This window comes from Toxotes jaculatrix, chromosome 15, assembly GCF_017976425.1.
Source record: "Toxotes jaculatrix isolate fToxJac2 chromosome 15, fToxJac2.pri, whole genome shotgun sequence".
Classification (NCBI taxonomy): Eukaryota; Metazoa; Chordata; class Actinopteri; family Toxotidae; genus Toxotes; species Toxotes jaculatrix.
In genome coordinates this window covers 17,671,242-17,815,420 of record NC_054408.1, presented here as the reverse complement: position 1 = coordinate 17,815,420, position 144,179 = coordinate 17,671,242, and the positions used below count along the sequence as shown (strand labels likewise).

Genomic DNA, 144,179 nt, shown 5'->3' with positions numbered 1-144,179 from the left:
TCCAGTTGACAGAGATATTTGAATAGTAAGTATTCAACCCTTTAATTTAATTCCATTAATAACGTGATGCTTCTATGGAAATGTATTTGTATTTTGTTAGTCTTATTTATATCAGACTAAATATTGGAAATACCTCTCAGTGTAACACAATACAATGCAATAACACCACAAACAGCAGCCTCCAAAGTGACCACTATGTGCATCAGCACATCTCTAAATTTAGGTAGGATTAATTGCACAGCTGTATTATTACTGCATTAGTTACAGTTTTTTTTTTTTTGCACCTAATCAACTGGCAACAGTGTCCATAAACAAGCCAAATAATGTTAACAGCCATTCAAATCATGCACTAACTGGCCAGATGCTCCTCAAATATCAGGCTCAGTCCTGTTTCACAATGGATAATCTGGCACTATGGCATCATGAAAAACTGCTTAGAAGCTTTGAACACATACTGTGTAAGGGTCAATTTTGACCCTAACACAATATAAGGGTTAGAAATGAAAGAAGCACCTGTGATAAATGTCACCAAGAGCAGAGGAACTAAATTAGCTGTGGTAGTGGGTCATTATATTTAAAAGTAAGGTTCACACCAACAAATAACACACTCAGTACATTACATGTATAACATCAGGGTAAGACTATGTGTACATGTGATTTGGGTAAGCTCTGCAATGCACAAACCCTTAGGCTACTTTTTAAACTTTTGAAAAATAACATGGCCTGGAAGCCCTAAGAAGGAAAGTCATTAACTGCACAACTGGTTGATTTTATGATGGCACCATGTCCTGCATTTTATTTTTCCTCTCAGTAAGTAATTCTCCTACATGTACTAAGCAACACATTCTAACTGTATACCCTCGCTGACAGAATTTACTGAATGTATACAGGAACAGTCCTGTGATCAGCAAATAAATGTACATGCAGTTTGTTCAGGGAAAAAGCATGGCTACCAGAGGAAACAAAATCCCCAAGCACATCCCTCAAAGCAGGTGGAAATCAGCAGGAGGGGGAAATGACACGACATGAAAACAGAGCCAGTTGGATCTGGTATAGGAGCAGTTATTTTAATCACTACAGGTTGTTGAGAATTCACTATGTTGCCAACATTGCTTGAGGTTTAGCACAGAACCACATATAAGAAGTCCTGCAATGAACAACATGATTAAGTCTTGCAATTAGTTAGCTTTTGTTTATTAGCGTTTCATCTTTCAGTGGTAAAACCTAACCGCCACTTTTAGACTTTTCATTTCATGGTGCTGTGGAAGCATGAACCAGGTACGTGGATGTCAAATATGCATTTAAATATTATTATCTGTAATTATTTGCATGTGAGTATGAAATGTATTAAAGCTCCTATACAAAAGTCATGATGTGGCTAGTTTCCCCTCGCCCCTTGCCTCTCCAGATATTTCTGTCCACCTCACATGGCATCAGTGGCTACCCACAACACCTTGCAAACAGCTCAGGGTAAGGTGTAACATGTACGAGCCACAGTGAAATATTTGTTCTGATGTCTGACGCTGAAAAAATAGAAAAATTTGTCAGTGAGAACAAAATGTGTTTTTCAGCTGTGATGAAACATAATGTGAGTAATAATGGGGAGTAGGAGGTTTCAGAATGAAGGTTTATCCTGCTGCAGAGTGGAGAGTTGTTTCAGGGTGGACACAGATCTATGAGAACGAAATGTGTTAATGTGGACAGGATCTCAAAAGTTGCAAAATGGCAGTGATGTTTTTTTTAAATCTGTAAAAATCATGTTGTAGGTAAAATTTATGCACTAGTCATTAATAAGAAAAACATTATTGTATGTTGTTGTAATATGTTATTATCATTATCATTATCATTACAGCAGATATGTTAGAAATTATCTTATTTCAATTTCAAAATATACACTGAAACTAATGGGGCAGAAACGTCCAGACTGTCTTGCGAGACTGATTTATCACATCTACAGCAGCAGCAGCAGCCGTGGACTCAGAAACGGTGAATTGTTGAACCAGGCTGCAGATCTCAGGTGCACTGGGGAGAAAAGACTGACAGTTAATGGTTCAAAATGCTGCTCATGACTATAAGTCTCATTTCAAAATCATTAACTTCTGTAAGAATTTATCCAAATAAGGTAAAAAGTGTGATATGTGTATTTCTCATGGCTACACTTTTTGTATGTGTATAATACAAATACTAATTGTTAATCATAGTAAACATCCTATTTCAATAAATTTAAAATGCACAAAATCGGGGATATGCAATATAACATGTATTTACATGCACTGACAAAGCATATGTGGAGGATGTTTATGTTTATACAGTAGTATTGATTTTTGATAATATGAGACTAGATTTTTATTCTTTCAAGTAGGAAACTCAAGGCTTTTTTTAAGAATTTACAAAACAGTACAATGGCTGTTTTTTTGGTCAAAGTTACAGTATTTGATAAATCCCTCTATGGTTGTGTTAAATGCATTAAGGGCATACATTTTCATAATTGGTCATCTGCTATATTTAAATTAAATACGCTGTCTTTCGTACGTACTGAAAGCAGTGAGATTTATAAAATGCTAATTTGTAAGTTTAATTTTTGCTTTTAATCTATCAAATTAATGGTCTGATGAGACATTGTGACAGACACCAGGCACCTTGACGCAAAGGACATTGTCTACAGATTCTATAGACTGTGACCCAGCCAAAGTAAGACAGTTGTCTAGTGTGTGTGTGTCTGTTATAGAATGAGAATGCTGCACAGCTGCGGCTCAGGCAAAGATGCCCAAAATAACATTCAATGGAGAAAGAGGAACCAGGACCCACACACACACACACACACACGAACACACACACACACACGCACAGTAGTGCATGAATGCTCAAAAGGAAAAAAAAGAAAAAAAAACATTACAATTAATCATCTACATGCATTAGTTGCTATACTGACACAGTGACACTGACTATTGTTTACATTTCAGCCTCTGGAGGTTCTAATTAATTTTAAGATTAAATTAATGTGCTTACTTCAAGTTTATGGGAAAACCACAATTTTCTGTGAATGAAATTCCAAGAGTCGATGACAATGAGAAGCTTTTAAAGAGAGCACAGAGCATCAGTTCGCTCAAATAAAGGCTTTCACATAGGAATTCTCCAGCTGATTTCTGCTCCGTCTCTCCATCTGTCATCTCGTTTTTATTCCGTCATCCAAATCGTCTGAACTACATCAGTGAGAAATATAAAAGTTTTTTTTTTAAAAAGAGACCTTTTGCACTTATGCGCCTACACTGAGCCGCCAAACTGAAAGAAATCAGTTCTGTCCATTTAGTCATGCAGTATATGTATTTTTCCTCTGCATACCCACACAGCTGGTGACTCCCAGCACAAAAGGCTTGAATAAAAACAAGTCAGAGGTGGCTGCTTGCGAGTGTGTTGTAATGTGTCAGTCTTGACAGTATGACTGAAGCTTGCTGCGGTGGGGGCAGTCGCAGGTGCTTTATGCTACACAAGCCTACACTGGTGTAACTTTCTGCGTACACTCCAATAGTTTTCACTTTCACAATTACAATAAGCACATGAACAGTCTAAACAAAGGAGACTGAATATAATCCGGTTTCTGAAATAGTAGATGTTGTATCGGACAAAGAAGGGGAGGAGAAGTTTTAAGAAATTACGATGCAATGACCATTGCTTAGTTCAGTCACTCAACAAAGTGGAACTGGTGTGTGTGTGTGTGTGCGCGCGTGCGTGCGTGCGTGCGTGAGATTCAAGGGCTGACTTGAAAAGGAATGATTCGTGACAGACTTAAATCATCTCTCTGTCAGTCAGCATCATTCTCTCCCTGTCAGGCAAGTCTTTGTACACATCCCATTCAAATTCACATCACACTCGAGACTGCATCAAAATACATAAGACGCTGTCAAAACACAAAGCTGATGTGAAGGTGAAGTCGCCTACATCCATACAGGAGACAAACACTGTATTGCTGCCAGCTGACAGGAGAGAATGCCAATGAGAAATTGTCAGACCTGAATGCTGTATTTGGTGGTTTCTGCTTGGAAAACCAATAAGTGACGGCAAATAAATGCCATGAATTTAAATGAAAACATATGTTGTTTGGCACGCACAGTTGCCTCTGGTGTGAACAGCTGATGCAGTCACACCAGGCCGTTATTCCCGCACATCTTAAAAGCAATAAGGTTATACAGTAAAATCTACAACGCCTTTTTATTTTAGTTTCCGAGGCGTTTCTGCAAAGTATCTCAGATCACAGATAACAACTGTGTCCGACACACAACTGCATATGCATATCCCAAGAAGATAAATCAAAGGTGTCTGCTGATGCAACTAGAGTGGTGAGTCTTTAAAGGAAAAGCAGGGAGGGAATAGATTTCTTATCAACAGAAATGTTCAGTAACGTAGTGATGTGAAATGAAGCCGAGAACAGCACTGCGAATCAAATGGATCAGCTTTCCTCATCTTTCTCCTCTTTTTATCCTCCTTTTATGCACCTCCTAGTGGAGGACACGCAGTATTAAACAACACTTCTACATCTGTGGTTATTTTCTGCTTCATAGCTTAAGCAACAGGAAAATCAGTTACAGTATACATTAACATTTAAACAACAAACAGCTCCTGCTATTTGACACAGTTGGCTGCAAACTCGGGTCTATGCACTGTAGCGTGTAATCGCATATAATTGTATTTTGGCGCGTGTGTGTCGTTTTTGTTTGGTATTGCACTTACCATGATCAGCTAGAATGAATCTAAAAAGCAGCGCGAAAGTAGGTTCAAGATGCACTTAACAAAAATGTTAGTCACATGAAGTGCTGCTTTGAGAAATGTTCAAACAAAGATCGCTCTCACAGGTACACACTTAACAACCTTCATACCCATAAGAAGAACCAGGGAAATAAGGCATATGTCTGCTGTATTAAGTGTGTGATAAGGACATGGAGGTATTGTTTGAATCTGAATAGTCACGTTGCTGAAAGGGCTGAAACAAGTATAATTTTCGATTGATTATTGCAGCCCGTGGATAAACAATCAAATTAGTTTCAAACATGAATCTAGAGCAGCACACAATAGGCTCCAATCACAAGGGTGTATTTATCTCAGCAGGGAAAGCAACACATACAGTAAGTCCACTGCGAGAATCAATGGCAAATGTTTTTGTTTGTTGTGCACTGACAACAAGCAAAGACAACAGAGGTAGGGATGGGGAGGAGAAAATTTTAACTGCATCATGGCATGGTTGGCTGAAACTGCCCTCACCTCAATTACTCATGTCAACATTCAAGCCGGCACGGATACGATAGGAAAAGGTCGATCAGCTACTGCCAGTGGTAAATCAACATTAGAAGGTTCTAACCTGCGTGATGTTTAATGAACAAACACCATAACTAATCATGAGGACCATGTACAGTCCTCTACTTCCAGTCACAACGGGCCACACATAAAGACAAAGCTTCTTCCTTTGTTGTCTGGAGCATCTGAACTTATTCTCAACATAAAAAAAGACAAGCTGTATCTTGTGGTCCTTTTCTTACAGTTGGCTAGTTGGGCTGACACACACCTAATAAATACCCATCTTTTTCAACCACTCTTTTATGCAATATTTAATTACTGTGGTGACACAAGCTGAATCAGATTAAAGGAGTGAGTGACATGCCTGTTCTACTGAAGGAGTTGGAAAGAAACAGTAACTGAAACAAGTAGAGACAGTCAGCAACAGTTCAGGATAAAGTTGATTCAGTACTAATATTGTGTCTATAACTGTAGATCAGACCAACAAACTAACAGAGGCACATTTTGTTAAAAAACTAACAATGCTCTGTCTTTGTGGCTGAACCATGTAGCCAGTCAGGTGTAATCTGCCACGTCTGGTTTCCTCTCAATTCCTGACAGCCGAATCACAGGCTGTGACAGATCCCTCTGCAGTCACCTGGTATTTTCATCCTGTTCTGTCAACACCACACCATGTGTATCTTATTTTAAAAACAAAGGGGATGGAAGATTTGATGGAGGAAGGACACTAGAATGCCTATTATTTACAGTATCCCTATCAGAGTGGATAGCTCAGGGTAAAAACCTAGAATATCAAAATCACAAAAAAAAGACCACAATCACAAAATTTAATGAGCTATGTCCATATGTTCCTACCAAATGATTATGATGTAAGTGAGAAGTAAGAGCAGGCAAAATAAGTAAATCTAATTTTTTTATGTCAAAACACCTTATGGATATGAGGTGTGATATGACGGCCTGCAAAAGCCTCATTTAACACCTTGATTAGTGTAATAACACATAGAGCATGTGATGAACACTCTGAACATCCACCATGTGCACAGTGTTCAAGAGTGTAGATTAGTGTCTGTGTGTCTTTATAGTATATCTATTTAATAGAAAAAAAGTGTGTGTGTGTGTAATTTTACATATAAACTTGGCACAAAAGTCCATGTTCCACCACACAGACATACATATACAAGGTGTGCCAGTCACTGGCATGTAACAGAGTGTTTTCAGTGAAGGCTATACGATGACTTTCCTCCAGTAATGCTGTCTCCCTTTGGACCCATAATACAGTATATCAATACAATTTTCCAAAGTTTCAATAAAATTTTGTTGTGTGTTATCTGATTGACAAAATCGCATGCTGCATTACATTTAGTTTTCTCTAAAACAATAATAATAATTTATCCAGCTCACTGTTATTTTGCCATTTTAAAAGTCATATTGAGATCAGTGGAAAGAACAAATGTTAGCTGGAAAAAAATGAAAATAAAACATGGCCATGACCTATACAAATATAAAAGAGACAGAGGTGTGTTTTTGCAGTGGTAAAGTACAGCTGCTACAATGAATTATTCAGTCACTGTGATTGTAGGACGCAACTCCATTATTTTGTAGGGTGTGCTGCTGATTACTGCTTTTTCTCCCTAACAATTTTATTTTCAAAGAAAGGTTGATGTGTCTGATAAAAATCCAATTGCTATATTGTATTTGATGTGTGTGAGTGTGTATGTTTGTTTGAGGTTGAGGTTGTTTACACATATGTAATCAAAAGATAACCTTGAGGATTACAAGGCGTGATGATCACCACAGCCCAGTACACTATGTTCTCCGAGTTTGGGGATTAACTCCCAACATGTGAAAATCGCACTGTTCAGCTTAATTGTTGCGCTTTATCAATCCCTCAAGGGTCTGTCTGTCAACAACGTGAGCATGGATTCAGTGTTAACACTGGATTAACAGCGGATTAACCTTTCCTGAACTCTGATATCTGCCTCTGTTTATTTCTGTCACAGAAATAAACCAATAAACCATGGTTTAATCTTTGTATTTCTGTCTGCTACATAGACTGTCACCAACATGCCACAACTAAATGTTATACAACGGAGGTTTCACAAGATTGGAGTTTTTGTTTTTTCCAGCATTCACTCATCATTAACAATGACAAAACAGGCAATATTTCTATGCTTTGTATCACTGACTTGAGCAGAGCTGTGAGCTGTGAGCTGTGAGATTGGAATTTCTTTTTAGTTGTGGACAGTCACATAAAGTTTATGATGCGATGAGTTTATGAATTTTGAAATGTGAAAACTGAGAATTGATGCTGCTTTAGGCCGAAGTTTCAACTCGTGTGGCATGCACAGTCAGCATGGATATACAGCATATTAGTGTGTGAGTGTTCAGGATGCAAATGTGGAGAGAAAATACTCCATGTTTCTTTTGGTTTTACAGAATCAGGATTGGGTTAGATGACACTAAAATTCAAGTACTGCAATAAGTCCACTCTTAACCCTCTTAAACTTATAATCAAATATAATTCACATCCATTTGGCCATTACCAGCTACCACCTTAACTGAGATAAAAGTGGTGGCCCTTAAAGCGGCAGTTCTTCTAATGGATGTGAGAGACCTAATTTCTTTTTCAGATGTGTCTTTGTGGCAATTTTAAGAATAAATGTTCCGTTAAAGGAGCAATATGTATTTTAGTATAAACATTATAAAACTATCAACAAAATGTGAAGACATAACAGTTTTGATGTCAAATAAGTTTTTGTATTGTGTTGCAGTGATAGCATGCTAACCAGCTAGCCCCATCTCATCTTGTAATACCACTTTGTACCTTAAGAGACAATAGTGAGTCACTGTAGAATCCAGTCTGCCACCAATCCAACATGACAGGATGAAGACGTAGATATATTCATTAACTAAATATGAGGGTGAGGGTTGAAACCCAGTATGCCCAAAGCTCAGTGCAACTATGGCACAGGAGAAGGGGAGGGAGGAGGGACCAAAGAGTGATTTTCTTTGTTTCTTCAACAAGGGTGGACACCCAAACATTCAGGTAACCTGCTGCCCCCTATTTGTTTGGAGTATGAATTTGGCCAATTCTTACATATTGCCCCTTTAAGGGTATACATTATAGATCCTTAAAGAGAAATATATTTTGGCTCATGTTTGCATGTCTGACAGCTGCTGTGGTGGTCACACCTCAGCTCTACCTAGTCGCCTTCACTTTGGCCCAAATTTAGATTTTATACCCCAGACACTAGCGGAAACTAGCAGTAAACCCAAATTTAGGTTTCAAAACACTACAGTAATCTCTCTGGCACTACAGATCTAACAGCCATGTTATTTTTTACAAGCACTGGTTGTAATATCCGGGCTGGGTTGTCATTCAAAGTGCTGACATTTAAGTTCAGGGTTGATTACCACCATGCAATTCCTAAAAATTACACCACTGTGGTTTTCTCTTGAATTAATCCCAATATGACACTTGGTTTCTCAGTCCAATTGACCTGCTATCTACTCATCCTCTCTTCATTCCCCCCTCCTCCACACTCAGAAATCTCTCCTTCATCCTGTATGAATCAGGGTTCATCTTGTGCTGCCTCCATCAATGTTTCTCTTTTCTCCCTCTCTTTGTGTGTGTGTGTGCGTGTGAAGGGGGAGTGTATAATAACTGTTTTGTGTGTGTTTAATAATGCTGGTGGAGCACTGGGGGCACAGCTGGGCAATTTGGATTTGAGCATAAACATCTCCACACAGCGTGGATACAGAAAAAGGTGTGTGTGCAGTGTCTGTGTGAGGGTTTGCGTCTATGTGTGTATTTGTGTGAGTGGTACATACTGTATACACTTTGTACAGTGCTATGTTTTGTTACCAACAGTTGGCTGACAGATCCAACACAGTCGCACAAAACTTTGCGAAATGGACTTAATCTCTGACATGCAGATGGTGCTGCAGATACAACTCAAGAACCTGTACAGATAAAATAACATGCACAGATAATTCAGTGTTTACTGTGGTTTTCTGCTCATACTGTATGTTGACAAAGGTGCATGTCATGCCTACGTTAGAATAACATTGTATGTTTATTCTTATGTCGGTGTAATGGGGTTGTTTTCTTTTGACTGTGCAAGATGTCTAAGTCTAGTAACAGCATGGTACCTTCCAGTTTGCATGAAATCAACCAAACCATCCTAAAAGTAGCCAAGTGCAGGCCTCTTACATTTAGTCATATCTGTCAAGTTACCTGGCAAAAACAACAACGCTTGCAATAAGAATCCTGCAAAATGGTCTTCAGTATGAATTTTATGGCTTAAGCTTACAGGTCCAAGGCAATAAAGTCAGCAACCTTACCAACAGACACAGCATTGTTTTTGTAATGCAGGGCAAATTAGCTAGCTTGAGTAAATTCCCCCAAAATTCAACACAAAGCAAGACAAAGGTACTAACATTACCAAAAATTCCTGTACGTGCCAGTTCTCAACAGGACTAAAGGTACCATTACCCACAATGGCACAAAATAATGCATGTAACTGATCTTATGCTGCCCCATGGATTCAATTCAGTTCACTTTAATGACCACACAGCATGTAACAGCACAGTTCCATCAACAACACTGTACAGACAAGAATCACAAGGTCACAATCAAAAATCACAAATATACACAAAGTGCAACAGTTACCTTGTATGTAGTTTACCTCTGTTCTACAGGACGTTTTGTTTTTTTTTGTTTGTTTGTTTTTTTGATCCATTTTGCTCATGTTTTCAGTTTTGTAGGGCAAAAGAAGATGCCTTCCTCAAACGTCTTTCAGTACAGGTATCCCATGCACACTGCTGTGACATGTTGACAAAACTCCAGAGCTCACATTATACAGTATGTGTGGACAATATCTGTTCAGTGTCACCCGAGAAAGAGGCTGTGCAAGGCTATTTTTGCTGGTACCAAACCGCAGCTTGGCCAACAATAATACAAGGTGTCAGGTAAATGTAAGCCACTGTCAGTCAGCTAACTTTGGACAAATGCTTTACCTGTTATCTGAGCCTCTCTGTCACCGACACCCTGTATTCCCCCAACATTTATTTTTTTGATGCATGGGAAAGCGCGTTTACTGTAGCATTTTAATTTTATTTTTTTTTATTGCCATGGTACCAAGCAACATGCCTGGTACAGAGAAAAGTTTTTCCCCTGAATTACATGAAGCGCTACTGCTCAGTCGAACAAAGAGAGGACAGCTGACTGCTGAAACCTCTGTTTGTTGTTGTTGCTGGTGGGTCATTTTAATTGTTAAAAAAAAGTATTTTCTTAAACAGTGTGTGAACATCTACATAATTAACAATCCAGAATGCTCATTTAATCACCTCACATGTGATTTGTTGGGAAAGACAAATCTATCACACTAAAAAGACCTTGATTAGTGTAAACATCATCCAGTGAATACATCTTATAATGCTCACTGAAGCCTCATCTCACTGCTCTCTGCTGATGTGGACAGTGAGAAAAGGCATTTGCCTTGCTCAGGCTCTCATAATTTAAAGATGTGCGCATGTAATTGGCTGTTTGACTGTTTCACATCATTGTGATTAAAATGCTGAAGCACATCTGCTCTCTGCATACCTCCTCTTTCATTTCAAGGACACATGGGCCACAGTCTGTGTTGAATACAATTGCAGCTGATTTTCAATGGCTAAGACGGTTGTTCGGTGATTATATAGAATAAATATAAAAATAATGTAGAATTAAATCTTATTATTAAAAACTCTTTTGCTCTCCTGTGCCTTTGGTAGATTAAGCTCCCATACCGCACGTTTATTTCCTTTATTAAACTTGGGGCTATTCATTATAGCACTCTAACTGTATCATAACTTTAATGCCTTGCCTAGTCTAATATTTTGAGCATTTTTTTTGCATTTCATTTTTTTTCCACATCTAATTTAGCATTATTTTTTCATTATCTTTGAACTGCTGTTTTTAAGGTACTTTGTGCACTATGTAAATCACTTTGATTTGCTTCTGTAAAAGTTCCTGTATAAACAAACTTGCCATGTCCTTGGCTTTATATTGTCATGCAAAAAGCAAAAATCATTAATATTCAGTATTTTCAACAATTTGCACTCATGCAAAGGACACAAGGCAGCTGCTAAACAGCATTACAAATGTACAAAATACAAAAAACCCTTTCATTCCCACAAATTCTCTTTGTCTCATCTTAAAACGTATTCCTAAAGTATTCCTTTTATAACCTCCTTTTGAACCTGTCTGACAAATGCGGTGTTATACTTTTAATTCTTAAACTACTTAAACTATTTTTTAAATTGTGAGTATCTTAAACTATTACTGCCTCTGTTTATTTTTTTGTAATGTAGATCTGAAGTGTGGTAACATTGTGCTCCAAATACATAACATGACAGAACATCCAAATACAACTTCTGCCTGTGGCTGCAGGTTTGCAGTGCTGTGTTTTAACATCTTGCTGCTGTGCACAATATAAACACATGTAGTCCATGCATACAAGGCCTAGTTTGGTTTCATTTATGGCCCTAAACATCAAAGAAATTATTGTCACTTGTAAAGTAAGTTTGTGACAGTGAGAGGATGCTGTCTAGAAAACTAAAAGATTTAAAGATAACACAATTCTTATCACTGAGGAGGAGCAGGGCTCAAGTATCCGGTGCTGGCAATGCCTACGCTGCTTAGGTGCCCTTGAGACCCCTTCTGCTGCTATAGATCTGTAGTTGACCATGACCTGAATCAGTGTAAAAGAGAACATATTCATCTGAGGAGGTTGGTGGGGCAGCCACAGCTCCACCTTTACCAAACCAAGGTTTGTGCAGGGAGGTTGTCGTATGGACTATAATTTTCTGTTTTTGGCTATTTACTTTAAGATTAGATTATTACCTCCAGTATGTGTACTTATTACCACAAACATGATCAAATCTACACATGGTCTCAGACTAATGCCAATGGCATTGACTATTGTGTAGAAGCAATTACACACACACACACACACACAGGGTTGCACACCATTTGTACACTCTTGGCTACATCTCAGTGAGCAGCTTAGCGAGTAATTAACCTGCAGATAACCTGCTTTGAGGCAATAAAATTGGTCCTCCATATGCTGGAAACATGTCTGCAGTACAGAGATTTTTACAGGTCACAGAAAAGGACTGCAAATGCACCAGACTGAGGTTTCTCTCAACCCAATGAGAAGGAGAGTCAGGATAAGCCTGGAGCAATTCTGTCCTCAAAATAACAATGTGAAAAGAGGCACTTCTTGAGCTAACAATGATCAACGGTGCTATTTGTAAGTTTTCTCTGCCGTAAATGTGATTTTGTGTCGGTGACGGGTGGTGGTGACGGTCGCCTGCCAAGAGCTTCAGACGTCGCTGCATTTACAATACAAGAGGTTAAAATACACCCTCTGAGCTACTTGTTCAGGGCACATCGTACACTACAATGACTCGCTCAGAAAGGGATGAGACAAGCAGTCAGGGCTGGGGCTAGCTGGTTAGCATGCTAACTTCAATAGAAGCAAAGAAGTAACAGAAATAGACGCAAAACAACAAGTTAATGTTTCTATCCACCGATTTTGTTTTAATTGTTAGTACATTAAAGCTCTTGTTTGTACAATTATTTCAGGAGGCCAACACCTGGTGGAATGTATAAATAACTGGAATGTACATAAGAAAGTCCAGATATAGGTCTGTACAGGAACCGCATGGAATCGAGAAAATAAAATAATTGCACTTAGGCCAGTGCTGATAACACAAGCAAGCAAAGTTTTATTTTTCAGAAACCCTTTGGTCATGCATCCATGAATCCAGTGTTGTCAAAAACAGGGATGACAGCAGTTAGAGCAAGTGGTCACGGTTCCTATGCCTGAATATGATAATAAATATTCCTATTGTATTGTGTGTTGGATTTCTGTTCATCTGTTCACAAAATACATAAGATTTTTTTTATTCTTTCAAAGAGTATTAGTTATGGCTTTTTACAAATCAATACCCTGAATTAAAAAATGAACTGAGAGACAAATAACACTTTTGTGTTTCTTAACAAGCAGTGAATCAACTCACTGGTGAAAATATAATTAGAGTGTGTGGACTTGTAATTAGCTGAATATTTGCCCAACTGCTAAGATGTCCAATAAAGGAATGAACAGCCAATGATGATTCAGTGTACTAACATAAAATAAATGGTCAGATACAGGATGCAGATGTCCACACCTGCTGAGCAACTCAAACACAGCAGGTGATAAAATGGAAAGTCAGTCCAGATCAATTACAGTTAAACAGTAAATTAGTATATTTGGTCTAATGTTCCATAATGACTCTTAAAATAATTTAGGGATAAATAAAGGTAAGATGTTTCTCAACTCAGCAGGTTTGATTAATAAATTCTGATAAAGGAGGTAGCCTTTCACATCACTATTCACAAATAGTGCTGATTAAAAAGACAAAACGTGCTTGACAGTATGTGGTGATATAAGAGGCCTCTTTTGACCCAAAAGACAATCAAAAAGTTTCAGATGAGTTATAATTTAAGGGAGGGTTCATTTTAATGGCTGCTGATAAAGTAAGTCATGATCTCAGAATTTGCTGTTACATATAAAAACACCACAGACGTCCTCAACAAATCATCTCCTCTATCACACACTGATGATCACACATGGCTTGCTGCCCTCGATGTGAACTCTCAAAATACCAAGATAACCCGACAAAACTAACCCAAGGGAAAAAAAAGTCTTTTGCTTTTTGTACCAGGGAAAGTACCATTAGCACTGCAAAACAATCACAGTACAAGAACCTAAACAAGCTTAGTGAAGAATGTACATATAAATATCACATATTTTAATAAAATATATGATCAGTGCAAAGACAGAGTAAAATTCATATAACAGGGCTTTCTGAAAATGAAATGCCACACTTGTGTGTGTTTCAGACCTGTGAAAAGCAGGGCTGAGCTGTTTGTCAAGTACCACAATGACAAGCCCAGAAAGATTTTCTGCTCCAAAGAATAAAGTGCGGCTAATACAAGGTCCTGCTGTGGCCAGGCCTGCCACGGTACATGCAGTCCCACTCAAGAATCACACTCACAATCACACAGATTCAAGAAGCACACATACGCATGCAGAGCACAGACGCAGTTCAGCAGCCAGTAGAAACTCAAGATCCTCTGTCGCTCTCTCTGGGTAACATGCAATTTGACAACAGGAGATATCGATTCAGCTGCCTGCAGGCTTTTTATAGAAGCCAGCACCATCATTACGCCCAGCCCAGCCCAGCCTGCTTCTTTGCCTGCCTCAGCGCCTCCCCATCTTGGCAGAGACATTGTGTGGAGAAAGAGGAATGGGGGAGACAGTCAGAGTAGGAGAGTGAGAGTAATGATGGCCATCGTAAACATAGTTAAATGAAGGGAAATGGGAAGAAGGCTGAAAGAGATGGAGGAGATCGGGAAGGAGACAGAAATGGCAGAGGTTGTGGCAAACAATAAAGTGGAGGGTGAAAGAAGGCTGATAGGAAAAAAAATAAACAAAAGTGACATAGAAGGAAGGAGGGTGTAGAGAAAAAGAAAGCTAAAATGTGAAAACAAGGACTATTACTGTCTGCCCTCACAAAAAATAGAAAAGATGAAGAGAGAAGAGGGGGATGTTAAGTGGAGCAAAAATAATAAACTAAACAAAGTGTGTTGTGTATTACTGCTTATATACAGAAGCTTGCATAAATTTTAGGTAGGCACTCTGGTGATGTGCTGAGGTATTACAAACAGCTCAAACAAGGTTTTAAAACCTATTGTTAGGTAACACATCCATAATCACTTTTCTGCCTCAAAGCTGAAAATTATTATGTCTTTAATACCTTTAAAAACACAGCTTAGGGGGTTCTTGCAACTACTTTCATTTTTAAAATATACAAATATAATCCTTGGTGCATGGGGGACTAAGATTAGCTGCATGCAAATGTGCGTGGGAGTGATACACGTGTGCATAAGATTTCCGAATCCACGCTGCCATGCTGTGTATTTCATATGTGGTTTGTGTATGACGTGTTTATTTGTTTGAATGTAAATGAGCCACAAGTTGTGCATAGCTTTTTAATCAGAATGTTTAAGGTCGGAGCTACATATACGTATATACGTCATTTTATACGTCATTTTATCAAGCTGTTTGAGTCAGACAAATCAACCTTTTAATCACGGTTATAAATCACTGCTCATGATATATTTGCTGAACAAAAATATAACTTTAACATTCTCCTGATTTCATTCTTTTCTAAGAAGAGTTAATCATGCAGAAGCTATTACTAGACCCAGCTTAATGAAGCAGCCAGGCTTTGTTCACTAATTTGTTAGCTACCTGTTACTAGCTCTACATTAACTAACTTGTTAGATGCCAGTACAATCCTGTTCTGTCCTCTTTGTTTATTTTGACTGATGGATGGATGGATGGATGGATGGATGGATGGATTGATGGATTGATTGATTGACTGACTGTCCTCAAACTATGGTAACCAATATTTTGGTCCCATTAAGAAAATATAAATACAACATAGAGAAATAACTCACACATGATGGGAACATCACTGACTAGCTACAATAACAAATTAGTTAACTTAGTTAGCTTGCAGACAATACCACATACACTGTCTTTATGTATACACTGCCTCTGCACTGTCAGTCTGGATAATTTATGATAACCAAAAGGCAAGTCAGTCTAATTAGCACGCTACCAATATATGACTGTGTGTGTGTGTTCATTTCAACAGTTCTTCTCAAGGCTGAGGTTTAATCTGTAAAATGTGTGTGATCCATCCTCAGTTGTGTATCCTGTTTTTATCACTCAATAAGAGCTCGAGGTGTTCAAAAGTTGCTAACAGGGTGAGGAGTAAATAGCTCTCAGAAAAAGGCAGGACAAAAACAAGAAAATAAAAATAAAAAAACAGTGCAGCTTTGTTCTGCACTTGGAGCTACCAAGGACCATTGACTGTGCTACGTATTGTATTAATACTGTGTAATACACTTTATGATTACACTGTAGATAGTTGACAAACTAAAGGAAAAACCAACATAAAGAGAACAACATTAAGACATAAAGACTCATGAAGAAGTTCAGTGCTCCATTTTCGTAGTATCTATAATTCTGTTGGAGGGATGAAACACCACTCTTCTAAAATGTATCCCCTCATTGTGTCCACCACGTTGTACAAGTCATTTTCATACACATTAAACTGTTCAGTGACCTAGAGCTGCAACAATTAGTCAGTTAATTGATTAGCCACCTGACAGGAAATTAACCAAGTGGTGGCTTCAGTGAGTATTTTGACCTCTTCGTGTTTTGCACGTTTTACTGTGTTGCAGATCTAATTTTAAATGGATATAACTGCTATTCTTGACCATCACTTTGCACTCAATCATTCATAATGATAAAGTGAAAACAGATTTTTAGAAATTTTTGATAACTTTTAAAAAAAAAAAATCAAACTTTCTGGAGCCACAGTATTTTGATAAAATGTTAAATTGTTTAAATTATTTTCCAAGCAAAAATCCCCAAAATCTTCTGAATAAATCTTATTCAGGATTTTTTACTTTTCTTTGTCATAAATATAATAGTAAACAGTAAACTAAATATCTTTGGGTTTTGAGACATTAGTTGGACAAAACCACATTTGAAGATGACAACCTTTTGAACCTGGAAAGTAAAAATGGGGATTTCTCCAATTTTTTTGACATTTCATAGATAAACAGATAAATCAAATGATCGAGAAAAAAATCAGCAAATAAATCAATAATAAAAATAATCAGTTATTGCAGTCCTACAGTGACCCTTCTTGTGCCCCATAAGGATGCATATGCATTTGTTTGTACTTTGTATTTCATCAAGAAGATTCTGAAAATGTTTCATGAAGTTTATTGATGCCCTTTCCACCCACAGAGAGCTGCTTTCCTTAGTTGTTGAAATACGAGAATCACAAAAATTGGAGTGGCAAAATGAAAATTTTAATAACCATCATTGCTTCTGAAAACCCAACCCACTCTTTCTTAGTAGTCTGTTATTTCAGAGATCCAATTTTCCTGTGATTGCTTCGTTGATGAGCCAGGCCTACGCTAGTGCATATTGATAATCACTGTTGGTGTTAAAACTCCTGTCTTGCTCCAGTGCTGAGAATCGGCCAGAATCTGCAGTGTCTTTGCACTTGTCAGGACTGCCAACAGTGGTGCTGCTCCAGGGTCAAACAGCAGAGAGAAAGCTGTCTGTGGCACTCACTGCAGCTCATGCTGTTTGTAATGCTTGTCGCCAGGTGAAAGAGCTCGGCCAGAGACTGAGCTTTTCCAATCAGATACCATTTTCATCTGTGCAATTATGCGAAGAAACTGTATTTGTCTCGCATCTATTGCTGAATCTTGGATGTTGCTTTCCTGTAGATGTATTTGCTTCCCTGAAATGTCTGCACGCCAAACACCAGAGTTGTTTGTGTAGGGTTTAGTCATGCTACAAGCAATGTCTATAAGTATAGAGGCAGTTTTTATTTAGTTTCTTGATTGGTGTGTTTCCTGTGTTGGATATTCAGTGACTGTGTATTTGGTTTGGCTTAGTTGATCAGCCACTGTGAGCTGTGTCGTTGTCTTGTGCGGAGAGGTTTAATAATAAACCACTGAGTCATCATCAACTCTGTACCATATCAGCACACCTGCTCTCACCTCTTAATTTAGTGGCCTAACTGCTCCCTTTGCGCAGTCCTCAGTTTTATCATGCCAAAAGAAAGAATCACATGTTGCACACCTAAATAAGCTCAACAGCCCCATCAGTGGCAGAGGCAAATGGAACAGCTGTCAGCGGCAATTGTGGCAGAGGGGCGAAGTGGGGGGGTGTAGAGTTTGAACACCCCGAGAGCCGCAATCAAAAATGCCCCATAACACTTCTCTGTTTGGTGACGTTAATTGTTCTGTCGAGCTCATCAAGTGCTTTTAAGACTAAGATGTGAGACACTGAGTGGGGGGAAATCATCGCGTACATGTGAAGACAAAGTGCACAATTATGTCAGTGTGCATGTGTGACTGACACAATACACAATACATGGCAGCTAATCATAGAAAAACATGGTTTTACCACTCAAAACTATGACCACCCAGACAGAGAAGTGAGCCCCTACATGACCGCTCAAATACAAACAGTGATACACAATCATCTACACCCATGCATGTTTTCAGTATACATTAAAACAAATACCACACCATAACCCTCTGAAAGCTTTGTCAGTCTTACATGCACAAAAGTTTACAAACTATACCACAAAACAAGCGCAATCTTTGCCAGGTATTTACTGCACACATTTCAAATAGTGGCACATTATTGCTTGGCTCACACGATGGTGATCGCTTAAGGCAGTCGCCCAAACACTGCAGTCCTCCCACACACACGCTGTCAACCAATCATGTGTAACAAGGTTATAATATGCTATCAGTGCTGTCCTTACACTCTGCTCTTGGATCCACAGTCTGATCTAGAAGATGCGTGAACATGTTCTTCATCAAATTACATCAAAAGGAGCATCATGTGACACAGGCAGCCTATCGGGAATTTGCACAGCCTGATTAAGCTTTATTTGGAAAGACTTCACATTAATGGATTCAGTTCATCTTCTCACAATGGATTCAGACACAGTGAGTTTGGGATGTCCTCAACCACAAGGCAATGTACAAGGCAGTGTACACTCGAGTACACTCAAACTAATGGATTCCAACGACTGAACACAGACGCAAACTACCATATACTCTGCAAAATAAGAACCTTGAGTTGTCATTTTTAGTTTTCATATATAGATTTTAGAAGTCTACAATAAGACAAAAGTTGAAATTTTTCTTTTTCTCAGCTTTTCTCTCACTGCCTCTTCTCCTTCCCAATTCTTTTTTACCCTGTTCTCTCCATCTCTTTCTATCTTTCTCTGTATCTTTTAGTAGCTGCTTTGAAATGTAAACTGTATGGTTGACAAATGGTGAGTCATAATGTGGGAAGATAAATCAGCCCAACTCTGCGATGCTGCCAAGAACCTCTCTCTCGTTCCAACCTCTTTCTCTCCTCCTTTCCTTGCAGGTGTCTCTGTGTTCGCCCTTGTATTCACACATATACACCTACACCAATCGCCTGCTTACACTTGGAGGCGTTGCATCTTTTTCTAAAGAGCCTACAACACCTCTTCCAACCTCTCTTGCTTTTTCTCTCACTCGTAGGCACACTAAAGCGTACACACACACTATTCATGTTTGAAATGGGCGCACGGCTACGCATAAACGCACAGACGCAGCACTGAGAGATTAGAGGGCTGCTGTGCTGAGACATGACTCATTCACCCCAGAAACTACAAATGTTTAGAGCAAGCAGAGACCAAATATCCTGTTTAAAATGGAAGGAAATTGGAGGGAATAAAGAAAGAAGTGGAAATGAAACAAAAGCAATTTACATGGAGAAACAGCTAGAAATAACATTACACTGATTCAAGATGACAATGACAGCTAGCCTAGTAGCACTAATAGCTCATTATGATCCTACCGTTAAAACCCATGGTACCCGAAGTCAATCAAAACTGACCTTTAAAGCTTTTAAATGACATGCAGAAGACAGTTTTTATTAAAAAGAAAGCCCTTAAATCACTTCACATTGGTTAAGTCACAAAGGAAAAGAGCTAAAGAGAGGCACAGACACAGGGATAGTCCGTTTTTTCCCCTCAGGTGGATCAGTATTTTGTACTGTGTTTATGTGTGTGCTCGTTGTGCTCCTGTGTTATGGGGCACACTGAATTATCACCTCCAATCTAATCAGTCAACAACACAGTGGCTTACAAAAATTTCCATTTAGAGGGAATTCACTCTAACACAGTTCCTCTGCTCTTCAGCCCACTCTGTCTGTATCAACCACACCTCTGTTTCGCTCTCCTGCTCTCTGTTATGTCCTCCTCTGTTGGGTTTCTTTTTCACATCTAACTCTCTCACAACCTGACCCTGCAGTATCCTCTTATCTGTCTCTGGAAATTTGTTTCTCCCTGATCTGCCCTTTTTATCATTCCTCCGTATCTTTTAGGGGCCAGAAAAGCAGATAAAAGAGCCAAGTATCGGCCCAAGCATGAGACAAGGAAACCAGAGGAAATAGCAGCAATTGGCATTTGTTCTCACCTATCTACACTCTGGTCTGAGGCATGATTGTCAAGAAAGCGGGTCTGATATACACTCAGAAAAATCTCTTCTTCAAAAGGCAGCACGTACATGCTTATTCCAGACAACACTGATGGTACAGAAGACCAGCACAAGTTAAATTTGTAGCTAATTGTCTCTAATAAAGAGGAAAAATTATCTATCAGTGACTCTTGTGTTTTTAAGATCACTTGTGTTTTCAGAGCACAACCCCATATCTCTGTAAAAGTGGATGTGCAGGCCAGAAGAAGCTTGTAATTCCAGGCCCACTCTTATGGTGGTTGGCAGACAGAAGGCAGGGAGCGATAAAGGAACCAATCAGTGTCAATAGTAGTAATCTGCCAGCTTTGCTGTCACTCAAGTGTTGCAGGGAGTTCTCTTCATTCCGCCACACATATAAAAAGGTGTCAACAATGGCATTTACAACCCAAGACACAAAAAACTTAACCTTCTTCGCTCATTTGTAAGTTTAAGTACACTTGGCCACACTTGGTCTTCTTCAGAAATCAGTGTTTCCTCACATTCACTCACCAATGCAGAAGCATTTACATATATTTATCCAAACAAATGTTATCTGTGATGACCAGCTCACTGTCCATTATATATAACCACACTTGGCTTTGTTTTCTTGCGTGTTGTGCAGTAATAACTAGCAGAGCGGTATCATGGGTTGGACGTGTGTGTTTGGATTTCAGCAGGCAAAAACTTTGTTTACTTTTTCCAAAACAGCATGGTCTAATTTATTCATTTCTCCCACATCCTCCACCTACTGATCTAACAACGCAGGTGAGGAGGTGTGGGTGAAGGCCAACAGCCCGGTGTAACTGTATTGTGGGTGGTATCCTGCTCGATATCACTGTGGTTTTCCAGAGGCCCCATGTTCACGAAGACACGGCGACATTTGAGCGATAAAATCCCCGAGGAATTTCATTAAAATCCCTCAAAATGATGCTGCGCCTGTACAATCCGTTTCACTTGGAAACAGTCACATTGCAGAAGCTAAAGATTCTCCAACGGCCATTTCAATGGATATTTAGAATAATTAAAAATGAAATACTTATGGTACACTGGCACACTTCATATGATTGTTAATGTCTGGGTAGTTTCAGAGCAACACAATATCCTGTGGAACCTACAGAAAATGTTCTATTCAACAAGAAGTTCTGACTTGAAACTAGAAATTACATCCCTGAAGGGCTCCATTCGTTTTTCAATTGAATTAGTGTTTTTTTTTCCTAAGATGACATGTTTTTAAGCTTTAGCCTCCACTACGTCAGCCAGCACTGCCATTCACTCCCCTCACTTCTGCATAATTTCTCATCTCTGTTTCCTCACATCAGTCCTACAAAGGTGATCTGGAGAAAAACTGTACCCTTCTCTAGCACCTGCAGTCAGTTTGGCCAGATCCCACAAACAAACAGACCTGCGATGGACAAGGAAAACCAGAAAAACAACAACAAAAGTCCCTTTGTCTTGTCAAGCTGACATCTAGACAAAACGCCTGGACAGCTCAATGGCTGACTGCTCCAGTCCCGGGCGATGAGGTGAGGAATCAAATTAACAAGGGAGGCAGCTGGCATCGGTAAAGCCCTTTGGCTAGGGTCTGTTGTTTTGGTGATAGACAGGATGAATTAATGAGATATGATGTGCTATGCTGCACCGTTTCACCCTGTGACACTGCAATGACGATCACAACACCTCTTCTGTGCTCACCTAGGACACATGTTTTGTATTATCTTCATTAGAGTATTGACAGGCAACAGTACACTATGTTTTGAAAAACAAACCAAAAGACCCTGGATGTACACAACAGCTGGGTCCACAGACCATACTGCACTAAAGCCATTCAATTTGGGAGGATTATAGTTTATCAGTAGGAGTTGCTCATGTTTTCTGTTATTGAATTTAGTTGTGACATTAAACAAGTGATTTATGCATGTGATTTCCAGTGTCCTCTTTTATCTGATAAATGAAGCAGATGGTCAAGTACATCTGGGCTGTCCATGAGACAGCCTTTATGTATCCATGGCAACATCACAAAGCCAGACTCATTTCTCCTTTTGTATATTACTTCAAGCCCTACAACCCTCTCACACAACACTGAACATGCTTTCTGCATGACCGCAACAAGTTGTGCACCTTCACAGAGTCTCAAGTTCTCTTTTGGTGGATATTGTTTTCTTAAGTGGAAGAAGAACATAAGATGGGTATGCACTGACCAAATGCCATGGCGAAATTAAGTGCCTGAAAACATTAGGTACTACATCTTTAAATACACAGATGCAGAAATCCTGCAAGTCCTGCTCATTGATTGCCCAAAAGTAATACTAAACATTCAAAGATCATACTGGTACAAATCAACTTCATGACAAAACCTCTGGTAGGCAATTCTCTATCAATCTCCACATCTGCTACAGGATTCACACTGCACAGGGACATCACTGCCCCTCCATTTGCCTTAATTACCTTCCAGACTCCTCTGGAAAGAGCCATGGGTGAGAGTATGTTTCTGTATGTGCCTGTATATTATCGTCACTGATAGAGGTGGTCATCACATACAACAGTATGCCTAATAGTATTATTAGGCAGTGTACAGTATCATGGCATGATTTATGGCTCCAGTGCCTGCACATAAGGAAACACAAATAGAGAGAGATACTGTTACATACACCGATTACGCCCATAAGTACCAGCTGTATTGATATATTGAATATTATTCAGACAACAAAACTGATTATGATTACACTTGCCCTCAAAATGACTTTATATTATAAATCATTCCATAGCATAATTATTTTATTTATTGTTTATTCGGGCTGCCATCTTCTCTGATGGATATATTCAAACCTTTTTTAAAACTGTTCTACTAGTCAGAGAACAAAAACGATCCATGTCAGCTTGATGGTTCCACTAAAAAGGCAGTTTCAAATTTTGTCCATTAACTCTTCAACCTCAAGAAGTCAAATCCATTCCCTGTAAACACTGTATGAAAATGTCATATAACATTTTATTATGGTTATGCAAGACCATGCAATAATTATTAATTACCCAGAACTTCTGAAACTATAAGACTGTGCATTCAGTGACTGAAAGCCAAACATCAGATAGTGTATGCATATGGATGCAGTTGTAAGTGTGACAGATAACATCTGTGTCCCAATTCAGTGGCTGGATTCTCCAAAGTCTACGATTCTAGCCTGAATAGGTAATGACAGGCCAACAAGGCCTAACGCATTTAATGGCTCCTCCAAACGTGGCTGAGGATGCAGCTTGCTTATACCTACGACAGAAGGCCCTCAGTGTGGTTTAATGGTGCATTCAGGACATTCTCGACTCATAAAGTCATGTGAATGAATTGCATTTACCAGGTATTTATGTTTAGATGAGCAAACAGAAATGTATCACTGCATGATGTACAGTGAGTAATAGTTCTTGTTTGCAGCTTGAGTGCATACATACGGATGTTGTTAATCACATACTGTTGAAGAACGAGTGTAAAACCCATTCAGATGTATGCTGCATGTGTGCATGGGGAGAATTTTCAGACATATTTTTTAAAGCTGAAAGGTAGTATCTCTATATATACTATATTTACATCATTCATTTTGTTGGTAAAAAGAATCACAATTTACTTCTCATCGCACTAGAAAATATATTACGCCTGATGAAATAAAATGACAGGAGCTGTACTTGTCAGCGAGTATGTAACTCCTGTGTAACAGCACTGTAGGACATGGGTCTATTGTGATGCTGCAGCAGAAGATGGCATTTGTGTAAGAGAGAAATACAGTACTGTATGTGCGCTATGTTGGAGGCACATGGATGATTTGACATTTGCATCACTTAAGGGAACTAGCACGACAATCTCCTAAAATTTGTTCAAAGGGAATCTCTACTTAAAAGGGAAAGGAATTGTTGAAAAGCTATTTGAAAAGCTATTGTTCTTATTACTTCTTTGACTTTTCAATTCCACTGTAATGCAGCACAGACATTAGATCTAAGAGTCCAATTTTGCATTATGTTACAATGCACAGTTTTCCATGTGACATAACTGAGTGCTGTGATGAACGCAGAGCAGTGCTTTGTCTCCCGTCTGTCACAGCAACATCCTTTCTTTTCTCCCCCCTCATTCCCTCCTTATGCTTTCTCAGCCTCTCATGAAGTGAGCTTTGCATACATACACACACGTCCTCACCATCACGTGGAATAAACATAAGTCCCAACAAGCCAAATCATATAATTCAAAGGGACATGTAATCTGATCTAATTAAAGACTTAAAGATTACATGCACCATTGCATTGGCAGCAGAGCTAATTGCATCCACAGAATTTCTTTGCGGTTTGTGATGATAACAGCATGACCACCATCCAGTCAGATCCTGGCTTCATTTGCATACTTCCCACTAAAATACAAATGTGGTAAACTGTAATAGTGTAAGAGAGAGGAAAGAGAGACTGCACGCACAAACATGAACTTATACTAATGAAGATGATTTGAAGGCATAGTGGCTAAATACCAGGACATGAATACAGTGCACACTGAAGATGGTCTACACTGTGTAACTGAAACTAAGGCATCTTAAAAAATGTGGGTCCTTAGGGTTTATAGGGTGGGAGTCAAATCTAAATGGTTTACAGACAGCAGAGAAATCTGAAATACCTTCTGTTGCCAACATCCATTTTTTTTTTAATAAATTAAGACATGAAAAGCAGTCAAGTGTGCTGTATATATTATGCCAAGGCCATGCAGATGCACCTTTGGCATTTTTGCTGCCATTTTTGAGGCATGCTGCACACTTAAGGGGCCAGAATGCTCAGAGAAGTGTTTGTCAGATAGTTGAACAGCTTTGAAAATTGTGTACAAATGAGTGCAACACTATGAATACCGTCCAAGAGACGGCCCAAAAACATGAGGTGTTATCCCCATATTTAAAGATTACCATTTGTCACTCTGCCTTTGAGTGTTGCCTTCTGAAGTAGCCAGATAACATGCAAAACAAAGTCGTTCTTTTTGAGTATAACCCAGCCCTTAGAAACAGGGTGGGAAAAGAATGCATTATCATACATTATAAGTGGGGGTGATAGCAGCAGTGAAAACCGTGGGCATTCACATTTGCTACTTTAATCCTCTTTAAGTGTTGTTGTCTGCAGTAATTCATTGCTTTTGGATAATAACGCCAAGAGAGGATCGGTGGGAATGGACGGTGTTAAATGAGTTAGTGAAAAGAGAATTTTACACTGTCCTTCATGGAAATGTAGAGCTGTTTACAATGTGTCAGGTGGAAAAGAGAACCGATGCATGTGTGGTTATTTTCCAACATGTCTAATGCCGGTCGCACAAACTTAGCCGGTGGATCTGGCGTGCATGATTGTGGCTGACAATACGCCTCACTCCAATCAGAGAATGGAGATGGATCACAGAGCTGCCATTGCAGCTGAAAGGGGAATACCTTCACACAGCAGCAGAGGAACTGTGAAATTGCTGCTTTGTCTCCACAGAGATGTGCTTTTTGTTACACCTTGCACTGCACTTTGCACTGCATGTCTTTTACAAAAATAGAGCCCTACACCTTTGACTTTCAGCTTCTATGATACCTTCATTTCTCTCTCTCTCTCTCTCTCTCTCTCTCTCTCTCTCTCTCTCTCCACCTTGTGCTTTCTATCCACCCAAGGCACCCACCTGTTATTGTAGGATACTGAAGGATCAGATATATGCATGGACACGTGCACACATCGACGTATGCAGGCACACTGACAAATAATGGCCTCTTTTTTTATTTCCTTTCGCTCTCAGCCCCTGATGTGATGTTTCTCCAGAAAACAGTAGTCTTTGTTTGTTTGTTTGTGTGCTGGTACATGTGAGCGTGTACAGCCTCATGAGCCAGAGGGCCAATGAGTAATGCATCTCAGCAACACTGTTATTTTACTCAGAAACAGAATACTGTTTTATTTACACGACAAGCTCTTATACTACTCTTATACTAGCAAGCAGTTTTAACATATCAGATAAAATCAAAGGTCAGTCTGACAGCCCTGCCTAGGTATTTTGAAAAAATACTAAAATAATTTTTGGAGAAAAATACTTTTTTTCTGTTTTATTCAGCCTGCTTAAATATACATGTACATGCTATATATTTCAGTTCTAAATTGCTAATCAAGACAGAGCAAACAAGGACTAGTGAGAATGGTTGTACAAGTCTGTCTGTTACGAGCACAGCAAGATAACAAATAAACGGCTTTGTGTAGAGAATGGGACGTTATGTGGTTAAGTCTGCTGCAGAATTCTGTAAAAGCACAACAAACCTCTCTCTGTAACTGTTTTCTATGATGCTTTACTCCATTTATGATTGGTAAGAGTGAGTGCACGTTGTCCACAAACAATCAAAAAAAGCCCATGATGTTTGATTTTCAGAGAAAAATAGAAAAACACAGGTTCAATGCTTCACAGCTGACTGACGTTCTGGTATGAATCTCTAGCTCAACTGAAAACTCCTGTCCACATTTTGCACATCACTTCGTAGTAGGTGGAATATGAACATATACCAGTGGCATTTCCTAGACTATTCGCAGTGCTGCTATTAATAGTCAGCTGACCTTTCATTACTCGTCTACCTCGCCATCCCCACCAGAGTGGACTAAGGACCAAAGAGGAAAGACAACAAGGAGGATAAGGATGAAGATGGGGAAGATGTGGAATAATCATGAAAAACATTTCAGAATGAGAACATAGACAACTGTTTTAAAGATGAGAGCAGCAAATTCAAACTCTAGACTACATTTTATATACATATACTTGATATGTATTCTGCATAATGCAGAACAATGTACAATAATAATACACAGAGCATCCTAATTTACATCAGGACAGAAGAGACGACAACAGGGCTTCTCCTCCTCCAGCTGCTATTTAACACTTCAGTGGCTAAAGATGAAATGAATGCAATGAAGCTCTACTGAAACTATTTTCACACATTTATCTGCACACGGAGAAGGAATAAGAATCAATTCTCCTCCTTCCTTCTGCATCTGACAAAATTACTATGTCTTTGACATCAATACTTTTTTTTTTAAATCACATAATTGTGAAATTTTGGTAAACTGAAAACAAATGGCCATCTTGGATAAAATCTACCAGTTTCTGCACATTTACTGTGTGCCATTAGGTTGAATTTGATCATAAGGGATTGCATTACAGCAAAGAAAACAGAAGCAGAGGTTTCCTGTTCCAGCTTCATTTTTTGTAGCAATTACTTTCAGCAAAATCACAAATTATAGCAAACAATACTAATTATTTTGACAGTAATATACAGCATAATACAGTATATTACTTGATGCTACATGAAGCCATATCATATGACCCAGGGCTGTGGAAGAAGTAAGTGTATTTTTATGTCAGTAAAGTGGATAGAATGCAAAACAGAAAGAGCATGGAGATAAAGGTCACACAGAAAGAGAGAAAGGGGAGACCTTAAGAGAAATGGGTGAAGGGGAGGAGAACAGCAGAGGGAGAACATGGAGAGGATGAACAGAATGTAGTAGACCACAGGAGGAAAAAGCAACAAAGAGAGGAAAAACTACAAGTTAAGAGAAAATAGAAATGAGACAGGCCGGAGAGGAACAAAGACCCCTTTGTTCCTCTTATCTCACAGCCAGGAATTTATAGGCAATGGAATACAAAGTGTTAAAAGACAGTCATAAAGGCCGAGGCCAACAAACTGCAGTGCATTGTGGGGCATTGGGTGCTATTCTCTCCCACTCCGAATGGTACAGCACTGTAAATGAGAGCATTATATAGCCGGAAGGAAATGAGTGGCCAAAAATACCAGTGTTAATGGAACCCCCGAGGCAGGATGGCAACTAATTAAAAGAAGGAGGGACAAAAAGAAAAAATCAGACCACTAAATCAGAAGGGTTGCCACCCTGTGGATTCAGCCCATCAGCAACTACAAGTTAAGACAACATGAAACTAAAACAACAGCAATGAAACTCCAGCTACTATCTGCATAGTACCTGCTACTATTGTCATTTTAAGAAGGGCATATGATGCATTTAAAAAAAAAAAAAAAAAAAAATCAACTAATCAAATAAACCAATCAGTAATAACCTAATAATTAACTCATGACAATATCATTCCTTCCGGTCCCAATTCCCTTCATAAAACAGTTATTAAAAGGAAAAGTCACTTTTCTGTACTTCACTCTGATCCAAAATAAACCCCTACACACATATTACTTCCTTTAATCCAGGGGTAATCTGCAGGGTAGAGCCATTAATTCAATAATCGAGCACCCTACAAAGGTAGAGAAAGAATATCGAGCGGTGTGTGGTTCTGAATAACTTAATATTGCTGCTTCATCCCTTTTCTGTCCCCAACATTAGAGCAGCACTTTTGCTTGCTCACCTTTGGTGCCAGTAAAAACTGCCATTATTCTAGGTTACAAATAGAGGGCTGTAAATCCTATTAGGTGTAATTCAATCAAGACTGAGTCACGAGGCAGGACTGCACTTGTCTCACTGTGATTATGTGTGCATGTGCTCATATCCATGGCAACGGAGGTGTTGATAATGAGCGTGAGTTTGGAGATTTTCTGGTAACAGTGGGGACAGAGATGGTGTACACAGAACATGGTGTGGTCAAATGCACCCAACACTCTGAATCTGGGCAGCATCTGATTATGGCACCAGCAGTCTTCTGCAGTGGCTGAGACACTGAGCTGCTCATACCTCAGCTACTGATAGCAAAATAGTCATTATGTTTACAGGCCTGCTCACACAGTCAGAGAAGCCAATGACACAGTGTGACAACAGCGAATGCTTAATTGATGACTATCTGGTGTTATTGTTTGTCTAACTGGCACTGCAAAACTGTCCTGTCACACACAAACACATACATATACCCACACATTAAGACTGTGTGATTGATAATGCACTGTAACAGTTGCTGTATGTTTACACACTCCCATTGCCTGCTCATGGTCCATTGGCCAAATTAGGTCTACTAATTGCTTGCTGCTGGTCACTGAACAACATGTGGCAACTGATGAGAGAATTCGTCCCCAAAAGTAAAGCTGCAGTCGCCTTTCTACATAGCAGCAAGCCGAGGAGTGTCGTCAACACCGGCTAACTTATCGCGATTATTCAGCAGTGTCAGCAAATGTCTCCCAGGCAAAAGTGCTGGCAAGAGCCTTGACTTGATAGAAGGTGACATGCAATATCAGCTATTCATATTCTCATAGCTGATTTCACATCTGGGTACATTATGAATCAGGATCAAAATAATTAACAGCTTACAGTTTCAGAACAATATGATTCCAATGAAAGTTGATAAACAGTAACACTGAACTGTCATTCAGGCCTAGTAACAGCTAAAAAAGAAATAAGTGTTACACAGATCAATGTTAACTGTCCTATGCGTTACAAACACCCTTCTGATATCAATAGGAACCCTGTGTCTGTCCTCTTCCTCCCTCCCACCCTTGTTTTCCATTTCTCTCTCCATCTCTCACCTCATTTTTGTCCTCCTGTTCTCCGATCTCATTGACTGTTATGAGAAGTGACTGTCTATCAGACTCTGGACAATTCTATTACCTGAACCCTTTATTGAAACTACACTCACTGCACCAACACACAAACCAGTCAAACACATGTGTACACACACACGTATACATTTGTGCCCAGAGTCACAGACGATACCAGCACAGGTAGAAGGCACACATGGATGCATGCTCAGCAATCAGACACACACAGAAATAGAAAAAAGAAACACATGAATATGCACACACGCACACACATGCACATGAACACGCACACACACGCACATGAACACGCACACACACACTTGTCACACTCTCCCTCTGTTCTATTTGCTCTCAATAAACCAAATCTCAGCATATCTTGGTAATCTCGTCCCAGGCAGAGGGAGGAGTGTCTTCGGAGCCCACTGCAGAGATCCTCATTGCCAACCCACTGCGCCAGCCCTGATGACATCGTCACTATGCACCATTCACCAGAGCAGGGCCAGTCCCTCTGTGACTGGCTCAGTCATTCATGGTAAATATTTGACATTCAGATGCACTACACACATTAACAATACTATCCAAAACAAATCACTGTACAACAGATCGTGGCAACAGTCTGTATGTTCAGATTGTGAGCATAACAGTGAATATAGCAAATATACCCTGCCAAGGCTTTTGCCCATAATATCCAAGTGTTGTACCTGTCCATGGAGTACCCCGCCTTTAAGAAACTCTACAAGATATTACATTAACAATAAAGCTTAAATTGTGTTTTACTGATGAGTTACTTGCCATTTGTGCACCAGGTCTCAAGTAAGCTCACAATTATTTTTAGATAAACTTGGTAAAGCTTAGATAAGGTCAAAGGTTCAATGTTATCAGGGATGCTAGCTTACAGACACGCTTACCCGTTTATTTTTCGATTTTACATGGTAAATCTAAGATTATATTATCAGGAGTGAGAGCTTTTCTTTAACTTACAATGCCCTCAGTGTGACTGTAGTAAGCCTATGCTTTGTAATGTCCTTTGAGAACTTAAGTCTTACTTCAGACAATCCACTAAGCCATGTAAACCCCACACTCTCTCACTTTTGAAGCCTTGAAGTACAGATGAAATTGACAGGTTAATTCTATCATGAAAGAAAGGTGAAAGGTAATATTCCTGATGTCTGCCCTTAAAGCAGACAGCCTAAAAGATGTAGGGTTTAGATAGGCCATACTGTATCTCACAGTAGTCGACTACTTCACTTCATTAGATAAGTCACTGCAGTACAAACTGTTATATTCACTGATCATCAACCAAAATGAGACCTAAAGTGGAGCTAGTATCCAGGTTATTATGTACGTATCCACTGAGGAAAATGTAACTCAAACTTTTCAGTTACATGTGCTGAAGCGAACACAGCAACAAGACTCCATGGAAACCCAGATATATGTATCACTCTTCTGCCTATACCGACACACACATACACTCATACGCATGCCTACACACCACACACTGAAACCCACATAACCGCAGTCCCACACGGCCGATCATTAGTGTCATCTGAATGTTTAACTTTAAGCCCCAGGAGACAAAATCAGATTTCTCTACAGGAACATTTTTGTTGATTTTGCTACATTGCTACAGCAAAAAGCAACGGCTTAAATATTGGGTCAGTGTTAACAGACAAACAGAAGAGAAAGAGACAACATGCCAGCTTTGCTTGTTTTGACATGCTGCTCCACCCTGAAGAGGCTAGGTGAAAAAAAATTAAATCTAACCCTGTGGTAGGTTGTATGTGCAGCACTAACATTGTGTCAAGAATAAAAGCAAAACCCTAAACTTGCTGTTGTACCACATATGAAGTAGAAATGGAGCATGAGAAATTCCTGCAATGGTCAACACTATGTGCAGTACAACTACAGCTGCAGAGGAAGGAACATAGAGAAGAGAGACACATCAGAAAAGCAACAAAGGAAAAAACTAAGAGAGACCATGACAGAAGATGACAGGCGGACGTTCAAAGCCCTGGGAAGAAAAGGAAGGCAGGCTGTGAAGGACACAGGGAAGGTGAATTGAATAAATAAAAGCAGAAATAAGGGGGGAAAAAGGTCCTCTAGAAGGCGATGGAGGACGAGGCTGAATAAGAAACAGCAAAATAGATTTCAGTTTGTGTCTGTGAGAGTATGCAATTGAAAGAGAAAGCAAGAGAAAGAGAAAGTCATTGACAGGCCACATGGGAGCAGAGGAAGGTGTGTGCAGCATGTCAATACAAATGCTAAGTCACTCAAGGGCTTCAATCCAGCTGAAATCTCAGTCTTGCTTTACAGTCAGGCATTCATTAGAGAGATGAGGAGAAAAGGGATGGATTAAGAGGGGGGAGGAATAAAGGATATCAAATATCTCCATTCAGCTGAGCTTATCATGTAATCAAGCCACATTTTGTCTCTTTTCATTATCAGCTCTTCAATGTCATGAAAGCACCTTCTCCTCAACTTCCAGCCACCTATTCGCCATTTCTTTCCTTTTTTTTTTTCCACACATTCAAACAATGTTTCATCTCCGTCTGTCACTATCTCTCAGTCTCAATCACTTTGTCCATCTATTACCCCAGCAGGACCAGCAGGGCAGCTGCTACAGCATCAATAATTGTTTGCTGCCTCGGCCCTAGGTTCCCTAAAGGGATACTGGGAAGGCTGGGTATTTATGAGAGTCAAATCTCCTACCTGGGTTGCACTCACACATACCCTCCCGTCCCCGTGACCGGGTGACCCAGGGGAAGGGCTGTCAGATGGACAGTTCTGAGCCTGCGACATGACAGGCGAGCAACATGAAATGACAGAGCGGAAACCAGAAACAGGGATGAGAATTAGGGGAGGAGGGGTGGAGGAGGGGAGGCCGCTGCCTGTAAATGGTATACCAGTGGCCACACTATTTCTGTGAGCAATGTTATAATTTGTCCTGATACTGTTTTCAGTTCATTTGTGTACTGTGAATTGTAAGTGTATTTTTGTTTTGAGATAATTGTTATTAAAATGTATTCTTACTTATAGCAGTGTCAAACAACTTGACATTAACTGCTTTCCTGCCTAAGAAAGACCACCATAATATCATTTTATGAGGTAAAATATTTTTACATCTCATTTTACTTTTACATAATCACAAAAGCAAAGTGAAAGATAATGCAAGCACTCATTTACTAAATTCTGTTTCATTGCTCTTGTTTTGTTTAATGTACAATAACAGTGGCAAAGGCCAGGGAATGATTTTTACTGTAAATACATAAATATGTGTTCATGTACAGTATGTGTCTTTTTCTTTTTTCTACAGACTAGATGAAGACAGGAAGTGAGCACACGAACAGTAAAGGATACATCCGTACGCCGCCTGATCTTGAGCCGACGGCCAGGATCTTCTGCACGGGGTCAAAGGCCAAAGCGGTGGGCTGGTAAGGGAAACCATGGCGCACCGTCTGTGGGGAAAAATCACAGAACAATATTTTAATTGAACAAGAAAAATATTTTCAAAATACTGTTAGGGTAATTAAATGATCTTATCATTTAATGACTTTGCCTGCCCCTACAATATTCTACTGTGTGGTGAATCCAGATGAAACTTGTCATTTTGCAAAACTAAGACCTTTAATTCTGTAATAAATAAATAAATAAAAGCAAAAATAAAAATAAATTGTAAAAAAACTAAATCCCCCTGAAATGTTGCTGTTCTCATGAAGGACATTGCATAGTGTGATTGATAGCAAATATTTCTATGACTGCCACATTCCTCTTTATTAATTTAGGCTGCCAATAACATAAAAGCTTTATAAGAAAAAAAACAATTTCTCTCGTTTCATAAAGTGTCTGATTGCTGTGGTGTCTACTCTTAATACATCTATACATATCATTTTAAACTCATATTCCTACTATCAGTTGTACTTGCATAACAGTAATAGTTATGAATATAATAACTTCTATTGATCAAACATGAAGACTTCCTGCTGTATATATAGCAAAGAAACTGCTGTTTCTGTTAATGTTTCATCTGCACTAAACTGAAAGTGAACTAGCCTTAATATTCATATGCCAAGGCCTGGCTAGACGAAACAGCACTGTCTGTCACAGTCACACTCAGAGAGGCGCTGCAGCTGTCTGCCATTATTCATGTTAAATTTCCCAGCAGTGCCTCACTTACAGTAATCTGCTCTGTGGGGGATGCAGAGACATGGACATCAACAATGTTGAATGGAAACATTACTGCGTGATATTACTGTTTTACCAGCAAACTGCTCTATGAGGAAATACTTATTTAAGTACTGTAACAATACTACAGCTAAGAGTCAAAATATTAAAATATCAGACAAATAATATAAATTCAAAACTTAAACATTTTATAATAAAGCAAGAGAACAGGCGATTTTAATTATTTTGGGGATTTAGACCTCTTTACAGCACTTTGAAAGCCATGTGTGTTCCTCAGTCCTTTCAGCCACAACTGAAAACACCAGACAGCACCAATAAAGCACTTTTATTCGTGCTGTCTGAATTGTTGTAACAGGGGTTCTGTGTTCTCATACAGGAGAGGCATGAATTTAGAAAGATAATATGAGAGTGTGTGGATGAATGAAATGGTTATAAAACACAGGGAGAATGAAATCACTCAGCAGTGATGAGACTCGACAGAGGAAAATGAGAAACAGCACGGATACACACTGACTCACAGTACAACCAGGGGGACAGAGTGCGAGGCGGTCTTTGTGTGTCTGTGTGTGTGTGCTCTGTGTGTGCATGCTTTGCACATATTTCCCATTCATACACAGCAAACAAGAGCTTCTGTGTTTAAGTCAACATGGGCTAAATGTTTATTAACACTTATTATATATTTATGAGTGCACATGACATGTTTTATTTATATTTTGGGTAAAAAGGAGAGTATGTGTGTGAGTGTGTGTGTGTGTATGTGTGTGTGTGTGTGTGTGTACACTGCTGTAGCATACCAATTAAGACTACCTGACCTTCAGATGCACATATATCTGTCACATCGCAGTGGGGTTCCACTGCTTACATACAAATTAAGTAATAAACAATAACATAAATATCCTTTACGTAGGAGATAAACAGGAACAGTAAACGTGACATCACAGAGTCCATGGAATCTGACTTTTTGACTGGGCACATCTATAACGAATCAACGTTCAGTATCAGCCTCATCTCATTATGATTAATATATTTAATTCCCAGTAAATTCTGTTTTGACAGTGCATAAGCTACACACACACCCACAGACACACACACAATTCTACTGTCAGTTTTTATTTACAAAAATGTTCTAAGTGTTTTACTCCAAATTAGATACGGTAGTGAACACTAATTAGAAATCTTGGATTTAACAGCTATTTTTTTTTTTTTTTTTTTTTTTTTTTTGCCATTGGAAATGTTGTAATGCTGCTTGATCTGTTTCTCTTTCACCACCATTCTTCACATTGCAGTCGTAGAAGTAGAACTGAACTGAAGTTGAACCCAATGAAACAGCCCAAAAAACAGGCTGCACCCAAGAGCTCCAGCAGGTAATATTTAAAATGTTCCATCTTTTTTCCACAATAATGCTTGAATGTTAAAAACTATCCAAATAATTTACTTTCCCTAATGTAGCCAATTAATGACATCTTTTTGCTGAGCATGTATGTAATTATGTCACAATAACACAGATAATGCATCTGGAGGGCACTGGCTCATAGGATTAAGATATGCACCATGAACTCCAACACCAATATACCTCATCACACACATACATGCATATTATAGAGTTAAGCTATTTTAAAATGAATGAGCTTTGAGAATGTAATTGCCTTGTGAGATCTGAAGTATTCTCCCATGTAACGGGGTGCTGTGGTGGGACTTGGTGCCAGAAGTGACTGCAGTTTATGAGGTTCAGAAGTAGGTGGCACAAAGTTTGCAGAATGGGAACTGACACACGCCTTCACCCTATCGTTAAGAATCACTTGCCTTCCCCATCACCGGAGAAAGAGGAAGGTCAAGTCTTTATCCGAGCTGTCAGGCAATAAATGTTTGAGATTTTGCCAGTGGAGAGAGCTTCATATAATGCTGGCAATGCTGCTTCAGACTGACACTTAAAAACACCACTCTGACTATAACTCTGATCAAAAGGGGATGTTTATAAACCAGCCCAAATGCATCAGCAAATCAGTCTGACACTACAGACAGTGAAAAGTGAAAAGAGTGAGTCGCACATACACATTGGTGCAGAAAATACGTATCAAAGAGCCATGCACAGATGCAGTGGAGAAACACAAACATATCGAAAGAAGAACATGGTCAGATACACACAGCCACACATTCATCCTGCAGGTCTTGCCACCAGGGTCCTTTAGGTTCTCTACCCTGACTCTAGTGCACAGTTGCTGGGATACAGGAGAGCCACTCCCCACATACATACGAGACAGCCAAGAAGTGGATGAGAAATACATTTACTCTGATGGATCTCAGAGCTGCTCATACATATTTTAGAGCCAAAGCCATAAAGCCATTTTTCTCCCTCTTTTAGAGTGTGTATTTGTGAATACGTGTTTATGTGCATATAACCATGTTCACCCATACTTTCATAAATATATCGATCTATCGATATATTTATCTATCTATTCTATTTATCTACTTATTTATTTATTTATTTATCTATCTATCTATCTATCTATCTATCTATCTATCGTGACACAAGTTCATGTCATAGCTGTTTTACACTGCCTAAAATAGAGGTAAAGATTGATTAGGTAGCTGTTTACAAATGTAGCTTACCAACTTATGTGATCAATCTCCAGTCAAAGACAGCCCAAAAAATGAACAAATGAAAAATAAAAAGGAATTACTACATGTATATTCATGCTGATGAAGCAGCCAACATGTACATTTAGAAATGCAGTCAGCTGTGCACCAAATGTTGACCTGCTGCAAAGGACCTGCGCTATGGCTGCCAGAGGCTGCATTACATCAACACCGCTCTCAATCCACCTCCTCCCCTTTTCTGTTTCTCTGTTGTCTTCTCCCCTCCACACATACACCATCTTTATGCTCACGAGCCTGATGTTTAATCAGATAATCCCACACAGACATCCCCACCCCCCAAAAGGCTGATACCACCTCATGTCACCTGCCATACTGTCTCTCCACACAGCATTCAGCTGCAGAGCTGGTCTAGACCCCTGGTTCTATAAATAGCAAGCAGCACCCCTGTCTACCACAGCTAGAAAATTGTGCATTGAGCAACTATATCTGAAGCAGTGAAATATAACATTAAATTCTCCCTGTCTATACGTGATTACAGTTACATTTACACTGATATAAAGGTGCATACACATTGATAATTTAACACTGATGTGGTGCAGCTTATTCAGGATCATGGTATTTTTCACATTTGCTAATGCCATTTTGTGCTGAGATTCACCACTATACACTGTGTGCATTTTTATCCCAAAGTGTGTGTGAGAGTGTCTGAAGGTGAAAAAGTACTTAGGCAAACCAGGGCGTGTGCATGTTCTCCCAAATTACTCAGATTTGCTAAGCTCTGAGGTTAACCAATCTCTAAGTGAGTCTTTTATCTCTTCCTCACACTTTCTCATTAGCAAACACCAGTGTACAAAATGCTCTGGAAGCAGGTTTTGCTTTTTTTTTTTATCACTATGGTATGTTTCTAGTGGCAGCAACAATTTATTGGAAAGCAACTTTCTATACAAACAAAAAACAATCACACGCTAACAGCCACCACAGAAAATATGCTACTTTTGGGTTATTGTACACAAAATAATTCATACCATCACTGTAAAATGCATTTGGTTGCTTTTGTTACTTGAACCATGTTAAGGTCAAATAAACGGTGCACAATGCTGTGTTTGTGGTTGTGTTAGGGACTGAGATTAAGAAATAGACCAGGCCTCATTGAGTGGAATGAACCTGAACTTACAGTATATAGATATAGACAAGAGGTGTACATCAGCCACTTGTTATATCTATAGCAGTGTAGGATGATTGTTCACCAGCTAGCTAGATCGCCACTGAACTTGAGCTCAAGAGGCCTGCACACACCTGCTACTTTTTATGTATGTCAGCAACTGAGAAAGGTTATATGTTGGCACTACATGCATGCGGTCTCTCTAGTTCTTCAGAGCTACACTGAGACAGGTAGTCTTCGAGCTGAAACTTGCCCAACTGATTCACTGCTTTGGCCCTTCAATATGGCACATGGCACTACATGGCAACACCACTACAGGAGCTCACTAGATACTGCAACACATGAGTAACGTACTGAGCAGACTCTGCAGTCTGGCCTTGATGGTCCTTGGAAACATTTATCTACACAACAACAAAACCACAAGGCAAGCAATGTGCACACAGACCAAGAGTAAATGCAGGAGCAGGAGCAGAAGAAGAGGCCATTTCTGATGTAGAGTTTGAAGCAAGAGCAATGACAAGTGGTGAATAATGCATAGTGAGAATAGTATATGCGTGGACAGCAGGGGAAAGCAAATGAAAATGGAAATGACAGAGAGCAATGTTCTGTATATGGAAAACCACAGGCATGATCGTCTACTTTTCTTGTGAATAGACAATGTATTTTATCTTGTTTTCAATTTGTGCTCACAATATTTTAACTTTCCTGAAACTGTTTTTTTGTACAGTAAAGAAAACGTGCCAGATTCAAATTTATTCATCATCTACAGCTACTTTCCAACTAAAGTCTGGCTCACCTAATATTTTTACATCAATTTAGTCAGGATGTTAGACACCATAGTGATTGAAAATATCATTTGCTACTGGTTGTTGGTTGTTACTTTAAGAGTCAGGGTGCATGAAACTGACCCAAGTTTCCCATTTGGAGCTCCGGCATCCAGAGGCCGTTCCACTCTCTGACTGTATATAAAAAGGTTCCACTGCAGTGAAAGTTGGAAATTTTGGAGTAGATGAGTACTCAAGTTATCTAGAACACAGCTTTCAACAAAGGCACACCCACATTGTGGCGTTTTGGGAATATTACAGCGCCTAATGTATAATTTGGCCATTGTAATGTTTAATGGTAGGAGCAGGTTAGCTTTCAGAGAAGCCGATGGCTGCAACCCACCACACATCTACAGACCAAAAAAATCCTACTTAATGTTACAGGGGTACTGAAAAGGGAGCTATCACTAAGCTTTAAACTTCTTTGCAGAGGTCAGCCTGTCAGTCATTACCTGAGTATTTGTTTTCAAACTGTAGTTAGGACACCCTGTAGTTTGCCTCGCTCTAGACGCTGTTACCAAACATTTCTGTGGTGAAGAAGTTTTTTTAAAAAAATCACTGGCCAGCAGCTAATTAACGCACCTGTACCTGAGCTCGCCGGACAGTTGTTGGGAAGATGCGCGCGCACGCCGAGATGTTTAAATATCAAGATGATTGCTGCTGCTTGTTGCTTACCTAGTCCCCAAGACAGCTAATGGTAGCTGCGGAAGTTTTGAATGCGAGTTACGCGAGTTTCCGGGTCCTGATGCAGTACACTGAAAACTTGATTTCTCAGGGATCAGCGCCCAAACCCGAACTCACGTCTAGCCAACGAGCCACAATGCAACGGTCTCTTAAAGTGGCAGGTTTATAGTACCCTGACCTGTAACAACAACAACGCTAAAATACAGTCACTGCATTTTAAAACAAATATAGAGCTGGGAAAGACACGCGATACGGATTGGATCTGTAGAGCAGAAAATCTGCATTGCATTGCCACTATTGATGTGTATGAGGAAACACATATTTTTGACAGCACTAGCAGACATAATAGTCTCTAAACTAGTCTGACTGTTGACGGCAACACAATCACCTTATCCCTTCCTTCAGTGGTACCATGAATTGTATCTTTTGTCAGCTATAAGCAATAATGTCAGTAAACATCAAACACATCATGTTATCATATACAGTATCACATGTTGCCCCATTTATTCTGTGATCACAAGAAAATAAACCTAAGCACTATAGGACTACAGACTCTCTGAACTTCCCAGATGTAACCAGGTCACTGTTGCTTTTTGATCCTTGGTCTGACTCAGTTTAAATAGCTAAACATATAGAAAATGTTTGTAAAAACAATGGTTTTGTTTGTTTGTTTTGTTTGTCTGTTTGTTTGTTTTTATCCAGAATATAATTCTGTATTATTGAGAAAAAAAAATGCAAAGGTGCTTCTCGATAATTCCAACCCATGTGTGACCAGTGATTAAAATTCAGATGGGAGTGCGTCAGCGTTGCCATGACAATGCTGTATCCATAAGGGCAAATCAACCCTGAATCACATAACTGTCCTCTGCTGATTGAAGGACCCTGCATACCTGTCTATACATCCCAGTCAGTGATAATAGATCAGGTGTTAAATTATCTCACAAAATGCTGCACAGCCAATCTGGTGAACATAAAATACATATGAACATATATGGTACCTGGCCTCAACCCCCAGCTTGAAAGTAAGGTGTGTTTATCACTGTTTGTGTGGGTATGGCAAAGTGTGCTCTATGAGCATCACATTACACATACGCTTTGTCTTTTTGTGTGTGTTATGTGTTGCCTGTGTGCACACAAACTCTGCCTCCACATCACCCAGGTGTTTCAGCACCTGCTCCCTAAGGCTAAATGTCAGGATGAGAGACAGTAGTGCAGAGAAAAGTAGAGTATTCCCGTCACATTCATCCATTCCAATTTACTTACAGACTTTACAGAGCACCCATCAAACAAACAGAGATACACGTGGCTTCCCCGACCAGTGTTTGAAGGGAGATATTTTGAGGTTGCTCTAAAATTCCTTTGATCTAGTCGGGAGCAGCCCGAAATAAAAAGGAGGCATATCTGAACGTGGGTAGGAGAGAAGACGTTAAGGGGGAGGAGTGGGAGAGGAGATCAGGGGTTTGTGAATGTGTGAAATGAGTTGAAAACACACAGTGGTTACACAACACAGCCTGATCTCATTCATCTCTTCTCAGACAACGGCTTGTCTTTATTTTCTAACCAAGGGTTCATTGTTTATTGTTCAGATACCCAGCAGGTCTACCACAGGTCCAGGGTGTTTTTTTTTTTTTTTTTCTTTGTCCCACAGAATGCTAATTCAGGACATAGCAAATTCAAACATGTATACAATATTCAAATCCGCAAGAGTGAAAAAAAGGGAATGTGTATTCTGCAGTTTTTAATCACTTAATTTTTATCAACCATTATCACCTGAAAGCGATATAGCAAAAATGTGTTAGCAAAGAACTGCCTGATTACACAGTCAATGGACAGTTAATGGACGGCGAGTTTGTCAGGGTAGTTTTACTGAAAATTGTTGTTGCTGAACACTATGCTGGCGAGTGAGCAGTGAGGGTGAACAAAACTATTAAAGATGGAACCCTTAAAACAAAAAACAACACCCTGAATGACTCAGTACATTTGACAACAACATTCACACATGGAAAGCTCCAAATATATAATGTTCCAGCAAGAGAGAATCCATTGTCTAATTATAAGAGAATAAGGAGGCTTTCATCAAATGGAGACCATCTTCTTAGCAGCGGTTACAACAGCCAACAGGATCCTTCTCCAATACTTCCAAATGCCTAGTGTGGATAATTAATTTTAAAAGAAGAACAGACGTGGTCATGGCCACTGTTACAGATAAGAGTGGGGATAGTTTTAGAGCTACTTCCTTCCAGAAGCGAGACACTGGAGAGCAGTTCCACATCATGTGAATAAAGGTGCCAGGGGCCTGCACAAGGGGGGTCACTCAGCTTATCCATCAGATGCAACTTACAAGGTGTAAAGCGGGTTCTGTGAAGATAATTAAAATTAAATTGTTGGTGGTCTAAATTACAAGAGGCATCTTTAATGTTTCCCTACGTAGCATCCTAATCAGATTCAAGGTTGAGCTCAGGGCAGTCTTGCTGCCAGATCCTATCTATTGAGAGAGTGTTATAAGAGGCCTCAAGTGTGATGATATTATATAGCCAAAAAACAGCATAGCGCACGCATATTATTTGTTCGAGGAGCGTGTGACTGTTATCCCCCAGCCTAGAGCTGCTATCACTAATCTCCTGCTCGCAAAACTTTCACCTGCTCACACCTGAGCGGACTTTCTTTTTGGCAGTAAGTAGGCAGCCCCAGTTGCTATTGTATCCTTAAATATAATTGTTTGAGAGGGTCCACCATCATTGGACAGCTAGGTACGGCAACACCACTTGGACAAACCACATAGACCAGTTGTCTATGAAAAGTGTCCTGAGATAACTTCTGTTGTGATTTTGTACTATGTAAATAAAATTACTTACTTGACTTGAATGTATACAAACTCTCACACTGAGCAGTGTACTTGAATGTGTTTGTCTGAGCTCTGTGTTTTGTTTATTCCATCACTGACAGAAATTTAATAAAACATGGGTAATGTTTTTTTTTTAACTCAGATCCTGTAGATAGTTTTTTTCACATTGGTTATTATGATTATTAATATTATTATTGGTAAAACATAAGTGTAAGCAAAGATATACACACTGCCAATACTAACATAATAAATATAGATACAGAGAGAGAGAGAGGAGAGAGCATATGTACGGCTGTTTGAGTTGCTTGCACGGCTCCTTCACTTCCGTGTGCGTGGACCTCATTCACACTCGCCGATTTTGGCAGTATTAATTCCATCACACTTAAGTACAAATTGATATGAAGCACAGAGACCATAGCCTTATTCCTGTAGTAAACGTGAAACACATTATAACTAGGATGAATGGATAAGCGATTGTACCACAAGATACCACTGGCTTTTAAAGCTGAACCTGATCTATAAGTAGAAGAAAAAGGAGGAAAGTGGAATGAGAAGATCACTTTGGATCTCCTGAAATGTGCCTTTCTCATTATAAGTACCACTCAAGAAATGGATGTTGGTATTGCACCAAAAGGAAGGTGAAATAGTTGTCTGTAGTTAACAGACTGATGGAATATGGAATAAAGGAGAGCGGTTGTTGCACGTGCAAAATCCATACAAACCAGAATAAGAAGAAATAATGGGACCAAAATGAACCTAACATTGCTGACTTGAAAACATCCAAAAAAAAAACCCAGTGAGAACCACTTTGGCTGAAGATGTAAATGAGATGTAAATGAGTCTGCCAGCTCCAGGAATCACTTCATCAACAGACAATACATACATAGAAAAACACCCACATAGTTTTAAAGACAGGTGGTCTGAACCACCACAGGAATGATTGTTTGGCACCAAAAATTGAGAGAGAAAGCAGATTTATAGCAAATGCAGGTTGTGTTGTAGCAGGCAAGTGTAATTATGAACAACTTTTGATATTAAAAACTATCCCCAGTGTCTTATTCCAGTGTTGTTGGCCACGAATGAAGTGATTCAAGATTTCCTTGGTGTTATTCTTTATCATGCTGAAAGCCAAGGCATGAAGGGACTTTCATTCACTGCTGAGGCTGGGGCTGATCTAATAAGCACTCTACGTGCTTGCTGCACAGCACATTAATGCACACACACACAGACATACACACACACACACACACACAGAACAGCATACAAATGTGCACAGGGTGAGAATGCAGTGTGAAAGCCTGTAAGTATGAAAACGAATGAATGAGCCTGGATAAGCTTCCCTCCCTGCTGAGTGGTCATTTGTATGAGAGCTGCAGACTACACAGTGTTATGTGTGTGGCCAGAGGGAGGTGGAGGGAGACACTTGTATGTATGTATATTCGTATGTTTTCTGTGTGTGTGTGTGTGTGTGTGTGTATTTTTATGCATTTATATTACATCCTAAATACTATATGATTGTTTTTTGTAGGGATGATGATTGTTCCCTTGTAGGAAAATACTGCATAGACAGGTGCAGCACACGGCTGTATTTATCTGGCAACATCTGACACAAAGCCTTTAAAGAGGGAGTAAATGATTCTGGAGAAAGATTGCTGATATTTTAATTCAACAGCCAAACAAATACACCCCTCCCCTCAGTGCTGCTTCAGGACCCCCCCCCCCAAAAAAAAATAAAAAGAGAGATATGGCAGAATCCAGAACCTCTGCTGCTCAAGGGTAAGTTAGCATCAATAAGAGGAAGCACTTTTTATTGCTTTGAAAATACAGGTGGCATATGTTTGATGTATGTTTGAAAGTGTGACAGTAAGCCTGTCAATATTTATGTAGGTGTTGAAGCCAAATACTAATCTAAGCCAAAGTCTAGCAGAGTAGTTCAGCCTAGGTATCGGTAACATTACTGCTAGTATCTTCAAAAGTAGCAACAGGAGCAACACTGTTCATTACATATTCTTAAAAAAAGTAGCACAGCAGTGTAGGAGTATGTCTGGCATTTTCAAATTTTTTTCTTTCTATGATATAATTCTACAGAAGAGCACATGGGCAGGACAAGTAACGTTACACAGGAAAAGACTAAATTTCAGGGAAAATAATGTGAAGTCTGCTGTAGCAGGTAAATTATTTTTATTCCAAGTTGGCAAGGTCATTTCTTAAATGTTATTTAAGTTACATTACTATCAAGGTGTCTCGTGGGCAATGTGGAAAAAGGAGAGTGGCCAGCAGAAGCAGGGGTCGGAGTGCAGCTGGTTCCAGCAGCCTATCCTGTGCACGAGCACGAACGTCCGCTGTTACTGATTTGTTGAAATAGTGTTTTGTGGCGCGATCTGAGTCACTTTGAATTGCTTCCCATTTACAGAGCCAGGGCTGCAGACAAACATCAGATTTTTTTCCCAGATGAACACACAGTACAGACAGCTAGCTGACCGTGAGGATATATTCGCCAAATCTGACAAAAAGTGTTTTGGATTACAATTGCTGACTGTTCCTTTAAGGAACAAATGTGACGGATGCTAAGCATGTGTCTCTTCAGATGAAAGCGTGGGCTTAACGGCCACATATACATAATTTCTATTATATAACTGTAAAGCAATCTCCTCTGTTTGTGTGTGTGTGTGTGTGTGTGTGTGTGGAGGAGGTGATTGTTGCAATTGTACGCTGGGGCTTCATGTCGTGCTTTCATGCAGCCATGGAGTCAGAAACCAGCCATGTGTGGTTGTACTATATATATGTGATTTAACCTTTTAACCACAGCAGCAGGCATGGCAGTGGATCAGTCATGGCATCAGCATCATGCCTTAGGCTTGATGGGAAAAGTAGGAGTGGACCAACTAGTCACATGCTACTACCCACAACACTGTAATGTAACATGTCACTCTGCCCCCTCATGATAACTGAGAAGAACCCACCATTCACACATGGCTGGTTTTCAAAACAAAAGTTTGTTGCTTTTGTTTCCCAAAAATCTAATTTATTTTATGCTTTGAATTGCTGCCTGAATTTTTCACGACAGTGAAATTTGAAACTGATGTCATCCGTAGTTCTTAGGCTGCAAGCTAATGTGGTTAGCTTGAGTGATTAGCCTGCACACTGTCATGGCACTGTGGGTCAGATGTGAAAACTGTATCCACTCATGAGTTAAAAATGCATTTTCTTTGTCTATTAAATAAAACGTCGCTACAGAGAGAAGAAAATGAACACAAGGAGCAAATTGTAATTGTAATAATGCAATATTTTGATTATATTATCTTGTATTAATATATCAGTCTCATTAAATCTATATGTCTTGAATGGATTTTCAATTTTACTCATTTTAGAGGAGATAGTCAGCTGTCACTTTGGTTTTCTCCTGACTGTAAGTGTGAGACTGATCACGTGTACTGGCTGTACATTATTGCAGCTATTTGCTCTCAGTCATTGGTACTGTCTCCACAAGTAAAGATAAAATTTTAATGCTATATTTTGATGATTGTAGGAAAATACACTAATGATCACAGACAATGACAAATACAATAAAAGGAATAAATCCCTTCTTGAATATATTATCTGTTACTTATTGAATCCACTGTTGCTAAAGCATCTTGTAGCTACTTTCTGACTGAATTTTGAAAAGGAACCTTGAATCCTCTTCTGTTATAAAATATGTACATAAATAGAAAAAAAAAAAAACTCAACTCCAGTTTCTATATACACCCTTTAAAACATTAGGAGAGACTTCAAGTGGATGAGGTTTGTCAAGTGCTTGAGAATAGCTCTTAAGAGCAGAGGGATCCACTAACTACTCAGAGAGGCAGGGAAGAAACCTCGACATCGGTTTAAAGCCTTTGCAGCAGAGCAGTTCCAAGTGGATTGTTTTCCATAATTAGGTTTCAACTCAGCAGTCGTAGTCATGCACAAAGCATTGTATTTGTATCATTTCTGCTCATATAGTCTCTCACAGTAAGTGTACAGAAAGGGCAATACATTTATGGAAATTTGCATTACTGAAATAGACATTTCTCAACAAGAAGGCACATGATGGACAAAAGTGAAAGGACGGATGTACAACAGCAGATGGTGGGAAACTGTTTCTTTGCTGTGCATTTCACACATGAAGACAATTTGCAGTTACATCTCTGTCATTTTTAAGCATTTATTTACTTTTATGAACACGCTGGACAAAATTGATCTTGTGGATCAACAGTGGATTTAAGGTGATTGCCTTCTACCATCTCCCTTCTCCCCGGACTTGAACACTGATGTAGCCATGGAGACATAAGCCGTTATGATATGAAAGACAAACAAAAACACATTGTGAATGTGATCTCTCAGGAAAAGGTGGGGCCCTGAAGTGTCCTAGAGTGGCTTACCTTCATACAATAACAGCCCGTGTTACTACTAGAATAACAAATCCCCATAAGAAAAAAAAGCCATTTTGGTGGTTTTCTTTGGTAAAAAAAAAAAAAAAAAGATAGAAACTTAATTAAACAAGAATTTTGTTCTCAATAGGAGCCGCACAACACAAAAAAGACAAAGTACTGTGGTGGTTTATCAAACGCTGCAAACTGAAGACAGACTTCATCAGAGTGAAGTGATAGAAAATTGAGTCTAAATGAAGGGCTGTTTCAAAAAGGCTCACTTGATTATATTTGCACAGCATGAGGTGAGGCAGGCAGTCTGCCGTCACCTACAGACCGAATGGACAAAGCGTTTATGAAAGCCCACACAAAATCAAACAAAAGCTATTTCTTTGGGCTCTGCAGTCACACACACGAAAAAAAAAAAAAAATTATGTAGAATGTGACACAATAGTTCATGTTTTCACGCACAGGATGGATAAACACACACGCTGCACTTTTTTTGAAATCCCATGTCTCGCTGCACAGTTTACTGAACATCTTTCCTCTCCTATTGCTTTTTCCCCATCTTCTCTTCTCAGCCTGACATCAGCTCCTCCTTAATTGATCCCACACTGTGGCTTCTGACAGGCAGCCAACACATGGTAATCTGAGACTAGCTGGAAGTCAACCCACTGAGTCATCACACCCATGGAGAGCTCATGGGGTCGCTGCAGAGGGAGTGAGGTGATGTCATCTTTATACGCCCACGTATCATGCTGTCAGAGGAAAGAAACCAGAGGGAGGGAGGGCCCCAAACTTCTGACCTCTGAACTACAAACAAGAGTTTACAAAAAACTGTTTTCCTCTGCAAAATATTTGCTCCTCACCTTCTAAAATCATTTTTTGTTAATGGTTTATACTAGATGAACATACTGCTGACAGTTTCAGCATTTACTCTCTACCATTGTCTGAAACTGAGGAGCAAATGTGTGAAACAACAGCAATACAGCATATTTCACTGTAACATTAGCAAGTCTACAGCAATCATTATAGTGTGTAGTAGTACTGTAGTAAAATGCGTACATATGTGTTGAGACGTATAGGCTAGTGCTGGTTATAATAGGTCATCATTGTAGATAACTAATTACCGCCCCCTTCGACTAAATCCATTGACTTGTGTCCTGTACAAAACAGATGTGGCAATGACAAGACAAACTTTCTAGCAAGCTAACGCTATGAGAAAAATCTGATTGGATATTCTGTTGAAGAAAATCAGATCAGATTTATCATTGGCCGAATTAAAAACGTAAATACTAGAAGAGATTGTGATTGAGATTATTTCATAGAATAAATGAAAGCTCTGACCTGCTGGTTGCACTACAAGAAAAATCAGAGGATCACCAAAGTCAGCAACCATGAATGTCTGTACAAAAATTTTGTTGAGATATTTCAGCCTGGACCAAACTGATGGACCAACCAACCTACATGGCCATCCATAGAGCCAGCATAGGTAAAAAATAGGTGAGTGTTATTCACCTAAAATGGACATTAGATTAATAGGATCTAAAATGTTGAATCTTTTATTGTATTAGTAAAAGTGCCCATTAGTGTTCCTGAAGGGCTGGCTGCAAAATATGGCACAAAGCAGCTATTATTCTATAGCCATAAAATCAGTCATGACTGATTATCCTAATGGACATAGAAATGATGTTTTTTATAAGGAAGTCTAATTTGAAATGTGATTGTGCTGGTGTTATGGGTAATCTTACATCCTTTTTCGAGATTAATCATTTATTAAGGGAGATTAGAAATGTGAATAAGGTCAAGATGTCTCAGTAGTGCACCTTTTTAACAAGCTCCAAATCCAAAAATATTAAATACCCTTAAAACCTCATTAAGTTCAAGACATTAATTTTCAACTGTAGCTATCTGAGTCCAGCTCTGTCTTTCTCTTCTAACACTTAAAGCAGCTTATTATGTATGTTTCTATAACTTGTACAATGATTGTTCTTTCTAAGAAGCAAAAGTCAAAGTACTGTGATATAATTTTAGTCCCATAAAACTCGGGAGAGAACTGGGAACTGTTCTGGGTGGATGTTTGGGCGTACTGTGTGTGATCTTGACACTGAAGAACATTCCTCCTAAAATATCATGCATGCAGAAAAAGAAATCATGTTCAGGAACCTGTAATTTAGGACATTTTTTTTTAAAAAAGGATGGGAGTACAAAACTTTTGTAGCTTATGTACTTTTGTAAGATTTGGAGTGACCATGTGGTTCTTCTGATGTAACAATTAATTTGCCAAGGTTGTATGTAAGTTGCTTTCTCAAGTTAACTTGTGACTGATCACAAAGATCCAGTAGAAGTATGTTCTGATCTGTCAGAATAAACTGTATTTTTCACATCAGCCTATGTACAGTACATCTGTGACTAAAAGTATATCCAGAAATTCCAATTAATGGGATTAGAACCTTGCTCTTGGAAACCATCACTTTTCATTGATTCACTGATTTTCATTGATTTACTGATTCACTGATTACAGTTCTACTGGGGAGGGGAAAAAAATTGAAGTGGCACATGGAATATGGATGAAGTCAACTGAGGTTAAGACTTCACAGAATGCAAATGACAGTCTTTATGACAGACGCTAGCAATGATTAGCATCAAACATGTGGCTGTTAGTGATTTTCCGACTGTAAGGAGCCCCTATATTCAGATATACAGGCTGTGTACAGAATTTTAAAAATTCAGTTCAATAGTCCCATTACTTCTGTTTTTGTATTTTTTGACCATGACCGTGTATCTGAAAAGTGATTATTACTTAATTATTTTTGAGGCTTCATTTTGTGCTATTATTATATTTGACTGCACTGTCTTTAGGGGACATTTTTTATTTTATATTTAAATTTTTGGCCATACAGGGGCAATGGAAACAAGCTAGGAACACAACACTGACACGTTATCGCCTGTTAGATTGATATGGCATTGCTAGCAAACAATGGGCTATTTACACATCCAGTAGATACACAATAACATCCTCATCCATCCAGACTCATGTGAACTGCTACACAACTGCTACAAAAAAACCCCAAAACTAACACAAAACTAACACAAAACTAACACACCTAAACACACTAAAAACTCCATAACACTAAGAGTAACTGCAGAGGTAGGTTATATCTGGGTTCATCACTACAAGCAACCTGATTTCACATATAAGTAGCCATGTTAATCCATTGTTAATGTAAAAATATAAAATTATAAAATTAAAAACATTTTAAAGGCATGAGATTTAACCTCGAAATGATCACAAATGGGATAACATTCCTCAGTGTCTTGTTGAGGACTTTGACTTTTGACAATCTGAATGAATGAATGACAATTACTTTTCACCAAGCAACTCCTTTTAAATGATTTTCACTTTCTGTGAAACAAACAAAACAAAACAAAACAAAACAAAACAAAAAAACAAAACAAAACAAAACAAAACAAAACAAAACAAAACAAAACAAAACAAAACAAAACAAAACAATAACAATAACAACAACAACAACAAAACAAAAAAAGAAAACAAAATGATCTCTGTGTGACTGAGGTATGGATTCAGCTAGATGCTGAAATCCATAACGCAACAGACTGTGTTGTGCCTATTTCCAGAAGTGTCCCACTAGTTAGACATGTGGAAATTGTGTAGTACAACCAAGAAAAGTTCCTGTCGTCTTCTTGGATGTTGACATACAGTACACGTGGCACTGAAATGAGGCTCCTCTATTATGAAGCATGTCAAGCAAACACTCCACATTATTACACCACCTCCACCACCACCACCAGCAGCAGCAGCAACAGCTTGTGACACTCACACTTGACAGAACGGATCCATGATTCAAGCTGTTTACACCAAATCTTGATCCTGTCATCAGCATGTTGCAGCAGAGATCAAGTTTTTTTTTTGGATAGTGAGATGTTTTTCAACTGCTCAGTCATCCAGTGGTAATAATGTCCCTATTGTAGCTTTCTCTTCCTGTTCTGTGGCTTTGGCTGATTAGCCCACCCACTTCGAGGCTTGACAAGTTTTCAGAGATACTCTTGTGCACACAGCTTTCGTTCTGAGCTACTATTTGAATATTTGTGGCTGACTTCCTGTCAGCTGGAACAAGTCTGACCTCTCTCGCTGTCAAAGTGTTTCCCTGACATAAATGCCACTGACTGCGAGTTTTCTGTTTGTCTGTTCTTTGCTATCCCCAAAGGCTGTGTGTAATCACATATCTTGCCCTTTTGACCCTGTCAAAGGCTTTGTAGACCGCAACTGCAGCCACATGCCCTCAACATACTGTAGTGTTAAATACACTAAATCTTTTCTGTATTTGGTGTGATCACCTTTTGCCTTTAAAACAGCACTAATCTCCTCACTACACTTGCACACAGTTTTTCAAGGTACTTTGACAGGTAGGTTGTTTCAGGCATCGTGGACAACTTGCTACAGTTCTTTCTATGGCCTTAGGCTGTCTCAATGTGTTCTGTCTCTTCATGTAATCGCACACTGACTCCACGATGTTGCGATCAGGGCTCTGTGGGGACCAAGCCATCTGTTGAAGGACTCCTTGTTCTTCTTGTCTCTGGATCTATATTTGGGCTCGACGTCCTGCCGCAGAATGAATTTGGGACCAATCAGATGCCTCCCTGATGAAACTGTGTGACAGTTAAGAATCTAAACATCCAAGAGCCTAGCACTTTTTACACAGTGTTGTTGTTCACAAGCTTGTGCACAAGCTTCTGTCAAGTCTGTGTGTTTGATAAAACTAATGGAGGGGGTGTTCTCCCATGTTTCCTCTCCCTGTGTTTGGGTTGCTGTACTGTAGTTTTAGCCAGAGGGAAAGAGCTGCTTCTATTCTGTTGTGTTTTTAGTTTTACACTTGTGCGACATGAATGTTTGAAGAGTTTTGTCTTGGAACTTCCTCCTGTCTTTGAGCTTGAAAAGATACAACTCTACACTTATTTTGAGCAAACTCAACAAATTGTGGTCAGTTATAGTGAGGTATTTGTGGGTAAATTTGTGGAGTTTGTTGATAGCTAAAAGACAGGTGCTGAAACATAAAGCCTGTTCCTCAACCATCATTTAGCTTCCTGTTTTCCATCCTCCTCTGAACTTCCATTATATCTTAACACCAATGCAACACTAATATGGTCAGGAGTGCACTGGTGGATGGATGGAGTTGTAAGGGTTGCTGATCATTCTCATACATATCATCTTATTATATTATTCAGACCAATTAATTCAGTTGCCTTCCAACAAATACAATTCAAACCAGTCTCTCTCCTTCTCCCTCTTCTGTCTCCACGACTTTGTCCCTCTAACACAGAATGGACTAATTCTGCTGTAAACAGAAATGAGACTATAGATTCAATTAGACTCTCAGCCACTGGGGTGCCTTACATTTCCCCCTTTTACTCCTTCAGTCTGAGAGAGATTTCAACATTTCCACTCGGCTATTGTGTTTTTAGGGCACCTCAATGTGAACTATAAACACAAAAAATACTGTATAATCCAAACAAAATGAGTTGTTGCATCTTCCCACACTGCACAGTGAGGACAGAAGCCAGGACTAACTTTGAAAAGTTAGCCAAGATCCCAAACACTCCCACACATACTGCACCAGCTCACAGATTTGCTGCATATCCCCATTAGAAAGTGTAAAAATATTTGGGGCAATGAATGGAAATGGCAAATTTAGATGACTGTCACGTATTTGTCTCTGCTGAGTTTATTTGAGGTGAAAAATGCATCTCTGTGTTATAAGTGTGCGTTCTAAATGTTTTGGAAGGCTGCGCATTTTGGTTAACATTCAGGAAAAAAACACTTATTCATGTTCACCCAGCTGATGAAACCCACATGGACAGTAATCTTCTTTGTTTATTCTAACACAGACAGCAGTTTTTGCTGTGTACGGCATGCTCACAGTTTGCAGCTCAGTGGATGAGGAAAAAGGTCAGGGGAGACATATTTTTATTCATTACCTGGTTCTTAAGGTCCCCTGCGTGTGCACGTCTGCATCCCACATTCTGCCCGACACAACATGAGAAGAGCAATATCCTCGCCAGAGAGACAACAAGTGAGGCTTCTTTTGCACACTCATGCTTCCATCCATCACAATACTGACTTTATTCAACTTTTACTCTCAAATAGTCAGATGTTTTTAGCATTTGGTGTGCAGGGAGACTAAGCCTAATACCTGGAGCCGAGGATAACTGTTAGCGACTAAAATGTGGCAGTTAAATGGACCAATCACATTCCACTTTGAAACCTGTCTGCACCAGGAAAATTAGTAGACAGACCTAATTGTTGCAGCTATACTACCTCTTCCTCTCTCTCCCTCTTTGGCTTTCTCTCAATTCCTTTCACACACTCCATGCACACACACGCACACACACACACACACACACACACACAAATACAGGCATACAACCTGCACCTGCACAAACTCAAATAAAAAAAAAAAAAACACTAAAGAAATGAGGTGACAATGGAATGGCATATTTGTACGTTCGTGGCTTTTAATGGATGGTTTATTCAATTCAGCATCTTTAAAAACAACCATACATTCAGCCACTCACTGAGGAGGAGCAGCTTCCTGCACGGGACCAGGCAATCATGCTGTTCTTTTCCAGCACTTTCCCCTCCCTGCCTGTTTGCCTGTTTGCCTGCCTGCCTGTCTGCCTGCCTGCCTGCCTGTCTGCTGAGGGTGCTCTGCAGCATCCTTTTCAGCTTGTGAATCAACCTCCCTCCTCCTGCTCCACCAGCTTCTCTATACAGAAATAAAAAAAAGAAAGAAAAGAAAAACAACCCCCCACCCCCACCCCACCAGTGTCACTCAATAATAATACAGCTCCGCAAACAACCCGGTTTTTCTTGGGCTCTCTATGAATTATTCACAGCCACATCCAGAATTTACCCCCGTTTCTTTAAGGGTGAGGAATAATTGCTGCAGTCAGCTCCAAAATACATCCAGAAAAGGGCTGCATTGGGCGACAGCGGCTGCTATAAATACCCCCACCCCCCTCCAATCCCACCACCCATCCCCATCCCTCACTCGGTCTCTCCCTCCTTCTCAGCGAAAAGCACATCAGCTAGGACAGGACTGCAGGGTTCCTCCGCTGGTTTGCTGTGCACTTTTTTCTATCTTTCTTTCTTTCTTTTTTTTTTTTTTTAATGCAAGGGAGGGACGCCAGTTATGTCATCGCTCCTACACCATTTGTGCCTGCTTGCTGATGCAACGGGGAGGCTGCTATTCATTGACTTCCTCTGGATTGTTTGCATCACATGTGTGTAGGCTACCGCAGCATGCTGATGACGGGGCGCATATACTGTAGCTGTACTGCACGTACTGGTGGGAGCTGGAGCGCACCCAAAAACTGCACACGCACGCACACACGCGCACGCACACGCACACACACATGCCAGCTTCACCAGCTGTGCACACATATCCGCGGGGGCAAAGCTTTATGTAGATGAACAATGAGAGACTAATTGAATAACCGCAATTCTATGCCGTTACGGCCCTAAAACAAACAAACTGATAAGAATAGGAGATTTTGTTTGTCGAGGTTTTCCCCAAAATCGCTTTCATTCTCAGGAGACTGGGAACAAGGAGCTGCCCATGGTGCTGAACTTTCAGCACAAACAGAGGAACAGCAGGCCACCAAATCTAGCGCAGCAGCTGAACTCACTCCACATCCAACTTTCACGACCCTTTTCTTCTTCACTGTGGTCTACACACGCAGACCTGCACACATCGTTTTGTCTACAGGCGCTATATATGTGAAAAAAACCATGTGGGTGAAGCCAGAATCCCAGGTGTTACGTGCTGTTACTGACTGAGGACTGTGGACTTCACTCCTTTGCCAGATGTTAAAACTAAATAAAGCTCTTTATGTACCGACCTTACACAGCTGAAAGTTTTCCGACACTAGCGTCTCCTGGACGTCGATTTCCTTGGGAGTTGGCGCCGCGGTGGGAGTCCCTGCTGCGCTGCCGCACGATGGGGATCCAATAGTCCCTCCCGGAGAGGAGGTGGTCAAGCCGTCCAACACCTTCCGAAACTTCTTCATTTCTACCGTGTTTATATATGTATTTCACGCCAGGGACGGAGGGGAAAGAGACCACTCTGAGTTCCCGGTCTCCTCTCGGATGCAAGAACCCAAAGAACTCGTTTAGGCAGCTAAACACAGAAAACGTCGCTTCCTGCAGCAGCGGCAGGCTAAAGGGACCCACTCTCTCTTTCCCTCTCTCTTAGGTGCAATTTAAAAAGTCATAGAGGCACCTCATCTTGCTCTCTGGCTGTTGTCCACGAGAAAAAAAATGCGTCTGATCCACTCTGATCTGAGAATCACAGCCAATGTTGCAGATGCAGGTCGCCTATCTCATCTCAGAGCTTGCACCGACGGCTGCTGAAACCACTCAACTTCATCTTCCTTCTGCATCCTAAAGTACCATCCTCACCTGGGCTTTGAGAAAAATCCCACACCTCAACATAATCAAGGAACCGTGCAGCGACGTTTAGACGTCTCAGACTGAAGTGGACAGATCAGTAAAAAAAAAAAAAAAAAGAAAAAAAAAAGAAAAAGAAAGAAAAGAAAAAAACTTGGAGGAGGTCAATCCGCTCCCCTACCCTCCCCCCACCCACCTTCAAAAAAAAAAAAAGTACTTTCACTGCACTGGTTGCCAGTAACAGGAAGAGCAGCAGGAGGAAACAGACTGAAGACGCAGAGGCAATGCAGTCCACAGTCAGGCCGAAAAAACACGGAGACACCTCAAGCCTCGAGGAGAAGAAATGGAGGGAGACGAGAAGATGCGGTGGGATGGCGGTGTGAACTGTAGGTTAATCTATGGATCGATGTGAGTCGGGTCTTTTTTTTTTTTTTAATACCATCCAGCTGTGCCGCTTCCCTGCAGTCCAGAGACAGGAGACGGGAGCTGTCCTCGGTGCTGAAAAACCATAACCAGCCAGCCCCGCCTCCCACCACCACCCCCACCTCTCTCTCTCTCTCTCTCTCTCTCTCTCTCTCTCTCTCTCTCGCTCCTCTCCGCCCTCCCTCATCAATGATTGGGTGAGAGGCCTAAATCAAAGAAACAAAGTGATGAAGAACAAAAAAAAGCTGGGAGAAGGTAATAAAGGAGTAGTTCACCTTAAAATAAAATAGAAATTAATTGATCATCCCTCCTCTTGTACCTGTATGGAGCAATGCATCAAACAAAACGGTCTAAAGAGAGAAGTCTGCACTCACTCAAGCACTGGAAACATCGTAGCTGCATCCTGTTGTTGTTGTTAATTGGCTCTGTTTACACTGATTAATTTCCTGCCAGTTTACTAGAAGGTCTCCATGAACAGAGACCCCACATCATGCTGTCTCTAGCTTCTCTTTATTGGATTTTAATATTTTATTTGAAACTCAGAAGGTATTGCATGGTATTGCAGCTCTCTGAATATAGTGCAGCTATTGGCCCCTCACACCACTGTAAGATCAGGGATCGTGGACTGTTCCTAAGTGTGGTCTAAAGGCCTCTTCAGCTTTAGAACAGCAGTCCTGAAAGCATTCAGACCACGCTTTCAGGTCAGATTAAAACACATTTATTTTCTAGCAGCAATTAGCTGCAGTCACAATATTAATATTTTCATGCCTTATTGTGTGGGTTGGTCTTTTCCTATGCTCTTATTTTCTCTGTTTTAATATCAGTTTTATCTCTTTTTGTGACAAACACATGAAAACTGTTTTTAGACGTGCCACCTGACTGAGAGTAAGAACTCGGTTAATTTTCGGAGACAAAGATGGTTCTTCAAATGCCTCACTAATTTTGCAGGTTTCAGACATTTCATGTTTGGAGTACTTCACAGTACATTAGTGGACTAAACCATGGTTTTGCATGTTTCAGTCCATTAACTGCCAAGAAGATTTACTTCACATGACCACAAACCATTTTCCGAAGCCCTCCATGGTAAGTGTTCAGATTGCTTTCCTGCCTTCCAGGCAGCCACTGGTTTCTCTTCATTTCAGGATGGTATGAAAATCTTAAACTGGCTCCATCTGCCAGTTTCTTAACTTCTTACTTCTTAGTTGTTGTCAAAGTTTAATTGTTGTTTACTGGTGCTGCAGTTGCCAACAAGAAATGAACTGGCAGCTGCGAAGGTCAGCAACCAAAGAGCATTGATGCACAACGTTTTAAGAAAATCAAACCCAGAAAGCATAGAATGGTAAAATTTGAATTTGGCTGTTTCTCATGTTTTTGACAGCCACCCAAGTCTCAGGAATCAGACAATCACTAAAAGTATCAACAAGAAGACTGAAGAAGAAATATAAGAAATAAAATTTTCAATTAGATAAACAAATTAAACAGGTGATTCAGAACTCTACCATCAATGAGCGGACGTGTGTTAGTGGAAATGTTACAAAACCCAACATGTCACAATTGAAGAGAAAACTGAATACAATATTCTATTGTATATAAGTGTGTATTTATGATAATATAATTATACAAAATTCTATTCTACTTGTAATATTCTAGTACTTGGAACATTTTTTATATTCTAAGAAATTCTAACTATAATTACATTATTTGAATGTTCAGGACCGGTGATATTGCATAAGCACTTACATCACCAGCCTCTGCCCCCTGGCGATGCTTGATGTTGTGCAGTCAGAGCACAGCACACATGGTGGGTGTGTCGTATTCTCCAATCTAAGATAAGATGATAAAAGGACTACACTTTGTGGGTTTGTGTCACTGGTGCTGTTTGGAGTGCCGACATGTTCTGCAAATGTCTATACACCAACCAAGAGGTGTACAGGCCTCAAGATCTGTGTGAGCGCTGAGTGTTTTAACTGGGTAATTGGATTACATTCATATCTGAAGCACCTCACGGCTCCACTGAGACTGCGTCATGCCGTTTTTAAAGTCGAACTCTGCAGAGTTTCTCTTTGCTCGGCTCTGAACTGTGGTCATTTCATTGTGCTGATGGATAGATCCACGCTGGGCAGGTACATTAGAAGCACATAATAAATGTCAAAACAGACCAAATGAACTCTGTGAATAAGAGGTTTTAAAATTTTGATGATCAAAGGTGCTCTAGCTGTGTGAATGTGTTGGTTTAATTTTATCGGTACAATAAGTACCTCTAAAAGTGGACTAAACTGAAATTAAAAATCCTTGGTATGGTCCTTTAAAGGTTCCATACAACCAAATGCTGCTAATATTAATTGACTATAATCAATTAATATTAGCAGCATTTGGTTACATCATTAAATGTAGCTAACAGGCTAAACTAACATGGTAAAGTGGGAAAACTTAGCTCATAGGACTTGCCATGTGTGACCATAGCCTCACAGAGACAGTAGCATGGCCGCAGATGTAATCTTATTTATTGTGAGTTCTTTACCAAATCAAGGTTTGTCTTTAGCAAACGTATCTTCCAAAAAAAGCTCTTTCTTTAATCCCTAAGAATGAAGCAGAGCCAGGGAGAGGGCTGGAAAAAAAAAAAAAAAAAAAACTTCCTCCTGAGCCAGAGTTGGACGCAGGGGGAAGTAGGTAGAACTCTTGTTGAGACATGCTGAAGATAGACGAGGCACTGGATGTGGTGACTGGATCTGGTGACCAGGGAATGGTGAAGCTGAGGCTCAAGTAGAAGGGATTAGCAAGGAGAAAAAAACAAGACATGGAAAAATAGTTTTCAACAAGGAAGTCGGCTGAACATGTTGTCACAGGAAATAGAGGAAATGATATGGTGAACAGCGGAGAGGGGTAGACTGGACGGTGGTGGAGCTGATTGGATGATGGAGACCAGGTGTGCAGGTGGATTTGGCGGGAGGATGAAAGTAGGTCACCACACCCACCCACACCCACACCCACACACACACACATACTATAAGCATCACTTCTTAAATCACCAAAAATTCTGGGTGGCAATACACTTTGGCTATTCCAGGACAAGAGCTTGGGAAATTCAGTAGAGCAGAGAGAGTGTTTGAAAAAAAATGTTCACCTTGACCATGCGCAGACCCTTAAAGTTCACTGTCCATTAGGTTTGTATTTGATATGTTGTGTTCAGATTCATGGCAGTTTTCTCTGCTGGTGGCAAGGCAGGTGAACGACTGAAATGGCCAAGGAAGTGTCCATAAAGGGGCTCACATGGCTACACAAACACAGCAGCCCATTAGCTATATCACTTACTTGTTTCTCGACACACAAGGACTCAACCTCAGGGGGCTTTTCACATAGGATGTTCAGAGCTGTCAGCTTACTGCTACACTAAGCTTCCCTCGAAAGCAGTTCTATCATTACCGTTTAATGTTTCGTGCTGAAGAGATTTAAAGACACGAAGGTAGTGTTTGTGTACTGTGTGTGCACCATAGTTTGTGTACTGTTTACAAAACCTGAAGTGATGGGGAACAGACACAAATGCAGAAAGTGAACTTGATATTGTGTTTTGTTCAGAGACAATGGTGCTCAAACATGCACCCACAAAGAGCTTTGTTTTGGATAGTACATGGTAATTAGGCTGCTAGCTAATTTATGGCCAGAGATAATGCGTGGCTTTCAATGAAAAAAAAAAAACACAGCAGGAATAAAAACAAAACAGGGGAATATTCAGTATTTTGTAAAGGAGGAGACAGATATTACTCAAAGCTGCTGTTGACAGTTTGTCACTTCTCACTTATAAAACATCTCCTATACTGTTCCTTGTTCTTTTCCTTTTCAACAAGCTGTGTGGCTGCAATCAAGAACAATCTAAGAGTATTTTAAAGGCAACTGTGATAATTAGAACTCACCGCTGATTGAGGATAAATGGTAACGCGTCCATGCTTGACCTGTGTATCATGGGAATAGTGACGGGCTCTACGGTCAGCTTCATCTCAGAGATGATTTGCTGAGGTTGATTAATTTTTAAGAACAGATGTAATTAAAAGCCAGTCCAAACTGAGCTCAGAGTGAATTTATGCAAACACACCCACACTCTCTCTCTCTCTCTCTCTCTCTCTCTCTCTCTCTCTCTCTCTCTCTCTCACACACACACACACACACACACAAAAACACCAAGGCCAAATACAGTGGTAAAATGACTATTGATTGAGGCCACGCTGTCGGGTGATTGTAAATGACATATAGCTGGGGCTGCCAATAACCCGTTGTTTCCTAATGCAAGAGTTAGTGTCAGTAAAGAGCATGTGAACGGTTTTGCACAGAACATGTGAGGCAGTCAGATGTGCTGTAAAAAGTTGCACTTAAACACAAAAAATCCAGAGACAGCATCACAGAAAGATAAATCAAACGAATATATATATATATATATATATATATATATATATATATATATATATATATATATATATATATATATATAGAGAGAGAGAGAGAGAGAGAGAGAGGCTATATTTCATGACCAACTTCCTGCAACGACATTCAGTCTGTGTTGTAGATGGTGCAAATGGTACGCATTATACCAGCTAAACATCAGTATGTTGACATTTTCATGGTGAGCATGTTAACGCAGTGAAGTTAGCATTCAGCTAATAGCACCGTTGTGTTCTTTAATGGTTGATGGTGGATCGCCTCCACGTTTTCTGTCCTCTACTGTCTGTTTTTCTGGGAGCCCATAACCCAAAAACCTCCATTTGAATAGAGAAAAAGATGGCTTTGAAGTGGGGTACCTCAGCGTTCCATGTGGGTTGAGTGAGAGTTCAAACTGAGTAAATGGAAATGACATTAATATCATCAGCTATCTACCACATTTTCATACTGTGACCACTGCAGGGTATCACAGTAATTCTGCCTCAAGAGACGCACCCCAGTTCACCTGTTGCATTTACAAACATAACTTATACAAAACAACAAAAACAAACAAAAAAAATAACTGCATCATAAAACATGTTTTTGCTATTGAGTGTTCATTGCTGTATCAAAAGACTTGTCAATCACTTTGGGGGTGATAGCATGTTCCACTTCTGTGTTCTAAATTTTTGATGGTGGGCAGGGCTGACCTTTGGATCACAGATTGTGCCTTTAAATTATTGATGTCTTAACCTGTGTGCAGCATTTTAATATTATCTGGGTGGTGCTAAAGTTGAAGTGATGCATATTGGTAGTATAGTAATCTATTCTCATGCAAAATCTTTATCTACAAAGTAACTAGTACCTACAAGCGTCAGGTAAATGTAGTAAAAAAAAAGAGGTCCAATTAGGATTAGAATTGAAATTACTCTGTAAGGTAACTATCTCAGTGTTGGAAATACAGTATTACTTATGCATAATAGGTCCCAGGTCTGGGAAGTTATGACTGTTTATCCACCTTTCATCTTTGATATTTAGATATTTGAGCCTGACTCACCTCTTGGGTTTGTTTGACCAGCCGAATAGGTGCAGAACATTTAAAAAACATTTTTTGTGAGATCTCATTAAAGAACAACATCAATGACGCAACAGTGAAAAAGATCAACTTAAGTTAACAGAAAGGCAGATGAAGTCAGACTTATAGTACATGGCAGCTCAGATGGTGAATGTTAACGGTTCAAGTTAACTAACACAGTAGTTACTTTGTAGACTGATTCTGGTACTTCTTGACTGAATATATGTACATCCGGAAGCTTTTAGAATAAAAAAAAAAAAGAAAAAAGATAGGGGGCTGTCTTCAATGTTCCACAAGTTGTTGTTACTTTAAGGCCATTTTGTTGCAAATAAAATCCTGAGGTAAGAAAACAAGATAAAATGATGATCAATCAGTCATCAATACTCTTAAATGCTTTCATTCATACCTGAATTTAATTTACATTTTTTCAAATTCATTACTTGGAGAGGGTGTCAGTGGGAGCTGTGGAGACAGATGCAGGGAGATCAGGTGCATCACACTGAGGGCTGCAAGCAAATTTCAGAACACTGCCATCAACAAGTGTGTGGACCTGTGGAGGTTATCAGAAAATGTATGATATCCATTTGAGCTTTCTAAACTGTAAATTAAATGCGAAGAATTTTCATTAAAAAGGGAAACATTTTATCCTGTTTGAAACAGGAAAACGCATGAAAACTCGCACACTGCTTCAGATACATTCTATCCTTAACTTTTATAATTACTTCCATGCACCCTATGGACACTCTTCAGTGCAACCACCACCCCCGGCCCCCAGCTGAGCTGATTAACACTGACTCAGACCACCCACCAATCTGTAAGTCACTTTAGCCCAATTAATACCTGCCGGGTGATTTGATAAAAGTGCACAGGAGCAGAGTTTAGAAGCAAAGTGAAGCCACAAAAAGTTGTTTTTTAATCAATTTCCAATTAAGAATTCATTCCTGTCTGTTGGATGACTGGTAATTGAGCCAAGGTGGGAGAAGTAAGGGCTTTAGAGGTGGGGCTCATCCTTCAGGGACCGTCCATTTCCATATAAATGAGCTGGTAAATGTGCACCTGATTTTCCAGATTCATTATTGACCAAAAGATGAAGACAAGTAATGACCACTTTCTTTTTTTTTTTTTTTTAACTTTAGGGTCAAGATTTATTTCTTATTTGAAAGCTGATAAAGCCATGTCTGATATTTCTTTTAGAGAGGACACAGAGTGCAGATTTTATGTTTCTTATAACAAGCTAGTGCAGAGCAGATACTCATTACCCCCAAGCAAACAAAAACCTTTAGTGGAAGAGATAGCGAGAGTCACGATGAGTCCCAGGACCCAGTGGCATTTCCTGGTGGTAACTATCTACTTAAATGAGTGTCAGTACTTGAATAATACAGAGACTTTCTTATTTCCTCGTCTCTTTGCCAGTCAGTACATGAATTTAACTGTTTGTTTGGTCAACCAAACAAATGATAATTATGGCAGAAATATTTTAAATATTCATTTATGAAATACTCAAAGATCAAGTATAGTGCAAGTAAACAGACTCAGAGTGTGATTCCCTGGTATTGCACTGTGTGATAGTGTGGTACTGGTGTGTACTGGTATTGACCCATTTTCTCTTTACTGGAGAGACAGTGTTTACAAAGACAACCAACCACCACCACAGTTACCAAAGCAACAGCTCAGTATTTCACCATGAGATCTCAGAAGACAAACCTGCACATTTTAATATTCTGAAGCAATGATCACTTCTTTTACAGAAATTGGAAATTAGTAAGGGAAGCGTCCTGCATGATTTTGACAAAGTTAGCTCTGTTTGTTTGTCATGGTAAAGATACCTTCTTCTGTTGCTTTCAACTGCCCTATGGGGGCTCACTTTGTGTTTGAAAGCAGCTAATCACAAACCACAGGAAGTCTCACTGACATCTCTCTGTCAGTCTGTAGACTGCAGGTCTTTATAGCCAGGTCTTTTTCTGTAATTCCTGGGCTGCAGTACTGACCATCTTGATCAAAAACCATTTTTGCACTCATGCAGTTATCTGACACCATGGACATAAGGCACTGTCAGTGAAAATATCTGTAGCCTGTCGTGTTAGCAATGGCTCAACTGGGAGAAAGAGGAAGTTTCTTCCAGGCCAAACTTGAGTCGGTCTTAGAAACGAGGACATTTAAAAGATTCATGAATTATTTTAAATCCTCCAAAAATCTTTACTTCTTCCTGTGATAGGAGGTGTCCACCTGCTTCTCACTCTTTGCTTCTCTTTCTTGACAATGCCTGGTTTACCTATAGAAAAATACTTGTACTGTATGTCTGGTGCTACAAATGCATTGCTTCATCTTCTCTCTTTCATCGTCAAACAGTTTATTGCATCCAGTGTGACACATTTTGGATTACAGACTGGATTTTTTTTTTTACAGCTGTGACCTTGGCTAGATCACCACAAACCGCTCATGTCCTGTAAGAGCACAGTAGGGGACACAGTGAGGAGGCAATAACCAACTGTGTCCTTGATCCGGCGTCACTATCACAGCATATTACCTTGTCACCTCTTAAGTACACCTTATAAACCAGTTAACAGATCCTAAATCTAATGTTACGTGACACAGAGTCAAGTACATGACAAATTTTCAGGGCAAAGCAAGGAAGGAAGGAAGGACACTGCTGAAATGTTAAACCTTCTCAGCCAGGATGACTGACCTTTCAACTTTCAGTACTTCATTTTTACTTATAATTCTGGGGGTTAACACATAGGTTGTATGTCACATAAAACTGCATGTGCATGCTCTGCTGGCTGCTACCATAGAGTACTAGCACTTTCTTCTTACAATTCAAACACTGAATTTTGATTTTTTTTTTTTTTTTTTTTTTTTAATAACACCTGATGAGATGAAGGCAGGTTGAACCATTTGTTTGTTATACTGATGCTCACTTCAGTTCCTCAGTCCTGTTAATGTGTTTAAGCCTGTGAGTGCATATAGATACCTGGCATGAAACCGGAGGATATAGGTTGTGTTCAACAAGGAGAAAAACCTCATTCAAAGTCACACTGACATTCATAATAATTATATGCTAATCTAAAATGTCAGCCTTGGAGCATGACCTTTCTCAGCACTTGGGCAGTTTATCACAATTTCTAAGGACAGAGATGGTAATATTTTAAAAAATGATCTAAAAATAACTGCTAATAAAAATTTCTGTTTTTAGAGGCCTTTTAACAAACACCATTTCACAGACAGAATGAGGTGAGTCCGATGCTGAGTGGGGTTGCTGCAGCTGGTTCAGACATATCTGTAACAGGAGAACAGAAGAAAAGCAGCCTAATTCTGTGGTAGATGCTCCTTTATCTTAAAATATATGGATAGTAAATCCCAGGGGACACATCTTCACTTTTCAGAAACACCAGTGAAAGAAATACTAAATGAGAGACTGTATTGATTTACAGAAGTCAATGACTGTATGACTTATATTGACTTCTACAGACCAGTGGAGATGCAACAGCCACAGGACATTTCACAGTGCTGAACAGGAAACCTAATTATTCAAAGAGAATGTGACTGAGTGTGCGGTCTCTAGCCTGCCGAATGACAGCAGCTGTGTGAATAGCTGTCCATGCCGTCAGCAGCGGAAAGCTAATGCTGTGTCCCAGCCATATGTGCTGTGATGGACGTCTGTTGGAAATCTCTCAGAAATCAACAGATAGATATGGTACAGTGTGTACGTTAAATGCCCATTTAATAATATACATACTGAAGGTTTATTCATAGATAGAATTAAAAAGTTGCAAATTTTCTGCATTTGCCTTCTGTTTCTAACTGATCACAAATGAAATTTAAAAAACAGTCCTGTTACAGCCATATTGATGCAGAGAAACCTTAAAAATCCCAGAAAGATTTACTAAATTAGACTTAGTTTTAATCTGATGTCTGTTTAATTAAGAAACTGTCCATGGTTTGGGGAATGAGAGCAGCAATCTCAATTTTGGTGGAGGCAAATTTTTTTTGAAGTTGCCTAACCAGTGGTCAAGCAACGTCAGGCTCGTTTTCTGTGTAGCCACATTTCTGTTTTCTGTTTCTTTTCAAAGAATGCATGAGTTGCATCTGTTTTGCTCTGTGAGGTTCTACAACAGAAGGTTGTTCAAGTAGGATAAAGTGGAGGTTGAAATTAATGGAAATGTTAATGGAAATGTATAAATAGAGAAACTTTTTCTCTTTGCCAATAATATATCTTAGATGTGCTACCAAACTGCAGGTCTCTCTGTCATTGTTGTAAATGTCTCTTTAGATTTAATTGAAAATCTCCTTGAGATCGAGATGCTGATCAAAAGCTGATGTTTAATAACGTTTGACTTATGGTACGTCCTGCTTTACCAGATATGGATATAAGGTTGGCAAGATTGGTTTAATGTGTTAAGGAAGCACAAAACTTTATAAAGCTCACTCCAACTTGTTTGCGTCGAGTTTCGAGTTTCATGAATGAAACTGCACATTTATCTGCTCTTAATAAGAGAAGAATGATTTGACTCAGAGAAAACAGTTAATAAAACATACTGTGACTAAAAGCCTATCTTAATATTATCCATATCATGATTCATTCTTTTGCTGAGCACAGATGAATGACTGGGTGCTTTGCCTTGATTGTTGAATCACTGTGCCATTAAATGGAGAAAAACAGTATCAGATCACACTCTGGTAAGGGTTTTTTTTCCCAACAGGATGGAACCCTGGGTTAATATGAACGCACTATAGAGATGAATGAGTCACACGTTAATGAATAGTCGGTTTCCTGAGGGGTTTGAAAGGTTCATTTTGCCAGGAGACAGAGACGAGGCTTTTGTTTGGTGGCATAGAAACAAGTTGCTCTGTTGGACACCCATTGACATAATGAGGAGGTGACGTCAACAACACAGACTCATGGGACTTTTCCCGTAGGGCCCGAGGTAGGTGGAAGAGGAGGTGTGAAGCCAGAGTGACGCTAGACAATAAAAAAGAAACAAGAAGTGAAGTGAGAGAGAAACATGTTCCCAGAAAAGTATATTGTACATTAAAGGTCCTACATTTTATGCAGTTGATACTTCACATCCATCCACTGTTTTCTTTCATGGATGTCAGGTATTTTATATTTTCTTCTTATGCTTCCTGTTTCAGACTTTTAGTCCTTAACATCCTGAACATCTGGACATAATATTTCAAATGCTTAAACTGAATACTTTTTGTGCGCAAGTGTATATTTTGGCCTGTAGTAGCACCAGAATAAGGGTCAGAGGTCATGCTGTGGGTGGTAGAAGGAGTCACTTTCAGAGAACCTGGCACGGTTATTTTTCAAAATAAATAGTTGCTTCCTACTTTTAATGCTCTAGAGCATTCGCATCTCCTCTTTGTAGAAGTCTGCATCTTGGACCTCCAGAAAGTGGTCCACAGCAGCAATGACGTTATAATCACTGTTAAAATGGCGACCGCTGAGTTCCTTCTTCATCTTGGGGAAGAGGTAGTACTCTGAGAGAGGCAAATCAGGTCATATTAGGACAAGGACCTCCTTGTGTGATAAGCCCTTGAGACCGAGGAGTTGAACTGCACATGCATGTAACAAGAGCTGTATAACTCATCTCCTTCTACCGTGAATTTCCCTTGGGGATGAATAAAGTATCTATCTATCTATCTATCCTAGGTCAGGAACTCGTCAATCACCCCCTGTATATACACAACAAATCATGCCAAGATATGCTGAGATGTACTAAGATGTCCTGTGTTTGATAGGGAGACAAAAGCATGGACCTATCCTTAGGCCGCACTGTTAGCAGTGCAAAAACAACAAAATTAATTTATTTATATTGCAGTCCTGTCAGTTGGAAGAGATAGCAGGTGTCCTTCCTTTTTTCTGCACAATATTGTTCACCACAGCTTTCTAGCAGTTTGCACATGTCAACACTTCAAAGTCATTACTTATGAGGGGGTTTGAAATGCTCACAATACAATAAAACACAGACACTGAAACATTTCTGTTTGACAAAGTGTGAACAAAAGCATAAACAGAGACTCGCGAGTTGGAAAAAGACAGTTTACGAAATCAAAGATCAATAGGCAGAACACGATGGTGATAAAGCAAAGCAGGCAGGAGTGTCAGAGCACAGACAACAGGCAGGAGTTAGACAGATAACAGGGCTGTGGCACCAGACTATCTGGCAAACAGGTACTGAAACCTGGCCTCTGTATACTGCATATTGAGAGACTGATAAGAGAATCAGGAGCAGCAGAGCAGGTGGGTGATTGGATCAGGTAACTGGCTGGAGCAGGAATCTCAGCGAGGGCAGCTAGTGGAGAAGTGCAGCATGGCACGTTCTGGAAAGTTCTGTATTTAAAACAGAGCCTGTGTGGAGGGGAAATGGAGATGATGCAGGTGTCACTGCAGCATGATTGCAGAACTAGCTGAAAAAAAAACTGTCATACATCAACCACTTTGTTAAAGGGAGTTTGTCAAGGGAGAAGAAAACAGGTTAGGCAAGAGTAAAGGGAAAAGAGGGCAGCTTGAAATACACACTGACTGAGCAGGTAGTACAATCTGACAGGGTGGTAGAGAAGAGCTGGGTATTTGTAGAAATCTTGATTACAGGATGCGGTGATACAGCTGGTGGGGTTCTGCTCTAACTCCAGCACACCTGTCTCCACTCAGACTGTCACACTCACACACTCTCACACACTCTCACACACACACACACACACACACACACACACACACACACACACACACACACACACAGAGAGAGAGAGAGAGAGAGAGAGAGAGAGAGAGAGAGAGAGAGAGAGAGAGAGAGAGAGAGAGACCGCAGGCGAGGCAGAGGTGGAGGACATGACACAGAACCATTTGCTGCACAAATGGTCACATAGACACATTTGGCACAACAAGCTGAATCTGGACAGTGTCCTAAAAAAGAGTGGACACATTTCATGAAGATATTGAATGTATCAATATTCATTCAGCTAACAAACCCACAACATACCACTGTAAGAGTGCAATACATCAAAATAATTTACGGGGAGATGGAAGGTTAAACTGACTGGCGTTTGGTTCGCTGAGCGGTCAATCAGCTGACTGGGCAAGCATGGAACACAATTTAACCTTTAATTAAACACAGCCTGTTTAACTTCTATTAGAATCCAAACAGGAACCAGTTATTTCTCAGCCAACCATCTAGAACAGAGGAGACGGGTGGATACACACTCTGTACGAGGCTGGGTTCTTCCCTCAACAACAAAGGTGAGTTAAGTGTGAGCTGAATATTGTTAAATAATCCATCATCCATAACGGACTGCACTTTGAGATCAGATGTAAGGATGGTGACCTGGTGATAAATGGAAAGCAATTCATTTGAAAATCTGGTCAAAACAAAAACAAATGCATTGAGCTTCCTTGTTTGTGTTCGTCCTCCGCACTAATGAGAGGAAGGGGAACAGACAGAAAGTAAGTTTCCATTCAGAACACTAATCTAACCTGTTAATGGCCCTGCTCCAGCCTCTATCCTGCCCTGGTAACAATTTTCAAAACAAAACATAAATTCTGTTTAATTTTCAGGACAAAGACTGTCCCCGTCGGGACACTGGGACTAATGTTTGTAAACTGAATCTCCCTTGAATTAATGGGGACATCTGTCCACCCTCGATACGAGCGCGCAACACGTGGAAATAAAAAGGTCTGCTGCTATGGAAACAAAATGCACATCTGCTTTTTTATTTCTCCTCAAACAATAACGCCGTGGAGGCTGTCTAATAATACCTGTTATGTGCTAATACAATAAAGAACAGCACAGATAGTGTATCATTATTTGCAATGTACAGAACAATAGAGCAGGAATGAAAATGATTCAGATGCTAATCAGCCATGAGAGTGGATGAGTGATAGTCCCAGCTCCCTGTGGAGAAAGGAATGATCAAAGGTCAATAGTCCACTCAAATGAACTCTCAGGGGTCCCTTTGCTTGAAGGAGAAGTGACACATCACAACAAACAAAGACATGTGAAGGACTAGAGACACAGCTGCTTCATCAGTGTTCATTGATTATGCTGTTCCACATTCCCCAGGCTGCAAGGACTTCTGGGATATCATCAGAGACGCAAAGTAACAACAGTATTACTGTTACTGGTTGCAGTAGCGCTCGTAGTATCTGTTATCCTGCTGACCTTACGTGTGCATGTGTTATCGGTTCGCTGCAGCTTTCGATTTGGTCACCTCTGCTAAACGTTTTAAATGTTTTCTGTTTGTAAACTGTGTCTAAACTTTGTTTCACAGGAGAATCCTTTGGCCCCACTGAGAGCCCTCAGCATTTTGAGGGGGCAACTGACTGGAAAGAAAACACATTTTAAATCTAGTTCACCTGACAGAAATCAGTCTCTGATGGGCAAAAATGGGTTTGTTTACAGCTAGATGACCTTCACGTGTGGTTGGCATTAATACTGTATTGAGTTAAGCCAATTTATACATGCTCCACCTCTGTGACGACCCTGTCTAACAAATTTAGTTGAATATTCTTCATTTTTTAAATACCAGGTATAAAGAGGCCTATAGAGTGAATGTCAGTCCAAAGTGAATGCACCTCCTCAGATGCATTACTGTCCTTGGCTGGTGTGGACGAGCGTGGGGACTCTCATGAATAAATAAAGTGACTAATGATTGTTCTTTTCAAAATGGATATGAAATGCTTCCACAAAAGGTTAACAGCTTCTAAATAAGGACAGACATTTGTCATGGTCAGCAGCAGCAGAGCAGCCACTCATTTCCAGCCTCAGTGTCAATGTACACAACAATCTCCAGCTTGTCTTCCAGTTGTTCTTCACTGGCTCCCCCACCTTCTCTTCTTTCTATGGCAAGATATATATATATATATATATATATATATATATATATATAAAGAGAAAATAAGAAATTTCATTTTAACAGGACTACAGCTGTAATTTCCACGACCACATTTTTTATTTCCCTGAAAAAGCAGCTGTGGATGTCATGTTTTTTGCTGTAAACTGTTACGTAAGATGACATCATACATCCTTCACTCAGATCTGTCACGCACATTTCTAGCCATGCTAAGATGCGGCTCTAGAGATGGAAATGTCAGTCAGTCTGTAGATCCACCACTTTGGTCCAGACTGAGATATCTCAACAACTATTCAATGGATTACCATTAAATATGGTACAGATATAAAATCCACAGTGTCCAGAGGATGAATCCTGACAACTCTGATAATCCCCTGACATTTCCTCTGGCGCCACTATGAAGCTGATATTTTTCTTTTCTTTCTTTTTTTTGACATTTTTATGCCTTTAAAAGAGTCTGACAGCAGAAAGATGACAGGAAGTAAGGAGAGAGGGAAGGGGGATGACATGCAACCAATGTCCCTGGTTGAACTGGACCCAGATATTGTTATATAATTATGTCTCCACTGTTAAATAGCTTCCCAGCTGCTCAAATCCTAAACTAAGACTGTGAACATGATAAACCTTATACTTGCTGAACATCAGCATTAATGTGAGCAGCTGAGATCACAGAACTCTTACTTCTGTTTTCTTGTATTGACAAACTCATGATCATTTAAATCAATTAAACGAAAAAAAAAAAAAAACTGCCATAAGCCAGTCAACGCAGCTGTAACTATTCTAATAAAGAGGTGTCTAGAAATCAATAACATTTAAGAGAAAATTCAGCCTTCATATGATTTAATCTGCCATCAGGTTTCTATGATGAATCAATGTATAAATGGATGTATTAATAGTATTCTGAAGAGGCCTCGGATTTCAAAGCAGGTGATGAAAGAGAATTGCGGGCTGAATGACAAACAAACCGGGTCGATCATTAAGTCATTAATCTTCGGGCTTTATTGGATGAAGAGTGACAGAGACACCTCCAATCAATCAAACCTTATGTAATCTTCTCAGGCAAACCTCGTGAAGCATCAGTCATTACAACCTGCCTTTGTGAGTCTCCACCCACAAACACTTACATAGAGAAAACAGCTACACACCACACCCTCCCAAATCCTGTCCCAGTGCAAAGCCGCTCGCCCCCCGGTTGCCAGCCCTAATTCCCTCTCTGTTGAATTATTCTCTGTCAAATGAGCTCATACAAGTGCATGAATATTTGTGTCCCAATCAACAGACAAAATGCAGGGAGGAAAAACTAAAGATGTTGTCAGTAGAGGGCTGACTACTAATGTGCTCAATCTCCAGTATCCATAATTAAACTAATCAACAACTCTCTCTCTCACTACACCACACCTGATCTTCAAGGTCCCCTGATTTTTTTTTTTCACAGCTTTGTGGAATCCCTACTGAGCTCTGTACACCCTCCCTGTAACCCAGCCTACCTCCCCACACTCAGGCTTGCCTTGGCAGATCAATGAAACAGCATGAGGTTAGCTTTTTAATTGAGCTGTCCTGAAGGGTGGGGGGTGTTCTAATGAGGCCAGGTCCTGTTTTCATCCTGACCTTTAAGGCTCTGCCCTACAGGTGTCCATCCTCTAACTTAAAAGGAATGTATGGGCTTGTAGGGCTGCCCGAGAGGTGTCAGACCTCACCATGCTCCTCTGCAGAGCTTGACATTTTAACCTGAACCCAGTACCACAAGTGCATAAATGATGTACAGTGCATGAAACATACATCGTCCAAACCAAACAGTTTTTCAGGTACCCAAAGTGTTAGCCATTTCAGTTTCAGTTGTGATGGAAGGCCCAAGCCGCATTAGTCTGGTTAGCTCTACTGTTTGTATGTCGAGATTTGTGTAAATGCTATAGTGGTGAGTCTGCTTGTCAAGTGCAAACACAGTATAGTGTGCACCTCTGTGTCACAGCCCAGAGAAGATCATTTAAAAAATAAACAAAACACATTTTTAAAGAATAATAACGCCAAATATATGCAAATCAGTAACATCAATAGCTTGTGCCATACATGAATGAGGGGATAATGATAAAGTACAAAGATTAAAACCAAAGCAAAAGATGCAAAGTTCTACCGTAGCAAAAGGCAGAGACACAGTCAGCAGGTGTTACCAGTCTCCTCGAAGCTGCTTTTAATTAATCTCTGGCCTCTACAGCAGACAATGGTTATGGCTCGCTTCTTGGCAAACTGTTTCCTAATTACAAATTACACACTACTTACACGGTAAACATGGAGCAACATCAGTATTCTTTTGGAATAATGTTTCAGGCCACCTAACAAATGTTAATTACAATTTTCACTATTTTTTTCTCTATTTTGGTCTTTGCCAACTTCTGATACAAATGTCTGAGAACTTAGTTGCTAAATGCTCCACTGTTTCCACCATTTACCTCCCATTTCATCACTCTGTCTGCCTGTCTGCTCTTTGGTTGTGGGTAGGTAGCATGCTGCCTACAGGGTATGGCCACACGGTGAATGTAAAACCAAAACAAGAGCGAAAAGAGGCTAAAAAAATCAGTAGAGCTGCTGAGTGTTAATTCTCAATGAAATGGATTTTGTGTATTCAGGTTTGATACCGCCCACATACACAGCTGGATTTCTCTGTTAAACGCTCTAAAATAAAACAAAGGAAAGGTAAGGCTCCACTTCTTGTCTTTAAATCCTCTAGGCTGCAAGCTGAAGGAAACAAAGTGCATTGAATTCATATGCAATATAGCACAAACACACACAATTCCTTACATTTTGTCTTTTGGTTAAACCATTAGCAACAGTCCATTAGCACATGTGGATTATTAGCATAATGCTAGCAATATGATTATTTAAAATAACTGTTTTACTGTGAATTATCATCTATTATACATCTCAAAGAAAAAAAGGATACTTTTCACGTCCCAAAGAATTGCTATTCTTTAAGAGGGCCTTCTGTTCAAATAAATGCTCAGCGAAGTGACAAGGTCAGGATCTAAGCAGTGGTTGTATCTATGGCAATGACTGATGTACCGTCTCATAGCCTGTTCAGTCCCCTCAGAGCCTAGCATCGGTGCAGGCTTGACTTCTGACAGGTCATAGTTCCTGTGACTTGTCCCTGCAAGTGCACTTGTCAGGAAGGCTGACATTAACGTTCAGGAAAAAACATTTTACAGACACTGTACTGGTATTCTTTTAGTGCAATCCTCAGTGTTTGTCTCATTTTAATATCATGGGATATAGTCAATATTGCTGCCTTTAGCAGACGTCTGCAATGTAAAGGGTGGACTATAGATTTTAACATTTGTCTCGTGATAGTTCCCAATATTGCGAGCATTTGTAAAAATCGACTGGTGTGCTTAATTGTACTGCATTGTAGCAAGACCACTTAGAAATAAATTCCTGATGGCAATTTGTGAAGTAAGAAGGAAAATGTCACCATATAAAGATAAAACGAAAACAAGATTTCATTCCCTGGAGACTTGTAATATAGTAGTAAAAACCAATGATTTTTTTTTTTTTTACTCAAGTAAATACAGCTCTGAAATAAACAGAGAGGAGACATTTTACTACAGTGGACACCATAGCAGGTGTAACATTTAACATTTTATCTGAAAAGGCCCGTTTTCTGCAAATGTCAGGCTCACATCAGTATTCAGACCTTTGCTTCAAGGTGAAATTGCCCCCATTATGAGTAGGTGACCTAGTGCTGTAGGTTACTGTGGTTACACCAAAGCAGTCATTATTTAGAAAACCACATTACAAAACACCAGATAAGATATATAAACTTTCCAACGTGTTCTGGGTCTACCCCGGGGCCTCCTGCCAGCAGGACATGGCTGGAAGACCTCCAATGTTGGGCACCAAGGAGGCATCCTAATCAGATGCCCGAACCACATCAACTGGCCCCTTCTGACACTAAGGAGTAGTGAGCTTCCCTCAATGTCCGAACTCCTAATTAGGAGCTCAGCCTCTTAGCAGTGTGATACCCCAATAATTTGAGTACATGCTCTGTCCACCTAATGTAACTCACCACCAGGTGGTGATCAGTTCACAGCTCTGCTCCTCTCTTCACCCGAGTGTCAAGACATACAGGTACAGATCAGATGACATGACCACAAAGTTGATCTTTGATCTTAGGCCTAAGCTGTTCTGGTACTAAGTACTTATGTACAACCTTACGCTCGAACGTGGCATTTCTAACGGCCAATCCATGGCTAGGACAGAAGTCCAACAACAAAATACCACTCGGGTTCAGATCAGGCAGCTCATTCACCCTCCAGGTTTCTCCATCTTTGCCCACATGAGCGCTGAATGAAACCCCAAAGAAGAACTATACAGAGTCCCCAGGTGGTGCCCCTTCTAGGACCTCACCCAGAGATTCCAAGTAGGGAAGTTACTCCAAACCGCTATTTGGTGTATAAGCGCAAACAACACTCAGAGCCTCCCCCTTGCAGTCACATTGAGGTGACCCTCTAACCCTCAAAGGAGAACTCCAACACAGCAGCGTTCACCCTGGGCAACTCTGGAAAAGGAGAGTCCCTGTGCAGGAGTTTGGTTCCAGGGCCAGTGCTGTGCGTGGAGGCAAGCCAAACTATATCTAGTTGGTGTCACTCCACCTCCTGCACCAACTCTGGCTCCTTTCCTGCCAGAGAGATGACATTCCATGTCCCTAAAGTCAGTCTGTGTCACCCAGAATTGGCACAACCAGCTCCCTGACCCAGCCTGCCACCCAGCTTACACAGTACCCGTATGCGCTATTGTACATCAAAGACAGTTTAAATTTATAGCAAATTATTTTGGGTTCAGTTTTAAATCTGAATCCATCTGACATCCACCAATCAACAGTAACAGTTTGTAACAGTTTGTAACAGTTAACGGTTTTGAACTGTAAATCAAATCATCTGAGTGGGAAACATTTGGACAGAGAATAAGTGGCTCTGGTGCCAGACTGCAATGAGAGCATCACATTAGTTTAACTTGCATTAGAAGGAGTGGAGGGACCACTGGTCTCCTGACACACGTTAATTGGAGGCATTATACTGTGAAGAGAACACAAGCAAACAGATGTTGTGGAAGGTGAAGAGAAAACTAAAAGATTTTTTTTTTATTTTTACAAAGTGAATGCAATTCAAAACAACAAAAACTGAATTAAAAATTCTATACACATCGTGTAATAATAGTCGGATATCTTCTGCTGCTTAGATCTTTGAATATTAATGATCATTTCAAATGGTCGCAAATCTGCCTTTCAGCCAACATGAGCTGCTAACAGGTCTTATGTAGTCATGGGATTTAATGTGAAGGTGTGCTCAGCCAGTCTTGTCCACTATCTGAGAAGACAAGCGTCACAGTTCTTCCATACTTATTATATTCTAAATTGCTTGTAAGTCTAAACGTCTGTACAAAACATTTTAATTCCTCTCCCTACTATAATCCGACTTAAGTTTCACTCCAAGTTAACACATTTATTACACTTCCATTAATATGCCTGAACTGCAGTGTGTTTTTTTTATTACAGACTACTCAAAATATTTTTTTTTAATGTTAACCAAAACAACTTACCCATATCTTCTTTCTTCTCCTGTATTCAACATTTGCCTGAGATGAGCTTTGAAATCCAGTCTGTTAACTTGTTTTAGAAAAACACAAAATATTTGGCCATGCCTTGTCTGCACTGGCAGCGGAGTGAAAGCAGCACGTGAGCAGCATCAGCAGCAGCTTCGGTCCTTTGTCAGTGTGTTCGGCCACAGTGCTGCTTTGCACTGAGACGTCTTTTGGCAATTCTCACAGCCCAATACATGTGAAAATGGACTTATAGTATAAAAAATATGCTTGTGTTGCTTCTGTCTGATGTACGAGCAACTGAAAAACACAGCAAAAAAGTAAGTTTATAGCACAACAAAAAACTAACTGACCCTTTGTGCACAAACTGCAGCTGGCCAGCTCTTTTCTGGTTTGGTGACTTTCAAAAATACTTTGAACAGAATACTACAAGTGTGATCGCATAGGCAACACTGTCAAAGCATGTCCTTGGTCCTTCTGTTGCAGGAGAATGAAGCTGTCTGGCAAAATACTTCTTGAGCAGCATCTTGTTTTCTTCTTGGGAAGTTGTGCCCACAGACATTTCCTCTGATAACACGGCTGATAGCATGAAACAGCAGAAGTATATATTCGGGAAATAGTGTACGTGTGTAAGTAAATGGGTTTGTTCAGAAGAACATGTCTTGGAAGAGGTTTTGTCCCATTTCAATGTAGGCCTCTTTTTCCTGTGCAGACATCTGCTCCACTAGCTCTGGCCTCTGGCTCACCTCTCGGTACGAGAACGGCCGACCTCCCACCATCACCACTGGCTCATCCCCCACCTCCTCAAACTCATCATCGTCCTCTTCCTCCTCCTCGTTGGTCCGATGCTGAGCAGCCGTGGCGGCAGGAGGACCTGAATGGAAGTCGTCGTCTGATTCGCTAGTGTCGCTCTCTGAGTCGCTGGCATTAGCTGTGGCGGAGGCGAGTCCCCTGGCAGCGGCACTTGCTCCACCTCCACCTGCTGCTGCCACACCCCTCTTTTCATGGATGAGCAGAGCGCGCATCACCTCCTCATTTTCATCTGCCTGACCAATTCCATGACCAGCTGCTCCATCCTGGGCCTCTGGTACAATGTCTCCACCTGAGAAAAAGACACTTGTTAGAAATAAACGCACTGCAAAAGTCATTCTTTCCTCCACCGTCCTCTGGAACTCAGGTGTAGGCTGCTTTTGAAGATTTTGAACCATTCTGAAACATTTTTATTAAACTGAGAAGACGCCATGGTCTTATGATGTGGGTTGGTAGGTTCCTTCTATATCATAACTTCATCTCCCTCCTTAGTGAGGGATGGACCTCCACTCTGTAGCACCACTGTACACCCACAAGGGGACTGAAAGTTTCAGTAGTTTCAACAAATGTAACAGAGTTTTACTTATATATATATATATATATATATATATATATATATATATATATATATATATATATATATATACACACACACACACACACACACACGCGCACACGTCTAGCTGACTGTGTTATGTCCATTTCAGGAGTTACATTCTCCCAATAATTTGATTATTGAACATCAATAATTTAAGACTCTCAGCTTAACAGTTCTTTCAGTGTGAGTGAATATATTACAGTGATACAGTATTTCAGTAAATACAAGTATCAGATCAGACTCTGTACCAGCAGATACACACAGAGTTGAAGGACTTAGTTTGGGATCAGGAGCAAAAAAAAAGAAAAAAAAAAAAACTTAACTCTGACATCCCTTATTATTACTACAGGTGACTGTCTGAATAAAAGCTTTATTTATACCACATCACCCTCAGGTGTCACGTCTATTTCCAGACTCCAAAGAGCAACAAGATCACCAGACAGACGTGCAGAGACACACCTCAGAGACAGGACATTTGGAAGGCATAATTCATGCAATTTTCCCAAGAACGGATTTTATTAAGGAGCATTCCTTGCTCAGCCATGCACTAATCACGTCTGATTATTTCAATTAAGCAATTATTGTTCAATGAGTGTCTGGCCAGGCCTGATTGCTGCATGCCCTTGGTTGGAGAAACAATGTCAGAATTAGACAGCTTGGTGACAGACCACGCTGACAGTGGGAGATAACCTGGGTTGACCTGTAACAGCCTGTTTCAACAACAAAGAGAGCAGAGATTGAAATTAAAGGTCAGAGAAGAGCAGCCAAAAGGTGTGGGTCTGGATTGGGCTTGATGCAGTCCATCCCTACCATGTTCAGCGAGCCACGTCATAAAAAGACACTAACATTAACAGCAGCTGAGAGTGGGAAGGAATTTAATGTTACATTTAACGTCTTCTAACTCATGGAGTCGAAGATCTCGAGATTATGGCAGAGAATTTACTTGTGACAGTACTTCGGGGTCAGAATCAATCCAAGGTTTCTTTAGGGACAAGTTATAATTTAATGTATGAAGGACAATCACATTCTTAGAGAAACACACACACACATATACTGTATATACATACAAACATATATATAAGTATAGAGTAACAATGAATTCTGGAAGCTGATTTTGTTTTTGTTTTTTCAAAAAATGTGTCTGATGTCTTAATTTTCTGAGACACAACAACTTATTCTATCAGAATAATGTGGAAGATACATAAATATATAACGACTTAGTGCAGTGGCTGAAAAACTTACGGTTTTTGAGGATGTCAGGCTCGCTGTAAGCACCCTGCACGGTGCTCTGGGTCAACCACACAGGCCTCTCCTTAGGTGCCTTGCCCTCGTTGGCCTGCTTCTGTTGGTCTTCCTGCTCCTCCATGCTAATAACCACATTCTGGGTGTACAGATCGGCATAGGATGAGCCTTTGTTAGACCAGGCCTCACGGTGCTGGGTGCTTGCAGAGTTTCCTCCGGATGCTGCAGCACGTTCACGGCTGGAGGAAAGATTGAGCAAATATCCTTTAAACAGTGATCTTCCACAGTTAAATTAAACTGAATATTATGAACACCATGAGTAATGTCACAGTATAATTTATTTAAGCTACTACTGTGACTTAATAGAACAGAATTCCATTGCGGCAGAGTTATAAATTTGAGCCAGTATCACTGCGGCAACTGTTACTGTTAACTCCCATCTGTTGTCAGCAAAACTGGTTCAGGGTGTGACTCAGGAAGATCCATGTGTTGCTGAGGGGAATAACCAGATGCATATTTGTGAGACTTGCCCAAAACTGACCTCTGTTTGAGAGCAGGGATCTCAGCAGGCTCAGGTTCCAGCAGGTCATGGGACAAGTTGACATCTTCGGTCTCACGTAGCAGCGCATAGATGGGTTCAATCTGCTCATTGAAGCGTGCCACCAGTGTCCTGGCATCGGGACAGACAGACTCATCCTCCTCTACCTCCGTCTGGCAGAAGGTGCAGCGAAACGTATCTGTGGGTAAAGAAAGAACTCAGTTTACAACAAGTGAGATGGCATGTGCAGGTAACGCTCCTGATCAAACCCAGATGGATTTGTAACCAGTACTACGATGGCCTCAGCTCCACGCTCCATTTATAATCTAGCTGAGAAGTGTACTTGTGACCAAAAGCAAGTGATGAAACACGTTAACAGAAAACTGTAAAGACCTAAACATATATAGACAAGATGCCAGCTGGTCATGTGATGTCTACTACCTCCCAACACTTTGTTTATAGACAAAAAAGGGTTGGAAGGTCCACTATGAGTCTATAACAATAATGCTGATCGGCTGTGACATAAAACTAAATGAGTGTTTAGTTAAGTTAACCTACTTTGTGTGTGTGTGGACTGTGACTTAATAACTAAGGCAAAATATGGACTCTAGTGCTAGACCAGTAAAGAAACACTGCTCTGAGCATTGAGGCCAACTTCTCAAAGGAAACCACAAATGATAGTTTATTCCACTGTGATGATCTTTCTTTGAGGATAATTCTATAAACATTGCACTACACTGAGTTCTTTGGGACCTTTGTGTGTACTGTGCGGACAAACACAAATAGACACACACACACACACACACACCTTGCTTCCTACCAATAAGAGAAGGGCATGTTTGGCCATCTGTTTCTCTGGCTGATTTCAGTTTCAGTAATGGGAGCTGTTCCAGCATTGGCAAAGACCCCATGTCTGCCTTGAGTCTTTGTGTGTGACAAAGAGAAAAAGCAAAGTGTGTGTGTGTGTGGAAGACAGAGAATGTGCGTGACTCACACACACTGACACAGACACAGAAAGAGAAAGAGAAAGAGAAAACAGTGTCCAGTATAGTGCTGATATGAGACAGCTATAGAGAGACAGAATGAAACACTATGCCTGGGCTGTATAAGGACATTTTAAGTATTCATAAATGAAGCAACTTTCTGGCAACAATAAAATGACTTTTCAGACGTAAATTCAACTTTTTCTGACGCTGGACAGGTTGCTGATAATAGAAGCAAACAAAATAAGCTGAAGATATTAACAACCTTGTCATTTTAAGAAACACATCTAGCAAAGCCATCATTACTGCAAACTGTTGTGATTGTTGCTCTCCATCACAATATATGAAAACATTCAAGCGTGGCAGTGGTCAAAACATCAAAGAAAGTAGAATTTTATGCATAACTAAACAACAGCTATTTTTCCACCAAAAGCTGGGGGGGACTAACATGTTAGGTGGAATCAGTCCAAAAATGCATGTCTTATAACATTCACACACTGCCTTTCGAAAATTCAGAGCTGCGGGGTTTTCGGCTCTCCTTTGTGGGTCAGAATGAGCTGGAAGACCAGTAATGTCATTTCCCATCCCTGTGAGATCACACTGAGTGTTGCTGGCCCTGCGGAAGCAACTGGTCCGTCAGACTACCACTATGTGAGCGCCACGTATTCTTTTTGTCAGCCTCTGTCTGGGTGCAAGGTTACTGCCTTCACAGCAAGATCTGATACCAGTTGAGATATGTTGAAACAAGAGACAAGTGCAAAGCAATTGGCAAGATGATTGTTAATGTGTCAGCAGGAAGACGCTGACTGTTCCAAAACAGTACCAGGAAGCTGGGAAAGTGGATTTTTTAGCAGCATGAAATTCATACTGGATATCAAAGGTGGAATTATTGTTTATTTTCTTTTCTTGAAGTAGTTATGTGGCATTTTGGGCTAAAAGTTTTACAGACTCAAGCCTGACAGTAGACACAGTTGTATGCTAAAATAACCAGTTAGCATGTAAATGGACTGCATTTATATTGTGTTTTTCTAGTCATTTCGACCACTCAAAGCGCTTTCACACATTTATATAGCACTTTTTACTTAAGCATACAGCACTTCAACGACCACACTCATACGCAATTTGGGAATCAGTATCTTGCCCAAGGACGGTTTGACACTGGACCCAAGGATCGAACCACTGACCTTCTGATTAGGGGACGACCTGCTTTACCTGCTGAGCCATAGCCGCCCCACCCCCCAGCATGTTGTAAGAGGCATTCTGTTCATTTGTAGGCAGCATGCAGCTTTCCTCCACAGATTAAAACTTACTCTAATTTAATTTTTTAGTTCTTAACTATGCTTATCAGAATTCTGTAAAACGGCACAAATCATTATATTGACTGAAAAAGGACACTGACTGTAGTGCATTAGGTTATCACAGATTTTGATTTCAGTGCATTATAGAACAATTTCTCATAACATGTTTCTCTGCCATCCTCTTAGGCTGAGCTGGAGTTTGGAAAAGTTTTTTTTTCAATTTCATGTTCAATGAGGACGAAGAAAAAAATAATTAAAACGGTAAAAAAAAAAAAAAAAAAAATGCGGTGGGCCTAACTGCAAAAGACACAACATAAATAAAAGAAGTCAATATATGATTCATATTCATTGAGATGGTAGCAAACCACAACCCTAATTTTCTGATTCCCCATCCAATCAAATCAACAATTTCCAACATTACATTCACAGAAATATCCGCTCACTAAAAATAGAGATTTTAATTTAAATATTGCACATTTGCTAAAAAGTGAGATCTTATTTTAAATGCTTGTATACACAACCTATCTGTGTATCCTAGCAACACTGCTGGTTGATCAGTAATCAGTGGCATGGTGCCTCATTCTGACAGACTCAACAATGAATACAGTTTATGAATGAACACTGTTCAGAGAAAGGCCTCTACTTAAAGCATGAAACATTCACAATCATCATGACAATCACAATATTTGAATGTAGCACCAAATGCACACTCATGCATTTTAAGCAAAGGACATACAGCAAGACTTTACTGACTTTACTGAGATGAAACAGCCCCATCATACCCAGACATTCTGGGTGGATGACTTGCAGAAAATTAAATTAAATGATGTGCCATAGTCTTTTCACCAGACCCTCTCACATACTATGATCAGTAAATCGTTATTAGATATTGAAAAGCTTTGTTTTAAATAGCTGATTTTAACATCCTATATTGCTTGGCCTGCTACCAACTGGAGATTGTGCATAGTCACGAAATTTGTTACGTGAATTGAGAGGAAAGCTATTAGGAGGATTATATATTGCTGACACTTTTGATAAATGCATTGAGAACAGCCCAAGAGTAGGTTATCATTTTCAACTTATTTTTCTCTGGCCTTAAAAACTTATCTGTAAATGACCTTTTCTATGAAAACATGAATACCACATGATTTCGCCTGCTAAAGTTGTGAACGATTTAACTGAGTCAGCACTGGTGACTCAAGTGAGGTCGCTGTGTCTATCAACTAATGATTTCAAAATGCAAGTATGAGTCTATGTCTACCACAATGCCAAGGTTATTTAGCTTTATCCTCCCTTTAAACTCTGCATATCCCCACCCACACTCTGCCTGAGATGATTAAAACTTTCTGGTTGCTTCTTTTACTCACCTGTCAAACACACACACTAACACAACACAATGGATAACTCCTAGTGATAAGTGAGTGATGTGATGCCCATTTAGAAGCAAGATTTTGGGCAGCTGCCATCCCGGATTGAGACAGGGTGCGAATCGCAGTGAAACAAGGGCAGACAGAGAGGGAGAAAAAATGTGAGTAAAAGCAGAGATGGGGGGGATGACAGGAACAAAGAGTGACTCAGTATTGTAGGTTAAGATGATGGAAAGCAGCAGATGAACCAACAGGGGTCTAATATTACTCAGCCCTCTTTTTATCTGTTAATACAGTCAGCCAACCTGTTGGCATCACTGCACGTCTCAGATCTCACTCTGGCCAATCCATTACCATCATATTGACACGTATTATTGTTATTACTATTATTTCTATTAGAAATTCTGTAAATTCTATTATTAAGTCACAAACGGAACCATGCTGTTTGGTTAAAATATTTTTTGTCAGGTGGAAACAGGGCCTAAGGTCCAAGGGCTTCTTGCCCATTTCTGCAGTAATGAGGAAGTCTAATCTACCCAGTGGAAAGTAAAATAAAATTCTTTGTATCATGACATGAAAACATTTTACAAAAACAACTCATATCTTATGAACTGCTGCAGGCAGTGACAAAAAAAAATCATCGGTTTATAAGTCCCAATGACTAAAATAAAATTATTAGAAAATGATTATTTAAACTACATTTTCAAATCATACACACTATTCAGGAGTAAAATGTGAATTGTGGGTAAAATTTCAAAATTAAACTTTGCTATTTCAGACTCAAGTAGGGCACAGAGTCAGCCAACAGCACCCACTAACATCAAATTCAATTACTGTTCTGATGCTATGCTGACTGTCTCAAAACGAAATCAAACTGTAAAAGAAACTGAGACACTGGGTCCCTCAGGTGGGACAGTTTTTGAATAAAGGCAAGCATACGTAATAAGGAGTTAGAGATAAATATAATGTCATGCTTCTTTTTATTACTTTTGTAGGGATTTCAAAATTCTGTACTATAGTGTTATTCATCCACTGCACAATAAGATTGAGTGATGGACTGATTACTGTAACTATTTAAAGTATTTACATTTTGATGATTGGAACTAAAAAAAAAACAAAAAACAAAACTATAGATAGATAGATAGATAGATAGTATGATATTGTTTTCTAAGTACACATATTGAAACATCTACCAGAAAGTCATATAGTCATTTACATTTATTAGCTTTATGTCACAGTAAATGAGTGAAGACAGCACACACAGTATATGAATGTGTAATGCCAATGAGTCACCCTAATTTATACAGGTCATGCCATGGAGCTGGTGTAACAGACATTTAAAGTGAACTTTCCACACACTGCAAAATCAACTGTAGACAGACAGAATGCTAATTTGCAGAAAATGTATTCCTGCTAGCTTTTCACTGCTAATAGCAAATACCTAAGTGTTGTTAATTTCTAAAAACAATGTTTATAAATCAGGCTTGAGAAATGTAAGTATAATGGCATTGCCAAGTCATGGCTGCCACACATATGCAGATTAAAGACAAAACAATTCAAATTGCTTGTAGAGACACAAATATTTTTGACTCTTGTTTAAAACTGAAGTAAGGGAACTTTAAAAATCTATTCAAAAAATGGACCTGGGAAGCCACAAAAAGTATGAAGGTGGACTGTTTTCAAAATGGTAACATTTTAATGAAGGGCCAAAAGCACAGTCATCTTTTTTAATAGGCGCAGCACTTTCATTTTTTTTGGGAACATCATATACTTATTTGAATGCATAGCTTCACTGAAGGTAAACTGAGCACTGACTGCCATCTAGAGGTGTGTTGCCCTGTACACCATAAAGGACACACTGCTAACAATTTATATTTTTACATTATTGTGAAATAATCTCAGGTCACAAAAAGATTTTGGTGACATTTGTGCTAGGGCAAAGACCAGAGTCTTAATTTAGAAGAGACATCTCTTTTTATAGATCCCTGGCTGATCTGAGATGATGAGAAGAAGAAACACTAAGAAACACTTTTAATGACCTATTAAACACCTTGTTTAAAAAACTGTAGTGTTTAAGAAGGGCAATCAGGTCTACTGAGGTTTTTTTTAGTACGGGATGAGTAGAAATAAGTTTCTTTAAGACTTTTGCTGTGATAGAAAGTAATTCTAAATACAGTTAAACCAAGTACCAACTCCTCAGTTTCATTTATTTTCCCTCTCACCTTTTCTGTTTTGACTTTGACTTTTTAAAAAAATCAATTAATTTCTTCTTGCTGACAAAAATTGAGACAAATAACGGACGCCCTCCTACTTCTTGTTTCACACCTAATGAGACATCAGTTTGACAGACAGTTTCCATGGAGGTGGATTCAGACTCTCGGTTTTAAATCAGCTGGTTGCAAGAAGCCACAAACTGCACGGAGCTTCATCACTCATAAAAACACAAAAGGTATTTAGTCTTAAGCATGCTCTACAGCAATTTTTTTCTGCACCCAGGTATCACATACTCCTTGCTGTGCAAGTGATGATAGTAGTGTTGTAAAACGTTACAGGTATTGACACCACATTTCAGTGATCTCTGACTTATCTCAAACTCACCAGCAACTACACTCAGGATCTTACTTGTACACCCTCTACAGAAGCACAGAGGCAGCACTGAAATGTAACGGTGTTGTTAAAAAACTAAAACTAATCACCCTAAACATTCATAGTCAAAGGCCTTGTTTAATAGAACATGTTGAACAGTAGAACTGCAGATCGTTTGTAACTGTGGACAGTTACTTATTGTACTTTTCTTAATATTTACCTGTCATAGGGTCAAACAGTTGGTTGGCCTCCAAGTCAGTGAAGGTGGAAAAGCAGCAAGGGCACCGGAAGGAAGCACGGTTGGTGGAGTCTCGCTCATCTGTCTCAATGCGCCGTCGCATGTGATCCAATTTATACTTGACCACATTGACCAGTACCCTATAAAATTAGATTGACAAAAGTGTTGTTGGTGGCAACATATTAAGACGGGAGGATAAACTGTATTTGATGTGGCACATGATAGAAATAAAAACAACATTAAAAAGAAGGACTCAAAGATATTAAAATCATAGACTTTTCTGAATGGAGAGTACATTTCATCTATTGACTTAATATGGGGAATTTACTGGCAGACAACTACAGGTATTATTTTTCTCTCATTCAGTGGCACCAGAACTACTACACTGAGTCTTCTGAGTGTTATGGGATAAGGTCATCAAAACATTGCTGACATTAGGAGCATATTGATAATAAAAATGCTTAAAAGGTGGATACTTAGTGTCACCAACCTCTTACTCCCTGGACTTAAGCTACAATGAAACTCCACCTTGTCAGCAGGTGGTTGTCAGGACACTGTGCTCCATGTCTGAACTGTGAAATGCAAAAATTAGAAGATAACCTGTAGTTGATGAAGTAGTAGTTGTGCCGTGTCGTCTTGCCATCAGGAGCCGTCTCTACCCTCATGCGGCACTTGACAAACTTATCTGCCTTCAAGGTGTTAAGCACTGAGCGCAGCTGTTTGCGGTCAAACTTGAGCAGCTCCAGCATATCTTCCTCACGTACACATGGATTACGGATCAGCACATCCAGGGCCAAGGCATGTTCCACTCCATAGAAACCCCTTACAACCTGCTTAGCTAGCCGCTTCAGGGCTGCAGGGACCTCGGTCAGGAGCTCTGGTTCTATCATCTTCTGCTGCGGAGAGAAATGAAACCTCTGAAAAGGCTGAAATGCAGTTGTCTTGTGTAAAGATCTGAGGCAGCAGGCAAGGACTTCAGGGAAATAATGCTGGGGATGGGTGTAAGAGACTTCGTTAAGCATAAATCCGAAAGTTAGTCAACTTAATCGCTGGAAGTTTGGGAGGAAAGATATATTAAACCTTAAGAGGTAGAAAACTTTTAACGGATGTCCAGTTGCTTTGTGCTAAAACACACGAAGTGATGCTAATGCTACCAATTACACTAACAGCTGAACTGACTGCTGGACAGTGCCAGCTTAATTTAACGTTAGCTAAACTGTTAGCGAAAGTTACCGTTACCGTTAGAGAAAGTTAGTTAACCTAATCGCTGAAAGTTTGGGAGGAAAAATATATTAAACCTTAAAAGGTAGACATCTTTAACGGATGTCCAGTTGTTTTGTGCTAAAATACACGAAGTGGTTTCTAATGCTACCAGATTACACTGACAGCTGAACTGACTGCTGTACAGTGCCAGCTTAATTTAACGTTAGCCTACCGTTAGCTAAATTGAACAAAGACAAATACCAGTGACTAGCATCAAGCTGGCTTTAACTACTGATGCCGATATTGCAGCTAGCTAGTAATAACGTTAGTCAAATTACCAACAAGCCTTACCTGAAATTTGCTATGTTCACTAAACGTACAGTTAGTACGTTAACTAAGCAATGCAGCCAACATTAAGTTAGTTTGCAGAAAACCTTTAGCCAGTTAACGTGTATCTTACCTGACTCTCTTTATGTTCCACTAATACGCCAGCGTACAGCCACCACTTCCTTAAGTCATTTCAGAGTACACGCTGACTTGGTCGCAACAAACTCAGCTAAAACTCACACATTTCCTCATTTCCACACTCAATTTTTCAGCAGCTAGATTAGCTAGCGTGCTTCATGACTCCTGTGCAGAAGAAAGCTCCGGAAGGAAAATCAAAGCTGCAGCGAACGGTTTTCTTAAATTTCAATTGGCCGAGCTGTAAAATTTGCGCTCAATAGCCAACAGGAGCGAAATAATATTGACTGACATACATATCAACCAACGGCTCTAGTCTTTTCAGACGAGTATTTTTCGGACCCAATCAGATTAGACATTGAAAGCGATGTTTCCATTGTTTACTTCCGGGATAGCACTGTCACCAAAAAATGGCCTCTCTTGACAGAGTAAAAGTATTAGTTTTAGGAGATTCCGGTAAGTTAAGAGACATTTTCACAATTCATAATCTTTACATAAACGCGTTGGCTTATTTTATCAAAACATTTTTTGGTTTGGAGGAAATTCGCCCAGTTTGCGACCCCTTTAATCTTAAATTAAGGAACCTAAACTCTTGTCAGTAGTCTGTTCCAGTAGCTCTATAAACCTGCATACCTTACGCAACATAACTGTCGCATCTGCTAGGACATTCAGGATAATAGGTGCAATTCTTGCATCTGTTAGTTTCTTCACACTGGTTACTGCTGATCTACGTGGTGTGATTAACTGCTTAGCATAACATGAATCAACACCAAAAGCTGAAATTTATAGATACATGTTCGCTGAATTAAAGAGTGACACTGAACAACTAATGAATGTATAGCATCACATTCACACAAGCCTGAACGTGACTGAATGTGTGTTGTTGTGCCCACGAGCCATTGTGTGAGTGTATATTAATCCCACCAAAACTGTCAATTATCCACCCATATTTCTTGTTTTTTGTAGGGGTGGGCAAATCTTCCTTGGTCCATCTTCTTTGTCAGAATCAAGTGTTAGGAAATCCATCATGGACTGTTGGTTGCTCCGTGGATGTACGGGTAAGCAGGCTGAACACCTCCTAATTTACAAAATTTAATTCAGATGAAGTCTAAAATGATGCTGCTGGACTTTTAAATTAGTCTCAGATAAGCAAAATATACTTCATACAATCTTTTAAATAACAAGATTTATCTAAAGAGTGATCTAAAGAGTATGAGAGACTTACTACACTGACTTCACAATATTTGCTTAATGTCAGTCTAATATATGATTCAACACATTCATATTAGACAAAAGTGACTACAGCACTTGCATCATTCAACATCAACATCATTCAATTACAGGTTCAAGACTATAAGGAGGGAACCCCAGAAGAGAAAACCTACTACATTGAACTCTGGGATGTCGGAGGATCTGTGGGCAGTGCTAGCAGTGTCAAAAGCACCAGAGCAGTCTTCTATAATTCAGTGAATGGTAAAGGGGATTTCATTTGATTATTTAAACCCATCTGAAATGATAAGGTCAATTATTAAGGTATGTTTTGTCATTTTCTGCTTTACTTTAGGAATTATATTGGTACATGATCTGACAAATAAGAAATCCTCTCAGAATCTTTACCGCTGGTCACTAGAAGCGTTGAACAAGGATTCCTCTCCAACAGGAGTCATTGTCTCAAACGGGTAAGTGCATGTGTGTTTTTGGTATTTTTTTGTTATCAAAGGGTAGAGAAATTATACATGCTGACACAGTTGTCAGAACTGCAGATACCGATAAGTGACTCTTGTTGTTGGTAACTGAGGAGCTCAGTCATGTTTTTTTCCGTGCAGTGACTATGATAGAGAGCAGTTTGCTGAGAACCCAGTGCCTTTGCTGCTAATTGGCACCAAGTTTGACCAGATCCCAGAGAACAAACGCAATGAAGTTCTCACCCGAACAGCCTTCCTGTCTGAAGACTTCAATGCAGAGGAGATCAATCTCGTAGGTTTACTTTTTCATTCCTACAAGCTCTGACCTCAAGACCCATATAACATCATTTTGCATTCAAACATAGGCCTCTGTGACAGAAACAAAAATGTTGTTCAGTTATAACAAGACTACAAATGAAGCTGCAATGCTTGAGTGGTATTTGGCATCTGGCACACGAAAGAGTGCAGAATACACCTATTTGCCTGATAAAAAGGATGGATGAGCAGTAGCTTTATCTGCTTTAACATTTTAAGGTTTCCTGTTCATACAAACTTCCCATTTGAGACAGTGCAAGTTGCTTGTGATATAACGTGGCAGCTCAAGTATACTTCTTGGGTTTATCACCCATCAACTCAAGTGGTGTCACATAATGGTGACACCTAGTGGTAGGTTCAGCAGACTGCAATACCACAGACTGCCAAATTTTCATTACAAAAGTTGAGAAGTGTAGAAAAAAAAATCTCCACACAAAAACATATGCCATCATAACAATTTGAAAAAGGCTGCCATCACTTACACACCCTGCTGTTTTGTTGTCCTAGGACTGCACTAACCCGAGATACCTTGCTGCAGGCACATCAAATGCAGTGAAACTTAGCAGGTTCTTTGACAAGGTGAGAACCCCAGAATTCTGTTATGTGACATAATTAATAAATAAATAATTACAATATCTATTTAAAACTAGGCCACCTAGGCCTACTTTTAAAGTTGACCATGGTTACATAATAATAACAACTTAATTTAACGATACTTAAGTTAATGTTTTTGTATTATTGGGTTGTACCTAATTTGTAGCCTCAAAAAATAGATAAACTCAAAAGAAAATCTTGTTTCTTAACAGGTAATAGAAAAGAGATATTTCACAAGAGATCCAAGTCAGGTGAGTTTCACTTTTTCATGCTTTGCAAGATTAACAAATCACAATGTCATAATTATTGTGGTTAAAGAAACAAATTAAAAAATCTGAATTTCTCTTGTGACTGGTAAGGTGTTATTTTAAACAGCACACTTCTTTCACTTTCTCTGTAGATGACGGGCTTCACAGACAGAAAACGGTTCAACTTCAAAAGTTTGCACTATGACTGATACTGAGGCATCGATGCTTCAGCAGTGGTCTGGGTTTTGGTCATAAGGCTCGTGGGCTTTTACACCACAACCATCAGACTCAGTGAAACACTTTCTATATCTGTCCTCCCTCTCCTCGCCATCGATACACCATCATACTTTTCTCTTTCATGCTAATCAGTCTAAACATGTTTTCATCTGGTATCATATAAAGATTCTAACCTACGCAACAAAATAATAGATAAAAAATTTTAATGAGTTTTAAAAATTAAAGATAAATATGTACATAGCCCATAAAACTTTGCATAAAACTTTGCACAAAAAGGAATTGAAGCTTTTTTTCAGAAATGAAAGAGATGTGCTCTAGCAAGATGGCATGAAAGGACATAGGCACACGCTATCGATGTACAGTAAGATTTTGTGTTAAATTATCCAATTTCAACAATTCTGTAATGCCAGATATTTTTTTTAAGCAATCATTGTGCTTTTTGTTCACATCATCAATTAACTCCATACTTAATTAAGCCATGTTATTTAATAAGCAAGTGAAGAAAGGACAACATTCTTGGCCTCTGAATAGTAGCTCAGGCAACATTCCCCTTTCGTTTCATGATTTCCTTAATCCAGGGAAGAAAGAAACTTATTTTAGTGAAGACATGGGGATACTTTGGATTATTGCATTCGTTTTGGACAGTAAAGGCTGTTATACCCTGAGGCTTGCTGTTGCAGATAAGTGGTCCACCGGAATCACCCTAGGAAAAAGTCAACAGAAAGACTTAATTGATTAGTCTGTGAAAAGATGACAAATGTTTTTCAAGAATAAATTAAATGAGTTGGTGAAATCTTCTGTTGTTAGCAACATTATTGGTGTATTTTGTTGTATAGATGATTTCTTATTTGCTTAATTATAAAAATTATTTGTTTAATTACCTGGCAAATTCCTCCCTTCTTTTTGTCAAACTTTGTGCAGATCATGTGATTAACATTGAAGTGCTGCTGCCATATGCTTTTGCACTCAAAGTTGAATTGAATCTTCTCTGTGGCTTCCTTCAGTACTTCTGAAGCAGGCTTCTGGGGTCCAGTTTGGCCCCAGCCAGCAACGACACAGTTAACATTGGCGGGGGTTTTCCCATCTTTCTTAGGTAATCCAATGGTCTTCACATACTTGTTCAGTTTGGCCTTGTTTTTTAACTGTGAAGGACAACATTTGCATCAAAGACAGTTTAACACTTTAAGCTTTAAAATGGGCTTTTACACAATTTTACTCTACCTTAAGTAGCATAATATCATAATCCCGTTTCCCGGCGAATTTTGGATGCGGGTGGTATTCAGCCACTCGGATCCGTTGCTGACTTCGTTCTGTCTTGCTTATGTTATGTGCCCCTAGTACCACTGTCATGTTCTGAGGTCTATCAAACCAGGGAACAAATAATATCAAAATATTTAGTTACACTTAACACTTTTTACTTTAAAAGGGACTAAAAACATTGATTATAAAGTCTAATATAACTACACTGACTTTGAAATACAGATTATCATATAAAAAGTGTCAATCATTGAGGACCCCTGATAGCAAATTCCATTCGGCCTTGTTCTTAAGCTTAGCTCATGACAGATATACATGTATTTAATATCTTGATTAGTACATATGATTTTGAACTGATGAAAAATAAACTCACTGTTTACAGTGTGCTGCAGTTAGAACAAAGTCCTCCCGAATAAGTATCCCGCCACATGAGTGTTTGTTATTGAACTGGAGTGATGCCATGTAGGGTCTGGAATGAGGCTTTGAGTCTTTACCACCTACAATGCCACTTTCAGTCGCCCCTTACACGAGGAGAGAAGGTAATTTCATTCACATGCCACAAAATACAAAATCCTTAGCCACTAAATTTTCATTATCATAGAATGAAAAAAACACCCAACCTATAGCCATTAAAGGGCTTGTTAAACATCTGCTATGATCCTTAAAGAGTGCTATTGTTATAAAATAATAACAATGATTATTTCAGAAATAATTTTGAAAGGAATTTAATCGTCTTACCAGTTAGAGCCAACAGCTGAAAGACAAATATAATGCAGAATGTTTGCATCATGGTTGTAAAAAAGTAAAACTTGTTGCGAAGAAGTAAAAGCTGAACACTCTGGCTTGGACTGTTCTACCTGCCACCTTTTGTAGTCAGCCTCCCAACTCGCACAACGGAAACTTTGTGGGCAGGTGTGAAAATTATTCTTGCAGAGAGGAGTTGTTGACTGCAAAATGAGTGAGACCCCTTTACAAAACCAGATAAAACCGTCAACTAGTCATTTGAGTTGGCTGGCACAAATACATGTTAAATCATCACAATCGTATTATTAATCGTATTATACACTGTATGTCTCATTGTGCCTTTACACGTGGAATAGTGGTATTATATTACAGCCAAGAGGAAAAATAAACTACAACCTGGACAAAAAGTTCATAGATAATCATAGGTTTTACTCTCATGCGTGACTGATTCTTTGTCTGTCGTTAGTTTATTACCTTTCCTCTAAATGAAGGGCATTATGGCCAAAGGTAAATGGTTGAGTGGAAACTGTTGATGTCACATTAACCACAATGTGTAGAAACATGTTCACACTTCACACAACTGAACAACATGCACAAACAATGATGTAATTTCAATCCCACATGTCGGCATTTTACTCTAGAGATCAGTTACACTTTTTAAATCCAGTGTTAAAAGAGGCTGTAAACTGATTATTTTCAAGCACTGTATCGACCCTAAATTGCAAGACTAAGTTGTCCTCAGAGACCTTGTAGATTTCTGGACCCTGGTGTAATATCTGGGGGTAGGTTAAAAGTCCATTTAAGCCATTAATATCTGTTCAAAATACTACGCCACACACTTGGTCCTGGAATTCAGAAGAAGGATGTCTGATTAACAGTTCACACAAATGCCTTTTTGATAAACTACCAGGGCTAGAGCGTTTTTAAACACAAGAACAAAAAAGAGCAGGAAGTCTTTAAAAGGAAACCAATAAAGGCTCAAGCAGTATTTTATATTCTTCCAACTGTCCACTAGATGGAAGCACTTTAGTGTGAATAAGATACACTTAAGCTAAAAGCTGACATGTCCAGCCTTGATATCTGCATCTGTTAAAGGTTTAACTTGTCAGTATTTATAATGGCTATAACATAAGTTCTAAAGTAAGTTGGAATTATAACCTCCAGTAGTTTGTGTAGAGATGAGGAGGAGATGGCTACCTAGTTGGACAGGGCTGGTTGTAGGCTTTATTTTGTTTAAATGAGCTGGAACTTATCAAATGAAGGACACTTACTATGACAGTACTGTTAAATGTAGCTCAGTGAAATGATGAAAAGGAGAAATGTAGGGTGTATAAATGTCTCCTGAAATCTAGCTTACTGTACGGCGACTTCTAAGAGCACTACAATCTTTTCAGTGGCCTCCTGTGCAGTTTGAACAATGTAAATTCTTCACAGAGGTTTACACAAAAACAGGAAATCATGCACAATACAATAACTATGAGGGTCTCACCAGCATGACCCCAGACACTGAAGAGAGGCTAACCAACACAGCAAGAGCTGCAACTGTTGTAACAAACCACAGACATAGACATACCAGTATGCTGGTGGGAGGGTGAATCCAGAGGTGAGCAATATTCAAACTGAAACTGCTGCAACCCACTTTGGGTTTCCTTTCCTTTAAATTTAACTTTTTCACATTTTTTCTTAATGTGCATTCTCCTCAATAACAAAGACCACAGTGAGCCACTGACAGTGGTGATGTTAATACTGAAAGTGAAAATAGTGAAACACTAGACTGCACCATTTCGTCCGAAATTGACCCTAATGACAGACAAAGCATTTTGTCTAAATTGCAATTTGCACTTGTCATGTGAAAGAACAAGTTGGGGACATAGTGGGCTCTAAACTGGTACCTGTCAATGTTTAAATACCATAAATGAACCATGACTATAACAAACTTTCAGAACACATGGCTGTCTGTGGATTTGTCTGTACAGACCAGGGCCAAAAAACGGTCACACAAAATACCCAGTGTCATTTGAAGAAAAGGTACAAAGATATGATCACTTTTAATTTTTTTGTAGGAAAAACAGATTTGCAAAAAAAAAATTAACTTGATTTTTCAGTCCAAGTGAAAATAGAGCAGGTCCCAACATGTCTTTTGTTCTGGTTCCACCCTGAAATTTTCATGTATATTTCTCCAATAATGTCATGAATACCAAAGTTGATTTAACTTCATCCATCCAGCAATTTTCCTTTCAGCTGTATGACAACAAACTTGCAGCTGCTTTTGTTTTTCATGTCTCTTCATGCAGTCTGAAAGTACATATAAGTGGGATTTTGCTGGTTTTCTAGCTTGCCAAATACAGTGTGGGTAAGTTTCCTCACTTCCTCACTCACTGACTGGAGAGCTTCTTAGCAGTGTTGCACTCAGTTCTGCCACAATACTGATGCCTCACACAATACTGATGGCTATAGGTGGTGATGACTCACCACCTATAGCCAAGGAGTTAGAGTCAGAGTGGGAAAGAAAGGGTGTGCCTTCCATAAACAGTTCAAGTGCAAGATAATTAGATGTTTGATGGTTTATCTATACAGCTTTTGTTGACAGTCAACTCACAGTAGCCTGAGGGTCTCAAATCACATTGAGACTGAAAGGTCACCAGTTCCAAGCCTTGCTTGAACTGGTGGCTTCACTGTGGGTGCCCCCCCCCCCCCCCCCCCGCAACCCCCCGAAAAAAAAACGAAAAACAAAAAACCCCCCCAAAAACAAATTTTATTTGCTTGGAAGTTTCTTTTCTAAATGATGGCTTCAGTTAATCATGTTACAAATGTAATAATGGCACTTGGAGTGGAATTATACAAACATTCACATATACACACATTACACATACAAACAGTACATTCGTGTGAAATCTCACTGCAGTATTTCCACATTCATCATTCACTTCATTACAGAATTTATAAACACCTATGATTGCTGCATTAAAAACACTACTCTGATTTTCTCTTGGCAGTCCCCCTTCTACAACATTTGCGGGTGCAGAACAAGCAGCATTTCAGCGTCACCCACAGAACAGTTAGGAGAACGATGATAAAAAAGCACAAGATGTCCAGGCTGTAGTACTGAAACCAGTTCAACTCATGTGCAGCTACTCTCAGGTGTGAGGCGCCTTTGTGTCTCATGACAAACTCGGTCCAGAAAACACTCAGGTCCAAAGGCTGAACGGGACGGTCCAGGTGTATCTCAGACAACTCGACTATCTTCTCTTTGTAACTGTGGAGGAGTAAAAACAGTTAGATGTAAAAGAACAAAGAAAGAAGAACTGGTTTTCAAATGAAGAGATAGTTTGCCTTCTAATAAGAGTGGGCTGCAGCTATGACAGATTTGTAGCACTTACAGAAATAACAGACCATTAAATGTACCCTATTTTTTCATTCATTGCATTCTGTAACTAATAACAAAAGTCATTGTATTTTTTTCCAGTTTTGGTCAGCTGCTTTTTTTTTTTTTTTTTTTTTTTTAATTTTATCTGCTTTACTATAATCTGTTTAATGGTGAATTTTATGATTTGCATATAACTGATGACTTTCATGAACATCTTATTGTCTTACCTCTTATCATGGATGATTTTATTTAGTGCAGCCAATAGTTTTTCAGTTGTCACATCATAAATATTAAGTTTCTCTGCAACACCGCGGCGCACCAAGTGATTTACATTATCTCCCTGGTCCCCAAACAGTGGAAACATCAACATAGGCACAGCATTACAGATACCCTCGTAGATGCCGTGGGTACCTCCATGAGTGATAAAGACCTTAGCTTTGGGATGGGCTGAGGAGCAGAGGAAACATTACATTTAAAATCAAGGTAAATGCCACAGTTGTGATATACAAACAGCTAAATGTCTATTTAAACTACCAATGTATCTTTTCAAAATTACTGAATGTTATGTACAAGTTGTTTTAAAATGATAATAGCATTAGCAATAGTTTGAGTATGATAATTTTTGTCATGATAGCAGCAGCTCATATGTGTGTCTGGATAAAAATAAACACACCCAGGAGATCGTTCTGAGGTAGCCACTTCATAAGCCTGACGTTCTTGGGTATATCCCCAGGTGAGACTCCAGTGTATCTCCAGACAACCTGAAAAAAAAAGAAACTCACAATTTTTAACATTTGATGTACAAACTATTTTTTGTAATGATTAGAGAGTCTGGCATGTTACCAACAAGGCAAGGTAGGGGACAAAGTCCTTTGGTTCAAACTGATTAGTGCTTTAGCATATATGCTGAGTGTGAAATCTCTGGCTAGTGTGTAAATGTTTGCTGTTCTTCTCTAGTTAGAAACTTGTGCACTGTTAATGTTTTACCTGAAGGGAATAAATAACCATCTAGTAAATGTAAAATGTATTGTTTTTTAATCTAAATTAAGTGATTTAATCTGTTATGGTTATTATTACCCTTTGAGGAATTTGACGAAAGGCATCAAAGAACTGTTTAGCCTTCTCTTCAGGCATGTTGGACACCATTGATCCAAGAGTAAAGACAATAAATCCGTCATCTCCTGAGCCTTCCACAAACTCCTCCAGGTCCTGCAGGGGGGTTGGAGAAGACACAAAAATGTTCATTATAAATGGTGATAGTGGGCAAAGACCAAGGTGCAGCTATTTTAAGATTCTTCCATTATATAACTTCGATCTGATCTTCCATTATTTTCAAATATACTGAAGGGAATTCATTTGATCTACACATTTCAGCTTAGATCCACCCAATTAAGTAACCTTAGAAGCAAAATCTTATCTTAAATCAACAAATCTTTTAATTTACTACAGCATATTTACAAGAGCCTCACTCCTGTCGGCTCTTAGATTACACTGGCCATAGTCCAGAAATCAACTATCCCTGGCTCAGATATCACACACTCAATCTTCCAGAAAAGTGGACAAACCAGTTCTTTCACAATGTTATGAACCAAAGCGTAGTAGACCCTGATTAACATCTTAAAAAATATTTAAAATCATTTCAGCACCAATGTTTTGCTCTTAAGACTACCCTTAAAACATTTTTATCTCCCTATTCAGATCAAAAGTGTGAGTATGTTTTTGTCCTATAGAAAATGACTACTGAGGGTTTGTCCGAAATCAATAGCATAGAGCAATGGAGCTCTATGCTATTTTTGCGATTTTTTTTCTTTTTCTTTCTTTCTTTTTTTTTTTTTTTGGCCACATGGGGTCAGACGAGGTCTAGCACAAGGTGCAGAACAGATATAATGGACATATCATCACCTACTAAAGTTATATTAGACAACATTATAGCAAACTGTGACTATTTAGACATCAGGCAGACATGGGGCAACATTAACACTCATTTGGAGTTACGTGTCTGGCTGCTAGTTGAATTTCACTCTCCTTTTAGCTCTGTGTTGGGTCTCAACCAACTCCTGTGAGCAATAACTCTTATAGCATAGTGGAGCTAGGTGCTATGTGCTCCTTTTGTCATTTGGTCAGTTGTTATTACAAAACTATTAATTGGAAGAGCTTTTCTGGTTTTCACTGTAGTTTTTTTTTTTTTTCAAATGAAAGTTTAAGGGGTTTACTTTAGCCTGACAACACAAAGCACATATATGTGATTTTCTGTACATGAATCCAGATGTGATGCATGCTTGTTTAATCTGGTGTACATTCTTTGCATACTCACCGCTGGCAGAGGAGCTTTCTTTGCACAGTTGATACCTCCAATTAAAACCATGTTTGGCATGAGAGGTTTGGGCCATTCAAAAGTAAAGTCATATCTGAGAAGCCAGATAGCACCATGACTGAGAAGATCCTTGTAGGTCATGTTGTCTTCAAAATACCTGCTGACCAGCTCGTCAAAGTGGAAATAGATTATTCTGCACATGTAGGACTCCAAGAAATACATGATCATGTTTTTCACTCTCTGTGGGAAGGTCATCCTATCCGTATTACCAGAGAAGGACACAGGAACATAGGAAAGAGGAGAGGGGCACTGGCTAGCCTTCATATCCAGCCCACATGGAAGTCCACGCAGAAAATAAATAGCTGGAATGGAAAAGTCATGAGCCAGAATGGGGCCGCAGGGAAGGAAGGGGTCTGTAAGCACAACATCGAAACCCCCACTCCTCAGTTGACTCATTAGAGGCTGGTTGTTTAGCAAATTCTCACAACCTTTAACCTGAAGCGAAGTGAAGTTAATCAAACGCTGCACATTGATAAACATATCTGTGATTGCTGGTGGCTTGAGGAACACTCCATCCTTCAAGTCTTCGAAATTTTCATCCAGTTCAGCTTTGGTGTATGGCACTTGGTAAATCTCAGTCTTGTAGCTGTCCGAGCCGCTGATCAACAGGCTGCTTTCAGGCACCAGCGCCACAACTTCATGGCCCCTGCGGCTGAGCTCCTTCACCAGTATCTTCATGCTAAGCCAGTGGCTCCCATCAACAGGCATAACCAGCACCTTCCCCCCTTGAACGGGCCCCAGACTGAGGCAGCAGAGCCAGGCTGCCAGCCCCAGTGTAGGAAACCACACCCCGCTGCTCATTGCCTCCTCTCTGTCCTGCAAGCTAGCTTGTTGTAAGAGCAAGTGGTGCCTGTTAAGAGGTGGTTTTATGTGTGTGCTTGCGTGAGTGAGTGTGTGTTTTAAATTCTGCAGGAAGTTCAGCCTGCATTTGCAGGCGGGCTATTATGTAATCATGGAAGACAGAGAGAGTGGAGATTCCCAGTGGATTTTGTGGTGAAGTCCAGCATTCAGAGTTTGTCTCCAGTTAATCATTCTCTCATGTTACATGTTTTTTTTTTCCATTTTGTCTTTTACGTCTAGTAGTATTTTTACACCTAACACATTTAAAAGTGACATATTACAGCTTTCACACTGCATAAATATTTTGTTTATCCATATTATGAAAAAAAAGAGAATGGGTTAGAGTTTTTTTGTGATACCAAAGATAAAAAACAGGATTTTCTTTATTACTTTCATTTATCACGCTTATTTTTGTAAGAAAGTTTGGTTTTACTTGCATTCATTTCTGTTTGCATTCTTATTTATTTTCTTTAGCTGTGGGCTCTTTAACAGTCGGTAAGACCTGCAAGTTATGGTGGTCATGCATATTTGCAGCCTGTAAAGCTGCAATATGCAAATATGTTCCTGTGGATTTGTGCAAAGTCCTCTCTGTTTATCTTGGCTGCTCCTTCTGTCTTACTCCTGAAAAACAGAGACACATGCGTGCCTAATGGGCTGTTGTATGTACCCTCTTTTAACCTCTTTTTTTTCTCCATTCTTCCTAGTCACGCACGTATACTTACAACCACTGTAAAGACATTCATGGCGTGCGAAGCCAGTTGTAATTGGAAACCAACACCCTCCTCCTTGATAACATCAAACATGCGATGTAATGCGTGGAATTCACCCTCAGTTACAACTTGCTTTACCCTAGTAAACCCCTTTTTAGAATAACTGTAGCACTGGTTGTGTAATTGAATTAAGTAACAGTTCATTCAAATTAACAAAGAACAAGAAGGTAGTTATTTGAAGATCACCAGGAATAAAGTAAGTTGAATTTTATAGAGCAATGAGACAAACGACTACACCAAATGATCTTATCCTGGAATGTGCTGTTTCTGCTTTATTTTCATTCCTCCACAATCTAAAAAACTAACTGTAGAATCCAGACAGGGCAGTGCACAGGCTTTGGCAGATTTAAGTGAATGAAAGAAAACAAACAAACAAACAAACCAAAAACTAATTTGTGAGGAGGGAGAGTTCTTGCCCAATGAGGCTGAGAGATTAGATTTGAGTGGGGTGGTTTTCCCAGAGACTATTTCTCCAGCAGAATGTAGTGCCAATAAAAGATTTAGGCACTGTATTACTGTAGCAATGGCACTGTTTAATGCTGTACTACAAACTACAATTCCATTCACCTAAATGGCAAAAGACCACTTGGGAAAAGTGAGAACATTTTCATTTTATATTATTTATTTTTAATTTACTTGTTTGTTTGTTTGTTTGTTTTTTTCTCTTTGAATTTATGTTTCACAAAACAGTAAAATTCCTGTCCATGCTTGAAAATAGAAATATCTTTGCACTGAGGCAAAGGTGCAATAAATTGTGTTTTCATTTGTTGCCTTGTAATTAAGTGATCACATCTCCTTGTAGTTTATAAATGTTAATTAAATGATAGAATTCGTCTTCTTCTGAGACAGCAAAAAAGCTATGTGTTTAAAATTGCTCTCTGTATTTAACCTTGTGTCTTTTCCATTCAAACTTAAGCCATGTTGAAAGCGTTACGGAAATTTTACTCGGTCCTACTTAGTCAGACTGCTGTTCTGGATGTTCTGGAAAACTGACCCAGAGGCTAATTCAAACATCAATCCAACTTGCCAGCACATTAACAAAGCACAAGGTGCAGGCATAAAAGGGGCTGAAGGAATGACAAATTATATAACGCTTGGAGACAAAGAAAGCCTCGCACACACCCAAAGACTGCAATGCAAATAATCCTAGAAGTAGCCATAAAGCTGACTGCTACTCCATCTGCAACTATCTTCTCATTACATTGTACAGACTTTCATGGTCCCCAGACGACAAATCCTACTGACTTTGGATATCCACTGACTTTTTTTTCTAGCACCACCAGAAGGTTGATATTTGTGGCTTTGAGCGAAATGTCCCAGGATCTGTTGGAAAGATTGCCATGAAATGTGATACAGACACAGTTTTCCTGTGTTTCCAGACTTTTGCTGAGGTATGCCTCCACAAAGGAACTTCAGGAGTAACAGAACAATGAGGGAGGCGTTTCAGCAATTCTGACATGGAAACAGGAAAAAAGGGGCTGTGCTTGGGTTGATATATGGTTATTTATATGAATACAACATGTACATGCTACTGTCATGTTGCAGAGGCATCCAGAACCAGAAGTGTCCTAACACAGAAAAATTTCCATACAGAAAAATGCCATTTGACAACTTCCTGAACACCAGTGTGGATTATGTGTTTTCTGTTCAGGACTAATTAATCCAGATAAACTCATCACTATGACCAGTTCTTCACAACTTATCTGTGCTCTATGTTCTGCTAACATTTCACCTGACTACAGGAAGGTGCAGGAGGAGTGCTGTTTCCTGCCTCGGTTTCTGTGAGTAGGTGAGCATCACTCCTCCTTTGACCTTGTCTAAACTGGCCACAAAGCGAAAGCAACATCTCGACGGCAGCAACTACATGCTCCGTCACTGCCACTCGGTCTGTTCAGTCACAGTCCTTAAAGTTTTTTGAAATCATTCACAACCCAAGATACAATCATATTTGGATGGGTTTGGGTCACACACAGATGTGAAGTTTGTGTAGACAGCTCCTTCGAATAAACATGGAATGTATGTTGTCTCTGAGACAGACGACTGCTGAAAAAACGTGGCTGAATTGCTTTCCATGTTAACACGGTGTATAGAGTGATGTGCTGTTCTGCAGTAACAGGGGTTCCAAAGTGAAACCTTCAAACCATGTACAGACATCTCCTCAGACTATTTTAACCAAGGTTATGTGATAAAAAGAGAAAGGTAGATGAATTATTTTTGCAACTATTCATGCCATCACTATAAGACAGAGCTCATGTAATAAACATTCTCAGCTTCAGACAACATACGGTATTATTGTGTATAGCTCACAGACAGGCTGTCATAAAAGTGAAATAAATCTCAATATGAATGAAATGCCGCACATAAAGGCTGAGAATCCAGCCATACAGCATACTGACAGCCTGATGAAATGTACCGTTTTGCAAAATAAGAACATGCTGTGTTATTTGTCAGGTTACAGGAAAGCTGATGCCTGTCAATTACATCTGCCTACACAACTAAATAAAATCCATAACTGATTTAAGATCAATTGTGCTGCTCAAGCTCCTTTAAGGAAATTTTGTCTATTTACTATGCACAGTTTGTGTGGATTGTGGATTCACATTTTGACCATTTTGTTTTTAATTAAAATGTTTAAACAAGAGAAATATCTCTCATCTTAACCTCTCTGAAGACACACAAAAATAAAAAACCTTTTGATGAGAAGCAAGTGTACCGCAAAACTATAAACTGATTGTACTGTTCCTTCAACAACCTTTGTAACGCTGTCATAAATACAGCAGTCCTTTAAGTCCTGCTGGCTGAGATCCAGTTCATATGAAAGGTTAATGAGAGCCTGATATAAAGAGTTCAGGACAGTGGGTGTTACCCCACATAGTGTCAGCTATAAGTGCTGGCTGTTTGCAACTAGAAGATCACATTACTTGCAAATATTTGCCTTGTGCCCACTGCGAAGTAAAGACTGTGGGGATAGTGTTTTCAGTTTACAGATGGTGTGGCTATTACATGTATGCTAGGTGGAATAAATTATGTATATGATTAATGTACATGGCAAACAATGTGTACATTCTCTCTTTCTTTCCCCTCCCACTTTAAACAGGTCAGATTATGTGGGCAGCACTGTAATGGGTACAGTTAAGAGTCATGTCATCATCTGCTGCTTATCTGGGTCCAGGCCCTAAGTCCTATGGCACCTCCCTCAGGTGGTGGGCCCACGGGAGGTGGTGCCACCCAGAGTGGGGCTCAAACCCACGACCTCAAGAGACTGAGTCTCATGCAATACTAACTGAGCTAACTGGGCAGCTACACAGTTAAGAGTCAATATACTCAAACATTTTGCTTTGGTCCGTCTGTTTTCAATAAGTGCCAATAAATTGAAAGCATATGTCATATAAGAGGGTCACTTAATACTAAAGAGTAATGCTGTTGATTAAAATTTGGGTATACTGAGTGAGAACCAGAGAACAACTTTACATGGATTTGGCATCAAAAACTCTGAATTGACATGACTGTTCCTACATGTGCAAATGTGGGAACAGTCAGAATGTGCAAAAGTGCAATAAACAGCATTTATGAACAGCATATACATGTAAAAAAAAAAATCTATCACTCTATAATGTTGTAGTAAGCAGCTGTTATTAATGTGTGGCATTCCTCAACAATTAAATTAAAAAAAAAAAATTACAATCATCACAACTGTGTTTCACTATAGTATGGAGTTACAGTTGTCAACAAATAATTAATAAACACTTACAACACCATTTTAGTGTGTTATAAACCATATATTAAACGTTCACTGCTTACTGATGCAAAACAAGGGACTTAAAGTATAGTTTTACCATCAAAAGTCTTTTGTGGTGTAGAGAAGAAAGAAACGGTTAGGAGATACCTGCACTCTGAACTGATTCTGGCTCAGCGGTTTACTCAGCAACATTTTGTCCTGAACTGCTCTTCTTGTGTTTCATTGTTTCACCTTTATACTTTGCCTGTATTGCATCATTGCCTCTAACACAAGCCTGCAATTTCCAGACTTTTGTCACACAGACGTCAATGCTTAAATGTAGAGAAAGTTCACACTGATTAGACTTAGAAACATTAAGCTCATGATATAAGTTGTTCAAAGTGCAAGACATAAACTGTAGGCTTAAGTATGAATGAATTAACCATTTCATCTGCACATTTCAAACTAACTGCAGCTGCCAAGACTTCTCTGAGACTTCAGACTGTAACCACATGGTGGTGCCAAAGTCATATGAATCCCTACACAGCAGTCCTGTCCACAGTAGAAAAACATCTTGCCTTTGTACAGCCGTAGTCAACGTTTGACCTTTTGCTGTCTGTGGTGTGTGCTGAGGACTGCTGCGTCAGCCGGTTCTCAAATGAATAGATATTAAACCTTCGCACCACTGTGTTTTTACTTGCATGATTCAAACAGCCCTGCCGATATGACTATGTTTACACGCCGGAAGTCATTGCTGCAAAGATAAAAATGATAATAAAAAAGTGTTCTGTAAAAGTTTTGTATACATTCTACAGACCTTCAATAATGTCCAACAAGGTGCAGAGCAGCCCATGGTTACAATTACTCTAACGTGGCTGGACTTGTGCGCCCGATCATTCTTCACCCCCCCAAGTAAAACATCCTGAAAACTTTAGTTGCACACATGAGATTACACGCCGAAACCTTTTAAAGGGTTAAAAACGTGGACGTGTGGCAGAACAAAACCTGATAACAGTGACATCAAGGCTCTTACTTGTCTCCGAGATGGAGAGAGTAAGACTTCAGATGTAGATCTTTAGGTCTGACTCTCTCTGCACGGATGCGCGCCGACCTTGGAGTCTTCAGACGCACAGCGGAGGATTTTGCGCACTGAAGTAGAGCTGAAGAGAGCGCACAGCGAGCGGACAGCTGTCTGACTGACTGCAGTCCTGCTACTGGGATACGGGGCTCACTTGGCTGTACTTCACCGCGTGCATTGACATCTTATTAATAACATTGCTCCGGATTAAGTAGGGGAAAAATATAGACCACAGTTTATTTCGGTTTGGCGTCATTCGCAACTTAGAGGAGTGTTGTTTCAACTGAGCCGCTGAATGTAGTAGACCTTGTTTGTAGAGAAATCCAAGAGTCCCAGCTGCTCAGGGGAAAGCAAAAAAATCACTCAGCATCTTGAGAGTCGGAGACATTGTGAGAGGATTGTACGACTCTTTGCCGAAAGTGGATTGAACAATGATGATTCCAGTGGCCTTACCCAACTAAGTGAGGTATTGCCTTTGGAAAACGGTAAGGAAAAGTTCACTATTGTCGTATTCTAATATTTAAAGGTCCCATCTACGCGGCTCTTCCAAAATGAACCACAGGGGCTTTAAAGTGATTTAACATCGTGCGTCTTTCTCGCAGGTGATCACAGCGATGTTTCAGCGGCATGCGCGTCTGCCTCTCTCCAAATCTTCCAGAGAGGATTTAAGGACCGCTCATCTTGAATAAGTCGAGAAGTCATTGAAGATGAGTGCTCTGCAAACGTTCCTGCTTCTTTTTCTCCTGCACCAGGTGAGGTTTGAGACGACTGAATGCCAGGTGATAAAACACGGAGAAGTGTGTCTCAGGGCTTTTATGTAACACAAAATTTATCAATCACAGCCTAATGTCAGAATGACGATGAAATAAATTTCTGGTATGAAATTTTAGTTGACGCAGTCATCAGCAGCAAATTTTGTTTGCCGACAAGCACTCTGCATTCAGTTTTACAGGGCGTAAGCTTGGTGTTAATTTATCTGAACTTGCAGTCTATTTAGTGAAACACTATTTACAAGAAATACTGTATATATGAAATACTATTTATCTCAATGAACCTGATTTCTTCAACTTCACAAACATGGTGAAGTGTTTAATTTACACTATTTGAATTTAAAATATTTTAGAAGCAAAAATAAGAATTTTCAGTCCAGCCGATCGCATTTCATTTTACACAATAAACTCCAACTTTTCAACAGCCATAATATATAGTTATTATACAATATGCAGTTACATTCCTGAATAGCATCTGTATCTGTATCATTTATTCCTATTTGGCATTGTGACTTTTCTTAGGACATACAGCTTTCTCATTCAGATACAGAAAAAAATGAATATATTTGTACATCATATAAAACATGTACATTACATTTCTAGTTAATGAGCATATTATAGTTTTGAAATAACAGTTCTGAATATAAACTAGCATTTTCGTGTGTGCCAACTTGCAAAGTTTACAGTTAAAAAAAAACATTTATATTATGAAATATTGTGTGTCACTTATACCTCTTCATTTGCTGAGCTGTAACACATGCGTATTTGCAGTTAACAATCAGTCTAATTTATTTTGCTTCCAGGCATGAAAAAGGTTTAACCTCTGTGTTGAACCCCCGACACCCGTGAAGCGCCGTTGCCGTACTAAAAATTGAGGCTAAAATAAAAAATGAAATAAAATGGCAGCTGAGAACAATAGGTGAAAATTGCCATGTTTTCAAGGCCTGTGCTCTTCTTCCTTGATAACTTATACAATATGATGAAACCATAAGTCCCTGTGAATACATGAGATATTATTTAGTATTTACAAGAGACTGATTGTCTTAAGCTTCTGGACATAATCTGTCCGCAGTGTAATTCTGTTTTTTATTACAGGAATAAACCCTCCAAAGAAAGATCATGAGCTTTAGGGAAATATAAAGTCGTTTTTTTTTTTTGTTTTGTTTTTTTCAAGAGCTGCTCATGTTGTCCCTTAGTTGAAAGCAGTGTGGGTTTTATCATGATCATCCTTGCTTTACGGGCTCTTGCCGTGATCAGACCTGAACAGAAAATGCCATGTGATTGAAGAAGTTCTTCACATCTGTGCTATCCTCAAAGAAGGCTTCTTTAAAGATAGCCTTGAACTGTGCAGATGGAGCGGCAAAGTGCTGTCTGCTCTGGCTGCTGTTGTAATCAGGCTTGTGCCTATTGGGAGCTCTGCCTCTGAGAGAGGGAGAGACAGGCTGCCTCCCTGGAGAGGCTCTCTTCATATGCCTCGGTGGCTTCCCTCCCAGCAGACCCACCACTGTCTGACTGGGGACATATTGGCCCTTATCAATATTCCTCCACCTTTCGTAAGGTAAAGAATGCTTAAATAGCACATAGACGCTCAGTGAAAGCATGAACTATGTGCAGACACCTTCAGTTGTGAACAATCTTTGCTTTTTCTTTTGCTTTTTTTTTGCTTTTTAGTATGTCTGCTTCATAGGATAGTTTAAGAGACACAGGAAGGATGCTTGAGGATGACATGGGACATAGTTGCAAGGCCAGCCCTGGTCAACCCAGGGCATCATATGGTGTCACAGGAGGCATCTCAGACAACTGAAGCACCAGGATAGCCTTTGATACAGAAGCATACATTTCTTGTTTTAATCAGAGGTTCAGCTCTGGTGAAGTGGACATCATCAGAAATAAGAAAGCAAAGCAAAACACAAACACATTTCTCCCTCTTGCGTCTTCATACACACTCATACAGAAAACACTCAGAACATGAATCAAATGGTGAAAATGTAACCCCAAACACAGCATCTGTGCCATACCCCAGGGACAAATAAGAGGGTCAGAGCCATCCTGGGAGAATCCATTCTTCCTCATGACATCTGCTACAGTTAGCCGCTGTGCAATGACAGCAGAACAATGTAGATGACTTGAGAGCCCTGATCTCTGCCATCTCCCTGTGCCTGTCCTGTTCTGCCTCTATTCCACAGATTGCATGCAGGGAAAGTGGGTTTTCATGGCTGTTTGGGATTAAGTGTGAGCAGACATTGACAAAGTCTATTACACCTTTGTATCTTACTGCCGGGATAAGAGCTGTTCGGTAATATTATGTCATGACAAAGCACCTACGTGGCCCATGCCAAGGGGCTCAGTATTAAAAGTATTGCTACCTTCTCTGTTACTGTAAACGCTGCCCAGGGTCGCACTGAACAGGGAAGGAGCAAGCATCTTGATAGAAGGGTGTGACGCATTAAAGAGACAAAGCTTAGCTGGTTACTATTAAGCTGAACGTGTCTCGTCCTCTGGATCTGCTACATGCTTGGAGTTCATCACCGCAACTTTGATGTGCACTGATTTAAGGGATTACAAGTCATTTCTCAAAGGATTTAGCATTAATTTGAATTGGTTATTTATTTATTAACATCCAGCCACTTCATAATTTATCGCTCTGTCCATCAGTGACACTAGAAAATACTTAGAACAAGAAAGTAAGAATGTGAATTTGATTCGGTTCATTTTTAGCTGCTAATATTGTTGTGAAATTCTGCCAAAGGATTTTTTTTCCCACTTGCATTTTTTTTCTCTGCAGTGTTGGAGTGAGACAGTGAGGCTCTATTCAAAGTCAAAAAGGGCTCTGGCAAGGACAACAGTTTTATCCCTGCCTTCATAACAAAACACAAATTCTACATAAATTCCCTCTCTAAGGGCTCTTTAACCCTTTTCCCCTTCCCCATGCTCAATTAGGTTTGGTTTTATTATTTATTTATTGTATATTTAAAGGCAACTAACACTAGGAAGTGTAATAAAATGTACAGTGGGGGGATTAGGAGCAGCGCTTTAATCTCACGCTTCTGATAATACTGCATGGGCTGATTGATTAGTTTTTCAGGAAGCTTATGTCAGAAAAAGCTAATCCGTCTTTGGGTTGTGCCAGCCTTGTAAGGTTTTCCGCGCTGCCACTTTATCATGGCGGCGAATTACAGAGCTGCTGGGCTGTGATAAGGTCCTCGTCTCTTTTACAGACCCCACCGCCCAACCTCCTGCACCCTCCCTTTCCCTCTGGACAATAAAAAAAATTGTGTTTATATTCTTCACATCCCTGCTCTGCCTGGTCTTCACATCAACCTCTCCCAGGATTTGCCTTGTAAGAAAGAGAGAGAGAGAGGGTGGGGGGGTTGGGGGGGGGGGGGGGGGGGGGGGGGGGGGGGGGGGGGGGAGTGGAACTTAAGTCTTCAAAAACCCACCAGAGAAATTGGGAGGGGAGAGAGAAAAATATGAGAGAAAATGTCAGACAGGCCAGTAGAAATTTCTGTAGAAGTGATTAAACATGGATTGACAGAGTGAAGGGGCCTTGTATGCATGTCCTGCCTTCCAGGAATCATTTTGGAGCTTACATGGTGATGATGTGTATCTGTTCCTGTATTGGGGTCACAATCTTTCTAGCCAGAAGGCTTGACTAGATAATCCCACATAAACAATACTGTCTGTGGCATTTGCAGTCCTCCGCTTGTATGTTGTCTCAGACCTCTGAAGGAAAGGTTGTTGTTTCTCCTGGTTAAATCCCTCAAATGTAGCTTGCAGCTACTACAGGTCGTGTTGACTGTATTGAGTCCGGGAACCTATTCCTTTTCGAATCATCAATCATAATTGCGTGTGTACTGGCAATAAATCCATGATAAAGGTCCTGAAATGAAGAGAAAGAAGCTCTTAATGATTGATAGGTGTGACACAATTGGCCTTTGCATTGACAATAACCCTAATCTGGCTGCTGGATGGACCATTAAAGATTTAAGTCAAACAATTATAAGCAGCACGATTACTTTCCCCAAGCATCACTTGAGATGTGAACTGCAACTCTCTCAGAAGTCACACCCTCTCTGCTGGCTCTGGTGCAGGAAACATTATGGTTAATAAGATGTCGAGTCTCTTGATCCTGGTCCACAGCTATGAATTTTTATGGGCGATGCGCGGCTCGAGGCAGTGTTAGATCTGGAGGCTCGGCTACCTCATAGCATTGTCATTACCGCTCTGCAGGGTCAGAAACATCCAGCACTCTTTGATGCAGTTCCTCGATGTTTAGCAGCTCTTTTACTGTCTGCATTTCCTTTTACTGCTTCTCTGTAACAAAACAAAACGTGGAGATCAGTTCATATACGGCAGGCATTCTGTCTGCATTGCGTGTGGATGATGGAATATCATCTGAGGAGTCGTGGTATCACGTTTTCTTTTATTCAATCAAATACTGCACCAGTTGTCTTATTGCTGTCACCGCTGTGAGTTCACCGTTTACGTTTGAACTACCGGGCTCATAATAAGATGCGTAATCACACAAGGCACAGCAGCAAAGTTTCAGCCTTTGAACGCTTTCATATTTCCCAAACACTCTGACATATAAAGTTCTTAATTACCACCTGGTTGGTTCTTGGAAAAGGCAATCACACTACATGTCAGGGTGCAGGAAAATGATTGACCTCTTTAATTAAAACTGTGTTGCTTTCCTGTAAAAGGCAAGGTGTGACAGCTTTAGAATAAGTACAATAAATCTCCTTTCTGATTTTTCTCAGTTTTGCATTTCCTCCTCTGCCTCCAGGCTTTGAGGCCTCTCTTTTCAGCTTGTCATTTTCAGCCCTAACAAAGCACTGTCAGCTCCGCTCTGTCTTTGTATATTTCTTGTGAAGTACCTGTCTTCAGAGCTAGTCAGAGAAAAAGGAAGCAACGTCTTTCCAACTCTTGTTTCTTCTTCAAAGGCAGCTGTTTCTGTGAAATCAGTCACGGCGCAATCTGCTTTGAGAACAGAAACATTTGCTCTGTATGGACATATGTTTGAGCAAATCAAGCAAAAAAAAAATATTTTTGAATAAGACACTCGTATAATTTGCAGCACGGATTTGAAGAGACGAAAACACGAAATTGACAGAAAGTTGTCAATAGAAAAAAAAAGATCACTGAGAGAAACATTTAGATTACGTCTTCCTGAGATGAAAGAAGAAAAACTAAAACCGGAACTCTGAAGTATTAATTTAAGAATAACATACCGTGCCTCCTCAAGTATTAGCTGAGGAGTTTTACAAGCACATACACCATTGTTGCACAGAGTAGAAGGTGTTAGAAATTAGTCAAGAGAATGATAATTACACTGAGTCCAACGCGCTTCCTGGTATTATCCTCCTGAATCCCTGCTATCAGACATACAGAGGTGTGCTGCAGGTGTCAGGAGCCAGCACAAGAGATGGCGCTTTGACCATGTAAGTGGATTATGAAACTGATGATGCGTTGAAAGGTAACGCCTGCCTAAAAGTGAAGTGTTCAGGGCTTTGCTGCTGTCACATGTGGCAGGTGCTGAGATAACACAAGTATCCAGATTACCTGGAGGCTCTCGTCCCAGAGCCTCCTCCCGCTCTCCTTCTTCTCTCCTGCTGGGATCTTTGTTAACACTTTGTGAACACCTGACATCATCGCTGCATTTAAATTTCCCACACCGAGCCACGTTCACTAACATCCCACTTTCACCTCCTGGGCCTCGCCACCAGCGTTGGTGAAAAATAAAATGTCAGTGATCTCCTGCAGTTATTTCACAAACTGACAGGAGGCACTTTATTTAAAAATGTGATGAAGGCTGCGATGCAATTTAGATTTTTATTGATTTTTATGCAAGGAGAGGATTTGGATCAACATTAAATATTCACAAAAATGTTTTCCTTCGTCTTTTGATTTACGTAATTTATTATTTTGTTAGAGCTACTGATGTGTGTAAAATTCTCCACTTACAGGCCGATTGCATTCTAGAATTTCTGCAACTGTTAAATAGATATTTTAAATTGGGCTTCCTTGCTTTAAACAGCTGCAAACAGCTGTGGCATGTGATTACATTTTATAGAACTTGTACTTTACATAACTCTATGAAGTAAACACTGTACTTTTACTCTAGTATTTTTATTTGAAAGCTATAGTCACTGGTTTAGATGAATAACCTATATAAAAATAGATAAAATTTTAATTATGATTATAACAATAATTAGAATTATTAAATGTGATGCAGGTGCTACAGATTAAACTACTCAATAGTACATATAGTTAATAGTTAATGATCTCCTTCTTGACCAGCATTAAAATGCTGCTTACACGTTACTGTAATTTTAGGTATCAGCCTTCAAAAACCCCTTTACCTCAACAAAAGGAAAAAAGATTGCTGCTTTTATTTATTTTTAAAGACACATGATAATACACATTTTAGAGCTTGTAGCAATTACACTATAAAGAAGTACGACAATCACCTTTCACTGGAAGCGAATAGGGGCAATCTGGCTTTAATACTGAATCAATAATACAAAAACAGGAGTGCCATGTTTGTAATATCACCACTGGTTTACTGCATCACGCCTTAGATTTGCTTCCAATGCAGTTCCCTGTAACTTGTAGTAGGGTTACACAAGACATGTACTGGGTACTTTCTTTCTTGAAAGATTACATTTTGGACACCTGGCTGACTACCTCTGCAATATGCCACAGATGGAAATTCTAACAAATTTCTGTTGTCAATAGATTTGACAGCAACAGAAAAAAAGATGATATGGATTACAAGTGACCCTGAAGGTGACTTTAGGCTAGTTGCTATGTTACTAGGTATAAAAGGGCAAGCCACTAAACAGATGTGATACTTTGAGAGCTCTTGGTGAGAGTGTTCTAACAGAGGACTCGGACACTCATTAGAATCCAGACAAAGTATGTCAGCAAGGTCGGAGCTAACTGTGGTATAATTTCCTCTAATTTGTTCCATTTATTGAGAAACACTGAAGCACATTTCTACAATTCTGTGTTGGCAGCTTCCACGCTGCAGGAGAAGTAATTGTCTGTGATTCGCACAAATTAGGGTATTACTTCCTGTAGGGAAATGCTCTCTAATGATACCAAATGCTTCGGTATGAAGATCCATGCAAACACCAATACAAATAAAAGTCTGTCAAAGTGCAAAAAAAAAAAAAAAAAAAGGTGAGGCATCGTTTCAGTCAGTGTCAGTTGCTGGAAGCAGGGGAAAACAGGAGCTTGTGTGATTGAGCAAGAACAGAAAAACACTGACACTGTAAACATGACTAATGACTCACAACATATGATTTATGCTAGCCACAGGAGAGTTACGCTACGTGCTACAATTTATGCTAATCATAGGATGCGAGCAGCCTCAAGTGACATCATGAGCAGTCAGATAATATTTTGCCACAACACGTTTAACAGCAGGTTCCCTAACATAGTTCATTTTAGTTTAATACACTTTAAGATACTATAATAACTTTAAGGATCATATTTGTTTGTCAGAATAAAACAGGACTTGAGTGGACAGTGACTGTCCATAGAGTAGTCTGCATAGTTATAATTTCTTGAATAGGGAAATGGGCAGGATTTAAAGTTACTCTATACTTCTCCATAAGAGAGGTCAGAGGTCATGGACAGCATCAGATCATCAGCACTACAAGTGGTAGATATATAGTGTTTCAGTGCTCAAGGACACAACTGCAAATGCTTGCTGATGTCACTTGACTTGGAATCTACAATCCACAAACTGTTGCTGAAAGAAAACAATACATTTCTTACTTTTAAAATGTCCCTATACCTTATCTGTTATTTTATAAGACTGTGTTACACTGTCTTATAATGCTGAACAGGGGAACTTAAAGCAAAACGTTACCTAAAATTTTTAATTTACATATTTCCATGTGTCTGTTTCTTCTTTAGGCTTGCATTAGACTGTCTCAGACATTACACACCTCAAGGGCCATGGCGTTTTGAGTTACGTTTTCTAAGTGGCTGCTTGCCTGTACTTTTGTGATGCTGCAGGAAAATGTAACTCTCAACATTGTGCAACATGGAAAAAGCATCTGTAGCAGAACTAACTAGGTGCAGCAGCACATTGTTTCTAGTCATAATCTTCACAGTCACATGCAACATACTTTTTCTTGATATTAAATCATTTAGGTTACAGTTTTCAGTGCATATTTATTGTGGGAAAAAAAAACTATTTTGCACAATTATTATTCAGTGTGTGCTCATGCACCAAAGTTGAGCAAAGTTTGATGTTAAATGCTTGTGTTTTTAATGTCACTCACTCTAATAATGGATGCCTCCCCACCTCTCCACCTGAGCATCATGATAGCGCTTGCACAATTGCTGCGTACTATGCTCCATGACAATGATGCGATACACACTCTTCAGGCTTTCCCAGCACAGCTGTCAACAGGAGAAGGGGTAGGAGGTAGGAGCGATGTACTGTCGAGATACAGAACTGTGATACTGCTCGGATTATAGTAATGAAAACATCAGCATCACATTTTTTAAGCTTGTCATCCCCTCTCCTTTCACCATCAACACTTGCACAAAACCCTTAAACAGTCAGAGGCTGGTCTGGTGTAAATATAGGGAGGTGCTAACAGGAGTTTTTAGGCCTTTGGAGGCTGGCATGACCATCACACAACCATATATATTGCATTTATGATGCACTGTGTCAAAAAGCGTAATGAGAAAAAGACAGTCTACTCTTGGTAGGCACCAAATGCAATGAGATTCAGATCCTGGCTGCTCTCAATATTCACCACAAATAATCTCGAGTACATAGGTGATGAATTAAGCCACATATTCATATTCACGGGATCTTAAGCAGGAGTGTTAAGATATTAGAGGCTGTAGTCTGTCTCATTCTCACAGAGGTCAGGTGGTAATGGCCTAAAGGATTATACTGGAGGGGAACAGATATGCTATACACACACACACACACACACACACCCTAACCATAGCGTTCTGTGATTGGTAAGGTGCCCCTGGTGTGGATTTGCTCTTGCGATCCACCACAGTGCTGAAGCACCTGCCATGTGTTTCCCTGGACAGCCTCTGATTAAAAGTGATGGCTCTGGAGCGTGAGGCTGTTCCAGCGATCAGAGCACCAATCTATTCTTCAGCAGCGTGTAGACTCTCGCTCTGCGCTGCCTAAGCGCCTCCAGGGCCTTCTCTCCTGGAACCGGCTCTGGGTGTGAATCATTACAAATGATATGCCCTGTAACATCAGGTGGATGGCTGGGGAAGGACGTGGGGCAGGCGATGGCAGGCTGAGAATGGTTTTAATGTGAGTGGAGCGACTTGTCATGTTAGATGCTTGAAAGCAAGAAGCTGCAGTCAATCCAGCTCTGCAACAATCTGTGGTCTAATGCTAGGAGCACCGGCTGAGCAGCTCTAATATAGCAGGTGTTGTGTTGCAATGGTGCCGGGGAAGTATTTCGAAAGGCAGCAGCGAAGCCGGTGTAATTTCGGTGGGACGTCCAGATTTTTACTACGTAGAAGCGCATCAAGTTAATGAAGCTTCAGACACAGAAAATTAGCAGAGAAATGAATTGCACCACTAAAGTGAGGTCAATTTGCACAGATAAATCCATGAAGAACAGTGGAGTGCATCATTGGAACTGCTCTGCTTGCACTGATGAGCAGGTTAATTGCCCATTTTGTTTATTGTGAGAAAGATGCCTGAAACCAATTTTCCCCAGACGCATATCCCAACCTTATGTACCGGAAAAAAAAATCAACGATGGAAAGCTCAAAAACAGATTAGTTTAGCTCACAGATACAAGGAACTTGGTAATGAAGATGATTCAGAGACTCTCACACGGAACCGGAAAAGAGACAAAAAAAAAAGGGGGGGGGGGCAGAATAGCAGATATCAGATCATGAGTTTGGGGGGGGGGGGGGGGTGTCACTCAAGTCAACTGTGCCAGTTTTAGTGAGACTCCATCACATTCCATTTTCGCCATCAAAACAGTATTGTAGCCTTGCCCGCGGCCCAGAAGCCATCACGGCCGAGCCCAATGTCACCGGCTGCTCACCGCAAATGCATTTTAACAGCATCTCTTCAGATGATCCAGAAGCCAGATGTCACTAGCTTCTTAATAACTTTCTAGAGGCCAGTTCTGGTCACTGTGGCAATTACCTTTATGTCAGGCCTCTAAAAGATATGTCTACCCACGGGACAAGCAGACAGCCCGCTCCATAATGCTCATCACAGATGAGTGTCGAGGCTGATTCCTTCTGACTCAGTGTGTGGCGTGCTGCTGCTCAGGCTGCTGTCAGTATTTAAGTTTCACTAATACCTCTGGATTGTATTGATTTACACACCGATAAATCATGTATACAGCACATGTGCTGTAAGGATGGAGCCTTTCCAAATGGTATGCCAGTGATATTTGTGCATGTTTTATCAATCCTTCTGTTATGATGCTAAAAATGTTGAAAATTTAAAAAGGTGCAAATACAGTTTTACACAAACATGTACGTAGAAATACACAGAAGCACGCTCATGAAAACAAGAGCAGAGCATTTTTAAGGAGAAACATGCAAGCCATACCATTTAATATCTATAAAATACCTCACTTCAAAGCTGTAAGTCAGATTTTATGCGACATTAAGAGGTTTTCTTCAGGGCAGTTTGTGAAAAGACTTTAAAAGTAAAGGGAACCCTTCTGCAGAGGCAATATTTTACAGTTAATCCCACAACCAAGGATACACAGGCCTAGAGTTTTTCTCAGCTGTAAATGCACTTCTGACACACGTAAAAGAATGTGACAAAAACATCTAGAGCAATAATTGCTTGAGAAACAAGATAAAAGGCTGGAGATGTACAGGTAATTTATCCCACTCTGCCTCAAGTTCTCCTCTGATTTAAGAAGGAACTGCCCGTCAGTGCCAGCTAGACTAGTGCATGCAGGATACTGTGGAGGATGAACTCTCCAAAACTCAGTCTTCCCAGCCTTTATGCTGACATATACAGTTGTATGCACAAGTTTTAGTCACCCTCCAGGCCAATTCACCATTTTGCTGATTTTAAGTAATGTAGGACATCTACAGCAAACAGACATTTTTAAATGTTGATGCATTGTTACTTTTTATTTTAAGGACTTGAGAAATTAAAAAATAAATAAATAAAACGTGCAAAAGTCTGGGCACCCTACTCTGTCAGTACTTAGTAATGCCCTCTTTAGCAGATATCCCAGCTTGCAAATGCTTTTTGTACCCATCCTAGAGTGCTTCTATTCTGGATTTAGGAATTTCCACTCACTCCTCCTGCAGATCACTTCAAGTTCTGAGATATGTTTAGGCTGCTCTGCACTCACTGCTCATATTTAGTCTGTGTAGTGTTTCCTGTGCCACTGGCTGCCACACCCCAAAGCAGAAGGTGTTCCTTTCATCCACTGCTGCTCCTGTTTTTCTTCAAACGCACCTTTGGTGAACATGGCCAAAGAGTTAAGTTTTAACTTTATCTGTCCACGGTGCTTGTTTCTAAAATGGCTCTGGCTTATCCAGATGTTGCTATGTTTCCATTCTTCATATTCCAATCTTGTGATGAGGTGAGGTTTCTGTCTGATGACCTCCATGTAGACCCTGTTTGTGCATCTCCTTTGCAGCCATATGGAGGTTTTACTTCACCTTTCTGCCTGGCAGACTTGCAGTTTTATCTTAAAGTTTTCTTGGTTTTCCATATGTTATCTTGTTTTCCGCAGTTCCCCTTAACTGCCATTTCTTAATGACATTTGGAACAGTGAAAAATTTCAAGCTGGAAGGGCTTGGAAATCTTTTTATAACCTCTTTTGCTTTCATGAGAGGAAGAGCGCCCAAACATTTGCACATGCCAAAATTAGTTTCATTTTGTTCTATTTTTTAAGTTCATTTAATAAAAAGCGGCAGTGCATTAACAATAATACATCATGCTTCATAATGACTATGATATAGTGGCCAATATTAATTTTTTACATGAATGCATAAGAAAAACAATCATTTCTGATGCAGAGCTATTAAATTAGATTATTAAAGAATTAAATTAGATTATTAAAGAAAGGTATGGGTCATTTTAAAATAAACTTTTCTGTACTCTGGGCGGGACAAACAATGTAACACTGAAACAGTTTCTAAATGACTTCAAACAAAGTTTTGGCATTATGGCATAGGTCAGTAAATGTGGTCTGATCTAACAGTAACAATGCCAATACTGGTCAAAACACTATATATCAGCCACATTTTTATTTTATTTATTAGGGTTTTTTTTACTTTTTGTATGAATGTATCAATTTAATTTAATTTAAATTAAACTGAAGCTTAGGTGGGACAGCCTGCCTTAAACAACTACTAAGCAAAAAGTAATCATGATAGATTGAACTTTAGTTGAGAATGTTTTGTCCAAAATCTTTTCGTATCTGCCCAGTTCCCTACTATATTTACTTTCAGACAATTTCTCTAAGAATCTGAATTGAACTTCAGGTGAAAAATTATTTAATTTTGCACCCAAAATTTAATTCAATTTTGCACCCAAAATTTATAACCCCCCCCCCCCCCCAAAATCCCCACAATAGATTAAAAAAGGCTATGTTGTGTTATGACATATTATTTTTGCAAAAAAACTCACAATGCAATTCACAGCCTTTGCTCCTGAGGTTACAGGGGCATATATTACAGTTATATACTGCAAACAGATGATGATTTTTAAGTGTAAGAAATCTAAGTTTACTAGTCACTATATTGTAAACTCTGGAGTGCTTATAGAGTAGAATAGAATAGAAATACTTTATTCATCCCAAGTTGGGAAATTTCACAATCTATATGCTGTTTCAAGGAGCAAATACTGTGTGTGTTTTAGGTGCGACATCTTAAGCTACTGAACATTAACTGGAAATATCGGCCATAAGCAGCTACAGTATAAAAAATAAAAACTTGTGTCACTATTTTTCTTCATACCGGTAGCTTCCCATTAAAATTACCGACAGCAATTACAGTTCACCTACTTTTAAGCTTAGTACTGTATTACTAAGCACACTCTTTTATAAGGCAGATATACCACTGACGGCTGGGGAATATAACTGTAACATCTCTGCTGGGGGGGGTGTAAGGTTCATGCACCTCTCTGTGTTTTTAGGACTTACAGGAAAAGGAAGAAGCTAAACCACACAGACATATCCGCAACATTTGCCACTAGTCACTTTCCCTTTTGCTGCTGAAATGAGGTCTGGTGTTTTCAGCTCCATAAGTCTGCAGTTATTATCATAATAATGTCTTGTTTCAAGTCGCCCCGAAATGCCTCTAGCACAGCAGCACCGATTAAGAAATCTTAATTAAGCTTTTGTAGATTCTCCTTCATCAGACCTTGCCTCCTTTTTTTTTTTATTTCCCAAAGCGTCTTGTTATATAAAACACTCGGATTCCTTTAGTCTGTTTTTAAGAGACACCACTTCCGCCTAAATGAAGGAAGTGTGTTCGTGTGTGTAGGTGCTGCATGTGTGCAGGGAAGACGGCGAGTGAGAAAGAAAGCAAAGCCTATGTGTCAGTGCAAGCTTTCAAGTTCCCAGTGCTTCATCTCTCTTGGGGCATTTAAGTATTAGATATCCCTCTGCTGATCCCCTTGTTGTCACAGCAATTTCCCCAGTTGCTCATCATACTTAAACTCCTCTCTCATTTCCATTATAATCATTCTATACAAAGCTCACCTGAGATTTACACTGAAAGACAAAATTTGGTTTCACCTCTGAAGCTGCGCAGCATGACACCTAATGTGAAACGGATATAACAGCTCGGGCTGGCGGGAAGACGAGTGCCATGTCTCCCTTGTTCACAGCAGTAAAGAAATGTTCCTGTTGGGAGCCCAGGGTCCCTCAGATCTTATGTGCAGCATTGCCTGTTATTGTGATGTTGTAATAGTCTAATCAAATTAACAGCTGAGCTCACACAAGGTATTACTAAGTGGCAGCATCAGTGGGGAATACTGACACTGGAATTGGTTGATTAAATGACTGTGTATGTGATGAGCTACGCAGAGGGACATTATTACTGTGTTGCCTCATTCATCCATGTTTACAGGGAGCAACTGTCTTAATTAAGCATTCTGAGGGCTGATAGATGGGCCAGGCTCACTGTCCGTGGTAGACACATTGATTTCACGTTACACATAACAGAAAGCCATTACAATCTGCTTACTACATTAAGGTGTTACGACTGTCTAGGACATAAGCAGCGTAGTAAAGCAAAGCTCTAACTATAAGATGCACTTTTGCATATGACAAGATATATATAGCACTTTTACATGTCAAGCTGAAAGGTTTATAAGGATGTGAGTGTAACAAAACAAATTGTGGCAGACAGATCGAGTTTGTTAGCTTTGTACACATGTGCCTCAGTTAGGCTTACAGCAAAATTATAATTAGTCTGGAAGTAGTGCGCAGCAGCTCAGTGAGAATTCAAACAGCCGCTGCTCTGTGCTTTCAACATCTGCTTCTCTCAGTGATCCCCATAACCGGGCCTGGGGAAAGCCGGCACTACTAATTACTAATAAAACTAGCTAAGCTTATTGCCGTGAATTATTAAAGCTTTATCTGAAGTGGACCAGGAAGCGCTCCTGAAGCTAAAAGGCTTTGAGGTACAAGCAGGGATCATAGTTCATTGCTGCATCTGGATTAGCACTTAGCACATACTCTGCCACTGATTTTATTGTTGGGAACCATTACAAGCCAAAGTTCATATATGCACAGACTATCTAAGAATAGCATTACTGATCTGAAACCAGCTCACATGTTCAGTTCAGGGGATTTTCATTGTCCAATAATCTGACACATGGTCCTAAAATATTAGAAGCTTTATGCAAATATGAGCTCTGTGTGAGTTCATCAGTGCATCCAAAATGACTCCTTCCTCTTTAGTACAACTACAAACAGTTCTGGGTCATAAATGCAAAAATTGTTTTAACTAATGCAACTCTGCCTTTATTCAGGCTCCTTTGAGTAAACTCACCTTCTTTCTCTTTTATCCTGGCTGCTGTAAAGTAGATGCTCAGGCAATGCCATTCACACTCTGTACTGCACAGATCTGCTCACATCCTCAGCCACCACACCTACACACACAGACACACACAAAAGCATCCTTAACATTGTATAAGCAAGGGATTGTCCACCAACATTTAAGACAGAAGGCCATTTGTTTATACCATACCGTAGCAGGTCTACTGGTTTAACTGGAAAATTGTTAAAGCTATGTGGTTTATTAAAGATGCAACAGCACTGACAAGTTAGACAAGTGAGGCTCATTGTGTTGGTACTGTGGTGGTGGTGATGTCAAATTAAATGTTGAAAACTAAAAATGTTTTGAATGTTTGTCATCAGTTGTTAAGATCATAAAAATCGGATGTCACAAAATTTAGGTTCGTGTTTACAGGAGTAGTTTTGACGTTTTTATGACGTTTTGGTAAATATGCTTTTTCTTGCCAGCAGCCAGTTAGCTTAGCTTAGCACAAAGACTTGAAACAAAGGGAAAGGTGGCCTAGCTCTGTCCAAAGATGACATGACATAAATTTGTAAGCTTTAGATGTGCTTTTTGGCAATTTTTTTTTTTTTTTGGGCCAAGCCAGGCTAGCATTTTTTCACTCATTCTAGTCTTTATGCTAAGTGTCTGAAATAAGTACAGAAAGTTCAGGAAAGCAGCTTTGTTCCTTTAATAAATGTGTTTGTGCCAGGGAGTCAAGAGGCCATCCTGAACTTCTTGTATTTTGAATAAAATGTCATATTTCCAAAGACTGAGCTCTCCCTCAGCAGTCTGACTGAAGTGCAGCCTCTGTTTGAAGTACTTTTTGTAAGGCTTTAGTTACCAAACAAATTTTTTTCCCCCAAAGGTACGTTTGCTGTGTTTTAGCATTTCCTACAGTAAATCTTTCATCTTTAAAGTTGTTTGACAAGTGGGTGCTCCATGTTTATGCTGGGTTTTTTTTCCCCTTGCACTCTTTAGTGCTGAAGTGCTGTTCTTTATCCGTAGTACTACTAAACTACACTGAGCATTTTTAGCTTTTTTCTGAACAAACAGGAAACTGGAAACATCGAATGTATTACAGTCTGTGCATATCAGGATTTTTTTTCCTTTGAAAAACCCTTGTGATTCAAAGTGCAAAGACCAAAATGTGCTTTGTGTCACTTAATGTTCTTTTTCTGTCCACCTGTGCTCTGTTTTCTCTGAAGGTCACATGCAGGAAGGTGCACGGAGGAGTCACAGAGCTCATCGAGTGGGGTGACAGTAATAATGAACAGAAGATCTCTCCCACGGGAGCCAGTCCACGGATCCTCAACCCTCTGCGTTTGTTTGCCAGGGGCTCCCCCGGGTTCAAGAGCAACATGAGGGAAATAACATATTTACAGAACATGGAGGACTTTTGGGACTGGTTATCTAACCAGACAGATGTTCAGGGTCCACAGGCCAGAACTAAACGCAGGCCCATCGTTAAGACTGGCAAGTTCAAAAAGATGTTCGGGTGGGGGGACTTCCACTCCAACATCAAGACTGTCAAACTCAACCTGCTGATCACAGGGAAGATCGTGGACCACGGGAATGGCACTTTTAGCGTTTACTTCCGCCACAACTCCACGGGCCAGGGGAACGTGTCAGTCAGCCTGGTGCCGCCCTCCAAGGTGGTGGAGTTTGAGATTGCCCAGCAGTCCACGCTAGAGACCAAAGACACCAAATCATTCAACTGTCGTATTGAGTATGAGAAGACAGACCGCAACAAGAAGACTGCCCTGTGCAGCTTTGACCCGTCCAAGGTGTGCTATCATGAGCAAACGCAGAGCCATGTGTCCTGGCTGTGCTCGAAACCCTTCAAAGTCATATGCATCTATATAGCCTTTTACAGTGTAGACTATAAACTGGTGCAGAAGGTATGCCCTGACTACAACTACCATAGTGACACACCTTACTCCTCCACAGGATGACCTAGCAGTCGTTAGTACGCATCAAACTTTTGTTTTATGTTCAAATAATGTAAATGTCAGCTTCTAAGCTCCTTGTCCCAAAATACCTAAATACCTGAGACATGTTGCATGAGGTGCAACTTAAAAATGGGACATACACCGGAGGAATTTGGCACATTATTACAAAACTTCTGTATATACTGCACACAAACGCAGCTCCACCACTTCAGATAGTTAGGTGTCCAGGGACCTGGTTTTAGGGGTTGACTTGGGATTCAGAGCTAGCTGCCAACCCCAAATGACTCCTTCCCATCACAACTGCACATGTTCTCTGCAAACCACAGAAATAATTAGTATGTTGTCCAGATGTTTTCTTCAAGGCTAGACCATAGGCAAGCAGCCTCTCAGTTGGAAGTGTGTAGCCGGCTTCCGTGCCAGTGCAGCATTGCTGGTGGCATTATCAAACAATTTCCTCACCTCATTTAAACAGTCATTTATGGGATGAAATATGGCAAGACTGAATCATGTTAATAATTACAATACCAAGGCATTTGAATTGTTACTCAACAGGGCATAAAATTAGATATTCCCCATTTGAAATGTCACTACATTTTGACCAGTTAGTCAAAATGATCTGTTCATTGTCTTCAAAGTGGAGCTAACATCCATTTGTACCTGTTAACAAAACAGAGGCAGGACAGTCTCCATTATTTCAGATTAGTGTGATTAATGGGTATTTTCTCAAGTAGCTCTAAATAATTAATATGGCCTTACAACCTATCTTTTATCGCTGTTATCTGTCTCTTGTAGAGACTGAAATAAAGTGAATTGATTCATTGAACCAAATTGTAAGTGCCCAAGACAAAATAAATTGATCCAACAAATCTAATCCAAAAGCAACCTGAGAGCATGATCGTAAATCATTACACATGCAGGCACCCATCCATACATAACCTGGCTGCTGCCTTGTTTGCTCCTTAAAATGTGTCGCTTTTCTGATACAATCATCATAAAGCATATGTATGCTAAACTAGGCTGAAATCCAACATCTGTGTTTGCAGGATGCACTTTGAGGCATCAGCCTGCCGTGCAAGCCCCGCAGTGGATTAATGTGTCAGGAGAGGTGGGGGTGGGGGGCGATAATTGCAGGACAGGTGGATTTAGTGAGTCTGGCAGACAATTATCAGCACTTTGTCATGGTCCTGCCACAAGCCCTGACATTACTTGTCTTTAATAGGCTTTAATTAGCCTGGGAAATTTCATTTACCTAAGACCAAGAGTGGAGAAACCAAAAGCAAAAGTTAAAAAAAAAAAAAAAAAAAAAAAGCAAAAGTACAGAATCCATCTGGAATTTTAATGAGAAGTGGGACTACTAAGTTTGAAAATGTCAGACATTTCCCAGTTGTACAGCAGGCTTAAACTGAACAAGTTTTGTGTAAAAGTGGATAACATCCAGTCTCATAGTAAATGGCGTAATGTGCTTTGACTTAACAATCACAGAAAACGTTTTTTAAAACGTTTTTTTTGGGATGTATCTGGTGGTTTTATGCTAGGGCATGTGCCACTGACTAATCACATGGCAATTATTTCTGTCAAGTTACTTTATTTGCTGTATCTCATGTCTTTCCCCATCTGCTGTAAATGATCCTGTCACATTACACATGCGGAGAGGTGTATGATAAGGAAATACCTAAATCCGAGTTGATCTATGTTGATGTTTTAGTTCTACTCCTTTGTGAAAATGCTGTGTATTATCGTGTATCTCTAAAACTAAACGTGTTTAATTATGGCTTTGGAGTAAATGATGTCAATTTAATCAAATTCTTTTTCCAGAGAAATATATCAATGAGTATACTGGTCCTTATTTCTGGTGTTTGTTCGGCAATATCATGTAGATAGATGTCATATTTATTGCTAATAGTTATAGATTATTGCTTTGATTTTCATTTTTGTAATCCTTGCAGATTGTACCTATTTTGATTTATTGCTTGCTTAATCTTGTTTAAACAAATTCCCCTGTAAAATAGGAGTAAGAGCACTGCTGTGTGTATAGTGTAAGTACAAATGTTCATTTTTGAATATTTGATTTCATAGGGGGTTACTTTTGTTAAAATGAAATTGTAAAGATCAATTTAGGTTTTTATGGCATTAAACCTTAATTGAACTTGGCTCACAGCATATTGTCACACTGAGTCAGCTGCAGTCTGTCGGTGCTCACGGTTGTCTCATTTCGTTCCGACAAGGACTTCTCAACAGGATAAACACACCATTTTAAGAGGTACATTTCAGTGTAGCTTTTTAATGGGCAATAAATCTGTGTCCACAGGCGTGGATGATACCAGAGGTACACCTCAGGGAGCACATCCATTTTGCTGTGGCCATCAGGGACAGGGGTCTTTTCATTCGCTTCCATTACTCTTATCTGATCAGGGTGAGGCGCCCACTCCTTAGGCATCAAGTCACACCAGGCTTTCCTGCTGCATGCATCCAAATCCTTGGAAAACTAAGAGGAATGCTAACATACACTTCACTTTTCACTGGTTTTCAGCTGTGATATTACTGATTATTAAACACTCAAATAATAAAAGACTAAACACGTTAGCTAATTGCCCATGTCATACCTTAATCTGTCAATTAACACCAGTATTTCACAAATGCAGAGCTACAGTTCACAGTATCATCAGTGGTAAACATGAGGTTTTGCTCAAACACTCTAGACTGGCAGTCAACAGTTATAAAAGGAAAAATTCACAATTCTTTTTTTTTCCCCCCCGACTGCAAAACCTCTCAGTCCATAAGTGCTCTCTCCAGCTACAGTTCATGCGTATACCTCAAGTGGGATTTGACAAGTTCCTAACTCCACACTGGGTTTGTCAGAATGCATCAAGGGAAATAAAAGAAACTATATATTTAGTAGAATAAGGCTGAGGAAGAAGAAGTGGTTAAAAACATCTTAGAAAGTGTTTGTCTGTCACTTCCTTATCTAAATCAGGGCACCGCTCTCTGCTGCAGCCTCACGTTGTTATTTAGATAAAACAAACCACTAACTGCTTAAATACAAACCAATATTCATATTTAAGCATCCTAACCTTCTGACCCAGTGTCATTATCCAGCACTTTTTTAACAATACGGTTTCCTATGATCTAAATTGTCATTGTAACAGTGTCAAAATTGAAAATTTTGACAGTTACAATTGGTTGAGGAAAGCGAAGGAGGAAGATAGAAGGTTGGAGAGGCACCCTTAAAGCAGAGATGGTATCAGGTATTTGCTGAGTATCTGTGGTGAGAGGGGCGGATGAGGATCAGCAAGCTGCTGATGAAGACGTCTCTGTTCCAGCAGGAAAGAGCTGCCTCGCGTTCACTTTAATTAGAGCTTGTGCTGAGCATTCACACATAAAACAAAGGGGGGAAAAAAAAAATATGGTTCAACATTAACCGTGTTACAATGCTAATACAGCATAAGCATGTTTTCTTTTGATTATCACTGTGGTGTTGTTTTCTAATCATATTTAAGGGTAAACCAGTGGAGGAAGACAAGACCAAAAAAAAAAAAAAAATCTCTACTTGACATGCACGTCCATTAATATGGTCATTAAAAAAGACGGTGTGGATAATAATCATACTTTCTCACACTGAAATCTCTTGTCAAATTGAGTTCAACAATCTGCAGTTAAAAAACAAACAAACAAACAAACAAACCTGGGGCACTTCAGACTGCTGGAAAATGTTTTAATGGGTTAATGCAGGCATTCTTGCAGACAACAACATCTTTTTTGCTTCCAACCAAAAGTAGTTTCAACATCTCAACATGACGCTGAATGATGAGTAAGATCATGTAAAAATGATGCTACTCTTTTAATTTACAAAATCCTCAAGTGTCTGTCACACCACACTACATACGAGACGGACTGAATAAACATGACAACCCCCCCCATTCAAACACAGAATAACATTGCCAGTAGAAGTGATGCTCAGCATCCTACAAATATCCAAGCATGTTAGAGGAAATTTTTGCACATACTCAATTCATTTAATTCTGCACAAATATGTCAGATAATTGCAGAAAATAAATTGTTAAAAACAAAATTGGTACTTGGACACTTTCGTTGACAATAACATGACCATGCATTAGTCTCTCCACTTTTTGTTAACCACAATATATTGAGAATATATATTTGCAAGTTGGCAATACTAAGGAAAGAAATTCTTAAAATTTAATCTATAACGGTTCACAGACGTATGATCTGGAATATGTCATTCAAATGGGAGACTGAGTAAATACTTCCATATACTTCCAATGTTTTGTTATATTAGGGCCAAGGTACAGACACTTTTCGGTCTTACATGGATTATTAGGACTGACACTGGGTCTTCATAATGGCAGAAAGATTACTATTTTTCCCCACAAATACGCAATAGAACAGACTTTCTTGTACACTGGTCTTCTGAAGATGTTCAACTGTCATTTACATAGAAATGGTGCCATCAATATGGGGCATACACATCTTTTAAAAAGTGTAAAGAACTGACCTTGCACTGAAAGTGTTCATGCTTTTTAATGTCTAGTCACAAAACGGGCTAAACATTACAAATATATATAATATTTCCCATTTAGTTAAACTTTTGTTACGTTCCTATAGAACTCCATATCAAAATGACTATTCATGGGAACTAGTGCAACCTGGAGGAGGCCTGGTCTTTGTGACAAGGCAGGCACAGAGTAAAATAGACAAAGTACTCTAGAGCAACTCCAGAGCAATGGCAGATATATTAAGGCCATTTTTAAAATTACAGGAAAAAAAACAGTAGCAGACAGCTTGACTTGCTACCCGGACTGAACAGAATTCAGTTGGGGAAGCAAAGCAAGCAACACTGATTGAACCAATTTTTTCCCCCCAATCCATTGATGTCAGTCGTCCACGTGCCAGCCTCCCCACATTCCTGGCCAGAAAGCTCCACTCTTCTTTATTCAAGTGTGTTCAGTTTTGGTGGAAATAAGAGTGGTAACCTCGCTAGTCCTTCCTTTGTAAACCCATGCTTCACACCTCCAGTAAAGTCCTGGGACACAGTCGGGCAGTCAGGACTGTTTTAGGCGCTTCCTGGGAAGACCAAAGGGTGGGCACTGTGCTGAAGCCAGGGCACGAAAGGCCTCGGCAACCAAGTGAGGATGGGACTGGATCATTGATTTCCAGCCTGCAGTCTCCATTATATCTGTAGCATGACTGTAAGCACAGGCAAAATGAAGTTAACACTCAGACATAAGAATGTGCACATTAAAAATCAATAAACATAAATGAGATCGTAATGGCAAAGCAAATAAAGAGAACTTGATTTGAGAGCTTCACAGTAAAACTTGTAAAGGGCCATTAGTGCTTTATGTATGTGCATAGGCTGAAATTAATGCAGGGTCAGAATGTCTTCACATGTTGAATGCAACAGACACAGATAAGTTCAACATTTCAAGGTGTCCTGTAATAACACACTACATCATCTGAAAGAAAAACTTCCCATAGCGACCACCTCCCTTCTTTTTAAAATTCTACAAATATTCCATTTCCAGGGTTTATGCAGGTATGAGTCTATTAATAACTTGGATACAAAGATATGGGGCTTCAAACTGAAGAGGCAAATAGCACTCTGTCTGCCTGGGCTAAAACAATGAATTCTAATGCATCTGGTCGGGGGAAGAGATAAGAGTGTGTTATTAATCTTGTGTCACATATATCAGCTAATTACATACTTGCTATTCCAGTTCTTTCCATCTTTACAGCCCAGCTGTCTCAGGACACTGCACCTATGGCAAGGAGATAAAAAGGTAAGAATTCAGGGCGGGTAAACAGAAATGGCAGCAGGAATTTATCACTGGAGTTTTTTTTTTTTTTTTTCGCGATACTTGCCTGTTGATAAAATCTATGGCTTGTGCTTTGAGCTGCTCGGCACTGTGCAAGTCTGCAAGGATGAGGGTGTCGGCCACATTCTCCACTGAAAGGCTGTTGCACAAGGCCTCTTCACACATGACCTTTAAACGTTCCAAAGCGTACTGGGGTGGCGGGTGAGGGGGGAACACACAAAAAGCAGCAGTTACATCCCGGATTCAGCGTGGATGCCCATGATTTGACGTTTTGTCTCAGCTGTTCTGATGGAAAATGACAGCTGCAGGTGCAATCAGTTTCTGAAATTTTTAGAATAATTCCTAGCCTCAGCTAGGAAGGGGGAAAAACAACCACGATTCAAAATGCCCATTCAAAATGTTGTTGTTCTAACATTGCACATATAGTGCAATGTTAGAACAACAAGAATCACATCGTTCCACTCCATGGTGTACTGGTCCACTGCTGAATTTGACTCATCTGTCAAATTAACGATCAGTACGATATTTATAATACAATATTCTAAAAAGAGGAAATATTGTTTTACAGGTATAAAACTGGACTGATTATAAATGCAACCTAACATGAGCTTAAAATGTGGCTTTAACATATGTGCATCTACTGCCAATATAACATTATACAATAAAAAAAAAGGGTTTTAAAAAACCCCAATCAAATCTCTAATATTTTTTTATCTATGTTCTCTTGGAATTTACCCGTTTTTACTCATTTGCAATGGTGTTGCATTAAATCATCTTAACTTATTTTATAGCAATACAGTACCTTCAAGTCAAGTTTTTTAAATTCTTAACATACATTTTCATAATAGATATCAGAAAAAGAAATTTTCATTACTGCCACACACCTAGATAGATCAGAAATAACATCACTAACTACAACCCCAATAATTTCTGGACAACTGTGCATGTTCTTAGAAAGTTGGGGTGTCCACCCTTATCATAAGAATATATAATATAGGCATATTCAGACAAGCCATCAGGCACACCAGGACAAATCCTGGTGGGCCGCCAGATAGCCAAAAAATTCATCAAGATTTGCCAGTCATTCTAGAACATGCTGCTTGCATGTTCTAGGACTGGCCTCACTGGCTAATCACAACCAAGTTTCAACCCTTACCCTCAGACTGAGGTGATGCTAGCTTGATTAAATGTAACCTCAAGATAGGGCAGTTGTTGACATGTTGACAAACCTGCATAAATTGGAGAATCACGTTTTCAACACAATCTTACAATCTCATTATGTAACTGACAGAAAACGATGATGTCTTCCCAGTCAGAGAGACAGAGAAAATGTAGCGGTGGCAGGAGTAGAGGGCGAGCCATGAGAAGTGGAGGTACATGAAAGACAGCAGCTAGAGCAGCACCTACTGATAATTACTACTTCTTCATCCTTTCACATTGGGCTGTGAGCAGGCTGAACACCTTTGTGACTCTCTATCGCCTCCTGAGGTACCAAAGTGGTGTCACAAGATTGGACAACAGCCAGCTAGCTAAGTAGTTAGCATGCTAACATCAGGATCTCCGCATACACAATACACACACTATAGATCTTTGACATAATGTCAAAATTGTTATTTCTTCACATTCTGTTGATAAGCTTAGTTAATATTTGAATGTTTTAAATGGAAATACTTACATATTGCTCCTTTAACTTGAATCAGAACTTATTTAACAGTCACCACAGATATAAGCATCAAAGAACATACACCAGTATTAGTCAAAGAGCTGTACTGAAATATAATATACACGTGAAATTTTTCATGCTCTGCACAAGCATGTTCTAAACAAAGGTGAAAATGAGAGCAGCAGAGAACAGAGAGAGCAAGGTATACATTTATACCTTGTGTTATGTTGAGATATGACTATCATATCTCAACATTACTGTTTCAGGATTCTTGACATAATACCTTGTAATGACACACAAGCCTGAAACAGCCAAAAAAGCCAACATGTGACTGAAAATGCAAATAAAAATAAATAAATAAATAAATAAATGCTCAAACACAAAGACAAATTGGTTTCCCTAATTGGTTACTAAATACTGTAAACACAGTGGCTGAGACATGCTACCTCTTCATTTGTGAGAAATGAAGTGAGAGTTGCATCATGAGATAATGTCAGACTGGAGCATGTGGCTGAAGGGCTGGTTTGTGGTCTGTTTGTAAGACGTGCTGTCCGACCACAACAGAAAAACAAAAGTGTTTGTATCTGATTCAAACGGCCACACGTGCAGACAGAGTGAAAAGCCGGCCATAACAGACAAAGAAGAGACATGATATTTTAGTTTACATCTGGGAATAACAGCACACATTTTCAGACAGTCTCTCATAGAACACATTCACAGAGTGCTACAAATAGCTGTGAAACTCCAAGGTTGGAGTACAAAACCCAGCTAAAGTCTAACTAAACACAGGATTTAGCAGGTGATTTTTTTTTTTTGCACTGCTTTTAACAAAGCCTAAAATAGCAAGAAGCTGTTTTTAGGGAGGTAGGTGTTTACAAAAATAATATGAAAAGTTTCAGTTTCTTAGGTACTTACTTTATCTGCTGCTGCCAACAAATTGTCTGCCATCTTCTCCAGGTTTGGGGCTTTTCCTGTATAGATGAAGCCCATCATTTCCTTAAAGACATCTGGGTCCACATCACTGATGTCAACGCGGTTCTGCAAAAAAGGACAAAGGTCACCGGACTACTCATAAGAGCTTGGAAAAAAAAATGTCCATGAAAGGAGGTAATGGGATAATGTTTACTAAAACATGACCTATGACAAAAAGCGATTATAACCAGTTATTCTTACCTTTTTACTTTCTTCCATTTCATGTTCAAACATAGCATTAAAGACTGGAGACCTCGCTGTCAGAGAAATAAATCAGACACTGATAAATATAATGAAACACAAAGCACGTTATCAGAGAAAGAAGCTTTACCAGTAATAAGCAGCATTTAACAGGACACATGAACTATTATTACTGAACGACTACAGCTCTAAAATATTGCAAAATCTTTAGAGCTGCCACTTGGTCAGCATTTCCCCTGACTACTGCAGTTGCCACCATGTCTAATGGACACAAGCTGTAAAGGAGAGCCAGCCTCTCCATCTCCTGGATCCTACAATCATCTGGGTCAAGCAGGGCCAAGCAGGGGTAGCAGGGTGGATTAGCAGCCACTGCAGAACTAGGCTGCTACAAATCAAGCCATGAAAACAGACCCCCCGTAGCCTTTCGAGGTGCTTGCGGCTCTCCACAAGGCACAGACGTGTCTTGCTGGAGCCAGTTTTGAGGCTTTTCACCTAGGTGCTGCTTGCTAAAGTGCTGGATGGAAGGGGCTGAGGAGGGTGTTACCTGCAAGGATGGATTTGTGGGCTTTGAACTCCTGCCCTCCCACATAGAGGCTGCAGTCTGTGAAGCGTGAACACTCCCATAGGTTCCCCAGGTCATCAGACAGCTGGCACTCTGGTACCTTCAGCATGTTCATGTTGGACTGGCCCGAAATGTTAACAGAGTCTTGGACAACGCTTACCTGTAACATGAGAAACATCACAGAGAGAAGAGCACCCTGAAGCAGTCTCATCAAGGCCAAACATACTAACAAATCCAGCAACAAATATGTCTCACCTTGGACAAAAACCTCATTTGTGTTTAACTTGCTCTTTTTAAACATGTATTTTCAAAGAACCTACAGTAGGGGGGACTGTAGCTTGCAAAAACCCAACTGTTTGAAAACGAAATTAATTAACTTTGCACCTAATTGCTGAAAAAGGCATTTTGTCGTTAATTTGAATGCCATTTGTTTTTCAAAGTGGCAGTTTCCCTGAAACTGCTGAATCTCTCTAGAACTGCTCCTTGGCACGCTGTCTCATCTTGGCAGTATTCAGCCAATTGCATTTACATCAAAATTCATTGAAACTTCATTTAACTTGTCCCTTGAAAGAACATTTTAGGAGACATTTATTCTTCTTGACACACTGAATTTAATTATTTCGAGAACGAGAGTCATTGCAAATGATGGGAGAGGGAGGAAGCCTTTCACTGCCTAAGATTCTAATGTAATTTGAGGCAAATGCCATTAATAAGTTTGTAGTTAAATGGCACTACAGCTTACACTCAGGTGTAAACGTGCAAGAATAAAAGACTCTAGCCTTCATTCACTGAGGCACTACAGGTAACAGGGGTTTAAATGCTTCAATACAACAATGATCTGCTTCTGATGCCAAATGCAACAATTCAATGGTTTGTATGCCACATACAACACAACAGCAGCTAAGGAATCTGATCCCGCTTCACAATAATGGAACACGAGTCTAACACAAGCCGAACAGAATCACATTCAATAGGTGAATTTCATTGAAATTCACTAATGCAATTTTGATTTCAAACTTTTCCCGTCAATGGATTTGGCATTCCATCATCATGTCTATTCAGCCAGTCAGCAGAGAGATGTGTCATCACAATAACCAAATAACACCACAGGCTGTGTCCGACACTACTGCCTCTTTGTGTTTGCTGCAGACATAAATCACATTTCTTCTCATAAATTCTACATAGTTACCTTTTAGCAAATCCACATGCTTGACACTTCAGTGAGTTTACTAATAATTTGCTTCCAAATTCCAAACCATTTCTATTTCATTACACAACATCATACAGGCATATTTATTTACAAGGTAGTACATACACCTTAAAAAAAAAAAAAAAAAAAAAAAAAAAAAAAAAAAAATAGAAAGAAAGAAAATATGCACAATGCTGACAGACTGTCTTCTGTGGACATATGAATGAATGCCAGCCTAATCAATGACTTTCCAAAGTGAGTGACTAATTCGTAGGCCTGTCATGATAACTGCTTTTGTTGGAGGATATACCAGAAATAACTGCGATAAACGAAAGCATTGTCATTTTAAAACAATTTTATGGCACTAATGTAATAATCTAATTGAATAACAATATAAGTGCACCCTTTCAAATAGAAATAACATTGAACTCTTATGAATATTCAGACATTGAAATGTAAAAAAAAAAAAAAGTTTGAAATATCTTAAATAAACAAAGCAAATAATAATGACAAAAAAAGTCAACAGAGCAGCTTGTTCACTTAAATCGGCTCTTAGTGTTTCCCACAAGTTGAGAATTTACTTGTGGTTAGAGGGGGAAAGTGTAACCCAGGTTATTTTCTATAGATAGAATTTGCAGATGTCTCCTGAACATCTCACACGCAAACTATCTGTAGGAGCTACGACTTAAATCCACAATGTTAGCACAACGGAGCTGTGATGTGTGACTCTGAAACCATCCTTTTGGACTCATTGTTATAAACTTCCTGGCTGAAATTATGCAGTCATCTGGAAAAACACCTATTAGCCCCGAGTAACACGTTATCTTCACTTCACCTCGTTCACTGTGGTTCACTGTGTCGCTTTATGTGTGTGTGTGTGTGTGTGTGTGTGTGTGTGTGTGTGTGTGTGTGTGTGTGTGTGTGTGTGTGTGTGTGTGTGTGTGTGTGTGTGTGTGTGGAGGAGATGCCAGAGCCACGCCCACGGTGAAACTCAGACAGAGAACAGATGAGAGGACAGAGGCAGCACAAGCAGAAATGACAGCAAAACGTGTCTCAGCATATTTTTTTCCTGTTCATTCAGCTTAGACGCTGCATCCAAGTCTTATAATGGCAGTGAAAACCCTGCTGCTTATTCTATATGCAGGCTAAAATCTCGGTGACATTCTTATGTAAACAAACATGCATTTAAATTCAAAGGGAAAGTGTGGCTATGTGTTAAAAGGAAAGCAACAGTATAACAATTACCTCACAGAACAGAGTGAGCTTGTCATCTGGTAAGAGTCCATTGGCTTCATCGAGGAGGAAATCTCTCCTTATAAATTTTTTGAAGCCCCAGTCTTTACCTTGCACAAATCTATATGCTCTTTGGCTTTCTGTAACAAGAAGAAAACAATGTCTTGTTACTGTCGTTGTGTTTACAAGTTAACAAAAAATAAAAAAACAGAAGTGGTGTTATACAAGAAACACCATATATGTAGAATAGGTGAATGTGGTGATGCATCTGATTGCTTGCACTCACCCATCGCTTTTGTCTCCTCTCTTTTAGCGTTCAGCAAAGAAAACTTGAACTTTGCTCTGACTTCACTTTTTGGACAACTAACAAGAAGTAAATACAATGACAGATAGTCTTTGCTTTCATCATCAAGTCCCTTTGGATTGACTCGCAGACACCTGGAAAGTAAACAGATGCCACTGCACATTAGTAATCGTACAAACTAGAGCAGACAGTCATGACTGCTTTTATCCGTTTTGTCAAAACAACACTATGACAAGGCTTCAGGGGTGATTTTCTCTTGTTTTGAGAAACTGAATAATTATCATTTTGTGTTCCCACGCTAAAATAAAAACATACAGACTTCTCAGAAGACGTTCATCTCTATGTCTGGGGAAATTCAAGGACATGAAACGGGAAGTGACAAAATGGCTCATTATAGATAAATCCAAAAACTGAACGCATTTAAGTATGGATGTGAAATCCCAAACTCTGAAGGCCCACATTTAATCACAAGTTATTAAGATTTTTCACAGCCACAGAAGCCCTGCAAATACATAAACTCCAGAGAGACGGTTAACTTGAGTACTAACCATTTCATTTTGTCATTAGGACCAGAGGAGAAGGTTGAGCTCTTCAACACCTCGCCCATCTCTTCTCTGCAAAAACTAAAGTTGTTTATGGTCCACATGTAGGAAAACTTCACAACCTTGACCTTGAAACCAGAAGAAGAAAATTACAGACCCATCAGAACAAATCTCTTTTCCTCCCATTTTTAAAATAAAGTAAAAAGATTTTACTTTGTCAAGACAGTATGGACTGAAAAATAATTAAGACAGTGTGGCCAGTTTAAATCGCAAAATAACAAAAAAATAAAAATAAATTTCAGTTAAGTTTTTTTTACTGTTCTGAAACAACAGGTCTGATTTCAGAACTGAAACTCCTCATGTTACAATAAAAGCACAGGTGTAAATAATAAAACTAATGCTAGCTAAATTCCATTCAGCTGCCTCAGTTTCAAGGTCCTGCTACTGTTCATGCTGGTTTACTGTCACACTGTCATGACTTACTGGGACACTTGAATAGAAAATAACCATTGTTAATATTATTAGTAACACCTGTGGTTTTCCTAATAAGACATGTCAAATGGTCTGCTCTGAAAAGGCCTATTAGGACAAAGAGGAGAAAAATAAAAATATGGTATATGAGTTGGGAAAAAAATAACAGTGTTCAGGGATTCCCCAGCACCGTGATATGATTTGCAACTATTTAACAAGCCACACCTCAATCTAATTTGTGCCTGCGACATAATCTGTCATGTTTGTGCACATAACATGATACAATGAGTTGCATTATGTTCCTACCTGTGTGTAACACCAGCTCTCTGCCACAGGTCCACTTGACATCTCCCCTGGAGGAGGAGGGGTGGGAACCCGTGACATCGCTGGCTTAGGGATACCACTCACTCACGTCCTTAAAAGCACTGGTTGTTTCAGGAAAGTAAGTATCATTATTTTTGCACAGATGAAAAGCATTTTTCAGTTATGAAACACATTCACTCTTTTTAACCAATGGTTTAAACTGGTTGGACTGAATAAGCTCGGCAGAAAACATTATCAAGATGGCTAAGTGCTTCACGAGAACTTCAGTCTGCTAGAATTCTGATTGTGATGGGGGGAAAAGCCTGCATTTCACAGCAAAGGTAAAACAAAGTGAATCCAGTGCAGTGCATGAGTATAGTCATTAGGACTGCAAATGTATCCATGCTATACAACAAAATGTGCATTCTGTGATTTTGCTAATATCAGTACCTGCTGACATGTATTACTGACAAAGATGCTGCAATTTTGAAATCCCTGACTATGTGGCACATATAAATGCACGTCCTCACATTGTCAACATCATCAGATCAAACAAAAGAGAAACAAGGACACAAGTAAAAAAGAAAATCAAATGACAGGGTTTACATATGGTATACAAGAGCGTGTTTGGTGTGTTTGTCAAAATAAAAAGAAAAAAAAAGCCAACAAAACGCCAATAACTAGCTAGTGAGATGAAAGAACAGGTAGAGCAACATTGCAGTCCTCAAATGGGGCAAACCAAATACTGATGTCTTATTGTTGGAGGTAAAATACTGTAGTTGACAGGCTAATTTTAAAGTTACCAGTTTTATCTAAAAAAATACCTAGAACTTAAATATTGAACAACTGCAGTACAAAATAACCTCATCTCCTTTATTTACTGTACTAGTAAACTTTTTGCCACAATGCTGGCCTACAAAGGCCACATATTATTTTTTCTCCAAGATGGAGAAATCTACATGGAACCTGAACTGTTCACATAATTTTACATATACATCATTCAGATAGGCAAAAAAGGGACTTCAAAATAAGAGATATAATCCTTTGACATTCAAGAAAGAAAATAAACATAAGACCAGTTTAGACCAGTTTGTGCTGCTAATCACAAATTCAGTGTGACACCTGAGAGACACTCACTTTACTTGCCACTTGTGTGATCATGTGCATAGGTTTTCTCATCACTTTCGTCTCTATTAGTACTGAGTATTAGGCTCCATAATCTTAGTATGACACCGATCACAGCCACAACATTAAAACCGGTAACTGGTTTTATTGTTGTGGCTGATCGGTGTAGCCTCTGATTAATTTTGTAAATAAGCAAAGGAAGAAGGACACACATGAACTGCTGTCTAGATAATTAAAGTGGAAACAGTCAGTGGAAAAACAACTTTTCAGGTCACACTGTCGACTCACTGGTGAGGTGAAATGCAACATTGTTCACTAACCCCTGGCCAGCAAATCTCTGCACATAATGGTGGCAAAAGAAAATGTCACTGTATATTTGTAATATGTATTACACACACACACACACACCACTTTTCATGTATGTGAGTGTTAAGTCATCTATTAAAGCTATAACAAAACCTGACGCGTTCACATAGGCAAATGTTTAGGAAAGCTGAATCATATTTTAAAGTCTTTTACATTCCCCCCTCGCCTGACACTATGGGGACACATCCCCTTTAGAGTGGCAGCACATTTCATTTAATCTTTCTCACAAAGTGAAGTTCATGTCAAAGCTTCTAAAACCCTATCAGCCCTCTGATCAAGCAATCTCAGAGTAAGGGTGTTTCCTGTTATTCTTAAAAGGTATAAAACTTGCTCCAGAATATTTTTAGACAACTGGCAAATGAGGACAGAAGTAAAAACCTACAAATATAACACAACTGTATCCTTACTTTTAAAACATGCTTCATACAAACTTTTAGTGTACTGTACACAAACACCACTTGAATCAAGAGTCCCAAAGAAGAACATGCAGACAGAGACAGGATCACACTGATGGAACTACAGTTGCTCTACCAGATCTCTTCTCCAACGTTTCTCCTTTCAATGCGAATCTCCCACAGAATGATTTACAATATACATCTTAGAATCCCCACTTCTCTGAATCAAACTATACATGTGCATATATACACGCACACACATGTGCCTGGCTGTCCCTGTGTGTGTATGCGCTGTGCCACATGTTTCCAGCGTTTTTCTCTATTTACATTGAAATTCTCTTTCATTTATCTTTTGTAATCCAAATATTCTAGAGAATGAGACAATGTGAACTTATGACCATGCAAGCGAGGACTATAAAAGAACATTTGGTGTCTTTGCTGATATGTTTCCTTTCACACTTGAAACCTGCCTCCACGACATAAAGGACTTTCAAATCACACGAATAATTATTGTTGCAATGGTGAAACATTCAAGTTGAGTATACAGGCATTTGCTTGCAGTGATAAGTTCAGCACCTATTTTGTACAGCACACTGCTGCCACCTTTAGCTATAATGGTTAAATATAAAAAAATGAATCATGCAGCACAAGCAATAAAATAAAAACCTTCTCATCACCTCTTGACTGGTTGAAATGTACAACGATGGAGTTTTTCTAAGTTATCACAGGATCCTTCATGGCCCCATCTCCATGTTCCACTCTAGAAAAGGAGACACAGACATTAGGCCTTGATCAGCCTATCTAAAAAGTAATTGAACTACCACAACATTACTGGAGCATCTGGCAATAAAATTGGAGTACTCACAAAACCCCAAACCTGTCAAAGCTATCAAATGATATAATTATCCAAGTTTAACAAATTGAAACCATTGGAGAGCTTTCAAACTATTCAATAATGCCACGTTATTAAAAAATTAAGGGGATCACTTAAAATAACGGATTGGTAGCCCACACAGGTTGTGTAGGATTTAACTACCTTACCATGTTCAACGTTAACTGCATATTTTATGCTTTGTCGTATAGCCTCATCTTTATCTGATTGTTCGGCCCATATGCCAGTCAGTTCAACTAGCTAACTCAAAATTCACCTGCAACTTTGTTTGGCTAAAACGTTAGCTGGAGTCGTGCTACCTTGCTTTTCCCACAACAGAAGTGATGCTATCCGGGAAAACATCTAGCTAGTTTACATTAGGTGAAAGTTATCTGATTATATCTTTAACGAAACTTCTCAGCTTATTCTAGCCTAGCCTTATATGCTCTTCGAGATGTAAGCGGATGTGACTACCCTTAATACAAAAAAATATATCGAAATCACTAGAAAGCAACAGCTCAATGTTAGCGTAACATCAGCTAAAGTGTCAACACTAATTCCCAAAACATCATCAATGTCGCTTGACTATTTGTCTTCTTTTAACATTTAAGATAGATTAATCCAGAATTACCATAATAATCCAAAAGGAAAATAACTGCATTTCGCGAATCTGTTCATTCTGTGTGCGATACGTATTTAGCTAACCCTAGCTAACATTAATGTTATCATTAGCAAGATTAATGTTAACTTCACTTTAGCTTTGGACCGCAAATGCAGCTAACACTCAGCTAGCTTGTTAACAATAAATCTGTCCACATCCAACCAGGCAGACTTACGTTAGTTAGGTTAATCCTTTGTTGGAACACAAACTAGCTAACGATACCTCGACTTAAACTATTAATGCCCTGTGTATATCCCGCATTACCCGGTGTAAAACAAAGGGCCTTCACTGATTCCTGTAGCATGATGCTAACTAACCAAGCTAACATAAACCTTCACGCTTTGGTACAGTCTGCCGCTGGAAAAACAACGGCGGCTAACTAGCAGCTAGCCAAAGCTAATCTCTGCAGTGATGCTCACAAAAAGTTTAAAAAGACAAGGTGACGGCGTACCTTTCAATTTCATACTTCCATATATATCGGATAACGCATATAGCTTTGTGTCACACTCGCTCCTTTCACCCTGGGTTACTTTAAACTCTTTTTCACTCAGTGTCTTCACAAGGCTTCTTTGTCCAGTTTATATCTGTGCTAGCTTACATTTGTCTAGTTGGCTGGTAGCTTAACGAGCTAGAAAATATATCTATTGCGCATGCGTGAAATTTGGAGAACATCCTGGTCCATCTCATTTTTCAGTTGATCCAGACTACTTCTACTACTACTGTCATGATAATAATAATAATAATAATAATAATAATAATAATAATAATAATAATAATATACAATTATACAATAATACAAGCAAAATACAAACAAATAAATAAAAATAACTAACTAATATACTATTAGGCTGTGTTAATTTGTTTCTTTTGCCCTGGTTCCAAAATCAGTAATCTTGAAGGGGACCAATCAACAGCATGAGTGCTTTTATTTTGATATGTGAGTACAGTTACTGCTTACCTCTACATGTCTAAAAAATATGGAATAAGAGACTTTTTGTAACTATTGTTGCATATTTGTTATTTTGGTATTGACGGGAAACTTTTCCATCACTCGTCAGACCTAATGTATGTGGGATGTCATGTCCCTCTTCTGCACTCTCCTCCTCTGTAAATAAAGAGATGGTGAGGCTGAATTTAATTTTAAGCTCTCAAACTGAGGATATTTTGGGAAGTGGTGCTTTTTAGGAAGGTTCTCACTTTCTTATAGGGTCATTTTAGGCATAAGGTTTGTTTTTGCTGTTGAGATTGGGATTTGAACCATAGGTTCATGTTTTTGGTAAGGGTTGATACTAGACACGCAGTACTGATTTTTTAATATATTCATTCACTTTACACATGAGGGTCCTCATATGGGAAGAAATGCAAACAATGCATATGTAGGGAGGAAGTGTGCTCATCATCTGCCCATTATATGGCTGTAATAGCCCATCTTCACAGGCTACAGACACAGAAAAAATAAATAAAGAAAGGAGTCTAGATATTGTGCAGCTTACACGATAGATGAAACCCCCAACTGCAGCTCATTCTCAGCCTCTGTCTCTTCTGCCGGCTTCTGATGTTTCTCGTCTAGCAAACACAAAGCAGCTTGGGGTAAGTCATTCTCTGAAACAATACTCCATAAAGACTCCCTGTAGGCCTGTGATAACTAATTCCCTTTCAGATGGATGGACACTGTTCTGCACAATGAGCAATAAATGGCTCCTCGGCACCAATCAGTCTACATTCATGGACAAAGTACAGTACAGTCTTTGAATTTTTGCACTTCAGAGTGACAGCAAATACCAAAACACCTAGGTAAACCAGTTTTGGTTTGGTCAAATATATTGTAAACACAGCAGCAAAATGTCACATTTTTATACTAGAGCCCACATCAAATGTCTTTAATATCATAGCGATGATACAGTGACCTATCTTAAGGTAGAAGGGATGGATGATAAGATCACAGTTGAAGAGATAAAGGCATACTTATCGGGAATTTAAATCAGTTTAATTTAAGGGCAAGGAAGCAGGCTTTTCTGAATGTGTCCACAGACTCCATAGTCCAACAATCCAAGAACAGGAAGGCTCTGGAATAATCATTTAATTGTGTTATATCTGCTATTCTTTTAAAAGCATTGAATTAGTGGGCGTGCAGCACGGTGTGTGCACCTAGAGCATTACACCTTTCAATACATGATTCAAAGCTTTTTTTTTTTTTTTTGCTTCTTTTTTAAAATTCTTATTCTTTTATTCTTAGTACATGTTTGGCTTCAGAATGAATAGCGCTGAATACCTATTTTGTCCTATTTGACATGTTCATCAAGTATGAATAGGCCTCTGCATGAATATCTCCTTAAACAATGGCTGTGACAGTCTTTTACCTCCAATCTACAATACTGTTCTAATTAAGAGGATCTCAAAATACCACTGATATCATCCCTGACAAGAATTCAATGCCTCCAGTGATGAAGATTGATACAGACAGAACTTATGAGAGGGAAGAAAAAGGCTACAGTGACAAGACGAGCCCAGTGACCTTATCAGAACATGTTCATGCAGATGTCAAGAGAAAAATAGAGTCTGACATTGGTCACACTCTTTTTTTTTCCCCAGTGACTTGGAAATCAAGTCATAATACTAAACAAAGGAAATGGTAGAAAAGCCTATAGATTCCAGTTCCATCTAATTTGATTTAAATTAAATCTAAGTAATAAAATACATTGTAATACCCAAACACTGAGTAGATGGATATGGAAAATAGCTATTAGTTGATCAGATTATCAGTGGTACTGAAGAAAGTTCTTTATTCACAGGAGTTTCCTATTGTGAAAGATGAATACATCTTTTCTCCTTCTATTCTTCTGAATTAAGTGAAGTGAGTGAGTATTTTGTGAAAGGCTGGTATTCTAGTTTTAGTTCCATGTGTTCATCTGCCCTGTCTACATCTACATTGATATGTTTTCAGTGCTGCTTTCATCTGCCGGTCTGTTGTCATAAGAAAAACATCCCTCTGTCTCTTTAGTGATTGATTTATCTGTGGATAACTGTTCAATTTTGGCACAAAATTGCAATATTGTGCTAAAATGCGACACTGAGATTACTGGGAATCTTATTGCTATCTGTCATCAATGGGAAAAAAAATACTACTAAACATCAAAATTAGGCCCAAAACACTGCAAGTAGCTTTAACATCTTTTAGCAGTGAATGTTTCATTTGAATAAGGCCATGTAGCATGATGAATCTAATCCCGGCTTAATGAAATGCCAATAATTCTGTTGGCTGTCATTAACTTTGTCCATTGAATCACCTTGAATCTCCTTGCCAAACTAATCACACTGGTTGACAGAAACTGTATGGAATATTTCATGAAAAATATGCAAAGTGGAAAATTAGTCTTTCCATCCACTAAGAACATCATTTTTGTCTCTGTAATATCCAAGGTGTCCTTTACCTCAAGCCAATGTGCGTTAGAATTTGATGTAGATTTGAAATATGCAAACCTCTTATCTATCACTAAAACTTATAACTTGTGACATATTAATCAGTTGGTTAGAAACATAAGAAGTTAGAAGAAGTTGTTGCAAGGTTTAGCGTGTTAAGAAAGAAGACAAACATCCCGTTGCCTCATGGAAACAGTCTATACTAGTATCTTCAAAATGAGGTTGTGGACAGCAAAGTACAGCAGCAGTGGGTGCTGAAGTCCAGCAGCCTTTCTGTGTCTTGCAGTACTGCAAACTTTGCACATTGGCTTCTAGTCTAGATCCGAAGTGCTCTTAATCCATGGACAGATTTCTAAATAACTTCATAATACATAAGGAGCTTGATCCAGTGTAATCCATTTTTTTTGCTCACCAACTGCACACGGCTCTTTAATTACAGAAACAATTGTGTTGAATGTGTTGTACAGTTTCACACAGAAGACAGTAGTTATGCACTGGCGATTTACCTTTTTGAAACGCACTGAGAATCCAAACCTTCAAGCAAAAAGTCAAGGTTTGACTAAATAAATGTCAGATTGCAGTGTCTGATAGAAGGTCGCCTATATTCAATCATGTAATTTAAAATGTATTCAGTCTTGTTGCATGTCATCGGTGAAGGTCTGTGTTTGAATCTTTAACACAGTACCGCTCTCAGTGCCCATATTTAAAATGTGCAGCTCCATTGAGCCTGGGCACTGGACTGGGACTCTTACACTTAGTTGTAATCACTGCAAAAGATTTTAAAACCATTCTCCCCCTTATGCGCTTGGCCCCCCTTATAATGACAAGAAATTTTGCCTCCTTCAGAGAGCTGGTTAGATTCAGATAACTGAGCTGTTCAGTGAACAGTAATACATATAATAGGATTTCTGTACTGCTATGCATTATACTTTGTGAAATAAAAAAAAAAGTAATAGGCCTAAAAAACTCCCTTTTAGCAAGTCAAATTACATTGTAAAGTTTCTCTCTGTCTGCCAATAATTACACAGTGTGAGTGATTCTGTCATGGCCCGAAAACCGAGACCTATTTAAAAATATGACAATTCAAAACTACATTTGCAAAATTTGTGATGAGCCAAATATCTTCAGTGTTACAACACCAGAGTTTAACACCAGAGTTGGCAGAAAATTAACTGTGATTGGACTGCATGAGGGTGAGAGTAATGAAACTCCAAACAAGATTAAATTACACTTGTTTCCATTTTCGTTCTTCTTAATTAAGTGCTTTCCATGTTTTCCCTCCCAACAATCTTTGAGCCTTTTCAGGATTTTTGACAGGCCTGATTATGCAGCATGAAGCAGATGCTCTGTTGCCAAGATGTCCATTGACAATTATTGCTATTCTTCATAGCTCATTTCCCATGGAGCAGTGAGAGAAATTGCACACTGGCTCCATGTTATTAATAGTGCCGCTTGGTATGGAAATGAGACGCTAATTTAACCAAAATGTGCATGTTTTTTTTTTTTTTTTTCTGGTTTGATTATCAAATGAACTATGACATTCTTGAGAAATTGAATCACAGTTATTAGTTTTAAGATTAATACATTCCAACCACATTCTTCCATATTTCACTTGATTAAAGAGAACAAACCTAATGTGATAATATGTTCATGATTCTTTGTGCATTTGACAAGCTGATCTTGGGTTGAACCAGTTGTGCATGTTCGCATGCTTGTGTCTGTGTCTATGTTGCTCATGTGACAGAATACAGTTACATCTGGTTGATCATACTGTTATGGGGCACTTTAGTTCCAAAAGCACTGATAATCTGACTGATTTGAAATAACTTTTAAGCTTCACAGTTAAATTCAGTGAAAGAGTTTTTTTTAAGTTAGTTTTTCCTCACAAAAGATGATTAAATGTACTACGAAAGCTAAAACTAAATGACAATATTAATTATAAATATTAAATGAAAATGCCAAATATATATTATTTAATATAATCTAATGAAAAAAAAGTCAGGTAAATACATATCAACAGTAAACATTAGATAACTTGGTCAGTTCACTATACACAGTGTCTCTCATATTATCCATGTGCCTCTACAATGCATTTCATGCAGTGTTTTGTTGTGCTGGCTGTGTACTCCAACACACTGGTTTTTAAAACAACAATGACAATAAAGTGGCAAATTATAGCCTTGAATGGGTTTTTACAACCACATTCAATGGAACAGTAAATTGCTCTTTCTGTCTCTTAATTTTAAGAGACCAAGATTTAAAAGACGAATGAAAAAGAAATTTGGTTACAAACCATTTGCAGTAA

At 39.4% G+C, this 144,179-nt stretch overlaps 7 protein-coding genes across 10 annotated transcripts in view; 2 read left to right on the top strand and 5 right to left on the bottom strand.

Annotated features, from left to right (window-relative positions):
* Positions 1-55,044, bottom strand: part of stxbp5l (syntaxin binding protein 5-like) — a 127,686-nt gene extending 72,642 nt beyond the window's left edge. For both annotated transcript variants that reach the window (XM_041057537.1, XM_041057538.1), the window contains exons 1-2: positions 54,589-55,044; positions 33,340-33,437 (exon numbers count right to left, since the gene is read on the bottom strand). In XM_041057537.1, the coding sequence (XP_040913471.1) occupies positions 33,340-33,437; positions 54,589-54,756 (266 nt within the window). In that variant the 5' untranslated portion in view covers positions 54,757-55,044. The remainder of the gene's footprint in view (positions 1-33,339; positions 33,438-54,588) is intronic.
* Positions 55,045-74,990: 19,946 nt separating this feature from the next.
* Positions 74,991-86,988, bottom strand: gtf2e1 (general transcription factor IIE, polypeptide 1, alpha). 2 transcript variants are annotated; one of them, XM_041057950.1, is made up of 6 exons: positions 86,806-86,988; positions 85,743-86,038; positions 85,125-85,282; positions 78,674-78,869; positions 78,133-78,371; positions 74,991-76,584 (listed from the first exon to the last, which is right to left on the bottom strand). In XM_041057950.1, exons 2-6 carry the CDS (start codon positions 86,030-86,032, stop codon positions 76,130-76,132), a joined length of 1,338 nt encoding a protein of 445 aa, XP_040913884.1. In that variant the 5' UTR covers positions 86,033-86,038; positions 86,806-86,988; the 3' UTR covers positions 74,991-76,129. The 2 variants fall into 2 exon arrangements, with proteins under 2 accessions (XP_040913884.1, XP_040913885.1); XM_041057951.1 differs by having other exon boundaries at positions 85,743-86,035.
* Positions 86,989-87,194: 206 nt separating this feature from the next.
* On the top strand, positions 87,195-90,684 carry rabl3 (RAB, member of RAS oncogene family-like 3). The gene is made up of 8 exons (XM_041058023.1): positions 87,195-87,263; positions 87,774-87,865; positions 88,151-88,280; positions 88,372-88,486; positions 88,634-88,784; positions 89,315-89,386; positions 89,614-89,652; positions 89,802-90,684. Exons 1-8 carry the CDS (start codon positions 87,218-87,220, stop codon positions 89,856-89,858), a joined length of 702 nt encoding a protein of 233 aa, XP_040913957.1. The 5' UTR covers positions 87,195-87,217; the 3' UTR covers positions 89,859-90,684.
* LOC121194889 (granzyme B-like) lies at positions 90,073-92,041 on the bottom strand. 2 transcript variants are annotated; one of them, XM_041058022.1, is made up of 6 exons: positions 91,882-92,041; positions 91,517-91,664; positions 91,108-91,246; positions 90,768-91,028; positions 90,547-90,589; positions 90,073-90,454 (listed from the first exon to the last, which is right to left on the bottom strand). In XM_041058022.1, the coding sequence occupies exons 1-6, from the start codon at positions 91,931-91,933 to the stop codon at positions 90,372-90,374; spliced, it is 726 nt and encodes a 241-aa protein (XP_040913956.1). In that variant the 5' UTR covers positions 91,934-92,041; the 3' UTR covers positions 90,073-90,371. The 2 variants fall into 2 exon arrangements, with proteins under 2 accessions (XP_040913956.1, XP_040913954.1); XM_041058020.1 differs by having other exon boundaries at positions 90,073-90,589.
* A 2,584-nt stretch (positions 92,042-94,625) lies between these two features.
* Positions 94,626-98,506, bottom strand: LOC121194395 (UDP-glucuronosyltransferase-like). Its single transcript, XM_041057272.1, has 5 exons — positions 97,569-98,506; positions 96,332-96,463; positions 95,928-96,015; positions 95,482-95,701; positions 94,626-95,143 (listed from the first exon to the last, which is right to left on the bottom strand). Exons 1-5 carry the CDS (start codon positions 98,427-98,429, stop codon positions 94,861-94,863), a joined length of 1,584 nt encoding a protein of 527 aa, XP_040913206.1. The 5' UTR covers positions 98,430-98,506; the 3' UTR covers positions 94,626-94,860.
* A 5,875-nt stretch (positions 98,507-104,381) lies between these two features.
* On the top strand, positions 104,382-123,528 carry nxph2a (neurexophilin 2a). The gene is made up of 3 exons (XM_041057273.1): positions 104,382-104,519; positions 104,637-104,786; positions 121,019-123,528. The coding sequence occupies exons 2-3, from the start codon at positions 104,742-104,744 to the stop codon at positions 121,763-121,765; spliced, it is 792 nt and encodes a 263-aa protein (XP_040913207.1). The 5' UTR covers positions 104,382-104,519; positions 104,637-104,741; the 3' UTR covers positions 121,766-123,528.
* Positions 123,529-125,460: 1,932 nt separating this feature from the next.
* spopla (speckle type BTB/POZ protein like a) lies at positions 125,461-139,067 on the bottom strand. Its single transcript, XM_041057552.1, has 12 exons — positions 138,906-139,067; positions 137,600-137,682; positions 135,040-135,158; positions 134,269-134,390; positions 133,703-133,854; positions 133,429-133,556; positions 130,977-131,154; positions 130,433-130,488; positions 130,175-130,297; positions 127,643-127,785; positions 127,486-127,539; positions 125,461-126,967 (listed from the first exon to the last, which is right to left on the bottom strand). Exons 3-12 carry the CDS (start codon positions 135,115-135,117, stop codon positions 126,823-126,825), a joined length of 1,179 nt encoding a protein of 392 aa, XP_040913486.1. The 5' UTR covers positions 135,118-135,158; positions 137,600-137,682; positions 138,906-139,067; the 3' UTR covers positions 125,461-126,822.
* Positions 139,068-144,179: the final 5,112 nt, after the last annotated feature.

Coding starts and splice junctions, on each gene's coding strand:
- LOC121194889 (XM_041058020.1), bottom strand. CDS start 91,933: ATGATGCAAACATTCTGCATTATATTTGTCTTTCAGCTGTTGGCTCTA. Junction 91,665..91,881: donor TCAGCTGTTGGCTCTAACTG/GTAAGACGATTA, acceptor TCCTCGTGTAAG/GGGCGACTGAAAGTGGCATT. Junction 91,247..91,516: donor ACTGCAGCACACTGTAAACA/GTGAGTTTATTT, acceptor CTGGTTTGATAG/ACCTCAGAACATGACAGTGG.
- spopla (XM_041057552.1), bottom strand. CDS start 135,117: ATGTCACGGGTTCCCACCCCTCCTCCTCCAGGGGAGATGTCAAGTGGA. Junction 133,557..133,702: donor AGAGGAGACAAAAGCGATGG/GTGAGTGCAAGC, acceptor TTCTTGTTACAG/AAAGCCAAAGAGCATATAGA. Junction 127,786..130,174: donor TGTTGGCAGCAGCAGATAAA/GTAAGTACCTAA, acceptor CCGCCACCCCAG/TACGCTTTGGAACGTTTAAA.
- rabl3 (XM_041058023.1), top strand. CDS start 87,218: ATGGCCTCTCTTGACAGAGTAAAAGTATTAGTTTTAGGAGATTCCG. Junction 87,264..87,773: donor ATTAGTTTTAGGAGATTCCG/GTAAGTTAAGAG, acceptor TGTTTTTTGTAG/GGGTGGGCAAATCTTCCTTG. Junction 89,653..89,801: donor TCACAAGAGATCCAAGTCAG/GTGAGTTTCACT, acceptor CTTTCTCTGTAG/ATGACGGGCTTCACAGACAG.
- nxph2a (XM_041057273.1), top strand. CDS start 104,742: ATGAGTGCTCTGCAAACGTTCCTGCTTCTTTTTCTCCTGCACCAG. Junction 104,787..121,018: donor TTCTTTTTCTCCTGCACCAG/GTGAGGTTTGAG, acceptor TTTTCTCTGAAG/GTCACATGCAGGAAGGTGCA.
- gtf2e1 (XM_041057950.1), bottom strand. CDS start 86,032: ATGATAGAACCAGAGCTCCTGACCGAGGTCCCTGCAGCCCTGAAGCGG. Junction 78,870..85,124: donor ACTGTTTGACCCTATGACAG/GTAAATATTAAG, acceptor CTTTACCCACAG/ATACGTTTCGCTGCACCTTC. Junction 78,372..78,673: donor ATCCCTGCTCTCAAACAGAG/GTCAGTTTTGGG, acceptor TCTTTCCTCCAG/CCGTGAACGTGCTGCAGCAT.
- LOC121194395 (XM_041057272.1), bottom strand. CDS start 98,429: ATGAGCAGCGGGGTGTGGTTTCCTACACTGGGGCTGGCAGCCTGGCTC. Junction 96,464..97,568: donor AGAAAGCTCCTCTGCCAGCG/GTGAGTATGCAA, acceptor ACCCCCCTGCAG/GACCTGGAGGAGTTTGTGGA. Junction 95,144..95,481: donor AAAATCATCCATGATAAGAG/GTAAGACAATAA, acceptor ACTCCTCCACAG/TTACAAAGAGAAGATAGTCG.